Source organism: Pleurodeles waltl, chromosome 2_2 (genome assembly GCF_031143425.1).
Source record: "Pleurodeles waltl isolate 20211129_DDA chromosome 2_2, aPleWal1.hap1.20221129, whole genome shotgun sequence".
Classification (NCBI taxonomy): domain Eukaryota; kingdom Metazoa; phylum Chordata; class Amphibia; order Caudata; family Salamandridae; genus Pleurodeles; species Pleurodeles waltl.
Genome location: NC_090439.1, coordinates 655,897,996 through 656,042,174, shown reverse-complemented (window position 1 = coordinate 656,042,174; position 144,179 = coordinate 655,897,996).

Here is a 144,179-nt window from a genome sequence, read left to right as displayed (position 1 = left end):
GACCCTGAAAACCCCAAGAACTACCGACCGATCTCACTCCTCCCCTTCCCAGCCAAGGTCATCGGAAAAATCATAAACAATCAACTATCGCGGTTCTTGGAAGACAGCAAGGCACTCGACACCTCCCAATCCGGATTCCGCAAAAACCACAGCACCGAGACCGCACTCATTGCTGCCACAGATGACATAAGGACCATGCTCGACGAAGGAGAAACAGCAACACTCATCCTCCTGGACCTCTCCGCAGCCTTTGACACGGTATGTCATCAGACTCTCTGCACACGCCTCCACAACGCTGGAATCCGCAACAAAGCACTGGATTGGATCTCGCCATTTCTCACGCGCAGAACCCAGAGAGTCCGCCTCCTGCCGTTTCTGTCAGAAGGCTCCGGAATCACCTGTGGCATCCCCCAAGGATCTTCGCTCAGCCCCACACTCTTCAACGTCTACTTGGCCCCCCTCGCCAACATCGCACGAACATACCACATCAACATAGTATCCTACGCAGACGACATCCAGCTGATCATCTCCCTCACGAAAGACCCCACAACAGCAAAGAACAACCTCCACAACGGACTTCACATCATCGCCAGCTGGATGGAATCAAGCCACCTCAAGTTAAACACAGACAAGACAGAAATACTCATCTTTGGCACCAACCCCTCAGCTTGGAACGACTCCTGGTGGCCCACCTCCATAGGATCCGCACCCTCACCCACCACCCACGCACGCAACCTCGGCTTCATCTTGGATTCCACACTCAGCATGACTCAGCAGGTAAATGCCATCTCCTCTTCCTGCTACAACACCCTCCGCTTGCTCCACAAAATCTTCAAGTAGATTCCCGTCGAAACCAGGAAAACCGTCACCCACGCCTTGGTCAGCAGTCGATTGGACTACGGAAACAAACAAACTCCAAACAAAGCTGCAAAGAATCCAGAACGCGTCTGCCCGCCTCATTCTAGACATCCCACGCCGCGACCACATCTCACCCCACCTCAGAGACCTACACTGGTTACCAGTATCAAAGAGGATCACCTTCAAAATCCACATCCACCTACACAAAGCCCTCCACAACACAGGTCCTGCCTACCTCAACGACAGACTCACCTTTCACACCCCCACCCCCAACCTTCGCTCCACCAACCTCGCCCTCGCCTATATCCCCCACATTCGCCTCACCAGCGCTGGAGGAAGATCCTTCTTTCACCTAGCCCCCAAGACCTGGAACTCCCTACCGCTCCACCTGCGCCTGACCCGAGACCTCCTCTCATTCAGGAAACGCCTCAAGACTTGGCTTTTCGACCAGTAGCTTTCCCCCCCAGCGCCTTGAGACTCTAACGGGTGAATAGCGCGCTTTATAAATCCTTGATTCATTGATTGATTGACACTTTAACATGAATTTCAGGTGCCATGGTGCATGATAACCAACATTGTGTAAATTTCTGTTCACTCCACACAATGTTGTGCATGGGGTGCTATTCCTTCAATAAAGGTATGATTTTTATATTTACTGGCAAATGCATTTACAAATACAATTGAATCAACATAATGACAGGGGACATTGAAATTGGTGTACATGTGTTTTATTAGTTGTCAAGGATGCATTAGTGCTCTTTACTGTGATAGGGAGTGGGCTGATGGTGGAGATCCATACTGGCTACGTGGTCTCAACGATTGGTGGCAGTGGGTATTGGTCCATCTGTACCTTGCAAGTTGTTGGTTTGCTATTGGCCGGAGAGGATGGTGGCACAGTGGCACACTTGGGAGACAGTTTGTGTAAAAGTCACTTCTTTGAGGGTGCCTTGGTCTTGACAGGTGTTCCAGTGCCATATCTGGGTCCGAGGGACCGATTGAGTGGCTTGTGTTCTGTACAGGTAGGGCTGCTGGTCTCCTGTGTGTCCTCAGACAGTGACACCAGTCCACTTGGTGCTGCTGATGTTGATGGCTGCTCAGTGTCCTGGGCAGTGGTAGGGGCTTCCTGGTTTGTGGGGGTCTCAGGCTGGGTTGGTTTGTGGTGCTGCAGCACCCCTGCAATAGTGGCCATGGTGGCATTGAGTTGTTTCCACTGCTCCATGGTCTCTTGATGTTGGGCTATCTGCAGCCTTTGACTCTGCTCCAGGGTGGCCAGGATCTGTCCCATCCTGTCTTGGGTATGTTGGTGTGATCCCAGGACATCTGAGGTCACCTCCTGGGCTGTAGGATCCATCCTTTGGCCTCCCCCCTGGGCCACTGATGCCCTCCCACTTGGCCTAGCCCCCTGTGCCTGTTTCCCCTGCACAGGTCTGGCAGTACCACTTGTACTGGGGCCATCGTCATCCTGCCTGTTGGTAGGTAGAGACTGTGGCCTCTATACCTGTATTCCACCAGTGTGTAGCCTGGATACACTGGTGTGGGGTCGATTGGCATGTGCAGATGTTGTTGCCTGGGTGGTAGGAGTGTCAGTGTTGTCCTGGGTGGGGCTGCTGGAGGGTGACAGTCCAGGACTGTGTGACAGACCAGGCTACTCCTCAGTGTCCACAGTTCCCTCTCCAGTGTCCTGAGTGGTGCCTCTGTGTCCATGTGTGGCTCTGGCACTCCGTGTCCTTTCCATCAGGGTGGCATGGGTGGTGGTATCTGTGGGGGGCAATGGACATGTATGTTACATTGACTAATTTGGATGAGGGTGCACAGCTCTGGCCTATTTTGTGTAGTTTATTCCTCTGATGGGCTATGCAGGGACCTTTTGTGGGGTTGCCATTGCATTTTTCATGGGATGTGGTGGTGCATTGTGGGTGGTGTAGTGCCATTGTGATACCTTGCAAGGGTGGGTGGCTGTGCACAGTGGGAGGGATGTGGGCCTGTTGGTGTGTTTGTGGGCATACAAGGTGACTGGATGTGGTGATTGAGGCCATGGTGGGGTGTGATGCTGGTGGTATTTAGAGGGGTGAGCTGGTGCATGCTTTACAGGTGTGGTGGATATGGGTTGATTGTAGATGACTTACCCAAGTCCATTCCTCCAGTGAGTGCAGTGAGGCCCTCAGGGTGCAGGATGGCTGGTACCTTTTCCTCCCAGTCGGTGTATTCGGGGGGTGTAGGTGGGGTTCCTCCACCAGTCTTCTGGACAGCAATGTGTTGCCTCGATGCCATGGACCTCACTTTCCCATGCAGGTCCTTCCATCTCTTGCGGATGTCGTCCCTCGTGCGTGGATGGTTTCCCACTGCGTTGACCTTGTTCACTATGGTCTGCCATCACTCCATCTTCCTGGCGATGGGTTTGTGCTGTACCTGTGCCCCGAAGATTTGTGGCTCGACCTTCAGTATCCCATCCACCATTGTTCTTAGCTCCCTTTCTGTGAAGCGTGGGTGCCTAGGGGGTGCCATGGTGTTTGTTGTGGCGTTCAGTATTTGTGTGTACTGTTGTCAGTCTGGCTTATCCAATTGGCATAGCAAAGGATTGTGGGATGTGTATGTGAGTGTTTTATAGTGTTGTGAATGTGTGTCAGGTGTGTGGGTTTCAAACCTGCCAATGTGTGCATTCCTTGCTGTTGGGTCCCATTGCTGGCCGTGACGGTCTGTACCGCCAATGGTAATTCGGCATCCACTAACCGCTGTTGTGATTTGTGCATCATTATTTGGGGGGCGGGATATTTGTGTGCTTGGTGATGGAGGGGTGGGATGTGCAGCCTTTCTGCCGACAAGGCCCTGGCGGGGGCAAGAGAAATTTTGGCGTTTTCTGTTTTTGGCATCTTTATATGGCGGGTTTCTGTTCACCGCCAATGGCGGTCTTCTGTTCACCATCGCCACGGCGGACGACGGTGTTTACCGCAATGTTCATAATGACCCCCTTTATTTGAAACCTAGCCTAGAACTAATTTCAGATCTGGCAGCCATACAACCTGTTCTGTATTAGATCAGGCTGGTAAGGGACTATAAGGCCACCATCTATTTATGGTCACTGAAGGGTGTCTATAGATGAGGCGGTCTAGGTTGAGGGAACTGGCTGATGCATGTGAGGAACTTGCTAATAGAATTACAACTGGAAGTCCTATGGACAGACGTGAGCAAGGTGGGACACAGTAGAACTTGTGAAATAACGCTATTGCAAGCTTAGGTGGGAATCCAAGCTAGCTGTGTTAAGACCAATCAGTACACCAAGGGCCAGATTTATCGAAGTGTTGCATTGCCCTTGCTTCATGCAAGGTAAGCTAAGGGCATAGCAACACTTAAGTCCGATTTACCAAGCCAACAAGCCCACTGTTGTGTGGCCCTGAGATGCTTGGTAAATCTGGAGTAACATAAGGCAGCACAAGTCGCTGTCTAGCATTACTTTGCCCCAGGGAGGCGTTTCATGGGTGGAGCATGGGTATTCCCCATTATTTAGGCACCATGAGGTCTGACCCATCATGACTGTGCTAGCTTTTTGTGTTATGACTGACAGTGAATGTTTTGTGATGATTGGTTGCTAATATCTAGATTTGATAGGTTGTGATCTGTATTGTACATGCATCTGCACTTTGATGTTCTCATTCATGTATGATGTGTATTGCTTTAATAAAAGTATAATTGCCAGAATTTTAAATTTACTATTACCATTAATAGGATTTGATTTTTACTGTGTTTGCACGTGTGATTTGCTGTTTCTTTTATATGTATATTGACTAGACGTGCAGTGCCAATTCAGGGTGAAATTTAATTGAATTTAGATTGCCTTCATTATGCAGTCCCAAATTAAAATAATGGTATAGATGAAATGTAAGCAGGGCAAAAGGGCATACGTTGTTTGAAGGAAATTGCAATGTAATGATGAATGATGGAATTCTCCTGACAGAATTTAGATGTAGTTAAATCATGTATTTAAAGGTAGGCTGATGACACATTTACATTTTAACTGGAATGGTGTAGGTTGGCTTATAGAATCAAGTTTTTAATTGAAAATGATAAGTTTTACAGTATGCTTTTATAGATGCACTACAATTTAAGGCTCATAATGATTTTAATATGTGCTGTTTTATTTATTAATGTTGAAACAACAAAGATTACTGATTGACTTACAGACAGCCTTTTGTTGACATAAGCAGTGAGGTTGCTGGTGTGAACACTTCTAGAAGGCCAAGATGCCTGAAGGACAAAATGTTTGCTGGCTTGTTTTTTGGAGTCTTGCATTTTATTCATGAGACAAGACCTTACAAGCTTGGGAATGTGCATTGATCTGTGGACGTGAAGCACTAACTGTGAGTTTTTATTTTTTTAAAACTAATTAATTAGAGATGAGAGAAAGAGTGGGACGGTAATAAAAATAGGCATAGCGTAGCATCAAGACTAGGCAGTTTGGTGGTGTTCGGCAACTTAGGCAGTCAAAAGGTCTGGTGGAGGGCTCCAAAACACTTTGGGATCCAGGAGTTATTTAATTATTTATTTTTGCAGCTTATGCAGAGGAGGCGAGGTATGTCTTCTCTTACTTCGGTGTTGCACAAACAGCTGACAGCTGTGGTTCTGCCCCAGCTAAATGTAGTCAGGCCCATCCCAAGTGTAGTGAGCCCCCCCTTATATAGGCACACACTCATACGACTGGGTGCAGCCAAGGGGATAAATAAATGGAAGAGAATGTGAACGCTGAATTTACTACTAAAGAATTTTATGTATTTGAGTTATGAACTTGCATAGAACTTAGTTAACATAGCAAATAATGTGCAACATGGAAAATGTGCCCACTTGAGTGGCCACTATAGTTATGTAATGCCTTTAGTAAACACACATTAATCATTATACAAAGTGTATGCATAGAGAACTTGCAGTAGTATGCTATATTAAGGATTTAATGAAATCTATTTGATTATGAATCGTAGGCCTTAAGTTAGTGAGGTTTGGGCCTAGTTTGCACAGCCTCATGTTAAACTGCAATGTTTGAATAAATCGTGAATTCATGTTTAGAAAATAAAGATGCCTTGTTCACGCTCAGTTGACCAAACATTTAACAGGAGCCTTTAACTTTCTCATGAGAACTGCTTGCTAGAGGGTTCTGTACTAGTATATTGTTACTTTGTTAACTTGATGTGTGAGACAGCGATGTTCTCAGGAACCAACAATGGATGTACTGACCAGAGTACGGAGTGTTACAAAATGTTACCTGACAAGTCGGACGATGGGAACAGAAGAAGAAGATCCAATCACCGACTTGTGAAAGACAGTTTAGTTATATCTTAGATCTGAAGCTTTATTTTAGTTGGATTGATTGTAAACATCTGCTTTTCTGACCAATTACAATGTGGGAAGATCTTTAGGTGATTCTTACTTAGTCTGACTGCACAGAGGAGAAGCACGTCTTTTATTCTTGACTTTAACTTTTAAGCTGGATGGCTAAATGAATTAGATGTTGCCCTTAGAGATTGCTTCCTAAAGGGTTCATATTGCATAGAGATCCCTGTGTCTGAGCCATTCCTTTCATTGTCCTTTGCTGAAGAAGACTGATGTCCAACTGTTGAAGAGAATCGCAGATTGGTGATCCATATTTACAATGCTATTGTCTTGTAATATTGTCCTTTGTTTCTAGGTACCAAACGCTGTTTGTTGAGCCAGAGCTACATGTTTTCCAAATTAACTTTTGACTACAATTGTTTTGCATGAAGCCCAACCATGCTATTCTAATCTGAAGGTTAGGTGGGGGGGGGGGAAATAAAATGCTGATATACTATTACTAAATGAATTCTTGTTGTTCATTTGCTAAACTGATGGATGTTATCTCTAATGTGAAGCTTTTCTTGTTATTGATTTGTACTGTGATTCTAGAATGTTTGATAGCAAATGAATTAGCCAAATTGAGATACTTTAGAAGATTTGGCTAACCGGTGTTGTTTGTACGTGCAAACCATTTGGTTTTGAGGCTAATTTACATGATATTAGCATTGTTAATATAGGGAAATAAACTTATTAAAGGGTGTGGATCATTATGACCTCATAGGTCATGAGGTGTGAAGATTGTTGAGTCAGAGGAAATAACTGGCTGATGGCTGATGTTTATTGAAATGTGATGTTGTATTTACATTGAACTGAGGTGTTATGGTGGAATCACTCCAAGCGTAGTCAAAAGGTTCATCGACCAATAACGCGTCCCCTTATCTATTAACATTAAATACCAAATAAGGATTGACGTGCTAACAAGAATTACTCATGGTTCTTCTCTTTGACTAGAGCCAAGGTCTTGGTTGACTTTATTGCTGCACTGCTCGCACTAGGGCGGGGCACATTAGACCAAGGCAGTTGGCTCTGGCCTTCATGAAGAGCTAGCATCTATCCCACGGAGTCACCCTAAGATGTTTTTGCATTCTTTTGGCTGAGTTTGTAAATGTTAGGGCAATGAATGTACTTTATTCTAGCTAGGATCTACCCACTTTGATCTTTCTTGTCTTTTCTGTTTTTTTTCTTTAACCCAGTCTTTGTTAGAAATATTTGACACTGTGCTGGCTTCGGTGTTCAGGTTTGGATGATCTGTTTGCTTTCCTGCTCCACATCCTTCAACCAGTAGCTTATCCTTCCTCAAGGCATCATTTCAGTGTAAGTGTCAATTGTCAGGTATGGGTTATGGATGTATTCCTATTTTATTACATGGAGGAAAGTGTCTCTTTTCATGCTCTCTTTTATTTAGTTTAGCTAATGGCTGCCACCAGTTTTGCCTTAAGTTAGCCACAGGTAGGCCTCATATGCTTTTCATGATGCCTCTCTTGCATCGACCCCTAAGTTGAGATTTGCAGATGGGACTCAGGCTTCACTGCCGTAGGGAGAATGGTTTTACTCTATCTCAGGAGCCACCAAGGGATTCTGTTAAACATTGAAATGAATGTTTGAAGGGTAATTATCCCCAAACATGCAGACAAATAGAAGAGTGGTCATGTTTCTTTATTTCTGCCCAAACGTCTTTATCAAAGATGTATCTGTGGGTAGTGTTTTCAATTAAAATTGATTTAGAAAATTTGAGAAATTGTGTTCTTGGATGACTGGGGTGTGAGTCCTGGCCAAGTACCCTGCAGGGTGAACCACAAAAAGTCACTAAATTAACCTGTGCTTAACCTTGGAAAGCAAAAAAGCAGCCAGGCTTTACTTAGAGGTAATGTGTATAGTATTTATGCAATAAATAAATTATGCAATAAAGTGAAAACACATCCCAAGAAAAATCCCACATCAATTTAGAAAAATAGGGTAAATTCTAATAAGTTATTTGACAGCAAATAGCACAAATCCAATCAGTAGAAATGTGGTTATGAATTTTTAGAGTTTTTAATAAAACCTAGCACCTAAAACGTCAAAACACCAAACACAGACATCTAGTCGCACAAGTCTGTATCATAGTCGAAAACTATGGCATACCACAATGGAGTGCAGTTTGGATGCAAGAAGTGGATTGGGCCCAGTCAGTGCTTACAGTCTGACTTAAAATACATTTTAAGAAAAATACTATGAAAAGGTAAAGTTCAGTGGAGCAAGGCACCAGGAGGTGTCTGAGGAGGGAGCGTCATCATCAGGGAGCCTTGGGTTGAAGTAGCAGTGAAAGTTTCTACGTTCGGACTTAGGGCCTGATTTAGATCATGCCACTGTTAGTGCCAAGTCACATCAGCAATGGACCCAAGAAGACCATCAAGTCAACGGTGTTCTTCCCGCCATATTTAGATGTTACAGCTCTGCAAGCAGAGGATTGGCAATGGATTGCTGACGGAGGGAGATGGCGGAAAGACCCAAAGGACTTTGTACAATGGTGGTGGCTCTGGAATAGAGGTAAGTGACACACACACACTGTCTCTTACTCATATGTGTCCCTCTGCACTACCCTGCAAACCACATATACACCATCATCAATTACAATTCCAACACAACACAACTGGTACCTGCAGATAACACACATTGACATACATCCATGACACAACATACACACTCTATTTAATACTGCACCCACGAACAACACAACCAACACAACTACACATTTATCTACACAAACACACTCACACAAAAGCACAACTACACACATCACAACAATGACCGCCGCACAACACTCACCTTGAATGTGTCACGTGGCAACACAACATACACAACAACATTGATCTCACATGCAGGTGACACACATACAGACACACCACCCACTCCCGCTCCCTCCACCTCATCCAGCCAATCCACATACTCACGTACATGTACTGACTCACATATGCAACAGATAGCACAAACCTACCCGTACAGGTCCCCTTGCAATGCTCTCACATGGACACTGTTGTCCAGTAATAGTGTAGTATCGTAGTGGTGCCAGCATTCATTTGGCAATAAATGTTGATGACACCACAATGACGTGTATACAGTATTTCTGTGATATGCATATTGTGCCAGTGTGTCCTCAGCTGTCTGTGACACCATCGTATACGCCAAATATGCATGTCACAGTGATTTAAAAAAAATTATGTGACATGTGCATGCCTGTAGTAGACCCATGCAGTGTCCCCCCTTGTATCCTGGCAATGCAGGATCCCTACCTTCGAGTATGGTGGTTGGGGGAGTTGTGTTTTCTCCATGGGCTGGTGGCAGCAGTGTTTTCAGGTGTTGTCCAGTTATGTTCATTTGAAGACAGGGTGGAATGGGGAAAACAGGTGCATTTTCATCCCTCCCCCCCAATTTGCCAACTCAGAAGTGGAGGTTGGACTACCACTTTTTTTTTGGCGGTAAGGCACATCCAAATCTCCACAGCAGCAAGGGTAGCTGGAGCCCCAATGGCATTCACTTTTCCCCCTCCTGCCATCAACACGGTTGGTGTTCCTTGGCAGAGGTGACGGTTCCTGTGCGAGCTTTCGTCTATGGGACCACCAACATCTAAATTCAGCAGGCCGACCTTCAAGGAAGTGGATGGGTTTTCAGTCAGAAAGTCAACGGCGGGACCATTACCACCAATATCTTAATCAGGCCATTAGTTTCTGTTTTGGAAGTCAAAAGCCTCCAACAGGATGAGGCAGAGGGATGTAGCTGAAGGCAATTCCATAAGGCAGGATCTCTGTTTGGCAAAGGACCACTGAATAGGATTTGCTGCTGCAGAGAAGAACATAGCAGGAGAAGCCAGTCGGCAATGAATGTGGGAGCATGCTGGTCCTGTTCTCCTCCTGGTTCTAAGCACAGTTTTTAGCCGAAAAAATGTATACATTCTTAGTTTTGGGATTTGCCCATTTTGGTACATTTAGCAGCACAACCATGTATCGAGGAATGGTGGGATACCATTTTGGGGTTCATGACTCACTCAGGCTGGGTCCAGGGATGGGTTCAAGATGGAGGGAGCCTTTTGTGTCCCTGTGGCTTTGAACAGGAGGTCAGCAAAATAGCCTTTTGGGTCACTCTGGTAGTCCAGGGTTCAGGTGAAGGTGCAGGGCTCAACAGTAGAGCTGGCATTTGAGGATTTAAAGCTGGCTCAAGGCAGTAAAGCAGTTCTTCCAGGTAAGGCAAAACAGCTTTCAGAGTGCACATCAGGTAGTAGCAGCAGGTAGTCTTCTGAGATTCCTACTACAGGTCCAGGAGTGAACTGAAGAGTTGATGTCTCAGGCCCTATTTTTATATCTTGGTGCCCTCCTTCTCAAAGGTGGAAGAAGTTTCAAGAGAGTGTCTTTGAAATGCATGAAATTTCCTGAATCCCCTGCCCTGGCTTCAAGCTGACTGCAGTGACGATGTGGAAGTGATAAATCCTTTGTGTGAAGGCAAAGTGCTCCCTCTTAATTTGCAAGTGGGGCTGTGTTCAGTTCCACTCCCACACCTTGCCAGCAGATGGCCCAATTCAGGCACACCTGATCCTTATATTGTGTGACTGTCTTGGAGGAATTCACAAAGTCTGTCAGTTATACCTAGTCATGGGACATTAGACAGGAAATTCAAGCATATTGAATGTAATAAGGAATCTGCAATGTTATCCTTCGGGAGGGGTAGGCCTCACAGTAGTAAAAAAAATGAGCTCAGGAGTTTTTCACTACAAGAACATGTAAAACAAAAAAGTACATGTTGAACCTTTCAATTACAAGGCATCCTGCCTTATGGGTTATTTAGGACCTACCTTATGGGTGACATATGTAATATAAGGGAGATTTAGGGCTTGGCAAGGGTTTTTTATTGCTAAGTAGACGTGGCAGTTTAAAACTGCATTCAAACTGCAGTGACAGGCCCATGACATGTTTTAATGTGCCTCTTGAGTGGGTGGTGCAATAAGTGTTGCAGGCCCACTGCTAGCATTTAATTTACAAGACCTAGGTATCTGGTATAGCACTCTACAGAGGAATTATGCATAAGCTAAATTAGCCAATCAGGTATGAGACAATTATACCATGTTTAGGGGAGAGAGCTCAGTGCTAACGTGCACTCTCCCCATGTTTAGGGGAGAGTGCATGTTAGGACTTTAGCACTTGTTAGCAGTGGTAAAGTGCACAGAGCCCTAAGACAAACAAAAATGAATTCAGCAAAAAGTAGAGGCTAAAAGCCAAAAGATTTGGGGGTGACCCTTCAGAGAGGGCCAGGTCGCAAATAATTATAAAATTATTGCTTTTTTATACACCTCTTGTCCTGTGTGAGATAGTCTGCTGTGGATACAATTGAGCACAGGGTATCAACGGAATATATGTGAAGGAGAGGGCAGATAGTGGAATTCGGGTAGCAGTGGTATAATGTTCAATACATGTTACTCAACTGATAATTGATTAACTGGAGCCTTTATGATGCTTTCCAATCTTGCCACTTTCCTCATAGCACCCACATAGTAACAATGAACAGCTACATCTCCCATGATCCCAGTATCACAAAATGCAGGCAATAGGAGAACACCAATCATCTTCTACCCTAGATCACATGAGGTAACACATGCTGGTTCTCAACCTCTTTTCTTGCTGCTGGCAGGAGTGGAGGTTGGTACAATATTTTTGTCTTTATCCAGTCTAGTTCAGAATGCAGCGTTGCTGCTAGCCTGTCCCTGTTTAGTCTTTTGTTTTGTTTCAGTGCATGCACTCTTACTAATACTATTTGTTATAAACGGAGGTTTTACATTTAGATTGCCTGGCTTAGTAACCCATGCAGCTGCAGCCCGACAAGCATCATATTTTTCTTTTCACTAAACGACATATCCTCAGGTACTTTCTTCTTCATAGCTTATCTGCCAAACTGTATAAATGAAGGGTAGGAGAAAGCTGTCATTGTCTTCTGAGTTGCAGCTCACCTTCTTGCAGGTCTTAGATGATAGGTCTTAACAGAGTATAATATTAATTAAATGACTGGTTGGACACAGGAATGTCCCCTATATGGTAGAGGGGCATGTGCTCAGGCCCTGGGTGCCCAATCACAACTTTATATTGCTTCCTGGCGTTTATTTGTTCTTTTATGTTTGGCCCTGACATCCCGGTAATCCACATGTTCACAGAGCCTAGGCCGGTTTCTGGCACTTCCAGGTCCTATGGCCTGGAAGGGCACACAAAGAGTAACCTTTGTGTGGACACAGGACTACTTTCTCTATCTTGGGTTTAGCACATAAAGTGGTGGTAGCAACACACCATGGTTTGTCCACTCATATATTTAGCTAGACCTTTTCATCTGTGTCAGTAAGATTGCAGCCTAGTAGCCCCGCCTACGTAAAGTTCCGCTATAATGTGAAAACCCAGAAGCTTGTGCTGACATGCTGTGTTTTTATGAGTCTGTGCATGTATAAAATGAACATAGTACATGTTTAGTAGTAGGACTCTGTGTGCATGAGTCTCACAGCTGAGACCAATGGTACATATTTTGAATCATCAAACAACAACAACAGGGAGGGGCATAAGTGGGAGATTCTGAGGAAAGACTCCTGGTCCCGTGTGTATGGCTCCTAATAATCAACAAATCAAAATGATATAAACACAGTTCCAAAACACAAGAGGGTTTCTTTCAGACTAATGGTTCTGCATTGAGTGGAAATCACTATATTCGAAGCAAGAGCCCTCACTCACCTTCCAGTGACATGCTTCATCATAGGGCTATGCTTCTCGTCAGGCTGGCGCTGCAATGCCTGACGGGCCCCACGAGGGGGCTCTTTGCCGGAGATCTTTTGAGAATAATGCACAACCGGTCAAAAAGTGATTAAGGTTTGGTATAAGGGTAGTTAAAAATGACTAGAGGTAAAAAAATGCTATTTATTCTGATACTGGTACCTCTGACATGATTAAAAACGACAAATAGGGATATGGTAAAATAATGTCTACGCTCCGCAAATGACAACATTTTTATACAGTTACTAAATCTCGCAATAGAGAATAGTAAAGGTAAAAGTAAACACAGGGTCCCCTGTGTTACTCTATATAATAGGTTAACATGTTTCTCGCTGTTTTTTAGTCAATAAATTATCTTATGCGATTCGTCAGGACCTTAGCACGTACCTAATCCTTTAAACAATTAGGAATCCCATAGTAGGGAAATCAGAAACCCTCCAAATATTAAAGGTAGGGCCTCATCTGGGAAAACATCAGGCTTGAAAAATCCACTATGGTTTTCACGTGGAACCGTCAACTCTGGTCCACCTACGAGCACTGCAGGTCCCCGGAACTACCACTTTTTGACCGGTTGTGCATTATTCTAAAAAGATCTCCGGCAAAGAGGCCCCTCGTGGGGCCCGTCAGGCATTGCAGCGCCGGCTTGACGAGGAGCATAGCCCTATGATGAAGCATGTCACCGGAAGGTGAGTGAGGGCTCTTGCTTCACATATTTTGAATCACCTTGGTTTACAATAGCACAAGAGGGAGGATGTGGGCAGTTTCTCCAGACAGTGAAAGTATATTGCTGTTCCGGTGGTTGGAAGGGGAGATCCATACACTGAAATGAGAAGGGAGGAGACAGGGCTACATTCAGGAATTCCATAAAGACTTTTGTAGGCAGGGGTGCTGCTGATTAGCTCTTCTTGAGCACTGCCATTTGATAAAGATAGCCTCTCTTGTTGCATGTACCTTTGAAAGTAGAGTGTTGTTGTTGTTCAAGCTGAGAAAGTTTCTTAGTCTGGCCTGCCCTTTTGTCTATCCTTGATATTTCAGACATACTGATGACAGCCAGTTGCAAAAGCATCACACTTTACTGTGTCCGTATTGTGGGTGATCCATTTTGTAGCCCCAGTGCTGTTTTCTGTGGGGGACATCACTTTACACAAAGGTTACGTCTGGAGAACAGCTTAAGAAGGATACTTGATAGAAAACTACTCCAACTGAGTCCAAGGTCTGAGACAGTAAATCTATAGCTCCTTCATAGAAAATGTGTTTCAAAATTGAACCTAGGCCACCCCACGTTTTCCAGTTTCATAATCTTCATGACCTCGGAAGGGTGATCAGAACTGGTGTCTGCCAGACACCTAGTCTCTCAGAGTTGAGGGGACATCACCAGAAGTCTGCACTTTCTGCTGGCGTAGCCAACGGTCTACCTAGTACCTAGAAGTCTGACTGCATGCAAAGAAAAGGAAGATGTCTGACTACCCCTGCAGGATGAGAGACTGTCCTGGTGGAAACGCCCAGTATGTTCCTGGCCTGAGGAGCCCCCAGAAAAATCAGACAGCATGAGAGAGAGAAGCCAATGGTGACTGAGTTGCAGTGGGTTTCTTGGTCTCTACATGGTTCTTGACAAGAACTGATAATGTCTACATATATCCACAGTTGAGTCTGAGGCAAGCTGCATACCCTGCTGTGTGGATTGGTCTCGGATGATGTTACACCCACCATGGCATTAGTACTGATTTAGGTCAGGCTGCAACAGCCTCATTTTTTGTACCAACCTGGATTGCACTGCAACTGCCTTGAAATGCCTGTCAGGCCTGGTCAGGCTGTAAGTGCCATGACAAGCATCTTTATCAGGCCAGCCATGGGCTTCCATTGCCAGGATTGTCTCCACAATGGAACCAGGCCCACTTTGTGGTGTTAAGCCATCTGGGGGGGGGGGGCTCTGTTCAGAGAAGGCGCAAGTCACAACCAACTCCATTGGTGGCTGCTAATGAAACTGCACATGATCACTGCAGCCCCTTGCCTGCAGTTATGCAAAGCTACTGAGCTCATACTGAAGGAAGCGTGAAGAACTAAAGACTGTTTCCTACCTACCAGCCCACTAGGGGTAAGCACATGAGTAACCAGTGACTGATTGTGCATTTGACTAGTGGAGCAATGTAAACTAAACACAAGCCTTATTCATGGTTCTACCATTGTTTTGCAGGTGGGCAGATTCAACTAGTGCCACTTCAGTGGGATAAAGAGTGGAGAGGGGGCTAAGGAGTGCCATGGCTACAAGAGGATCATGGTCAGGGGTAGCACCCCAAATGCACACTAGAAAGGTGTAGTATTGAGTACATCTCTGTAATTTAAAAGTACTTTCTTTTCCCAAAAGGAAAGTACTAGGTCACACACCGATGTTATTGTGTTTGTTGGTTGATTTTTTAGTTTTGAGCTTTAGCTCCCACACTACCTTCCCGAGGAGTCTTTGACTGCTTATCGACATTAACTAAAGAGTCAAATGAAAAAAAGTGTGTTCTTGGCTCAGTTTGGAGCGTCATAGTAGGACGGACATCCTGACATTAGGGGCAAACAACCTTAACCAGCAAGTTTGGGACCTAGTAACCTATGTCTGCCATGTGCCTACCCCAAATGGAATCTGACACTGGTGCTTATAGAGGATAACACAACTTTGAAGATGAGGAGTTCATTAAATGAATTTTGTATACCTTTTAAGATATTTCTGTGTCCCCATGTGCCAGACAGCAGTGTTTTCAACATTGAAATCTATGGCTTCAGACAGTGCCTGAGCTATATTTTTGTCCTGCCTGTAAGTAGCAGGTCATGCATGTGCCAGGAAACTACCTCTATTAATCACAAGCCTCTGCTAAAGGAGGTAAAACTAAGAAATATGACTCCTACATAATGCAAAGTACAATAGATCAGCAAAATTCAAAAAGATCTAATATGATGTTGCAAAATTGACAAACGATGATAATGGCGATGATGTTTATCATGATACCACTGATTTGCAGAATTTGATGAATGATTCTAATTCTTCATTGTTAGTGGATAGGCCAAATATAGTCAGAGTCTATCTATTCCTATTCCAACTGTTTCAAAATGCAATAAGCTTAAGCTTTTGGATATACTTGAGACACTTTTTGAAGCTACTATCCTGCCTATTTTTGACCCATCTCTTATCCAGCACCAATTGGTTCAGCTGATCATCAGTATAATAGAAAAATAATAAGATTGTGGTTTTGAATGTGGTGGACAAGGGTCTTCATTACAAACATGATGGAGTACCTTGTTGTCCAAACTTGTGGTCCACCTACCCTAATTAGAGTAGGGCAGACAATCTGCTTCTCATCGACTGTGCCCCTGTTGGCTCTGTTGAGGGAAAGCTGACTCTGATGGCCTGATGGAGTGTTCACTGTTGGAGTAGAGGTATTATATCACCCATCCTTTTTATGGCTGACAGTCTGATGTAATTTCTTTCTGTCCATTACTGCCAGGGAAAACCTAGTAGAAACATTTTAAAATGATTCACATGACCAAGGAATGAATAAACAGGGACTGGGTGTGGGGGTCATTAGTCACTTGTGTTTCAAAAATAAGCTCTCACTTTTGGAATTTGTTTTTGAAAAGTATACATTTTGGTGGATGACCGTTAAAGCCGTTGGCTGCCATCCACCAAACTTCTGGTAACTTCAGAGGAGCTACTGTGACAGTGGCTTTTTTGAAGGTTCACAGGTTACTGCTGGTGTGCTACTGTTCTCTAAATTTGGCAAATAGCAGTCCATCAGGATTTTAGATGTGATGTGTTCTGCCATCCTGACTAGCATCCTCCAAACTGTGAATTGCTTCCTATGACTTTACATGGATAAATATTAAGGTCTAAGGCCTACTTGAGAAATTAGTGTCCTGACCCATTAGTAAATACAACAAATAAACAGAACAAGTCCCATAAGGACTTTGAGTCAGTCCTCTTCATGTATTCCACTGTTGACGTGTCAGGCACATTTTGGCATCACAGAGGAGAGACTTTGAATGGAGAAAGTGTCAGTCAATGACATGTAAGTTTAGGGTAGCCGAAAGCTGCCAGCAGTTGTATGTGCTTTACTAGAAGGGTATCCAGGCAAACATGTTTTTTTCCTTTTTATTGGGCATCATTAGATTTTGGATCATCCCAAGAGGCAGCATACAAATAAAGCAACAACCTGCAGAGTAGCAATACAAAGTTTGCAGATTTTAGATAGGTGGCTGAACCCTCATGTTTGTTAGACTGTGACCTACCTATACAGCAAAAATAACTCATTGGGCAGTCCTCAGAGTTTAATGTTTATATGCACTTAGGGAGTGTAGGCCAGCATGGTTTGTGATAAAGCTAGCACTGAGCGGGCATTTACTAAGAATACCACAACTCATCTCAGGACCAAGCAGAACAGAGTGGCACACGTTCTGAAGCACTTATGCTAGAGCTTGGCCTCCTTTTAAGGTACCAATGTGACGGATAGAGGTGGGCTTCACGGTGAAATTTCCAATCTGATATAGAGTGTAACACAGGAAGGCCGTTTATAGATAGATGCTATAGGGTACACAATGGTTTGTGATTACAGGGCAGGGTGCAGTGTAGGGTATGTATATGGAATGGAGAGTGAGTTACTGAGGTGGAGTACAGTGAAGCATACTGGCAATACTCCATATAGTAAGACACAGGATCAGGTACAGCTTGGGGTACAGGCCAAGCTACATATGAAGGAAGCAGATTAGGGATCAAGGTTGGTTACAGATTGAGGTGTACAATGTGAGGCATAGGACTTGATGCTCAGTGTGAGCTTGGGCCAGTAACTGTGGCCTGAAATTTTATTGTCCTTGCAATATGCTTTAGTATCTCAATTGGTCCCCGGGAATCAATGGAGTCGGGATGACATAGACATTTCCCTTGGTGTCAAATCATATATCTGGAGTAGTGAGCTATTAATACCCACTGAAACACGCTGACTTTCAATGTGCTCTGCTTTGTACGTACAGTAAACGTCACAGGAAGATGTCCTAACATCTTGGTGATATATGTACTGAGGGGAACATGCTGATCTGTGACCCAATAGGTTCTCATACAATCTGGTAAAAGAAATTGTGAGTGAAACTAATCACAGCCCCAGAGGGGAGGGGGTATTCTTGAGTAAGAGGTAGCACTAACCTAAAATGAGTGCCTTCTATCCAAATGGTGTGCATGTTGTCTTCAACACAAAATGAGCCCCTTGCACAAAGATGATTCATATCTATTTCTATGAGGCCAGTGTGTGAGTTATCACTGACATCTTCATTGCAGTAATCTGTGTGTTGTTACTTACCAGTGAGGAGTCCCTTTGATCAGGCTGATGTGTGATTGAACAATGACCGAAGAAAATGCCCTTCAGCATGCAGAAGTGTGATTAGTTACTGATGCAACAAAATGGTCACTCTTTTCTGGACAATATGAGTGGTCTATAAGCAAAACTGTCATGACTTTTCTGTCAGATTTAGTGGCAATTGTTGGCATCTAATATCACAAATCTGCTAACAATGCTGCCTATCTGGAAGTGCCACAGTATCCACTCTAATGTTATTTCCTGCCCACCTACTCAGTGTTCTGGGTTTAATTTAAAAAAAAAGTCATAAGTCCAGAACACTTTCAGGGAAAGAGTAATAGGACAAAAAATAAACAACTGGGATCAGAAGTCTTTCTTTTTCACCCATGTACCGACTTCCTGCCACATTGGTCTGGTGATGATGCTGGTGATTCATGCAGAAAGGAGATTAGAACTTCCATAGAACAGATAAGCACTTGTAATATACTTTAAGAAAATTCTGAAAACCAAGAGGCTGATCTTAGAGCCCCTAGTACTTCCTTGCGCCATATTAGCATAATTTATTTTACGGTAATGTGGCCTAATGAGGTGTGGTTGAACATGTCTTTGTTCTCCAGCATCCATTCACACATATCTCATTGCGTCATACTTCCTAGAGCCACACCTTGACACCTCAGATCAGGTTGTTCCTGTTTAGGGTCCGCCCAGAACCACAAGGGTCCCAGAGTGCATGACATCAATACACTATGGCCCTCATTACAACCTTGGTGGTAAAGTCCGCTGACCGCCGTGCTGATGGTCGCCAGCATACCGTGTCTGCGGCAGAAAACCGCTATGGGTATTATGACCCACACTTAGAAATCCTCCACAATACAGACACTCACACAAGTCAGCCACACCAAAGGTCAGTGATAAACTGGCGGTACCAAAACCCACACCGTCATGCCAACAGGAGTACGCCCACACTATCACGACCCACGAATCAACGCGGTGGTCATTCAACTGCGGTAAACCATTGGCGGTACACACCGCCACGCTAAAAATACACACACATTTACAAAACACAACCATATTGGACAATTCAAAATACACACACCTGACACACATAGACACACCAAACCCACACACTCACACCACTATAAAACACACACCCACATTACCCACAACCCCTTACAACGAAATTTTTGGAAGAAGTAGATAGAGAGAAAACCAAAGACAACACCAGCATCCAGAGGCACACAACACCATCACTCATACACCATCCACGCACAAAACACACACCCCAAAACATCACCCCACACATCACATCACACATCACCTCACACATCACTCACACCACATCATGGCACCTCAAAGACACCCCAGGTTTTCTGAGGAGGAGCTCAGGGTCAATGTGGAGGAAATCATCCGGGTAGAGACACAGCTATTCGGATCACAGGTGCAGCAGATGTCCATTGCAAGGAAGATGGAGCTATGGCGGAGAATTGTCGACAGGGTCAACGCAGTGGGGCAGCATCCAAGAACACGGGATGACATCAGGAGGAGGTGGAACGACCTACAGGGTAAGGTACGTTCCGTACTATCCGGACACCAGGTAGCCGTACAGAGGACTGGCGGTGGACCCCCGCCTCCTCCACCACAACTAACAACTTGGGAGGAGCAAGTTTTGGCGATCATGCATCCTGAGGGCCTCGCAGGAGTAGCAGGAGGACTGGACTCTGGTAAGTCAGATTTTTACTTTTATATCCCCCACCCTACCTGCATGCCATCACAAACCCTAACCCCTAGTCTCACACCCATCACTCCAACACCTCAAATATACACCACTAATACAACCCACACATCCCAATACCAAGCCCTGCATGTGACAACAATGCATGGACACCCATCACAGACCTGCATGTAAACCCATCACCAAAGCATGTCCAAGGGTTAGACTCACCCAGAGTACACAATCGCCACTCACACAAGGGCCAAGGCGATATTGCAAGCACAGTAGTAGAGGGAAACACACCCATTGCACAAGATGGCACACACAGATACAATAACAATGCATTTACACCCCAACAGGGCCCCTGTACAACGTCACCGGACAGGAGGTGCCAGCCATATCCAGTCCCCCCACAGAAGAGGCCCGCAGTGACGACAGCAGCTCTGCACACCTGGATCACGATGACTAGCCTGGCCCATCAGGGACCTCTGGACAGTCGTTTCCCCTGCCACAGTCCCAAACCACCACTGAACCTCTTCCCTCAGGAAACACCTCCACAGCACCCACCCAGCGGACCCATGCCACTGTCCCCAGGACACGTCATTTAGCAGTGTGTCGACAACTACAGGGACCCCAGGCAAACCCACTAACACAGGACGGTCAGGGACCTGGGGTCAGTGGTAGTGGGCACATGGTTCAGGGGACAGAGGCACAGGATGACAGGGAAGCTGGGAGGACTGCTGTGCGACAGGGGGAGGACAGGCCCAGGGAACCCACTCTCCACGAGGCACTCTCCAACATCATGGGAGCATACCACCATTCCCAGGAGACCATGGGCATGGTACTGGCCAAGTTTCAGGAGACCCAGCGGCTGCAGGAGGAACAGTACCTGTGTCGCGCCGCTGCATGCGGCACAAGCCGAACATTCGGCTCAGGCCGCGGCACGCGGTCTAAAGACGCGCTGCGTCCCCAACCTGCTCTGCACCTTACGAGGCCCCAAATTGGGCATGGGGCCTCGTTCATTTTTAGAGCACCGCGCTCCAGGCAGGCCTGACCTCCCCCACTCACATGTTCTTCTTTTCTTCTTCTTCTTTTTCTTGTGTCTTGTTGTGCCTTCCTTTATGTTTTCTCCCTTTCCCATATTTCCCTCTCTTTCCAGCATTCCTTGTTCCCTACTCTCTATGGCTCCTAGTCCATTCTGTTCTATGTGTTTTTCCCTATCTAAAATGGTGTCCTTGTACTTACTGTTGGTCGGTTCCTGTTTGTTGTTATTTAAGGGCTGTGATTCTTTCTCTCCTTGCGCTGCAACACTTTCTGTTTGGATGGTGTCTTCGCTCCTGCTTCCTTGTATCCTGTGCTGGTTCTCGTCTGTTCCAGTGTTTTTTCCTGTAATTTTGCTCCTGTTGTTACCTATTCATTTTCGTTCCTGTTGCAGGAACCTATCTTTTTGGAGGTTTTTTCCCCTTTCAGGGTTTTTTTCCCTCTGGCACTACGTCTGAGGGACACGGCCTGCTCTTGGCGTACCCATTGCCTGCAGCACCGTGGCTACCAGAAAGAGTTGCCCCTACCTGGGCCAATGCCTAACATTCAGGAACAAGATCCTCGCCACTCGTTCTGCCGACTCCAGGTTAAAGCAGCACGTAAGTCGTGACAGATTGCAGCGCCCAATACTCCTGACGTCGTCTAACACCATGGATGATACAGTGGCGGCTGCTGCAGATCCTGATCAATCTCTTCTGGCAACCATTAAGCAACAGACTCAGGAACTGCAACAATTACACAATGAGAATGCTGCTTTACGAAAGGCATTGGCTTTCCGCAGTGCAGATGTTCCGGCCGTCTCCACCTCTACTCCTCGTTTCTCCGGTGAACCAACCAAACTGCGAGAGCTCCTTGATGCATTAACTGTGTATTTTGCCTTCCGACCTACCCAATTCTCCCATGACAAGACAAAGGTGGGATATCTTATCAGTGCGCTATCCGGTCCTGCCTTGGCTTGGGCAACCCAGATGGTATCATCCAATGACCCAGTATTGTTGGACTATCCCGCCTTCGTGAATCGGTTTAAACAGATGTTTAGTCGTCCAGGATTGGAAGCCTCTGTGGAAGAAGCCTTATGTGACATCCAACAAGGCTCACAAGATGTCCTCCAATATATTACCCGCTTTTGACAGCTAGCGGCTGAGACCACCTGGGTGGAACGAATTCTTGTGACTTTATTCCGTAGAGGACTTAAAGAGGAGATTAAAGATGAGTTAGTACACTCCACCCGAGCTGAAGATCTTCGTGGTCTGATGGATCAAGCTCTTTCCATCGAATACCGTCTCCAAGAACGACGTATGGAGAAGAGAAAGAGTAGAGGATCTTCCCAGCCAAGCACTTCACGTGTTTTTTTGCATCGTCCCGAGGAACCTCGTCCTCCCGCCAGAGACACAGAAGGTGAAACTATGCAGGTGAATACCACTCAAGGCCCTCTTTCCGTTAGCGAGTGGGAAGATAGACGTAAGAAATGATTGTGCTTGTATTGTGGTGCTGCCGGCCACATGCTTCGTACCTGCCCCATTCGTCCTTAAAGGCCATCGGGAAACGCCACTTCCCGTCCTCTGTAAGATGGGAGGGGACGGGATCATCTGCTATACCTTCCATCAGTTCATTCAAGGACAATGCCACAAATTTGTTTATGTTACCTGTGACGTTACAGTTACCGGACAGCCATCAAGAAAGAACAATGGCTTTACTTGATTGTGGTGCTAGTGGCATATATATGGATAAGACTTGGGCCACCACTCAACAAATACTAACACGACCCAAAGAAGTCCCGGAACAAGTTCACACAGTGGATGGATCCTTAATATCCTCTGGTCCAGTTGATACTACCACCCTGACACTAAGTTTACAATTTGGGAACCACCAAGAGCACATCTCATTTGATCTAATATCATCCCCCAATCATACTATCATTTTAGGAATTCCGTGGTTCATAAGACATAACCCTTATGTAAATTGGGAAACCCGGACTATTTCCTTGTCCTCACAGTTTTGTCATGAGAACTGCTTTGCTTCAGACACATATTGGTCACCCAAGAGGTTGATGCCTACTGAAATTACTACGGGATGTTCCATCAATACAGTCCATGGAGTCCCCGATCACTATCTAGAATTTCAAGATGTGTTCCAAAAACCATCCAGACCTGTATTACCCCCACATTAAGATTACGATTGTGCTATTCCCTTGGAACCTGGAGCGATCGTTCCCTTTGGGAGGATGTATTCACCCACGGAACCCAAAAGGGAAGTTCTCAAGGAGTATCTGCAAGAAAACTTACATAGCGGTCTTATTGTACCATCAACCTCTCCGGCAGGGGCTCCCCTCTTTTTTGTACCCAAGAAGACGAAGCATCTTCATCCCTGCCTGGATTTTCAAGGTCTAAATAAGATAACTATAAAAGACCGTTATCCTTTGCCCCTCATCAAGGATATACTAGAGGCAGTCAGAGGGGCTCAACGATTTACCAAACTAGATCTTTGTGGAGCCTACCACCTTTTGCGTATTAAAGAAGGAGACGAGTGGAAGACTGCTTTTCGGACCCCATTTGGTCATTATGAGTACAGAGTTATGCCTTTTGGTCTCACTAATGCCCCCTCAATTTTCCAAAGTTTTATGGACTCTGTATTCTCTGATCTCTTGAACCATACGGTCGTCATCTACTTAGACGATATCCTTATTTATTCTAGACGTCCTGAACTTCATTCCTCTCATGTGAAACAAGTCCTCCAAAGACTCCAGGAACATCAACTGTCCTGTAAACCAGAAAAGTGCGAGTTTGACAAGACCGAAGTCAAATATTTGGGATATCACCTTAGTCCCACTGGAATAGCAATGGACCAGGAAAAGGTACAAGCCATCCTAGACTGACTTTCCCCTTCCTCTATTAAGGAAACGCAATGTTTTCTAGGATTGGCAAATATTTATCAGCAGTTTATCTTAGACTTTGCAGAACAAACCAGCCACATAACTCAAACATTAAAAAAGGAGAATTTAAAGAAAGGCTTTGTCTGGACAAGGGCGGCTGAAATAGCTTTTCAGAGTCTAAAAAAGGCCTTCACTCAAGCACCGATATTGAGACACCCAGATACCAACAAACAATTTATTGTTGTTACTGATGCTTCCCAAAGAGCCATTGGAGCTGCCTTACTCCAACAACAAGAAGATGATGGTCTTGAACATCCTGTTTTCTATTTGTCCCATATACTCTGTGCGTCGGAACAACATTACTCAGTACTAGAAAGGTAGTTATTAGCTCTGAAAACAGCCTGCCTAGAGTGGAGACAGTTTCCCTTGGGTTCCAAAGAGCCCTTTGAGGTGAGAACAGACCATCGTAATCTACAATGTTTACGTAATTTTTTTACAGAACAGTCGTCAGGCTCGTTAGGCCTTTTTCTTCAGTCACTATGACTTTTATGTCACCTATATTCCTGCATCCCAAAACATTTTGGCCGATGCTCTGTCTCGCCGTTATCCAGATTGTACTCCTACCCCATCACAATATCTACTTGAGCCCAGTAAAATCATTGGAGTAGCTCAGTCTTTCCTGGATGAGGTGCAACTAGAATATTCCAACCTGTCTGATCAAGAATTAAAGAAACTAAACCCCCTAATATGTCAACTGCAGGGGTATTATTATTATAAGAACCTGTTGTTCCTCCCTACTAATGGAGTAAGGGAAAAGGCACCACAAATGTGCCATGATTCTCCGGTTGCTGGACATAGAGGCATCAAGGCCACACAAGAACTACTCTTGCGGTCTTTCTGGTGGCCTACCTGGAAATTGGATGTCGAAACATACGTTCAGGCTTGTCCCATATGTGCTCAAGTAAAGATACCCCGTACCAGACCTGCAGGATTACTACAGCCATTACCTATTTCACCGGCTCCCTGGCACACCATTTCTACTGATTTCATGTGTTCACTACCTCCATCAGCAGGAAACCGGGTTATCATGGTCACCATAGATTCCTTTACTAAGATGGCTCACTTCACTGCCCTGAAAAAATTACCTACTTCCCAAGAAGTAAGTCAGATATTTATCCATCATATTTTCCGTCCCCATGGATTTCCACACAGCATTGTATCTGACAGGGGACCTCAGTACATCTCCCAGTTTTGGAAACATTTCTGTAGGACACTGAATATCAATATAGCACTATCCTCGGGTTTCCATCCTCAAACCAATGGACAGACTGAGCGTCTCAACCAAGGATTGGAGCAGTACCTTCGCTGCTTTTGTAATTCTACCCAGAGCAACTGGAACACTTACCTTCCTATTGCTGAATTCTCTTACAATAACACTGTTCATAGTGCCTCAAATGTCACTCCTTTTTTCTGTTCTTATGGCTATCATCCTACCTCTTTTCCTACTACTCCTCATTCTACCTCTTCTCTTCCTGCTGTTACTTCATTTTCCAGACGACTTTTACAAATCCATAGATTGATTTGATCTAACTTGTTGAACACCAAGAGGTACATGAAGAGAATACCAGACAAGAAGCGTAGAGATGCTCCAAAATATCACCTTAAGGATAAAGTCTGGCTTTCGTCAACATTTTTACCTTTACGCCTTTCTCAGAATAAGTTCACACCTCGTTACTACGGTCCTTCCGTATCCTTCAGCTGGTTAATCCTGTCACTGTCCGTCTTCACTTGCCTCGTACCAGGAGGATTCATTCGGTCTTTCATGTTTCCCAGCTCAAACCCTATGTACCTGATCCTTACTCTTGACAGTTTCCTTGTCCTCCTCCTTTGTTAGTGGATGTTGTACCTGAATATGAGGTACAAGAGATTTGTGACTCTTGTATCTTTCACAAACGTCTTCAGTATCTGATTCATTGGAAGGGTTACCCTCTCAGTGAATGCTCTTGGGAAGATGCATCTTCTGTTCACGCACCTCTTCTGATTCGTCATTTTCACCGCTTGTTTCCGAACAAACCTGGACCTTCAGGGGGAGACCTACTGTCGCGCCACTGCGCGCGGCACGAGCCGAACATTTGGCTCGGGCCGCGGCATGCAGTCTAAAGATGCTCTGCGTCCCCAGCCTGCTCTGCACCTTACGAGGCCCCAAATTGGGCATGGGGCCTCGTTCTTTTTTAGCGCACCGTGCTCCCAGGCAGGCCTGACCTCCCCCACTCACCGGTTCTTCTTTTCTTCTTCTTCTTTTTCTTATTGTCTTGTTGTGCCTTCCTTTATGCTTTCTCCCTTTCCCATATTCCCCTCTCTTCCCAGCATTCCTTGTTCCCTACTCTCTATGGCTCCTAGTCCATTCTGTTCTATGTGTTTTTCCCTATCTAAGATGGTGTCCTTGTACTTCCTGTTGGTCGCTTCCTGTTTGTTGGTATTTAAGGGCTGTGATTCTTTCTCTCCTTGCGCTGCAACACTTTCTGTTTGGATGGAATGTTCGCTCCTGCTTCCTTGTATCCTGTGCTGGTTCTCGTCTGTTCCAGTGTTTTTTCCTGTATTTTTGCTCCTGTTGTTAACTATTCATTTTTGTTCCTGTTGCAGGAACCTATCTTTTTGGAGGTTTTTTCCCCTTTCAGTTTTTTTTTCCCTCTGGCACTACTACTGAGGGACACGACTTGCTCTTGGCGTACCCATTGCCTGCAGCACCGTGGCTACCAGAAAGAGTCGCCCCTACCTGGGCCAAGGCCGAACATTCAGGAACAAGATCCTCGCCACTCGTTCTGCGGACTCCAGGATAAAGCAGCATGTAAATCGTGACAACCTGGGGATCAGGGAGGACTTGAAGTCCATGAACACCAACCTGGTCACCATTGCAGGGGTGCTGGCAGACATGGCCAACACCATGAGGGAGACAGTGGCATACCACCGGGCCCCTGACACCAGCCCGAACGATGAACAGCCTTCCACGTCCGGCGGCGCTAGTGGGCAGAAGATCCCACCACAGGACCAACAGGCCACCCCCCCTGCAGAAGGAGAACCACCCAACAAACGGTCCCTGCGATCCAGGCAGAAGGCAGAGAACATTGCCAAGATCCCCATCAGGAAATAACACTCTCCTGATTGTCACCCTTCTGTCCCACTATGTCACCCTGTCCACCTTGAATTGCCATTGCTTCACTTCCTATGCCCCATTAGACAATGCACCTGTGATACCAAGAGACTGGACTCTCCCATGGACATTCCTCCACCATCACCCCAGCCCATTGCACATCCCCCTCTACTTCTTAGCACTTAAATAAACACCCTTGAATCACAAAACAATCTGGAGTCAGTCTGTAATTTCACAAATGTATTATTACAACTTCATCGACAAATATCAATGTTAATGTTCATTTGCACATACCAATGTATGACAGCTGTTGGGTAGCAGTAAACATAGCAGAAGGCAGAATGAGGAACCCAGATCTGTGAAACGGAAAGCCAAAGTGAACTGTCAGGGTCCATACACAGAGGTTAAGAGGCTGACATATACACTGTCCTACAGTATGCAGATATGAGATGAGCAGGGCCAGTCTCTTACCTGTGTCTCACTGGAAGTACTGCATGATGTTGTTGTTTCGGTTGTCAATATCTTCTTTCTCTGCCTCCTCTTCCTCACTGTCCACAGGCTCCACAGCTGCCACAATACCATCATCAGGCCCATCCTCATGCAGAAAAGGCACCTGGCGTCACAAAGCCAGGTTGTGCAGCATGCAGCATGCCACGATTATTTGGCACACCTTCTTTGGTGAGTAGTATAGGGAGCCACCTCTTAGATGGAGGCACTGGAATCTGGCCTTCAGGAGGCCGAAAGTCCGCTCAATAATACGCCTAGTTCGCTGATGTGCCTCATTGTAGCATTCCTCTGCCCTTGTCCTGGCATTCCTCACTGGGGTCAGTAGCCATGAGACACTGGGGTAACCTGAGTCACCTGCAAATGTCGAGGGAAATCTGTTAGACACACACTAACCCTTAGGGACTACCCCATACCCAGACACCTATTCATACTGTGTGGAGACCTTGGTCTCACCTATTAGCCACACCCGGTGCCTCTGGAGTTGCCCCATCACATAAGGTATGCTGCTATTCCTCAAGATGCAAGCGTCATGCACAGAGCCAGGATACTTGGCATTCACATGAGAGATGTACTGGTCTGCCAAACACACCATCTGCACATTCATCGAATGGTAGCTTTTTCGATTTCTGTACACCTGTTCATTCCTGCTGGGGGGGGGCGGACAAATGCCACATGTGTACAATCAATGGCACCAATGATGTTGGGAATATGTCCCATGGCATAGAAGTCAGCTTTCGCTGTGGCCAAATCCTCCACCTGGTGGAAAACGATGTACATGCGCATGTGTTTCAGCAGGGCAGATGACACTCTGGTCAACACGATAGAGAACATTGGCTGAGACATCCCTCATGCCATGGCCACTGTTGTTTGGAAAGAACCACTTGCCAGGAAATGGAGCACTGACAGGACCTGCACTAGAGGGGGGATACCTGTGGATGATGGATAGCTGACATCAGGTCAGGCTCCAATTGGGCACACAGTTCTTAGATTGTGGCACGATCAAGTCTGTAGGTGATAATGATGTGTCTGTCTTCCATTGTCGACAGGTCCAGCAGGGGTCTGTACACCGGAGGATGACGCCATCTCATCATCTGCCCCAGCGAATGTGCCCTATGGAGGAGAATGGTGAGCAGAGGGTCATCTACCACATAGGTTGCACATGTGTTTTTTCAGTAATGTGAGTAAATCCGTGTGTGGTGTTGTCTGTCCGTATTTCTGCCCAAATGTGCTGTGACGCAGTTAGGTGCCATGACATGTGCCACCTTGAAATGGTGGCTGCCTGACCTGTAAGAAGGGACAAGGGGAAATGAGGTAACTTTGCTGGCGTTGTGCAGCTTTGCGGTAGGCGGTCGAAGTCCGCATCACAATTGAGCATTGGTTATCATTGGGCCCTATGGGTTCCAGGAGCCAATGACGATGTACGCCGGCGGTGATAGTACATACCGCCGTTGATGTGGCCGCCATTTTCTATCTGTTCACTCACTTGATACCTGACCTTCAACAGGAAAGGACCTACACTGCAAGTGCTGCTGTGACCTGTGTCTGGAAGCGACAATGGCTCGAGTGTCTGGGGAAAGGGCCCCTGCCTTCGTTTCGGAGGAGTTGGAGAGACTAGTGGATGGGGCCCTCCCCCAGTACACGCAACTCTACGGTCCTCCTGACAAACTGTTGAGTACACTGTGAGCGTGATGCGTGGGCAATGCCTGTTTGGAGTGGTGTGGATGGAAGATAAATGTGAGGTTGGGGGCTGAGGCCTGCATGAGAGGATGGTGAGTGTATGTGTGTCAGGGCATGGGTGGGGAATGGTGAGCAATAGGTATGAGGAACCGGATTGGGGAGTAATTTCTTTTCATCCTATACCTTTCCTATAGGTCAGTGCCCACCATAAGAAGGGTATTTGGCGTGCCATCGCCAAGGAATTGCGGACCCTGGGGGTCTATCATAGACAGAGCACCCACTGCCGCAAGAGATGGGAGGACCTGCGCCGCTGGAGCAAGAAGACGGCAGAGGCCCAGCTGCGGATGGCCTCCCAACGTGGAAGGGGTGCCCGTCACACCATGTCCCCCCTGATGTTCCGAATCCTGGCGGTGGAATATCCGGAGTTGGATTGGCGCTTGAGGGCATCACAGCAGCCACAAGGGGGTGAGTACAGTCTCATTCAGCTGACTCTGCATGCTTTACAAGGTGTCTGGGTGGGGGATGTGGGCTGTGGGTTCCCCTAGGCCAGGGCACACTTGGTATGGTAGGTCCCTTGTTAGGCAGGTTCTGTGACACTCCAACCCCAATAGTGGTAGTGGCCATCTACAACTAGTCAGCCTCCTGTGGGTTCCAGGTGTGCAGCAAATGGGGTTAGGCATAGTCCCCCATTGGCAGGTTTATTCCCTACTAACTGCTAGTGCATGGCCTAGTGCATAGGGCTGCTTCCTGTGTGTTGTGTCCGCCAACAGTGGTGGTGTTGCTGGCATTGACCATGTGTCTCCTCTGTCTCCCTCCCCTTGTTTTGTCACCCTGTCCTAGTGTGCATTAGCATCATCTGGCGGAGGAGCAGAGGCACCGGAAACGGAGGGAGCTGCATCCCACATGACCCAGGAGGGTGAACCTATGGAGTCTGAAGGCACCAGTGGGACGGAGGGCAGGGGGAGCTCCACGACAGGGACAGGAGGGGACACCAGCAACAGCAACTCCTCCTCTGATGGGAGCTCCCTTGCGGTGGTGGGCACCTCTGTGCCCACCGTAACAACAGGTACAGCCGCCACCCCCCCCTACCAGCACCTCCGTCCCAGCAGCCCCTCAGCGTGTTTCCTGTGCCCGCTCACCCAGGAGGGTGGGCATCTCCTTCGCCCTAGGCCCCTCAGGCCCTGCCCTAGTCAGCCCTGCTGCCCTCAGTGAGGAGGCTATTGACCTCCTGAGATCCCTCACTGTTGGGCAGTCAACCATTCTGAATGCCATCCAGGGTGTCGAGAGGCATTTGCAACAAACAAATGCATACCTGGAGGGCATTCATTCTGGCGTCGCGGCCCAACAGAGAGCATTTCAGGCTCTGGCCTCAGCACTGATGGCAGCCATTGTCCCTGTGTCCAGCCTCCCCCCTCCAATGTCTACTACCCAGACCCAATCCCCTCTACCTCAGCCTATCCCAAGCACACCATCAGACCAGTATGCACACACCTCAACACACAAAAGTGGCTCAGGCAAACATAAGCACCACACATCCCACAGGCACTCACACAAGCACCATGCCCATGCAGACACAACAACATCCACTTCCTCCACTGTGTCCCCCTCCTCCACGTCCTCCACCTCCACACTGCCTCCATCACCAGCACGCCCATCTCAACACACCACTCACGAGCAATCACCACCCCCATAACCCTGCATACGTCCCTGTGTCCTCTCCCAATGTGTCTGTGAGCCCTCCTCCCAAAGTACACAAACACACGCACACACCCACCCAACAGCCATCCACCTCACAACAGCCTCCAGCCCATGCACCTTCACCCAACCTCAGCAGACGGACACCTCTTATAACCACTACCTCTTCCTCCACTCCCACACCCCCTCCATCTTCCCTTCCCAATGTGTCAAAGAAACTTTTCCTGGCTAACATTGACCTCTTCCCTACACCTCCCCCACCATCCTTCCCCTAGGGCCAGGATGTCTAGAGCCCAGACCAGCACCTCAGCCACCAAATCGGCGTCCACTGTGGTCCCTGCAAGTCTGGGAGGATCGAAGGTGGCACCCATCAGGGCTGCCAGTGTGCCACCTTCTGAAGCTAAGGACCACCCGATTCCGCCACCTGCCAAGGTAAAAAAGAGGCCAGCATGCAGAAGGGAAAAGACGCACCACCCACCCAGCAAGGCCTCATCCAGAACCAAAGAGGACAGTGCCAAGGTCCCAGCAGCTACTACCAAGGTGGGGAAGGGACAAAAAAGCAAAGGAAAGTCACCTCAGGGCACGGAGTCTCCTGGTGAGGGACTGGTGACCGTTATTTCTCATGACAGGCCAGCAACCTGTACCACGGTGAGCACTGCTGCAATGACCGCCACCTGCACCGCCACCTGCACCGCCACCTGCACCGCCATCTGCACCGCCATCTGCACTGCCACCTGCACTGCAGCTGACACTACTACAGTCACCAGCATCATCCCTAGTGGGCAGCTGTCCGAGGCTGCTGGAGATGGGCTGGTGTCTCCCTCCACTACTACAGACACCTGCACCACGGGCAGAACCGGCAACATCTCCGCCGCAGACACCGCCGCAGCACCACCACCTGCCCCGCCATGTGCCCAGCCAGTGCCACTACAGCGGACATCAGCAGCATCCCCAGTGGGCAGCCGTCCGAGGCTGCAGGAGACGTCCTGGACCCTGCACACACTACATGAGGCACCACCACCAGCACTGGCACAACCAGCAGTTTGCAGCGTAATTCGCCACTGGGTGGAGTGTTGCTCTGCCTTCATGGAGTATCAAGCTACCTGTTCCCTGAAAATCTTGTGGCTCAGACACTCAGGTGAGGGAATGGGAACAGCCACACCCCAGGTGCAGCATCACCCGGTACCACTACCCCAGTCCTTGGCAGGATGAAGCACTCTGGGCACAAAGCCCTCTCCAGAACCAGTGGAGAAAAACATCCACTAACCCAGTCCTTGGCAGGATGAAGCACTCTGGGCACAAAGCCCCGTCTAGAACCAGTGGAGAAACACATCCACTAACACAGTCCTTGGCAGGATGAAGCACTCTGGGCACAAAGCCCCCTCCAGAACCAGTGGAACATGTCTCCGACTTGGGAGACTGTGGCTTTGCACTCCCCAGGACGAAGCAGTGGGCAACCCACCCACTTGAGAGACTGTGGCTTTGTACTCCCCAGGACCAAGCAGTGGGCAGTGTACCCACTTGAGAGACTTGAGAGACTGTGGTTTTGCACTCCCCAGGAGCAAGCAGTGGGCAAACCACCCACTTGAGAGACTGTGGCTTTGTACTCCCCAGGACCAAGCAGTGGGCAGTGTACCCACTTGTGAGACTTGAGAGACTGTGGCTTTGAACTCCCCAGGACCAGGCAGTGGGCAAACCACCCACCTGAGAGACTGTGGCTTTGTACTCCCAAGAACCATGCAGTGGGCAATCCACCCACTTGAGAGACTGTGGCTTTGCACTCCCCAGGACCAGGCAGTGGGCATGGAGCCCCCTCGAGGAGCAGTGATGTTGTCCCATCATCCGGCTGAGGTGCCCCCCTCCCCTTCCCCCTGACGTGCCTGTGTGTTTTCGACCTGATGCCCCTGCAGTGTTCTCTCCGTTTTGAGGCAGGTGTCATATGGGGGCTTTGCCCATGCTTTTTGGGACCACTGGTCAACGGACATTTCATGGCACAGTGTACGGACTTGTGTGCTTGCTGTAAATATTTGTATATACTGATTTTTTGAATATCTCTTGCTATATCTGTATGTTCCAATATAACACTAGTTAAACTCATTTCATTTGGTCCTTGCGTTCTTCCATGGGGTGACGGGGTGTATATGTGATGTTATTGGATTTGTGTATGTTGTTGTGGTTGGGGGTGTTGCGTGCGTGTGTCACTCTTTTTTCCCTCCTCCCCTCCCCAGTGTGCTAGGTGCAGTACTCACCGTGGTCGTCGCCACCGCCGTTCGTACTCCTGGTAGATGAGAAGATACACCAACATTGGTAACACCTGTAGTTCGGGCTCCATGGCGCCCTGGTTCCTTGTTGGGTGTCAAGAGGTGAGTGGTTTCCCTTCCAAAGACCGTTTCCACCGTGCTTTTGATGGTGTTGGTACCGCCCCGGAAAAACTGGTGGATTGGTGCCTTGTAATAGTGTGGGCGGTACAATGTGTTCCGCCTGTCTGTTGGCGGTTACTGCAGCGGTGTTTGTTTCTACCGCCGTGGCGGTCGGAGTGTTAAAGTGGCTGTCTGTGTTGGCGGTTTCCGCCATGGTCGTAATTCCATTTTTTTTACTGCTGGCCTGTTAGCGGTATTACCACTGCTTTATCACCGACCGCCAGGGTTGTAATGAGGGCCTATATCTTGAAGAGTCAGTCCATGAAATATCCTTTTTCTTATAGGTCAAATACTATGGCCCTCATGATGAGTTCAGGGCAAAATTATGTTCCCTGTGCAAACTGATGTTTTTGAATTAGAATGTGTGTGATAATTATTATATCCTCTTAGGTTTGCAAATTCCGAAATGTCAAACAAGCCAAAATTTGCTGGGGGAAAAAGCCCACAAAATAGGCAAAATATGCCTAATTCAGTGTGTTAAATACCAATTACATATGTTATTCCTTGTTTTTATGCTCAAAATGGCCACATGTGGTAAATACCTGACCTGGGGTAATGGCATTTACCTTCCCTTGAAAATACCCTTCCCTACTTATGATGAGGGCATAAGTATTTCAAAAAATATATTTCCTAAAAAGACATCTGTATATTCAAGCATTATACAAAAGAGAACACCCTTTAACAAATATGTCTTCACAAATACTCAATCAAAAACACCTTCTTCAAAGAACAATCCTACCATACAGCCTCGAAACACTGAAGATTATCCAAAGTGAGTTGATCTCCACCAAAAACATTTCTAGGTAAATCCCCAAAAGATAGCATGGTACAGCTTTGAATTTATAATCGAATTTCAGTTTATTCATGCCCTCCTTGACCAGGTCACTGACAGTGCGCAGGCAGACTGGCAGTTGTGGCTTGTGCAATCAGAAGGGGGGGGGGTGTGGGGGATAAATAAAAATGTAAAATAATTTTTTTTAAAACCCTTACCTCATCTGTTGCCCCGCTCCGCTCCTCTGTCCCTCTTAGCTCCAGGCACCGGCTCCCAGCCTGGCCTGCAGCCAATCCTGACGCTGCTCAAAGCAGCAACACGATTGGCTGGGAACGCCCAACTAGGGTGCTTCCAGGCAGACTCTGCGCTCCCCCTCACTCCTCGTCACCCCCGTGGCCCAGCCCCTTTTACCAAAAAATTATAATAAACACAGTTTATTATCGTTTTTTGGTAAAAGGTTTGCAGCTGCCGCTGCTGGCAGGGAGTGACACTCCTCTGCCCTAAAGGAGGAGCCACCACTGCAGACTGGTTCAAATTTTAAACATGTTTACATCTAGTATTCCAGGATAGTGATCTGTGTTTTCAGTATTGTAACACGCCGCAGCTCATTAATATTGCTTCAATTAATCTCTGTGACTCTCTCCATTTATGATTTGTGAGGCCCTGTTTTGTTCTAAAAGAATGTTTTATGGATATTGCATGAAACAGAAACACATTTCTTTGCACAATGTCTGTAATTTGTCCTCACACCAGACAGTAATCCTGTGTACCGCGTGAATTGCAGCTGCTTGGGCTTCAGTGCACTTCTGCAAGACTTCCTTTGCGCACAGCCTAGCCCAGGTCCCCAGCACTCCGTCCTGCATTGCCCAACTCGCTGAGTTGGACTCCGAGGTCGTGGGACCCTCTTTTGTTGCTCTGAGTCGACCGTTGTCCTCAGATCTTCTAAGTGCCTGTTCAGGTGCTTCTGCGGGTGCTGGCTGCTTCTGCATGGGCTCTCTGTGTGGCTGAGCGCCCCCTCTGTCTCCTCCTCCATGGGGCGACCTCCTGGTCCTTCCTGGGCCCTAGAAGCGCCCAAAATCCTCAACCGCAACTGTTGCAGCTAGCAAGGCTTGTTTGTGGTCTTTCTGCGTGGAAATAACTCTGCATCCTCCAGCACGCCGTGGGACATCTTCTGACCAAAGGAGAACTTCCTGGCACCTTCCGTTTTTGCAGAATCTTCGGCTTCTTCCACCCAGAGGCAGCCCTTTTGCACCTTCATCTGTGGTTTAGTGGGCTCCTGCCCCCTCTGGACACTTGCGTGACTCTTGGACTTGGTCCCCTTCCTTTACAGGTCCTCAGGTCCAGGAATTGGCTTTGCAGTCAGTTGTTGTCCTTGCAGAATCCCCTATCTCGACTTTACTGTCTTTCTGGGGTAGTAGGGTAACTTTACTCGTACTTTACAGGGTCTTGGGGTGGGGTATCTTGGACACCCTTAGTGTTTTCTTACACTCCCAGCGACCCTCTACACACTACACTAGGCCTGGGGTCCATTTGTGGTTCACATTCCACTTTTGGAGTATATGGTTTGTGCTGCCCCTAGGCCTATTGTTCCCTATTGCATTCTATTGTGTTCTACATTGTTTTTAATACTTTTCTAACTGTTACTTACCTGGTTTTGGTTTGTGTGTGTATATTTTGTGTATTTTACTTACCTCCTAAGGGAGTATATCCTCTGAGATACTTTTGGCATATTGTCACTAAAATAAAGTACCTTTATTTTTAGTAACTCTGAGTAATGTGTTTTCTTATGATATAGTGCTAAGTGATGTAAGTGGTATGGTAGGAGCTTTGCATGTCTCCTAGTTCAGCCTAAGCTGCTCTGCTATAGCTACCTCTATCAGCCTACGCTGCTAGAACACCTCTAATCTACTAATAAGGGATAACTGGACCTGGCACAAGGTGTAAGTACCACAAGGTACCCACTATAAGCCAGGCCAGCCTCCTACAGTGACTGCCCTACATTTGATTATCTCCTGAGGTAAGCGCAATTATGCCAGCGCTATAACAGACAAGAAGATATTTTCGCAGCACTGTGGAAAATGAGAAAGGAACTTAATTTGTGTGCGCGAGACATAGTTTGTCTGCTTAGAATAATGACAAGCACTCCGATTTTCCTGGCGGCATTCTGAGTACATTAGCCACCAAGTGCACACTTCTGGCTTTATAGCGTAGAACGCTTTGGGCTGTAAGAGCACATCGCGGTGCTTATCGTTTGCCACATTGAACGCTACAGTGTGTCCGACGCTGAGCACCTTACCGGCGTCCATCTCATCGTTTCTGGCAGGCGATGTGTGCACATCGTCGAGGAAGCTGTTGGACTGTAAAAGAACATGCCCACCAGCATAAACAACGAAATTAAAGAAGGACCACTTCAAGGGTGTTAGAGGAAAGACATTTAGGCAGTGTTAGGAAGCAGTTTTTAGGAAACAGAAAAGACCTATAAAAATACATATATATTGTTTTATTTACTTGTTCCCTTATTAATATAGATGTTCTGTCAATTGTAGCACCGCCTCCATTCTTATCACAACCAGAAGATCCACCAAAAGAATGGGAGGAGCTTTAGATGGTCAAAGATTTCATCCCCGCAAGAAAAAAGCCATTTTATTAAATTATTTAGGGAAAGAGGGATAACATATTTTCAAATACTTACCGGATTTACAAGTTCAAGGAGATACAGCAGTCTTAGATGTGTATCTTGAAGCATGGAAAAAATTAGAATTGAGGTTTACCAAAACTCAAAATGTAGTTATGAAGTGGCATACATTTTATACTCAGCCTCAAAAGACAAGGGGAATCGATTGACAACTTTAAATCAAGACTGAGGATACTATCTGTAAAGTGTCAGATTGGACAAATGGCTGATGAGATGATAAGAGATCAATTAATTGTTCAATGTAGAAGTAAAAAAATGCAAGAGAGGTTATGGGCTGCAAAGAACCCTACATTAAAGGATGCTATAGAAATAGCAAAAGTGGTGGAAGAATCAGAATATAGTATGAAGGTGATAGATAAAAAGGTGTCAAGAGAAGAAGTAGCAGCAATAAGAAAGTGAAATGTCGTATCTGGCACGTTAAAGACAAAGAACATCAATAACAAGTTAACAAAGGAAGTAACAAACAAGTTTACAAATAAAAAATGTGCGAGGTGTGGTAGTTACAACAAAATTACTGAGGTGAAATACTGTTCTGCAATAGGGAAGGAGCGTAGAAAATGCAGCTTAAAGGGACACTTTGCCAGGATGTGTTGTAGTCCATTTAAAAGGAAAGCAGCTGTATTGTTGGGAGAAGATGGAGATGATAACATTCAAGAAGAAGTAGACAGAATTCTATATGTTGAAGAAGAGGAGATGAACATGACGAGGAAACAAAGACCAAAAGATGCTTTTGTGGTTTGAGGAAGACTTATAGAATTAATGGTTGTTTCTGGGTCTTTATATACAAGTGTTCCGAAAAACGTGTTCATGTCTGAGTAACCACAAGTAAGACTGCTTCCTAAGGGCATAAACCCACGAGGTTACCAAAAAGAAAAAATAGACATCATTGTGTACATGATTGCAGAAATCAAATTTGGGGGAAGGAGCATGAAAGGAACGTTTATGTAGCAGAATCTGGTCAACCAATTCTAGGATAGGATCATCAATATGACCTTCACATTGTTATAAATCCTCGAGCATGTAGGCAGATTTTATGAGTTGAAGAAGTAACATTACAAGACATTATTAGGGATGCATGTGATGTCTTCCGCAAAGAAATGGGGCAATTGAAGGGTAATTGTCATAAGATCAAATTGTAGGAAGGTGCAGTCTCTGTTCAACACAAAGTCAGGAGAGCACCAATTGTGGCAAGGGAAGAAGTTAAAAAAAATGATAGATGAGATTTTGACCAGTGGAGTGATAGAAACTGTGGATTCATCACATTGGGTTTCTTCAGTGGTAATCACAGGAAAACTGATGGCAAACGTAGGTTTTGTGTTGCCTTAAGAAGCCTAAATCAAAATGTGGTAATGGCCAATTTTCCTCTTCCAACTATTAACAATTTTGTTTTGATGTTAAAAGGGGTAACTTTTTTCTTAAAACTACACTTGAAAAATACCTATTATCAGATAAAACTATATACCGATTCCAAGTAATTAACAGCATTTATAACCATGGATGGCATGTTTCAATTCACTAGAATTCCATTTGGACTATGTTCTGCAGCAAGTGTTTTCCAAAGAGTGATGACAAACTTGTTTAAAGGGACACAGAATGTCATCTACTTTCAGGACAATATCTCAGTATTTGGGGACCCAGTGGAGAATCACAATTTGACATTGAAGCAGCTTGTAGACAAAATTTCAAAATCCAGTCTTAAGGAAGGAGAAATGTGTGTCATACCTTATCACAGGATGGAATCAAACCCAAGAGAGATCTGTTAGATGCTATCAAAATGGCACTGCCACCTCAAAATAAAGACCAATTAAGGTCTTTTTTGGGCTTGGTAGAGTACTATTCAAAGTTTGTAAAAGATTTTGTTTGCATCCAAGACTGAGGTTTTGAAGAATTTGTTGAGGAAGAGAATAAGCTTTGTTTGGAGTATTTCACAAGAACAAGGTTTTGAATCTACAAAAAAAGAAAAATGCGAAGCAGGCATTTTACTTCCTTTTGATGTGGTAAGGAAATATGTTGTTCCTGTGTATGCCAGCGCCACTTGTTTTGGTGAAGTTATGTTGCTGCTTCATGGAACCTGTGAAGAAACTGTAGCATTTGCATCACATTCTTTAACATCAACAGAACATAACTATTCTGTGACAGAAAGAGAGGTTGTGGCAGCAGTACACTTTAGGACACTTTAGGACATACCCTAGTGGAAAACAGTTCAAGTTACGTACTGATCATAGACCCCTAATGAGAATCTTGCCTCCAGGGAGAGCTAGTAAAAGTTCAGCCAGGTTAGCTGGGTTAGCAGCCAGATCTCAGGAATATAATTACAGCATAAAATATAAACCAGGATGGAGAAATGTGCAAGCTGACTGTCTCTCATGCTTACCACAGAATTGGGAAACAGTTGATAAAGATACGGTGATGAAAAGTGATTGTAAAGGTGCTGTTGCATGTTGTTGAGATGTGCAGTGGTCATCGGGAGCAATAAGCAAGGAAGAGTGGAGTGAGGTCATGATGCAGGATGATGTGTTGAGTGATGTAGTAAAATTAATAGTATGCGGAGGATGTAGAGAAAGCACTCTAACATGGGCATTGAGGACATATGGTAAGGCTGTATATGAATTCTCTATGGTGGGAGACAGATTTTTGGTACGAGGTGATAAAATTATACCTCCTTTGGGACTAAGGAAGAAATTGTTTAATATTGTCCATGAGGTACACCTAGGGCAATCATTAACTAAGAAAAGGCTCAGAGAAGAGTTCTGGTGGCTGGCATGGATGAAGATGTGATGCATTGGGTGGAGAGATATGATATGTGCATGCACAGTGAAAAGAGATTGAAGGTGGGGAAACAATCTGAGTTTGGCAACATAGGTGACCAAGGACAAGTATGGCATACTGCGTGTGGGTACTTTATTGGTTCCAAACATGGTGTTAAACAGGAAATCTGATTTGCATTTGCTTTGATTGATGTACACTCAAAGTGGTTAGTGGTAAATCTCATGTCGGAGATAGCTACATCATCTACAGGTTGGGTATTATTTGAATTTTTTAAGGAGGAAGGGTTTCCTGTATGCTTAATTACAGACAATGGTACACAACTTACTTTGTTTGAAGTGAGAACATTTTTGGCTTCTTGTGGAGTAAAACATTCTCGCACATCTCTCTAAAATCCTCAGGCAAATGGAATGGTGCAAAGGGCTAACAGGATGGTCAAAGGAGTTATACAGCTAGCGTTAACAAATAGAGTGAATGTGGAAAACGTAATTGCAGATTTGGTGTGGGGATATCGTACAACTGTGAATAGTACAATTGGCGCATCACTGTTTTTTTATGAGGGGCAGGAAACCAAATACTAAACTAACTCCATCTTGGTTGAGGCAACTCATTAATGTTGGAGAGACCCCTTTCCATTTTTTTAGAGAAGTTTGTACACCAGGTGATGAAAGGGTGACACAGAAAGATACTGATAGTTCTACAGGCCTTGAACAGAAGATTATCACAACTTCTGGAGGGAAACCCATAAACATGGGCAAACTTCAACCAGGTGATTGGGTAAAGGTGAAAGCAGGTCATTGTGCTAAAGGGTTTAGTAAATTCAGGGAGCCATTTCAAGTCAAAGGTGTTCATCATTGGCATGTACTTTTAGATAATGGGGAAAGATGGAATCACAGGAGAGTGGCGAAGTATGGATCTAGTGATTGCAAAATGAGAAGAAATGTGGGAAGTGGTGAATGTATTGGATGTTTGTTCATGGGTGATAAAAATGAGCCTGTTAACATTTCATCGGACCAAAATGAGCAAGGCAATATACCTATATCAGAATTTAATGATGTGCCACACCATTTGAGAAATGATGAACTGGTGTCCAGTGATAGGGTTAGAGATTGTAGTGGTTCTTCCAGGGAGTTAATACCTCAACAATCGAGATGAATGCAAATGTATTTGTGCAACTATGTAAAATGTTGGTTTAATTAATTATTTGCTTAAATGTTTAATTAATTATTTAATATTATCTGTTTAAGTAAAAGAGGGACGATATGTTGTCATCTGTTCTTTATCTGTAGTATGAGCGAGCGCTAAAGCCTTTCCTCGTGCCCATTGAATCTAACCACAGGCAATTGCTTTGGTGGCATTTTGTCCACTGTCACCTTGATTTGGACACAACTGTATCCAAATCAGTTTTAACACTTCTTCAATCAGAATAGTCCAGCTCAGAATGCCAGGCCAGGTCCTCCCTGAATGGAAAAACAAGAAACGAAAGACTGTTTTCACCCTGACTGGGGCTCATCAGTCGGGTGTAGCTTGTTCCAGTGGCACAGTAAGCAAGGAATCCACGGGGAATACCCCTGGCCACTCAGGCCACACCATCAAACACACAAAAGGTGATGGGAGGAATGCAAGTCTAACCTCTGACCTGCACCTCTATCCTGGAGTCCATACATTTAGCAGGAATTGGAAAGTACAAGTTGCGTGCAATGCTAGATAGTTAGAGGAATTATGCTGGGGTCAGGAGGAGCATGAGGCCACCAATACGGGTTGCCTTTGTTAATGTGCAAGATAAGATGCCGGTCCTGTAGTTTAAAGTGAACACTCACTGTTAGCTTAATCTCACAAGCTATTTAGATCTAGCTGTCTGTGCATCTTTTTTCCACATCAACTGTGTAACCAAAACTGAGGCTAATAGTATGACACATTGTGCCAAATTTTCACAGCCCATCAAGCCTCTGTTTTTTATGTGCAATCGTTTCTGTTTTCGTGGATAGTGTTGCCTAGGCCACTGACGCATGTTGCTACGAGATTGCACTGATATCTAATTAGGTACATTTCTGTCTGCGCAAATTGATGCTTATTACTGTCTAGAGTCATGAACACATGTTCCGTATTTCCAGGCTCCTATCTTCTTGGAGTGCGCCTAAGAGGAAGCCTCGCAGCTTTAGAGAAGAGCTGTACAAGTAACCACATCTATAATGCATGCGGCTGTGTTTGTGCTTTGTTAACCCTCTCTTCCAAATCCAGAACAACTGATAAGCCTTTGCCGATGCTGGGGTTTTAGAGATAGCATGGTCAATCCTATTGCATTTTTAGCTGCTTGTTTTTTCGTTCTATTTTTTGTGTTCCCATTCCAAACTCAAATGAGAAAATGATGATGACAGATCTTGTGATCACTGGCCACTTATTCAATCAGACAGTGAATGCTTGTGCATGTTATCATTGCCTTAAAAAAGTTCCAGGTAGAAATAATATCAGTTGACTGGACTGCAGCCTTTGTCTTGTTTAACACTATAATAATGAAGAATTGGAAAATAAGGAACAAATGAGTGGCAAGTTTCTCTTTGAATTTAAACCATAATCTTAACATGTTGCTTTGAAGTATCAAGGAAACGAAAAGGAATACCATCTCCTCGTCTTCCTAACCTCGCCCCATTCCTTAGTGATGGAATGATTTTGCCTAGTCACTCCTATAGATCACCCTTGTAAAAGCTGCCTTCTCTCTTTATAAAGAAAAGAAATGTACTTAATATAAACCTCTCCACTTCCCCCAGCTCCCTGTTTTTGTTTGTGCCTTTTCAATATAGGGCTGACTGAGGTATTGCTGTGGCCCCTATTCAGAAGATAAGGTATGTTTCACCTTCATATTATTGCATGGTTGCTGAGACACCTGTTTACATTGTGGGCCTTAGGGCTCCCACGTCCCATATTCCTTGGCTGCAGGGCACCATGGACTGAGCGGCTTTCCCCCAACCACTTTACTTGTTGCTCCCCGTGGGGGTTGCAGGTTGCTGCGTTCGCTGCGGTCAGCATTGGTTTGGACAGCCTTCCCTAAGCCACTAGCTATGCCGCTCCCAAGTAGGAGCTGCGGTCCTTCGGCGCTCTATGCAGCTGCTATTTTCTGCAGCCGCCTCTGTGGCGAAGACCGCACTAAGCCTGTAATCAGGCTCTCAGCTGTTTGTGCAGTGGGTTTGAACTAGGGCAGGCTGTGGCTGCTTCATTTTAGCAGCCGCTTCAGTTCAGCTGTCACTTCATTCTGTGCCGCTTCACTTTTCGAAAGGCCCAGAGGATCAGGATTTTCCTCTCGGTTTGCCGTGAGGTGAATCGGCTTGTCGCTTCTTTGTCATTTCCTTAAGCCGAGGGGTTTTCTGTGGCTAACAAGGGCCGCACAAGTGTCCAGGGATAGTTAAAGTGTCACACTGGATGCTGTGCATTTGTTTACTAATGATTTCTGTATGACACTTAAAGGTTATTTTCTTTCAGTCAGGACTTCTGGCTTTTTAATGTTTTGGGTTTTTCGAAACTTTACCTATTGCCCCATTCTAATCCTCTTGGGGTATCTCTTTCGCTGCTTGAATTCTATTTTCTTTGTACAGGCACTGGAGAGTCTTTCCTACTATGACCCCTAATATATATAAATATATAGCTACCTCTAGTTCTTTCTCTGTCTTCCTGAGGTTTTGCTACATTCACTATGGGCAAACATTACCAAAAGACACGGCATTGGCTCTTCTGACAAGCACCTTCATGGAGTTTGTGGGGATATTCGTGGCCATTCTCCAGCGTTCTCTGAGGTTCATCTTCAGGATTTGGTGAGTAAATTATCAGAGTTGGTCAATAGACAGCATGAGAAACTTGATTCACCTATAGCTCATAAATCCTCAGAGGACTCTCTTTGGTCAGTGTCCTCCCCTTCATTTGTCTTGTTCTGGGCTTCCCCTGATTATGACAAGGAGGAGGTTCTTTTTCCCTCAGATGCTTCTTCTAGAGGAAAGTACATTTTGAAAGAAGACTTTGAATGTGTTATTTCTTACCTGTCATCTAATCTCCAGCTTTCGCAGGATGTGCATCAGCCCTCAACGAGTGGTGGTTGGTTCAGACAATTTCAGAGACCATTGGTCCTAAGTTGCCTGTTATTCTGAGTAAGAGGAATGTTCAGTTTGATGCAGAGACTCGGTGAGGCAAAGAGGTAGAGCCTATCGAAGCGCGGAGCAGCGGGAGCCGTGTCGCGCCAAGCCGTGTAGCTGGCCGTGTTGTTGGCAGCGGGAGCCATGGGCATTTGGTACATTGGGGGGTGGAGAGTTGCCAGCTTCTCTCTGCTTCTCTTCTCCCACCCCCAAGCCTAGAGCTTTGAGCCCCTGAGCCGAGCCCCGCTCCGTGCTCCTACTCATCTCTGCACCTGTCGGCCATTGAGCCGGCGTCTTTGGTGCCCCAGCCCCAGTTGCTACAGGGGGGCCGCTCGACTGGCACAGCACCTGTGAGTGCTGTGAGGCCTGCGGGAGGGCCATACCTCGCCGCCAACCTTGTATTAGCTGTACCAGCTGCCCGCAACTCTCCTGGGACCACCGCTGGGAGACAACAATGAGTCGGCGCGATCAGCGCGAACAGCGAGGGGCAGAAGGCCCAGTGTTCTCCCTCACACTGGCTCCCATACCAGCCTGTTTGACTGCCTATCACCTGTTGCCTATCACCAGTTGCCTGGATAAGCCTGAGGAGGTGCAGAGCACGCAGCACGCAACAGAGAGCCACAAGAGATCCATAGGAGACCCACAGGAGGGAAGGAGGTGCCGGACGCTGGAACCTGGACCCTGGCCTTGGCCTAAGCCCCTGGGACCTAGACCTGGATCCTGGACAAGGACTGCAGGCAACTGGCATCAATCGGACCTGGAGCCCAGGAGTGCAGGTGAGATAGTTGAGAGCTGTGAGATTGTGTGTGGCGAGCGCAGTGGGTTAGTTACCACTGCAGAATGTGTGCCCCGCCTCCCTGCGGAAGCAGCCTGGCTAGGTTGGGTGTGGATTGTGGGGGTTGGTTGGAGGGTCCCACTCACCCCTGCACAAGCCCCCAGAGCCCCTCCACTTCGCCTATGGAGCCCTCGTTATTTCATGACCCCACAATCGAAGTGGCTATAGTTAACCCACATAATGAGATCCTTAATCTTCAGGCTGGGGGATAGCCTCCCCAGCCACCCCGGTCTTGGCACCAGCTAAAACCCACAAAATGACGGACTACTTTGGGGTAACAAGCAGGTCTACGAAGCATCAATAACTCCTCTCCACCACATTGGCCCAGGACCTGGCCTTGAATCAGAGAAGGGGTCGGAAGGATAAAGGTAACAACCCTCTGCCCCACCACTCTCCCCGATTATCAGGATACTGGAGGGTAGCGCTACAAGGGCTAGGCCCATGGACCCGAAAGACACCAAAACCCCCAAGTCAGTTCTCTTACACCAGGAGGGTCACGGACCACTACAAGTGGCCAGGAATCAGTACTCCATCCCCTGGTGGGGGGAAGCCTGACTAAACAGCATCCTGCCCCCCCAAACAACCCTACTGATGAGGAGGACAATGCCTGTTGGGGAGTGGGGAGAGAGGGGCGACTGTCACCCCCAACGAGCGACAGACCCAATTATTTTTATTTTCCTGCTATTAGCCTGAAAACGCAGACCAAGAGGATACAGCGTTAGGGATGCCGGAAGAAGTTGGGGGTATATGGTGTCTCACCCAGACTACCCATGTTTCCGGGACATCCCAAAGAAGAGATTCAAACATGCCCGCTGCCGCCCTGGTGCGCGTAACAGATATATGGATGGCAATCTTGAATTTGATGCAGACAACAGTAACAGCCTACAGTGCCAGTCTCATAAAATGGATATTCAGGTAGATTTGTTAAACACCCTTGCAGATTTTGTCACAGAAATTGATGGCAAACTGCAAGAACTAAACTCATTAATAACAAGAACACAACAAAACCAAATTAAGGACTTCACCATTTGCTCCTGTAAGGAGGTAGTAGATGGGATGGGTCAACTGTCAGTAATCTTCAAGGACATCTTGAAGGAGATTCGCTGCCCAATCAAAGAAGAGAGCATGGGCTTGGCGTCCCTTCTGCCACTAGGATTGCCCCCAACCTCCAAACCTTCAACACCCTTAGTGGAGATTCGGAATAGCCCACAAGACCACTTAACCACAAGGCCATTCAATATGGAGGGGAATGCTACTAGGAAAATAGTGCGGGTCACTCAAGGAAGTACTCTGGATCATTCTCCTCAAATAACAGAGCCTAGAGCTTTGGAAAGGCAGTCCAGCCACTGGTTAACTAAAAGAGAGAGGAAGCGGGCAAGGAAGGGCAGAAAGAAAACTCAGGTGGCATCTGGATCCAATACGGAAACCCTATCTTACTTAGTGCAGGAGGAGGATGTGGGGACAATAAACCCTCTGACAGCACAGCCCGCACATCAGTCCAAGAGGAGCCTTCGCCCCAGGACCTGGCAGTGGTAGGACCAGAGCCGTTGGCTAGGACCCCAGGATCCCAGGACCGACAAGCATCCACCGCATTGGGGACCCAAGCACCCATCCAGGTTAAGCCGAGGCCCACCCCCGAAGTTGAGGTGTCCGCCGCAATAATATGGAACCATCACCCAAGGGCAGACTTGGTGGAGACCAGAACAGTACAGTCAAATCTGGCAGACAGTTCAAACCAGGCCATGCCTGTCCGAGGCTTGCAACTGCTATGGATTCCAGAGTTTAAATCTAGAGGTCCACAAGATGTGCTTAACCCCTCCATTGTTCTCAAATTAATAAAAGCCCTGCCAGATCTGGCAGCAGTTAGCTCTGATGACATCACCACCATTAAATGTATTCAAGCACAGTGTAGGAAAGTCCTCCTTTTTGCCCTGGTTACCCCCAAACCTTTTGGACAGGTACTGGTGGTTACTGACTCTTGGCTGTTCCCTAGGTACTGCTACCAGTCCTAGGGCCAGTGCTCTCTGTAAAGTGGATATGCAAATTAGGCTAACTATAATTGGCACAATTAACCTACCTATAAGTCCCTAGTATATGGTAGGGCATGTAGATTTAGGGACCCCCGCATAGGTAGTGCCCCATAGGTGCACTGCTGGGGTGCCCAGTGTCATTTTAAAGGCAGGCCTACCTTGCTGGCTGCTTTTAAATTAAAGTTACATGCAAATTCGACTTTGGAATTAAAAGTAGTTCCAAAGTCTTAAACTACCTTATTTTTACATATAAGTCACCCCTAAGGTGTGCCCTATGTGTCTCTGGGGCTGAGTGCCTTGTAACTGTAAGCAGGGACCTTATAAAAATAGTTTTATAAGCACTGGTGAGGTACAACAGGCAAATTCGTTTTTCACTCATCGTAGTGAATGGCCTTCATAGGTTAGAATAGTGAGACTTTATTTTAATTTTAAAGATCCCCTTAAGTAACAAATACCACACGTTTGGTATCAAATTAATTGTTATAATAACTCCCACCACTTCCAGTTGTTGGATTTAATATAACTTGTTCAGAAAAGGAGTTTTAAACTTTACCTGCTGCTTTGCTCTGATTGGCCAACCTCTGGCAGCCTGGCCTGGCTGCCTGGGTGAGGTGTGAAGTGGCCTGGCTCAACACAAAGAGATGTGCCATGGGGAGGAGATCTCCCCTCAGCAGATGGGGAAGCAGAAGTTTGGAAGGGCTGCCAAACTGGTCTTCAAGGGCAGGGAAGGACATTTGGAGCAACCAAGCAACACCCTCACATCCTGCAAACCCCGACAATTAGGTACCCCCTTGATTAGATTAGAAAAGGGCAGGAGACGGGTGTGTTTAGGATTTTTAGCCACACCAGTGGGTGGGCTTAGCCAGATGTAACCTCCAAAAATCACTTTCAGCCATGATGGATTTTTGAGGAATGTTGCTCCCTGGGATTGATTTTTGCCACACTTCCCAGGAAGTGGTCATCACAGGGGGAAGGACCCTGCCCCTGATTGGAGAACTAGAAACCCCTGTTTTTCACCCAGGCGCAGGGATAAAACTGGCATACCTGCACCCACATCTCAGATCCCTATCAGATTCCAACAAGGAAGAACTGCAGAAGAAGAAGGACTGCCCTGCTGGACCCCTGACCCGCACCTGGACATGACGCTCTGGAGGGCTGCACCAGCTGCACTCTTGGGCTTCACCACAAGAAGGACTTTGCCTGGCTTCAACTGGTTCAAGGAGGGACTCACTGTTTGCTACAGGTGAAAACTTGCTAACCAGAGTCCCCTGCACCACCTCCTGAAGAAACCAACCAGCTGACCACTGCCCAGAGGCCAAAAAGGAGTTTGCACCAGGTGCATTCTGGGAATTGTAGTCCGCACCCCTCAAGGAGCATCTCAGAGCTTCGGAAACCTTGGGGTGAGCTGTGGAGCTCAAAAGACCCTCAAAGGAACATCTGGAAGAAGATCCAGAAGTTTGGAGAAGTTTGGAGAACTTTTGGAAAAAAGTTCCATAAAGCGACCGACCTGCTGCGGAAGCTCTAGCCGGCTTGCCTCAACCGTGACCCGGCCTGACTTGCAGGTTCGTCCCAGTGAAGGAAAGCTCCAAAAAAGTGACGAAGCCCGAGCGTAGGAAGTTGACCGGGACCTCCCAGGCAGTGTATCCGAAGAGGGCTCCAAGGACGTCGGAGCAAGATTCAGGTTTGCACTGGTCGAATGATTTTCACCTCGAAAAAACAACTAAGTCAGAAAGTAAAAATCTCCACCGAGAGCTCCTGCAACACATATTCGAGGAAGAGTTCCAGGAGGTCAGATTGGACTGGCGACTTGGCGTCGCTGAAGAAAATCTACAGAAAAACGACTGAGTCCTAAGGTAAACTTTTGACCAAGGCCTCCCGCGGGCTGTAGCTGAGCCGGGCTCCATCACGGTCGGCTTAAACTTTGACTTTGCCCCGGTCGAGGTGCGACCAGATGACCAGCTTGGCGCTTTTTGTTTCTATGCGCTAGAAAGCACTAATTCTTTAAAAATTCACATCTCCGGTTCCCCTTATCCAATTTTATTCGTTTTGGTGTCATTTTAAAGCTAAAAATATTTCTCATTTGTATAAATTGATTTGGGATTTTTAAACTGTTTCCTGTGTTTTATTTAATTACTATTTTGTGATATTTTAATGCTTTACGCTTTGTCTCCTAAGTTAAGCCTTGTCGCTCGTTGCCAAGTTGCCAAGGGTTGAGCTAGGTTTATTAAGCCTTGTCGCTCATTGCCAATTTACCAAGGGTTGAGCTAGGTTTAATTTACTGAGACCTAGCTGGACCTAAGTGGAGGTTAGTGGCCTATTGCTAAGTGTAGGTACTTACCTGCCCTTACCAATAACCCATTTCCCAACACACAGGGTAGCCAGCTCAGGGACCCTACAGTGGTGATATTTGCTTCTCCGGAACTACCAATGCAAATCATAGAAAAAAAAGCATCTTGAAAGATTAGGGAATTGAGGTATGTTTCTACTTAGGAGAAAGATACCCATACCCGTTAGCATAGAGAAGCGATACGAACAGGGAAAATGTAGCCACCCGGTCCGTCCTACGAGGAGTATCTGGGAACCCACAGACTGGAGACCTTGGCCAAGAGCCATCAGGACAAGGAGCCGCATCGCCAGTAGATCTACAGATTGAAATAAGGGAAGAGGAGGGCTGGAGAAGGATAATAGTTGGACAATCCCCGAGAGATGTCCATTTACAAGACAATTGGGCCTGGCTCCCAACAGTGCTAGCCCACAGATTGCCACAAAAAGCCTGAATGACAACCTATCAAACATCTTTGACACAAGGGTCACTAAGCATCTGCTCATGGAATACAGGGGGTTTGCAATCTAAACTGAAAGATGAAGAGGTCACCAAATTCCTGGGCTCCTTCAATATTATAATGTTGCAAGAAACATGGGCACTTACAATCCTTACTTTAATTAGTTACAAAGAGTATAATATACCTGTGGTTAAACATAACACGTTTGGAAGAGCAAAAGGAGGTCTGTCTATGGCAATATCGTCTGGAGGTCAAATGGGAGATCACCCTTTTTTGTGGGTTCACTTGGACAATTGGGCCAAAAACATACAGGACCCCCTGATCTTGGTCAATGTGTACATTAATCCCCCCCAAAAAAACCTGGAAGCTAACATTCTGCTAAAACACCTGCTTCATATATTAAACACATACAATTCGGCCTATTGGCTAGTGTCCGGAGATTTCAACCTTAACCTATTCCATGATCCAAGCGAGGACCATGTACAACAAGCGGTTCCATTACCCATTCAAAAATTACCACCCCGGAGAAAGCAGGACAAAGTTGGTACTAAGTTAATTAAGAGCTGTGAGCTAGCAGGCCTCTTTGCACTAAATGGGCGGTTACCGTCTGACACACCCCTGGCCTGGACAAGAGCCACAGAAAGGGTTGTTTCATATCTGGACTACACTCTGGTAAATGCCCCCTATTCAAATTTGTGAGAGACTTTAGAATTCAAGATCACACAGAAAGCGATCACAATCCACAAATAATCACTATTTGGAGCCAGGTGCCTATCCAGGAAGAAATAAACCTCCTTAATGGGAAACTTTGTTCTGAAAATCTAAAACTATTAAAATGGAGTTCATCTACGATCACAGCCGAAGCAGAGGATGCTGCAGGGAAATAGGAATAGATGGATAATGATCCACCAAGGGTAGTTGCCATATTAGAGTCATTCACTGAAAGACTTGCAAAGCAATCCTGTGAGGGGTAGGGCAAGGGGGGCACACCTTGGGCATAGAAAGGCCATACTCATGCCGGAAAGCAGGAGTAAATAGGCTCCTGAGACACTTACAGAAGCATCCTACCAATGAATCAATTTTAGAAATTCTACAGTAAGAAAGGAAACTGCTAAAGAGGGCTTTTTAGAAGAGCAAACCAGAGACATTATGGGCAAAATTACACTATGCATCAGCACTGGCTAATTCAAGCCGGTTCTGGAGCCTGAGTACTAACATCGAGAAAGGTCCCAGAGCTGCGAACAATGCAAACGTCATGGAGGAGGCATTAAAAAATATTTTAGGTCTGCATCTAAGAGGGCGATTAGACGGTAGTTGGAAGGTAGGGAGGCCTTCCCTCCCTTGTAAATGCAGTGAATTATCGAGCCCTTCCAACTGGCTGGAGCAGAACCTTTTATTAGAATATGATTGAACATTGCGGCAAAAAAGGCCGCCCATTTTGATGCATGCTCTTTAAATAGGGCCTGTGGGAGGCCATTGGGACCAGGAGCACAGTCTTTCCGTGTTTTTTTTTATTATCTTAGTTATTCCGAGAGGACTGAATGCGATGGACTCCTCCGGCTCCCTGTTGTCCTCAATTATCTCCCATGGGGTTATGTTAGTATCTGTCGAGGATATTTCTTTGAAGTGGGATTAACGGTGAAGGATATCCTGTCTAACGAAATATAAATCCTATAAGAACTAATAGGATTTATATTTTGGTGGATGGGATATCCGTCACTGTGTGGCAGAATAACCCGTCCGCCAAAATCTAAATCAGGCCCTAAGTTCTATTGTGCAACAAGCTTTCAAAAACTGACAAGAACACTTTGCGTTGGTAATCAACACTGATTTGAGCTCTGAAGTCATCCACTCATCTCCTAGCCACATCTCTCAATACATCTCCTGGAATTGCAACAAACCTACATGGTTCACAACTATTCAAGTTGCTTTGCACGTCAGGAATTCCTGTGTGCCAAGTCTCATCCTGCTGATCCCCCCTTGTAGGAACCAGGAGTAATTTGCCCCAATTCACCCACAAACCAGAGGCTGAGCTGAAAGTTTTTAGAATATGAATCAGCTGAGGCCCGTCTCAGCAGACCATGAGACGTACTGTCTGCATACAGAGTGATACTGTCCTCGATTGCCACCCCAGTCTAAGCATTGCACATGTGCTTTGCACCCGATCCAAGTGACGAGCAGCTTGCTAGCCAGTGCAAAGAGGTGGGGGGGGACAGGGGAGAACACTGCAGGATACCCCTCCTGAGAGGAAATTTGTGGGAAACCACTCCATTTATCATCCCCTGCACCTGTGGGGTAGTATGCAGTACCTTGACATAAACCCAGAATCGTGGGCCAAACCCCACCTTTGCTAGCGTTTCCTTAAAAAATGACCAATTCAGGGTATCAAATGCCTTTTTGAAGTCGAATATGATAAGCACCACCTACCCTCCTAAGGAGTGAAAGCAGGCCAAGGCCAGTTGAACTCTACAAATGAAGTGGCATGTGCTTCAGTGGGGTTTAAAACACATGGTTCCAGATGGACCAGATCGGGAAGCACCTTCAAGAGTCTATTAGCCAGGGTTTTAGCATAGACTTTAACTTCTATATTAATGAGAGATATAGGATGGTATAAAGCATATCAATCCGGAGGGCGGCCCAATTTAAAAGAGACCACCAGGGTGGCCAAGCAAACATTGGAGAGGAAGCATTCCTTATTAAATGCCTCCACAAACATGTCCAGCATGGGAGGTAGGAATCTGGCAGTGTTCTTGGTAATACTCCACTGGGAAACCATCTAGTCACAGTGTTCTGCTCAGGTTAAGGTCAGAGAGCTCTTCCCCCACCTCCTCATAAGTAAGCGGTTGATTAAGGTCATACCTATCCACCTTCGATAGGCAGGACAGTGGGATCTCGGTCCTTTGGGGGGGATATCTGACTTACACGCCCAGGGGGGTTGTTCTACATAGAGGATCTCATAAAAAAGAGCAAAGCTAGAGGGATTTGCAGTAGTCGTTTCCACCACTTTCCCTGTCCCATCTGTCTTCTGGGAAGAATCCTAGTCTCTACGTCTTTGGTGGCTAGTCAGTAGAGCAACTTACTTGACTTATCCCTCCAATTCTACACATGTCTAGTTGTGGCCATCCAGCACTTGAGGACTTGTACAACCATAGCTGAAGCGAAGACACCCTCTCCAGTGCTGGGCGCAGTTGCATGTGTTCTGTTGGCTGGTCTTGCCTGCCCTGCTCCATGGCCATTATGGAGGTTTCAAGTTCTACAATTTTCACAAGCATTTCATGCTCCTGGCCCAGAATATAAGATTGGGTGAGCCCCCGCATTTATGCCATGAACGCCTCCCACAGCACCCCTAGGAGTCCACGGACCCTTTCTGTGTTAAGGAACGTTTGGAGTTCCATAAGGAACCAAGCATTGAGACTACATATGGGCCTAGCCCCCTCTGAGGGGCACCCATGGGGAGGGTAGCCAGAGGGTGATCAGATATCCCTCATGGGAGTATATGTGAGCTAGTGTGTGTGCCAAGTTGGGAGCCAGGAAAAAGAAATAAACAATGTGGGACAATGATCTGTGTGCTACTGAGGTGTGAGTGTACTCCCAATATGTGGGGGGGCCATATCCTCCATGTGTCAGAAAATCCAAGCCCAGAGACTCAGCCGGACAGGCCCCTCCCCACCCATTCGGACAGGCCCCTCCACACCTATTGCGAGGCCCCAACTGTCCCCGATTTGTCTCAGTCCATCATAATGTCACGGAAACCCCGATAATCATTGTCCTGTGTGGCACGGACAATAACAGACCTTAAGAATTACCAGTGTGGAGTGGGCCAACACAGGGAAACATAGACACAGATCACATTGATGGGGGCACCCTCCAAAGACCCCTTCAGTATCACGGAGCACCACCCTCTTCCTGGGAGACTTTAGACATCACGAGGGGTAGGGTTTTGTGCAGCAGTAGGGCCACCTCTCTGAACCCACAGGAGTACACTGCATGGGACACTTGTTCATAGCCTTTGCGGGCCAGAAAGGGGCAGCTAGTACCCCGAAGTTGGGTCTCTTGTAGCTGCACCACTGGTGGGGAGTATCTATTCACAAGCTGCATCAGTGCTTACCACTTGATCGGGTCGGGCAGTCCATTGACACTCCATGTCATAACAGTGAAGGGAAGCATGTTGGTGGAATTGTTGAGTTAACTTGGGGTATAGGTCTCTTTGCCCCCAGCCCCCACCTGTCAGGGATACCACCCGGGCAAACCTCGGCTTGGGGCCCACATATTACAGTATATATAGAGGTGGTATGTGTTCTTGAAAGTAGGAGCACACATGCAAGGCAAAAAATCTAAAGTAGAAAACACTGCAAACAGTCCCTTATCCCCCAACTCCCCCAATCTATACTTCCTTCCTAACAGAAGCATCTATTGCCTGAACCCCTGAACTAAAACTGGAACAAACTTTGGTTGGTGTTACAAGGCAGCAGTGCCAAGGCGCTGCTCCATGAGCCAGGTCCAGGCCTCTTCTGGAGTATCAAAGAAGTGTGATTTTGATTCATGTAGGACTCTGAGTCGGACTGGGCAGAGAAGCATGTAGGACAAATTCAAATGCAGAGTTTCTGCTTCACTAAATCATAAGACTTCGATTGGGACTGAATGTGGTGGGTGTAGCCCAGAAAGATGATAATTCATCTGGATTTGTGCATAAGGTTGCCCTGGGCTCTTGCTCCCCCCAGGGCCGCATCTCTGTTTCTGTAATTCATGAATTACTCTATCATAGAGCAAGGTAGGGCTCAGGGAGGGGGCTTCTGCACCGGGGAACTATAGCCCTGGGCCCTTTCACTGATGAAGCTTGTAGCTAATTGGATCACCTCAAGCTGTGACCAAATCCATTGCTCCAAGAAGGTCTCCAGATTGGATCCCTCTGCCCCTCAGGAAACCCAACGAAGCAGAGATTATTCATTCAGGCCCTGTTTTCGGCATTCTCTGCATGGTCATGGAGAGTCTTGGTGGATTGCTTGAGGCAGACACCCCTGTGGACAGACCCCTCACCGTATCTTCTAGTTCAGAGATTCTACCTTTTCCTCCTGTGACCCATTCAACAGCTGGGTGGAGATCTTGACAGAGTAGCTCCAAAATGATTCCCACTTCTCTGATCCTGGTCTCCCAAGCCAAGTTAGAGTCCTGAATGGCTTGAAAAATAATGAAGGTTTCATCACCACTTACTGTGCCGGAATCTCGGGACTTCCCCCCAGCTGCATCCTTTGTCCTCCCCAGTGCGAGCCGTATACTTGTACATTTTAGTGTGGGTGGAGGGGGTCCAGTCATGGCTCATGCTTATTGGCTGGGGAGTCAAACAGGGGCCCAAATGGTGCAAGGGAGTATCTCTGCAGTATCACCTTACTCCTTGCCTCACCCGTTGGAGTCAAGTACAGCAGGAGAATTGACCAGCTTTCCCCTGTGGACATTAGACAGGCAGCAAGAGCAGTCAAACCCTAGGCAACACAGAGGGGTCCCACCTCGACACCAGGGGTCAAGTCCAGAACCTGAGCCTTCAGTCACCCCAGAAGAGTAGTCTGCATCATTGAAGTCTTGCCTCCAAACTGGATTCAGGGAGGAGGTAGCCCACAATCTTTCAAGCCCTCCTTGAGGGGGCACTTGGGGGCCCAAGAGGCCTCTGTAGGATGCAGCAGGTCCCTCAGCCACACTGGAGCCCTCTGCCACCTGTTCGGCCCTCACCCAGGGCCCTGGGCCTCTTCACAGTCAATGCTCAAAGCAGGGTAGCCACCACTACCCCTGGGCCATAGAGTAGAGTTTTCAATGCCCAGGGCACTCCCCATCACTCGTGGGTTTTTATGAAGGCCCACTCATCTGCAAAGGTATGGGCTGCTCACGCCACTGTGTCCAGGGGCTCACAACTGCATGCAGCATGTCGTGCCTGACATCATGTGGGCCTGTTGCACTGTGGCTGTCATGGCTGCCCATCAGGACCTCCTACCTAGGTTCTCCCAGCTGCCATACCACCGGCACCACCTCAAGTCCCTAGGGGGTCTCATCTGTGCCTCTCCTTTGGCTCTGGGTTGGCCGGAGTTTCCCAGCTCTGCCAAACTAGACGTGAGCTGTCTTCTTGTCTGCAGCGAGGCCGACATGTCACAGCAGGGCTGGTACCACTTCTGCAGGTCCTTTCCAGTGATCTTCTCCGTCGGTGCTCCCCAGGGCTACACCAGGCTCCAGGACCTTGCCAGGAGCTATTTGGGACATGCCAGCACCATCAGAAATGCTCCATCTGCTGATTATTGTCAGGAGCTCAGCCGAGCATGCCAGTGGTCTTGCCCGTCCAAGCCACACCCCAGCACCTCTGATTTTTACAAAGACTGTGGATCCAGTGATTGGTCTGCTGTATTCTCATGGTATCATCTTCCATGATTATCTGGAAAATTTGTTAATCCAAGCTCTCTGTCAACAGAAAGCTCTCTGGGATACCTCCAGGACTGCAGAGACTCTACAGCAATTTGTATTCCTTATAAATCACATTAAGTCACTGCTAGTTCCATCTCAACAGTAGGCTACATTGGGGTACTGTTTGACACACACTTAGGGATAGTGTTACATCCAAAGCCACCAAGCTGAGAGCTCTTGTTCATACCTTAATTCAGAAATCAGAGGCATCAGTAAGAACTGCCTATGTCTTTAAAGTTGTGTATTAAGCTCTTAGATATTAGGCTCTGTATCTAAGGGTCATGGTTGTTTTACCCTTGGTACTTAAAGTTGTTGTTCTTTTCTTGGTAGCAACCTTAACCGTCATTCTAGGGGCTTGCTTTCACCAGGGCTGTGTGGTTCATCATATCCTACACCATTGGCATCCCACACAGGAAAATTATGACACTATGATACCAGTGTCTGCCTTAGTCCAACAAGAACTCCAGTGGTGACTGATCACTCCAACTGTGGAGAGGGGTACTCCTCTCTTGTGTCACGCTTCAGTGATTCTTACAACTGATGCAAGCAGTCTTGGTTTGGGCACTGTTCTGGAGTACCAGACAACACAAGGTCTTTGGAAACTACAAGAGAGCAATCATTTGTTTAACTTAAGGGGACTGAGGGTGGTTTGGAATGCTCTGTTGTATTTTGCTTCCCTTCTAAGTAATCAAGCTGTTTTGGCCTGTTCAGGTGCCGATGTCATTCAGGTGCCAGTTCAGTACTGCTTCCTCTACCCTCAGCAGCCTGGATCTCCTTGGGCGGAGTCCAGTATCCTCAGTCTCAAGATGACTCACATCCAGGGAGTACTCAATTATCAGTCAGGCCATTTGAGTTGTGTTTTCCTTCCGTCACAGGAATTTGTCCCTAGATCCACCAGTGTTTCTGCAGATCTATAGCAAGTAGGGGGGGGGGGATTCATATACTGAACCTGTGTGCTTATCTGCAGAATGCAAAAGTCCCTGTCTTTTTTTACACAGTTTCAACCCCTGGATACAATAGGGACCAATGCTATGATCAGTTCCTGGCCTCAGGGACTTCTGTATGCTTGTCCTACTATCACCCTTGTTCTCAAATTTCCTGTTCAATTCCTGAGCAAACCTGCAGAAGTAATTCTGGTCCTCCCTCACTGGGTCAAGTGCCCTTGACTCCCTCTTCTTCAGATTCTGACACTGGACAAAGAACAGCTCCTACCTTTAGCCCCTTCTCTTTTGATTCAACCTGTCCTGTGAATGCGAATCATGGCAGACAGCAGTTTTGAGTATGGACATTGAGAGGGATGGCCTCCTGAAGAGAGGTCTCTCAGTATCAGCATCTCATTTTGTTCAATCATCTAGGATGTATTCCACAAATAAAGGAGACAAGCATTATTGGAAGTCTTTTGACCTTTGGTGTAGAGAGAAATCTATAGCTCCTATTTCCACTCTGTTTGAGGTTATTTTTCAGTTCTCCAAGAGGGTTTTCACATGGGTCTTTTAGTCTCTACAATCATGCTCCAGTGGTTTTCCTTTAAAACTTTCAGATCTCTTTGGGAAATGTTGTCCTCAGTTGAGGTGCTGGCCTCTAAGTTATTTGAGGGATTTCAGGTTTTTTGTCCTAGAGTTCATCCCATTTTTCCTTCCAGGGACCTCTCTTTAATTATTTCCGCCTATAGGAAAATCCTTATAAACATTTGCAGGAGGTTCCTTTCAAAATGTCTTCCTTTCAAAGTTTTCCTTTTGGGTGCCATCACCACTGCAAGGGGGGGGGATTGGAGAGTTAAATCATCTGGTATGTTGTTCCTCTTACCTGAGAGATTTAATGACAGGGTTGTGTATACCTAAATCCACAGTTTCTCCCTAAAGTTGATTCTTCTTTTCACCTTCACCAGGAGATTGTGCTACCAAATTTCCCTCAGGAGAATCTAGATTCTGATTGTTTGGTCTCCCTCCTTGATGTGGTAAGGGCCGTAAGATTTACCTTATACGTTCAGCTGAGTTTTGCCAGTCTGAAAGTTTTTTGTGAAATTTGGTCCTGTAAATAAGGGTGAGAAACCGGCTTCCTCTGCATTGGCAAGATGGGTAAACTGTCATTTTTTCAGCGTATGCAGCTTCAAGTGTGGATTTGCTGAGTAGGATCGAAGTTCACTCTACCCATGGCATGGTGGCATGGCGGCATCCTGGTCTGAGTGGTCTGGAGTCTCAATTACGGATACTTGTAAAGCTGCTACATGGGTTTTCCTTACCTCCTTTATCTCTTACTATAGACTCTTTTGGTTCACAAGTCCTGAAGGTTCCAATGAATGTATAATGTGTTACTTGATAAAAATTTGTTTCTTAGGTTTATTTTCTCTGTTGGAGCATTTTTGCAAACAGTTTAGATTGAATGGCAGTGACATTCTTTCCTTTCTTTGTCTTGTGTGTTTTGTGTTGTTCGTATGCTGCTGAAAGTTTGAATGCTTGGGCATCACTCCATTAGTAAGGAATGGGATGAGGATAGGAAGATGAGGAGGTAATGCCCAGATTACTTCCTGGTATTCTTTATTATTCCAGTTCCTCCTTACTCTACCCATCCCTTACACCCCCCACCCTCCCTTACTTTCAGCAGCTCTCTTGGGCTTGGAAAGAAACAGGAGGTTTGTTGAACAGGAAGGGTTTATACTGAGTGAGTCTCCTTTCTTTATAAAAAGAGAAGATAGCTTTTACAAGGAAGAATGGGAACAATCACTCCATTTGAAAGGATTGGGACAAGTAAGGAAGAATCGGAGTAGTGAAGATTACCATTAATTAATCCAGGCATTTGTCACAGTTGAGTTTGGGAGTGCCTTCCCCATTAGGACATTTATTCAATGTTTGTATTGTGGTACTGATAAGGGCTTACGAACAGTCAGCCTTGGGGGACGAACAACCTTGTCTGTATAATTTTCATGGATATCAATGGAATGCAGTAAATTATGCCATAGCTGTCGGGTCTAAATAAATGTCCTAAATTGCACCACAAGCTTCCATTAAGCATAAAATTAAATTGAAGCATACGACTGTCCTTTCCTGATCTTTCTGAATGGACTAGTGCTTTTACAGATACCACAAAATACACAAGCCATGACTTTCCTCATGCAAGACGTGGAGAACAGATGGAAGTTCGAAAGCAGCAGCACTACAGTTGCTTTTTTCACATTTATATATGCCTTTGTCAAACTGCTTTCATTACATGGGGCCAGTGCTTAATTTTTAACAAAATAAGTTCCAGGGCATGTGTCAGGAGGCCACTGCATCTTACATCACCCATTGCCCCTGCCAACGATGACAGCACTAACACAACTACAAACCACCACACCGATACAAGTGTGACAATTCAGAATATTCCAGGCCCGCCAAACTATAAGTATAGGTTCTGCAGCAGATATTAGTAATTGTTTATGCAGGTGAAAATAATAAACAACTGTTTTTGTGCTCATCTCCAAAATAGCACACCACGCCAACATGTGGCAGACTGTCATAAGTGCCAGTGCTGGCAATCTAATTAAGCACTGCATGGACCCACAACAAGTAAACTATATTACGTAGTGTACAGCGACTGAGGATTTATTTAATTTACAGAATCCTAACTTATTTCTCTGAGTTTACCTTACCACAACATTTAATAGGGCCCAATTATTAAGCTTGTCTACCAACATGTTCTGTGATTTTAGGTAAACCATCTTGTTAGAAATTGGGTCCCTAGCTGGCAGCTGTATGCACCCTGTCCATATACGGACCACAATCCTAGTCAGAGTAAGTTAGATACACAACCTAAATTAATCTGTGCTCACCCTCTGCTAGCTTCACACAGAGCAGTCAAGCTTAACTTAAGAAGCAACGTGTGAAGTATTTGTGCAACACTGAAATTACAGCAACACAGTAAAACCACTACAAAAGGACTCCATACCAGTTTAAAAAAACAAAGTATATCTATATGAGTAAAACAAGACCAAAGTGAAAAAAATCCAATAAGTAAAACTCAAGATATGATTTTTTAAACATTAAAGTGCAATGTAGTGCATAGAGGTCAATAGCGCTAAAAGGTTACTTGAGGTTGCGCTGGAACGGGGTAAATCCAGAGTTCAGGCTGACCGTGATAGAAGGCAGTGTGGCTACAGGACCCATGTAGGGCCTCCTGAAATGTATCTTGGTTGGAGGGTTGTGTAGACATCGAGGAGGCGATGTGAAGGAGGTGCATTGGTTCCAATATGTGTCATCGTTGAGCTGTACAGTTGTTGAAGCAGTGTCCTCGAGGTGTGGCATCGAACCCTTTGCAATGAAGGTGATGTCTCATCGCTGAGCCACGCAGCCGGCCATGTGAAGGCCATGCGCAGGGGGTGGTGGTGATGCGTCAATCCTGAGCCATGCAGTAAACAATGCAAAGTTCTTGTCCTTGGCGGTGATAAAATGGCATTGAGGGACGATGGGGCGATTCCAGTCGGTGATGATTTTTGGAGAAGTACAGCTGCAAAGCCAACTTCCAAGGCCTAGGACTGAATTGGCACCTCTTAGCAGGGCAGGACTCACAGTTAGAAGAATCAAGCAGCTGAAGCAGGACTGAAGGAAGTCTTTGATGACTATTTGACTTCAGAACAGGAGGCAAGCTAGAAAGCCCTCGGAGTCAATTAGGTTTTGGAGGATGTAGAGAGGCAAGTCCAGTCCTTCTCACTACCAGGCAAGAGGAAGCAGGCCAACACAGGAAAGCAGTTCAGCAGAGTGGCATATCTCTCCTGGTAGCACAGAAGTCATTTTTCCTAGCAGAATGTCCTCAGATCCAGAAGTGTACTGATTTGGTATTGGGTCTACTGTAGTGGGTGAGAAAATCAATGCTATAGACCCACTAGTAGCATTTAGTTTACAGGCCTTGGGCAAATATAGTGCACTTTACTAGGAACATACAAGTAAATTAAATATGTCAATTGGGGATAAGTCAATATCACCATGTTTAGACTACAGAGCAGCTGTACCTAAGCACTTGTTAGCAGAGGTAAAGTGCACAGAATCTTAAAGCCAGCAGAAATGAGGTCAGCAAAACAGTAGGTCAGAAGGCAAAAACTCAGGGGAAACCACGCCAAAGATGCCAGGTCTATCACATCCGAAACAGACATCAGTCTGTCCTTACCAGGTAGTGTTTTATATGTCTGTACAAAAAAATACTGTCCCATTGACTCACAGAAACAACCACAAAATTGGCATAGATCCTGTGTTTTTCTCATTTTATTTGGATTGTTTTAGCTATCTGTTCAGCCTCAAGTTTTTAACAAAATGAAAAAGAAAAATACAAACATATGTGTATACATGTATAGATACTGGTGGTTTTGGTCTAGACCTCTTCATCCATTGGTATGCTTTAGTTCCATCCATAGCCACATACAGCATGTGGCGACCAGTAATGGGCTCTCTTCAGTGTGATTAATGGCATTTTGCTTGTGCACATATGCACATCTACCTATAAATTCACTCACTTCAGTTTTAGGCCTGCATGGCAAACTCTTATTTAATGATTCTCTTAATTTATATGTGTGATTGGTCTTTATTTTACTTTTTTTTGCAAAAATATGCACACCACTTCTGAATGGTAGAGTTTTATTTTTACTGTTCAATCTTTTTTAACTTTTAAATCTTGTTTTATATGTTTGCAAATAAAATAGTACAACAATTGCAGTCTTGCCAAGGAGATAACCATTTATGTTTGCTAATGCTTGTTTTTGAAAATGGAATCTTAGTGCAAGCAAGAACTTGTGACTGACCACGTTAACCCCTGCGCTGCCAGGCATTTTGCCCTCAGGTGGCAGCCCTTTTTTTGCCTATTTGGGGAGTTCGCACTTAGGCACTCCTAACGTTTTGTCCACATAAACTAACAAGGCCAAATTTGAGACCTTTTTTTCTAACATCCTAGGGATTCTAGAGGTACCCAGAGTTTGTGGTTCCCCTTGAAGGAGACCAAGAAATTAGCCAAAATACAGCGAATATTTCGTTTTTTTCAAAAAAATCGGAAAAAAAGGCTACAGAAGGCTTGTGTTTTTTTCCATGAAAATGGCCTCAAAAAAGGGTTTGCAGTGCTAAAATCTCCATTTTACCAGCTTTCAGGAACAAGCAGACTTGAATCAGAAGACCACATTTTTTCAACACAATTTTGGCATTTTTCTAGGACATGCCCCATTTTTACTATTTTTTTGCTTTCAGCCTCCTTTCAGTTAGTGACAGAAATGGGTGTGAAACCAATGCTGGATCCCAGAAAGCTAAGCATTTCTTGAAAAGTACACAAAATTCTGAATTCAGAAAGGAGTAATTTGTGTAGGTCCTACAAGTGTTTCCTACAGAAAATAACAGCTGAAATAAAAAATATTGAAATTGAGCTAAAAAACAGCTATTTTCCTCCACATTGTACTCTGTACCTTTTTCATGCGCTGTAATATTTTGGAAAGCAATATACCATTATGTCTGCTGGACTCTTCTGGTTGCAGGGATATATAGGGCTCGTAGGTTCATCAAGAACCCTAGGTACCCAAAGCCAGTAAATGAGCTGCACCTTGCAATGGGTTGTCATTCTATACTGGGGATACAACAATTGATTTGCTGAAATATAAAGAGTGAAAAATAGGTATCAAGAAAACCTTTGTATTTCCAAAATGGGCGCAAGGTGTTGAGAAGCAGTGGTTATTTGCGCATCTCTGAATTCCGGGGTGCCCATACTAGCATGTGAATTACAGGATATTTGTCAAATAGACATCCTTTTTACACACTGTCTTACATTTGGAAGGAAAAAAAATAGAGAAAGACACGGGGCAATAACACTTGTTTTGCTATTCTGTGTTCTCCTAAGTCTCCCGATACAAATGATATTTCACTTGCGTGGGTAGGCATAATGCTTGCGAAAGGAAACGCAACATGGCACACCACATTTTTACATTGAAATCTGATGTGTTTTTTTGCAATTTCCTAGCTGTAGATTTTGGCCGCTATCTCAGCCAACACCTAGGGAAGCCTACCAAACCTGTGCATTTTTAAAAACTAGACACCTAGGGGAATCCAAGGTGGGGTGACTTGTGGGGCTCGCACGAGGTTCTGTTACCCAGAATCCTTTGCAAACATCAAAATTTGGCCCAAAAAACACTTTTTCCTCACATTTTGGTGACAGAAAGTTCTGGAATCGGAGAGGAGTTTCCTTCCACCCAGCATTCCCCCAAGTCTCCTGATAAAATGGTACCTCACTTTTATGGGTAGGCCTAGTGCCCGTGAAAGGAAATGCCCCAAAATGCTACCTGGGCACATCAAAATTATCAAATACAAAACGACCTGCATAACGATCAGGCAGCAGAAATGTTGAGAAAGACATCAAAGGAAAGGAAAACCCTTTGCTTTGATGCCTTTCTCAGCCCCTCCACATGATTGGAGGAAAAATGCAAAAGCATTTCTCCTCCGATGGGTGCTGTAAGCTGAGCTTCCAGCCCGGAGAGTCAGGCCTCTGATGAGGTCAGCGTGCCATCGCATTCTGATGTCATCAGACGCCACATGGGGGTCAGGGTGGGGTGGGGGTGGAAGGGGAAGTGATTCCCCTTCCATCCATGCCTAGGGGAGGGGGTGCGAGGCCCCCGGGGGTAGTGCTAACGCTTCCCCCTAGGGCTCCTATCTGGATGTAGCAGTTACGTCCTGGGCACCCGAGCGGTGCTGTCCAGGACGTAACCGTTGCGTCCAGGGCACCCGAGGGATTAAGGTACAATTTCAAGCCTAATTTTGTCCAACTATTAGAGTGTCAGAGTCTCATCAGACAGATACTATCACCAGTACAACAGAAACCTTTTGTCAGATTAGTAGAAAAGGAAGTATGCTGTGAAGCATACTCCTAGAATCTTGAAGGATGCAGGTAGAGTTGCTATAAAAAAATGATACTTTCATACTAAGCCTTATACCCTGGTAATGTGGAAGGGCTCAAAGTGTTTTGGGTGCAAAAGGAAATGATGGAGGGTCCACAGGATCTAATAACCCCATTCCTATTTTTTATCTATGTACGAAACACCGTTTTTTTTACTTCAAGTGTACCTCACTTCAGACAACAAAGGACCTAATGACTTTTCCCAGATCCTTTCTTCAAGTTTTTGTAGATCTGGGAACCTTTTTAAACACCAGAGGACCGGGATCAGCTTTCCAATGCTACCTGCACAAGAAGCGACCTCAGTTGGCAAGTAAATGTATTTCTCTTAAAGCTTTTTGCATTTCAAAAGAATTCTTTAGCAGACACTCATGGCTGCAGTAGCCAGCTTTAGTGTGCCCCATCTGGATACAATTTCCAGACTTGTCATGTTACAGGTTTTCAAGCTCCAAGAGAGAGAGTAAGAGGGACGACTTCACCAGGTGAGAAAAGTCGAATGTTCCCTCTCTGACTCCCCCTGCCCCCCACCACACACACAAATCTGAATGTTACAATGGCTATCTGACTTTGAGAGGCCTTCACTGAGTACAGCCTCCAACACTGACCCACTGAAGGATTTGACTTCTGTAAAAGACACTAAGGAACCGATTTAGAGTTTTCTGAACAGAGTACTCCATCGCAAAGGCAATGAAGTATCCTGTCTGCCAAACTCTTAGTCCAACCCCCTCATCTTGGGGTGGAGCACAGAGTAGATGCCGTTGGAGGAGGACATTACAGTACATGCCCTATTTAGCATGTATGGTAGAAAGTATTTTTCTCCTATCTGTCCCCCACCTCCAAGAAAAACCTGTTGGTAATGGACAGAAAAAAAGTAATGACACAAACACTCTTGGAGAAAGCTCCCAAGTTGGGGCATTCATTTTTTTGTTTTTCATAAACAAACTCCCCCTTTGGGAGATTTTTTCTGAAAAACAAAAAAATGTAAAAGTCTGGTGAATAGCCATCAAAACCGATGGCGGGCATCCACAAAATGTTTGACACATTGAAAAGAACCACCTTAATGGTGGTTCCTTTCAGTCCACACGGATGATCACTGGGCCTGGGTTTATCTCTAAAAGTGACAGTAATCAGTCAGTGTGAGAAACTGGGGCTGATTGCAGAGGCCCCATAACTTTTTGCCCCCATTTTCCACTTTATGCTGGTGTTTTCCTAACTCTGATGGTGCCCTGGGTACTGCTAACCAGTCCCAGGGCCTGTGCTCTGTGTAAAATGGATATGCAAATTAGGCTAATTATAATTGGCTAAGTTAACCTACCTATAAGTCCCTAGTATATGGTAGGGCATGTAGGTTTAGGGACCACAGCATAGGTGGTGCACACCTAGGTGCATTGCTGAGGTGCCCAGTGTCATTTTAAAAGCAAGCCTGCCTTGCTGGCTGCTTTTAAATTAAAGTTATATGCAAATTCGACTTTGGAATTAAAGGTACTTCCAAAGTCTTAAACTACCTTATTTTTACATATAAGTCACCCCTAAGGTGTGCCCTATGTGCCCCTAGGGCTGGGTGCCATGTAACTATAAGCAGGGACTTTATAAAAAAAGATTTATAAGCCCTGGTGAGGTAAAAACAGCCAAATTCGTTTTTCCCTCATTGAAGTAAATGGCCTTCATAGGCTAGAATGGGCAGACTTTATTTAAAATTTTAAAGTCTCCTTAAATGTTACATACCAAGAATTTGGTATCAAATTGATTGTTATAATAAATCCCACAACTTCCAGTTGTTGGATTTAATATAACTAGTGCAGGTAAAAAGTTTAGACTTTACCTAAAAAGTTGCCAATTTCAGCTCTGCATTGTTTTTGCTGCTGTGCTCTGATTGGCCAGCCTGCAGCAGCTTCTGCCAGGCTACTTTAATGAGGTGTGAAGTGGCCTGACTTCACACAAAAGAATGTGCTTGGGGGAGAGAATCTCCCCTCAGCAGATGGGGAAGCAGGAAGGGGGAGGGCTGCCAAACTGGTCTTCAAAGGCAGAGAAGGACATCTGGAGCACCCAGCAACACCCCCACATCCTGCAACCCCAGACAGCTAGGTGCCCCCTTGATTAGATTAGGAGAGGGCAGGAGAGGGGTGTGTTTATGATTTTTAGCCACACCAGTGGGTGGGCTCAGCCAGATCTCTCCTCTAAAAATCAGATTCATCCATTTTGGATTTTTAGAGACTGTTGCCTTCTGGGATGGATTTTTGCCACACTTCCCAGGAAGTGGTCATCACAGGGGGACGACCCTGTCCCTGATTGGAGGACCAGGGCCCCCCTGCTTTTCACCCAGGAGCAAGGATAAAACTGGCAGACCTGCACCCACGCCTCAGATCCCCTCCAGAATTCAACAAGAAAGGAACTAAAGAAGAAGAAGGACTGCCCTGCTGGACCCCTGGCCTGCACCTGGACCCTGCACTCAGAAAGACTGCACCAGCTGCACACTTGGGCTTCACCACAAGAAGGACTTTGCCTGGCTTCCACTGGTTCAAGGAGGGACTCCCTGTTTGCTACAGGTGAAAAATTGCTAACCAGAGTCCCCTGCACCAACTCCTGAAAAAGTGACCAGCTGACCACTGTCCAGTGGCCAAAAAGGAGTTTGCGCCAGGTGCATTCTGGGAGTTGAAGTCCGCACCCCCAAGGACCATCACAGAACTTCTGGACCCTTGGGGTGAGCTGTGGACCCCAAAAGAACCTTAAAAGAACATCTGGGTGAAGCCCCAGAAGTTTGGAAAAGATTGGAGAATTTTTGGAAAAAAGCTCCATAAAGTGACCGACCCGACGCGGAAATTCTAGCCGGCTTGCCTCAACCGCGACCCGGCCTGACTTCGTGGTTCGTCCCGGTAAAGAAAAACATACAAAAAAGAGACTAAGGCCCTCATTCTGACCTTGGCGGGCGGCGGAGGCCGCCCGCCAAAGTCCCGCCGTCAGATTACCGTTCCGCGGTCGAAAGACCGCGGCGGTAATTCTGACTTTCCCGCTGGGCTGGCGGGCGGTCGCCTTCAGACCGCCCGCCAGCCCAGCAGGAAAGAGGCTTCCACGATGAAGCCGGCTCGGAATCGAGCCGGCGGAGTGGAAGCTGTGCGACGGGTGCAGTTGCACCCGTCGCGTATTTCACTGTCTGCGCAGCAGACAGTGAAATACATGTAGGGGCCCTCTTACGGGGGCCCCTGCAATGCCCATGCCAGTGGCATGGGCACTGCAGGGGCCCCCAGGGGCCCCGCGACCCCCCCTACCGCCATCCGGATCTCGGCGGTCCGACCGCCGGGATCTGGATGGCGGTAGGGGGGGTCGGAATCCCCGCGGCGGTGCAGCAAGCTGCGCCGCCGCGGAGGATTCAATGGGGCCGCGGTACACTGGCGGGACCCCGCCAGTGGTGCCGGTCCGACCGCGGCTTTACCGCCGCGGTCGGAATCCCCATTGGAGCACCGCCGGCCTATCGGCGGTGCTCCCGCGGTCCTCCGCCCTGGCGGTCAAAGACCGCCAGGGTCAGAATGACCCCCTAAGTCCGAACGTAAAAAGTTGACCGGGACCTTCCAGCCATCGTATCCGAGAAGGGCTCCACGGACGTCGGATCAAGATCCAGGTTTACCCCGGTCGAAGGATTTTCATCTCGAAAAAACGACTAAGTCCGAAGGTAAAAATCACCACCGAGGAAACCGACTTCGCGTATCCGGACAAGGGCTCCAGGAGGTCGGATCCAACTAGCAGGTTCGTCCCGGTGAAGAAAAACTTCAAAATAAAGACTAAGTCAGAAGGTAACTTTTTAACCGAGGCTTCCCGCGACCTGTAGCCGAGCAGGGCTCCATCGCGGTCGGCCTGAAAGTTTGACTTTGTCCCGGTCCTGGTGCAACCAGATGACCCGATTGGCGCTTTTTGTTTCTAAGCGCTAGAAAATAATAATACTTTAAAAATTCATATCTCCGGTTCCCCTGAACCGATTTTAATCGTTTTTGTGTCATTTTAAAGATAAAAATATAAGCTATTTTTATAAATTGGTTTTGGATTTTTAAACTGTTTCCTGTGTTTTATTTAATTACTGTTTTGTGATATTTGAATGCTTTACACTTTGTCTCCTAAGTTAAGCCTTGACGCTCGATGCCAAGCTACCAAGGGTAGAGCTGGGATTAATTTACTGAGACCTAACTGTACTTTTGTGGAGGTTTGTGGCTTGTTGCTAGGTGTAGGTACCTACCTGCCCTACCAATAACCCATTTTCCAACATAATTGGAAGCAGCGACGGGATCCTGTACTTGTGTTCAATATCACGTTACAGTTTTAGGTAAAACAAATTAAAAATCCTTTAAATTGTCCTAGTGCAAAAATTGTTTTTAATTTTTAATTTGGATTAATTTCAATTATTGAATTTTTTTAATTTTTCTAAATTCTTGTTTCCAATTTTTGCAAAAAGTTTTTGTTGACACAAAACTAGGGAACCATGGAGCTTGATCTGGCTAGCCTACCCACACTGACAGTAGTCCAGCTTAGGGGGTTGTGTATTGAGAGAGGGTTGCCTGCAACCCCTGATCTCAGGAAGCAAATCCTGATTAAATCCCTGACAGCATGGGCTGAGGCCCAAGAGGTAGAGACAGAGGAAGCTCCAGAGGGGGAAGAAAAAGAGGAAGATGCTAACTCTAACCACTCAGGGGAGGGAAGGCATCAGACCCCAAGTGAGGAAGAGGAGGAACGGTCCTCAATGGATACAGTCACTAGGGGCAGACCCAAAGTTAGTGGTAGGAAGAGGGTCCTTTCAGGAGGAGAGAACCCATCCATCAGGGAAAGAGAGCTGGAAGCCCAGCTAGCCTACATAGCTTTGGAAGCAGAGAAGCTGGCCCTAGAAAAGAAAAAGTGGGCATACAAAGAAAAAAGAGATGGAAGCAGCGATAAAGAAGCTGAGGTGTCCATGGGTGGGGGAGTTTGCCCCAGATTACCCAAGGGGGTAGTTCCTGCTTATGTAGAGGGGGATGACATAGATAAGTGGCTAGGGGCCTTTGAGAGGGCACTCCAAATGAGAAGGGTTAGGCCTCAATACTGGGGTTCCCTTTTGTGGGAGTTGGTCCCCAACTCAGGGAGGGATAGGCTTCTGACCTTAAGGGGGGAGGAGGCAGATTCATACCCTAGTATGAAGAGGTGCTTAGTCAAGAAGTTTGGTCTGACCCCAGAGCAATATAGAATGAAGTTCAGGGACACCCAGAAGGTCAGTACCCAGTCTTGGGTTGACTTTGTGGACACCTCACTAAAGGCACTAGAGGGCTGGATTATTGGCAACAAAGTAAATACTTATGAGGGGTTATACAATCTGATCATGAGAGAGCACATCTTGACCAATTGTATCCAAGAAAGGTTACGCCAGCATCTAGTGGACTCTAAGCAGACCAGCCCTAGAGAGCTAGGGGAGGCAGCTGATGAGTGGTTGAGAACCAGGGTGGTTGTCAAGTCCCAGGGGGGAGACTCCAAGAAGGGGGGGACAGGTCCCCAAAAACCTAAGGAGGGAGGTGGTAAGCCCACCACAGAGACTCCCTCTGTACCCCAGAACCCTAAGGAGGAGGAGAGTAAATCCCACTCCCACTCTGACAAGCAGAGACAGGGAGACCCAGGGTTAAAAAAACTCTTGGACAGTAGGGCTTGCTTTGACTGTCAGCAGACAGGTCACTTCAGAGGAGATGCAGCCTGTCCAAAGAAGGTGGTTAGCACTGGGCTGTCCAGTGTAGCCATAGAGGAGGATTCCTCAGATGATGAAGTCCCCCTAGCATTGTGCTGGGAGACACGACCAGATGGTAAGCTGGTGATCCCTGAGGGTGGGAGTAGGCACTTCCACCACATTCAAGTGAATGGGATCCCTACCACTGGCCTGAGAGACACCTGTGCCAGTCACACTGTAGTGAGTGACCGGTTAGTGACCCCAGACATGTATGTCCCAGGAAAGACAAAGAAAGTCAGGATAGCCACAGGGGAGGTCACCTCCAAACCTGTAGCCATAGTGCCCCTAGAGAGGGAGGGTATCCATGACTGGATTAGGGTGGTAGTCAGTGCTGACCTCCCCCTAGATTGTATCCTGGGCAATGGCCTCCCAGAGGTGAGTCTGGTCACAGATGGGGTGGTCGCCCAGGGCGCCCCCCCAACCCAAAGTCCTGGGGAATCAGTCCCTACAGTTAGGAGACAGGGGTCCCCAAGAAAAGGAAAGAAGAAAAGGAAGGGTAGGCCATTCTTAAAGAGAGTTCCAGGGAGCCAAGGGCCCTCTGCCCCAGTAAGGGGGGAGCCCAATGTTGGCACTGGTGAGGCCTCACCTGATCCCAAGGAAGTCCTGAGTAGTCAGGCAGCTGTCCAGATGCAGGGTGTTGCCCCTGCACTGACAGAAGGGAGAGTGGAAGGAGGGTGTCTGCCACAGGAGGTGGTAGCCCCCCACTCAAGACAGCAAGAGGGGTGCCAGGACCCCAAAGATGCCCCTAAAGCAGCTCAGCCACCTGTCAGTGGAGAGCTTAGGGTGTGGTTCTGGGTACTGACAGCTGTCAGTAGCCTCTGCTGGGTGCTAGCCTTCCTGGCAGCACTGTACTTGGCCTGGGAGGCAGACCCCAAGGCCAATAGCAAAGTAGGCCCCCTGACCCTGTTGGTCATGGTGGGGTTGCTCAAGTGTTGGGTGACCTCTTTGGGTAAGCTAGGTGTTGCCCTAGCAAAGTTTGGAGTAGGGGAGGTGGGCACCTCACTACCCAAGTTGGCAGAGAGAGAGGAGGAAAACCCCCCTAGAGGGAAGTTTCAGTTTGAGTTGGGTCCTTTTACTGTTGGGATGGCTTCACTACCCAGAGGGAGTGACCCTGACAGGAGGATATAAGGCAGAGTAGGCCCTGCAAAGGGACAGCCAGTTTTCTTCACTGTCTTCCTCGCCTAACAAGCCAGGAAGACTCTCCCAGGGTTGGGCTGAGTCTCCTGGGCGTGTGGGCTGGGGGGGGGTTGTGTGAGAAACTGGGGCTGATTGCAGAGGCCCCATAACTTTTTGCCCCCATTTTCCACTTTATGCTGGTGTTTTCCTAACTCTGATGGTGCCCTGGGTACTGCTAACCAGTCCCAGGGCCTGTGCTCTGTGTAAAATGGATATGCAAATTAGGCTAATTATAATTGGCTAAGTTAACCTACCTATAAGTCCCTAGTATATGGTAGGGCATGTAGGTTTAGGGACCACAGCATAGGTGGTGCACACCTAGGTGCATTGCTGAGGTGCCCAGTGTCATTTTAAAAGCAAGCCTGCCTTGCTGGCTGCTTTTAAATTAAAGTTATATGCAAATTCGACTTTGGAATTAAAGGTACTTCCAAAGTCTTAAACTACCTTATTTTTACATATAAGTCACCCCTAAGGTGTGCCCTATGTGCCCCTAGGGCTGGGTGCCATGTAACTATAAGCAGGGACTTTATAAAAAAAGATTTATAAGCCCTGGTGAGGTAAAAACAGCCAAATTCGTTTTTCCCTCATTGAAGTAAATGGCCTTCATAGGCTAGAATGGGCAGACTTTATTTAAAATTTTAAAGTCTCCTTAAATGTTACATACCAAGAATTTGGTATCAAATTGATTGTTATAATAAATCCCACAACTTCCAGTTGTTGGATTTAATATAACTAGTGCAGGTAAAAAGTTTAGACTTTACCTAAAAAGTTGCCAATTTCAGCTCTGCATTGTTTTTGCTGCTGTGCTCTGATTGGCCAGCCTGCAGCAGCTTCTGCCAGGCTACTTTAATGAGGTGTGAAGTGGCCTGACTTCACACAAAAGAATGTGCTTGGGGGAGAGAATCTCCCCTCAGCAGATGGGGAAGCAGGAAGGGGGAGGGCTGCCAAACTGGTCTTCAAAGGCAGAGAAGGACATCTGGAGCACCCAGCAACACCCCCACATCCTGCAACCCCAGACAGCTAGGTGCCCCCTTGATTAGATTAGGAGAGGGCAGGAGAGGGGTGTGTTTATGATTTTTAGCCACACCAGTGGGTGGGCTCAGCCAGATCTCTCCTCTAAAAATCAGATTCATCCATTTTGGATTTTTAGAGACTGTTGCCTTCTGGGATGGATTTTTGCCACACTTCCCAGGAAGTGGTCATCACAGGGGGACGACCCTGTCCCTGATTGGAGGACCAGGGCCCCCCTGCTTTTCACCCAGGAGCAAGGATAAAACTGGCAGACCTGCACCCACGCCTCAGATCCCCTCCAGAATTCAACAAGAAAGGAACTAAAGAAGAAGAAGGACTGCCCTGCTGGACCCCTGGCCTGCACCTGGACCCTGCACTCAGAAAGACTGCACCAGCTGCACACTTGGGCTTCACCACAAGAAGGACTTTGCCTGGCTTCCACTGGTTCAAGGAGGGACTCCCTGTTTGCTACAGGTGAAAAATTGCTAACCAGAGTCCCCTGCACCAACTCCTGAAAAAGTGACCAGCTGACCACTGTCCAGTGGCCAAAAAGGAGTTTGCGCCAGGTGCATTCTGGGAGTTGAAGTCCGCACCCCCAAGGACCATCACAGAACTTCTGGACCCTTGGGGTGAGCTGTGGACCCCAAAAGAACCTTAAAAGAACATCTGGGTGAAGCCCCAGAAGTTTGGAAAAGATTGGAGAATTTTTGGAAAAAAGCTCCATAAAGTGACCGACCCGACGCGGAAATTCTAGCCGGCTTGCCTCAACCGCGACCCGGCCTGACTTCGTGGTCCGTCCCGGTAAAGAAAAACATACAAAAAAGAGACTAAGGCCCTCATTCTGACCTTGGCGGGCGGCGGAGGCCGCCCGCCAAAGTCCCGCCGTCAGATTACCGTTCCGCGGTCGAAAGACCGCGGCGGTAATTCTGACTTTCCCGCTGGGCTGGCGGGCGGTCGCCTTCAGACCGCCCGCCAGCCCAGCAGGAAAGAGGCTTCCACGATGAAGCCGGCTCGGAATCGAGCCGGCGGAGTGGAAGCTGTGCGACGGGTGCAGTTGCACCCGTCGCGTATTTCACTGTCTGCGCAGCAGACAGTGAAATACATGTAGGGGCCCTCTTACGGGGGCCCCTGCAATGCCCATGCCAGTGGCATGGGCACTGCAGGGGCCCCCAGGGGCCCCGCGACCCCCCCTACCGCCATCCGGATCTCGGCGGTCCGACCGCCGGGATCTGGATGGCGGTAGGGGGGGTCGGAATCCCCGCGGCGGTGCAGCAAGCTGCGCCGCCGCGGAGGATTCAATGGGGCCGCGGTACACTGGCGGGACCCCGCCAGTGGTGCCGGTCCGACCGCGGCTTTACCGCCGCGGTCGGAATCCCCATTGGAGCACCGCCGGCCTATCGGCGGTGCTCCCGCGGTCCTCCGCCCTGGCGGTCAAAGACCGCCAGGGTCAGAATGACCCCCTAAGTCCGAACGTAAAAAGTTGACCGGGACCTTCCAGCCATCGTATCCGAGAAGGGCTCCACGGACGTCGGATCAAGATCCAGGTTTACCCCGGTCGAAGGATTTTCATCTCGAAAAAACGACTAAGTCCGAAGGTAAAAATCACCACCGAGGAAACCGACTTCGCGTATCCGGACAAGGGCTCCAGGAGGTCGGATCCAACTAGCAGGTTCGTCCCGGTGAAGAAAAACTTCAAAATAAAGACTAAGTCAGAAGGTAACTTTTTAACCGAGGCTTCCCGCGACCTGTAGCCGAGCAGGGCTCCATCGCGGTCGGCCTGAAAGTTTGACTTTGTCCCGGTCCTGGTGCAACCAGATGACCCGATTGGCGCTTTTTGTTTCTAAGCGCTAGAAAATAATAATACTTTAAAAATTCATATCTCCGGTTCCCCTGAACCGATTTTAATCGTTTTTGTGTCATTTTAAAGATAAAAATATAAGCTATTTTTATAAATTGGTTTTGGATTTTTAAACTGTTTCCTGTGTTTTATTTAATTACTGTTTTGTGATATTTGAATGCTTTACACTTTGTCTCCTAAGTTAAGCCTTGACGCTCGATGCCAAGCTACCAAGGGTAGAGCTGGGATTAATTTACTGAGACCTAACTGTACTTTTGTGGAGGTTTGTGGCTTGTTGCTAGGTGTAGGTACCTACCTGCCCTACCAATAACCCATTTTCCAACATAATTGGAAGCAGCGACGGGATCCTGTACTTGTGTTCAATATCACGTTACAGTTTTAGGTAAAACAAATTAAAAATCCTTTAAATTGTCCTAGTGCAAAAATTGTTTTTAATTTTTAATTTGGATTAATTTCAATTATTGAATTTTTTTAATTTTTCTAAATTCTTGTTTCCAATTTTTGCAAAAAGTTTTTGTTGACACAAAACTAGGGAACCATGGAGCTTGATCTGGCTAGCCTACCCACACTGACAGTAGTCCAGCTTAGGGGGTTGTGTATTGAGAGAGGGTTGCCTGCAACCCCTGATCTCAGGAAGCAAATCCTGATTAAATCCCTGACAGCATGGGCTGAGGCCCAAGAGGTAGAGACAGAGGAAGCTCCAGAGGGGGAAGAAAAAGAGGAAGATGCTAACTCTAACCACTCAGGGGAGGGAAGGCATCAGACCCCAAGTGAGGAAGAGGAGGAACGGTCCTCAATGGATACAGTCACTAGGGGCAGACCCAAAGTTAGTGGTAGGAAGAGGGTCCTTTCAGGAGGAGAGAACCCATCCATCAGGGAAAGAGAGCTGGAAGCCCAGCTAGCCTACATAGCTTTGGAAGCAGAGAAGCTGGCCCTAGAAAAGAAAAAGTGGGCATACAAAGAAAAAAGAGATGGAAGCAGCGATAAAGAAGCTGAGGTGTCCATGGGTGGGGGAGTTTGCCCCAGATTACCCAAGGGGGTAGTTCCTGCTTATGTAGAGGGGGATGACATAGATAAGTGGCTAGGGGCCTTTGAGAGGGCACTCCAAATGAGAAGGGTTAGGCCTCAATACTGGGGTTCCCTTTTGTGGGAGTTGGTCCCCAACTCAGGGAGGGATAGGCTTCTGACCTTAAGGGGGGAGGAGGCAGATTCATACCCTAGTATGAAGAGGTGCTTAGTCAAGAAGTTTGGTCTGACCCCAGAGCAATATAGAATGAAGTTCAGGGACACCCAGAAGGTCAGTACCCAGTCTTGGGTTGACTTTGTGGACACCTCACTAAAGGCACTAGAGGGCTGGATTATTGGCAACAAAGTAAATACTTATGAGGGGTTATACAATCTGATCATGAGAGAGCACATCTTGACCAATTGTATCCAAGAAAGGTTACGCCAGCATCTAGTGGACTCTAAGCAGACCAGCCCTAGAGAGCTAGGGGAGGCAGCTGATGAGTGGTTGAGAACCAGGGTGGTTGTCAAGTCCCAGGGGGGAGACTCCAAGAAGGGGGGGACAGGTCCCCAAAAACCTAAGGAGGGAGGTGGTAAGCCCACCACAGAGACTCCCTCTGTACCCCAGAACCCTAAGGAGGAGGAGAGTAAATCCCACTCCCACTCTGACAAGCAGAGACAGGGAGACCCAGGGTTAAAAAAACTCTTGGACAGTAGGGCTTGCTTTGACTGTCAGCAGACAGGTCACTTCAGAGGAGATGCAGCCTGTCCAAAGAAGGTGGTTAGCACTGGGCTGTCCAGTGTAGCCATAGAGGAGGATTCCTCAGATGATGAAGTCCCCCTTGCATTGTGCTGGGAGACACGACCAGATGGTAAGCTGGTGATCCCTGAGGGTGGGAGTAGGCACTTCCACCACATTCAAGTGAATGGGATCCCTACCACTGGCCTGAGAGACACCTGTGCCAGTCACACTGTAGTGAGTGACCGGTTAGTGACCCCAGACATGTATGTCCCAGGAAAGACAAAGAAAGTCAGGATAGCCACAGGGGAGGTCACCTCCAAACCTGTAGCCATAGTGCCCCTAGAGAGGGAGGGTATCCATGACTGGATTAGGGTGGTAGTCAGTGCTGACCTCCCCCTAGATTGTATCCTGGGCAATGGCCTCCCAGAGGTGAGTCTGGTCACAGATGGGGTGGTCGCCCAGGGCGCCCCCCCAACCCAAAGTCCTGGGGAGTCAGTCCCTACAGTTAGGAGACAGGGGTCCCCAAGAAAAGGAAAGAAGAAAAGGAAGGGTAGGCCATTCTTAAAGAGAGTTCCAGGGAGCCAAGGGCCCTCTGCCCCAGTAAGGGGGGAGCCCAATGTTGGCACTGGTGAGGCCTCACCTGATCCCAAGGAAGTCCTGAGTAGTCAGGCAGCTGTCCAGATGCAGGGTGTTGCCCCTGCACTGACAGAAGGGAGAGTGGAAGGAGGGTGTCTGCCACAGGAGGTGGTAGCCCCCCACTCAAGACAGCAAGAGGGGTGCCAGGACCCCAAAGATGCCCCTAAAGCAGCTCAGCCACCTGTCAGTGGAGAGCTTAGGGTGTGGTTCTGGGTACTGACAGCTGTCAGTAGCCTCTGCTGGGTGCTAGCCTTCCTGGCAGCACTGTACTTGGCCTGGGAGGCAGACCCCAAGGCCAATAGCAAAGTAGGCCCCCTGACCCTGTTGGTCATGGTGGGGTTGCTCAAGTGTTGGGTGACCTCTTTGGGTAAGCTAGGTGTTGCCCTAGCAAAGTTTGGAGTAGGGGAGGTGGGCACCTCACTACCCAAGTTGGCAGAGAGAGAGGAGGAAAACCCCCCTAGAGGGAAGTTTCAGTTTGAGTTGGGTCCTTTTACTGTTGGGATGGCTTCACTACCCAGAGGGAGTGACCCTGACAGGAGGATATAAGGCAGAGTAGGCCCTGCAAAGGGACAGCCAGTTTTCTTCACTGTCTTCCTCGCCTAACAAGCCAGGAAGACTCTCCCAGGGTTGGGCTGAGTCTCCTGGGCGTGTGGGCTGGGGGGGGGTTGTGTGAGAAACTGGGGCTGATTGCAGAGGCCCCATAACTTTTTGCCCCCATTTTCCACTTTATGCTGGTGTTTTCCTAACTCTGATGGTGCCCTGGGTACTGCTAACCAGTCCCAGGGCCTGTGCTCTGTGTAAAATGGATATGCAAATTAGGCTAATTATAATTGGCTAAGTTAACCTACCTATAAGTCCCTAGTATATGGTAGGGCATGTAGGTTTAGGGACCACAGCATAGGTGGTGCACACCTAGGTGCATTGCTGAGGTGCCCAGTGTCATTTTAAAAGCAAGCCTGCCTTGCTGGCTGCTTTTAAATTAAAGTTATATGCAAATTCGACTTTGGAATTAAAGGTACTTCCAAAGTCTTAAACTACCTTATTTTTACATATAAGTCACCCCTAAGGTGTGCCCTATGTGCCCCTAGGGCTGGGTGCCATGTAACTATAAGCAGGGACTTTATAAAAAAAGATTTATAAGCCCTGGTGAGGTAAAAACAGCCAAATTCGTTTTTCCCTCATTGAAGTAAATGGCCTTCATAGGCTAGAATGGGCAGACTTTATTTAAAATTTTAAAGTCTCCTTAAATGTTACATACCAAGAATTTGGTATCAAATTGATTGTTATAATAAATCCCACAACTTCCAGTTGTTGGATTTAATATAACTAGTGCAGGTAAAAAGTTTAGACTTTACCTAAAAAGTTGCCAATTTCAGCTCTGCATTGTTTTTGCTGCTGTGCTCTGATTGGCCAGCCTGCAGCAGCTTCTGCCAGGCTACTTTAATGAGGTGTGAAGTGGCCTGACTTCACACAAAAGAATGTGCTTGGGGGAGAGAATCTCCCCTCAGCAGATGGGGAAGCAGGAAGGGGGAGGGCTGCCAAACTGGTCTTCAAAGGCAGAGAAGGACATCTGGAGCACCCAGCAACACCCCCACATCCTGCAACCCCAGACAGCTAGGTGCCCCCTTGATTAGATTAGGAGAGGGCAGGAGAGGGGTGTGTTTATGATTTTTAGCCACACCAGTGGGTGGGCTCAGCCAGATCTCTCCTCTAAAAATCAGATTCATCCATTTTGGATTTTTAGAGACTGTTGCCTTCTGGGATGGATTTTTGCCACACTTCCCAGGAAGTGGTCATCACAGGGGGACGACCCTGTCCCTGATTGGAGGACCAGGGCCCCCCTGCTTTTCACCCAGGAGCAAGGATAAAACTGGCAGACCTGCACCCACGCCTCAGATCCCCTCCAGAATTCAACAAGAAAGGAACTAAAGAAGAAGAAGGACTGCCCTGCTGGACCCCTGGCCTGCACCTGGACCCTGCACTCAGAAAGACTGCACCAGCTGCACACTTGGGCTTCACCACAAGAAGGACTTTGCCTGGCTTCCACTGGTTCAAGGAGGGACTCCCTGTTTGCTACAGGTGAAAAATTGCTAACCAGAGTCCCCTGCACCAACTCCTGAAAAAGTGACCAGCTGACCACTGTCCAGTGGCCAAAAAGGAGTTTGCGCCAGGTGCATTCTGGGAGTTGAAGTCCGCACCCCCAAGGACCATCACAGAACTTCTGGACCCTTGGGGTGAGCTGTGGACCCCAAAAGAACCTTAAAAGAACATCTGGGTGAAGCCCCAGAAGTTTGGAAAAGATTGGAGAATTTTTGGAAAAAAGCTCCATAAAGTGACCGACCCGACGCGGAAATTCTAGCCGGCTTGCCTCAACCGCGACCCGGCCTGACTTCGTGGTTCGTCCCGGTAAAGAAAAACATCCAAAAAAGAGACTAAGTCCGAACGTAAAAAGTTGACCGGGACCTTCCAGCCATCGTATCCGAGAAGGGCTCCACGGACGTCGGATCAAGATCCAGGTTTACCCCGGTCGAAGGATTTTCATCTCGAAAAAACGACTAAGTCCGAAGGTAAAAATCACCACCGAGGAAACCGACTTCGCGTATCCGGACAAGGGCTCCAGGAGGTCGGATCCAACTAGCAGGTTCGTCCCGGTGAAGAAAAACTTCAAAATAAAGACTAAGTCAGAAGGTAACTTTTTAACCGAGGCTTCCCGCGACCTGTAGCCGAGCAGGGCTCCATCGCGGTCGGCCTGAAAGTTTGACTTTGTCCCGGTCCTGGTGCAACCAGATGACCCGATTGGCGCTTTTTGTTTCTAAGCGCTAGAAAATAATAATACTTTAAAAATTCATATCTCCGGTTCCCCTGAACCGATTTTAATCGTTTTTGTGTCATTTTAAAGATAAAAATATAAGCTATTTTTATAAATTGGTTTTGGATTTTTAAACTGTTTCCTGTGTTTTATTTAATTACTGTTTTGTGATATTTGAATGCTTTACACTTTGTCTCCTAAGTTAAGCCTTGACGCTCGATGCCAAGCTACCAAGGGTAGAGCTGGGATTAATTTACTGAGACCTAACTGTACTTTTGTGGAGGTTTGTGGCTTGTTGCTAGGTGTAGGTACCTACCTGCCCTACCAATAACCCATTTTCCAACATAATTGGAAGCAGCGACGGGATCCTGTACTTGTGTTCAATATCACGTTACAGTTTTAGGTAAAACAAATTAAAAATCCTTTAAATTGTCCTAGTGCAAAAATTGTTTTTAATTTTTAATTTGGATTAATTTCAATTATTGAATTTTTTTAATTTTTCTAAATTCTTGTTACCAATTTTTGCAAAAAGTTTTTGTTGACACAAAACTAGGGAACCATGGAGCTTGATCTGGCTAGCCTACCCACACTGACAGCAGTCCAGCTTAGGGGGTTGTGTATTGAGAGAGGGTTGCCTGCAACCCCTGATCTCAGGAAGCAAATCCTGATTAAATCCCTGACAGCATGGGCTGAGGCCCAAGAGGTAGAGACAGAGGAAGCTCCAGAGGGGGAAGAAAAAGAGGAAGATGCTAACTCTAACCACTCAGGGGAGGGAAGGCATCAGACCCCAAGTGAGGAAGAGGAGGAACGGTCCTCAATGGAAACAGTCACTAGGGGCAGACCCAAAGTTAGTGGTAGGAAGAGGGTCCTTTCAGGAGGAGAGAACCCATCCATCAGGGAAAGAGAGCTGGAAGCCCAGCTAGCCTACATAGCTTTGGAAGCAGAGAAGCTGGCCCTAGAAAAGAAAAAGTGGGCATACAAAGAAAAAAGAGATGGAAGCAGCGATAAAGAAGCTGAGGTGTCCATGGGTGGGGGAGTTTGCCCCAGATTACCCAAGGGGGTAGTTCCTGCTTATGTAGAGGGGGATGACATAGATAAGTGGCTAGGGGCCTTTGAGAGGGCACTCCAAATGAGAAGGGTTAGGCCTCAATACTGGGGTTCCCTTTTGTGGGAGTTGGTCCCCAACTCAGGGAGGGATAGGCTTCTGACCTTAAGGGGGGAGGAGGCAGATTCATACCCTAGTATGAAGAGGTGCTTAGTCAAGAAGTTTGGTCTGACCCCAGAGCAATATAGAATGAAGTTCAGGGACACCCAGAAGGTCAGTACCCAGTCTTGGGTTGACTTTGTGGACACCTCACTAAAGGCACTAGAGGGCTGGATTATTGGCAACAAAGTAAATACTTATGAGGGGTTATACAATCTGATCATGAGAGAGCACATCTTGACCAATTGTATCCAAGAAAGGTTACGCCAGCATCTAGTGGACTCTAAGCAGACCAGCCCTAGAGAGCTAGGGGAGGCAGCTGATGAGTGGTTGAGAACCAGGGTGGTTGTCAAGTCCCAGGGGGGAGACTCCAAGAAGGGGGGGACAGGTCCCCAAAAACCTAAGGAGGGAGGTGGTAAGCCCACCACAGAGACTCCCTCTGTACCCCAGAACCCTAAGGAGGAGGAGAGTAAATCCCACTCCCACTCTGACAAGCAGAGACAGGGAGACCCAGGGTTAAAAAAACTCTTGGACAGTAGGGCTTGCTTTGACTGTCAGCAGACAGGTCACTTCAGAGGAGATGCAGCCTGTCCAAAGAAGGTGGTTAGCACTGGGCTGTCCAGTGTAGCCATAGAGGAGGATTCCTCAGATGATGAAGTCCCCCTAGCATTGTGCTGGGAGACACGACCAGATGGTAAGCTGGTGATCCCTGAGGGTGGGAGTAGGCACTTCCACCACATTCAAGTGAATGGGATCCCTACCACTGGCCTGAGAGACACCTGTGCCAGTCACACTGTAGTGAGTGACCGGTTAGTGACCCCAGACATGTATGTCCCAGGAAAGACAAAGAAAGTCAGGATAGCCACAGGGGAGGTCACCTCCAAACCTGTAGCCATAGTGCCCCTAGAGAGGGAGGGTATCCATGACTGGATTAGGGTGGTAGTCAGTGCTGACCTCCCCCTAGATTGTATCCTGGGCAATGACCTCCCAGAGGTGAGTCTGGTCACAGATGGGGTGGTCGCCCAGGGCGCCCCCCCAACCCAAAGTCCTGGGGAGTCAGTCCCTACATTTAGGAGACAGGGGTCCCCAAGAAAAGGAAAGAAGAAAAGGAAGGGTAGGCCATTCTTAAAGAGAGTTCCAGGGAGCCAAGGGCCCTCTGCCCCAGTAAGGGGGGAGCCCAATGTTGGCACTGGTGAGGCCTCACCTGACCCCAAGGAAGTCCTGAGTAGTCAGGCAGCTGTCCAGATGCAGGGTGTTGCCCCTGCACTGACAGAAGGGAGAGTGGAAGGAGGGTGTCTGCCACAGGAGGTGGTAGCCCCCCACTCAAGACAGCAAGAGGGGTGCCAGGACCCCAAAGATGCCCCTAAAGCAGCTCAGCCACCTGTCAGTGGAGAGCTTAGGGTGTGGTTCTGGGTACTGACAGCTGTCAGTAGCCTCTGCTGGGTGCTAGCCTTCCTGGCAGCACTGTACTTGGCCTGGGAGGCAGACCCCAAGGCCAATAGCAAAGTAGGCCCCCTGACCCTGTTGGTCATGGTGGGGTTGCTCAAGTGTTGGGTGACCTCTTTGGGTAAGCTAGGTGTTGCCCTAGCAAAGTTTGGAGTAGGGGAGGTGGGCACCTCACTACCCAAGTTGGCAGAGAGAGAGGAGGAAAACCCCCCTAGAGGGAAGTTTCAGTTTGAGTTGGGTCCTTTTACTGTTGGGATGGCTTCACTACCCAGAGGGAGTGACCCTGACAGGAGGATATAAGGCAGAGTAGGCCCTGCAAAGGGACAGCCAGTTTTCTTCACTGTCTTCCTCGCCTAACAAGCCAGGAAGACTCTCCCAGGGTTGGGCTGAGTCTCCTGGGCGTGTGGGCTGGGGGGGGGTTGTGTGAGAAACTGGGGCTGATTGCAGAGGCCCCATAACTTTTTGCCCCCATTTTCCACTTTATGCTGGTGTTTTCCTAACTCTGATGGTGCCCTGGGTACTGCTAACCAGTCCCAGGGCCTGTGCTCTGTGTAAAATGGATATGCAAATTAGGCTAATTATAATTGGCTAAGTTAACCTACCTATAAGTCCCTAGTATATGGTAGGGCATGTAGGTTTAGGGACCACAGCATAGGTGGTGCACACCTAGGTGCATTGCTGAGGTGCCCAGTGTCATTTTAAAAGCAAGCCTGCCTTGCTGGCTGCTTTTAAATTAAAGTTATATGCAAATTCGACTTTGGAATTAAAGGTACTTCCAAAGTCTTAAACTACCTTATTTTTACATATAAGTCACCCCTAAGGTGTGCCCTATGTGCCCCTAGGGCTGGGTGCCATGTAACTATAAGCAGGGACTTTATAAAAATAGATTTATAAGCCCTGGTGAGGTAAAAACAGCCAAATTCGTTTTTCCCTCATTGAAGTAAATGGCCTTCATAGGCTAGAATGGGCAGACTTTATTTAAAATTTTAAAGTCTCCTTAAATGTTACATACCAAGAATTTGGTATCAAATTGATTGTTATAATAAATCCCACAACTTCCAGTTGTTGGATTTAATATAACTAGTGCAGGTAAAAAGTTTAGACTTTACCTAAAAAGTTGCCAATTTCAGCTCTGCATTGTTTTTGCTGCTGTGCTCTGATTGGCCAGCCTGCAGCAGCTTCTGCCAGGCTACTTTAATGAGGTGTGAAGTGGCCTGACTTCACACAAAAGAATGTGCTTGGGGGAGAGAATCTCCCCTCAGCAGATGGGGAAGCAGGAAGGGGGAGGGCTGCCAAACTGGTCTTCAAAGGCAGAGAAGGACATCTGGAGCACCCAGCAACACCCCCACATCCTGCAACCCCAGACAGCTAGGTGCCCCCTTGATTAGATTAGGAGAGGGCAGGAGAGGGGTGTGTTTATGATTTTTAGCCACACCAGTGGGTGGGCTCAGCCAGATCTCTCCTCTAAAAATCAGATTCATCCATTTTGGATTTTTAGAGACTGTTGCCTTCTGGGATGGATTTTTGCCACACTTCCCAGGAAGTGGTCATCACAGGGGGACGACCCTGTCCCTGATTGGAGGACCAGGGCCCCCCTGCTTTTCACCCAGGAGCAAGGATAAAACTGGCAGACCTGCACCCACGCCTCAGATCCCCTCCAGAATTCAACAAGAAAGGAACTAAAGAAGAAGAAGGACTGCCCTGCTGGACCCCTGGCCTGCACCTGGACCCTGCACTCAGAAAGACTGCACCAGCTGCACACTTGGGCTTCACCACAAGAAGGACTTTGCCTGGCTTCCACTGGTTCAAGGAGGGACTCCCTGTTTGCTACAGGTGAAAAATTGCTAACCAGAGTCCCCTGCACCAACTCCTGAAAAAGTGACCAGCTGACCACTGTCCAGTGGCCAAAAAGGAGTTTGCGCCAGGTGCATTCTGGGAGTTGAAGTCCGCACCCCCAAGGACCATCACAGAACTTCTGGACCCTTGGGGTGAGCTGTGGACCCCAAAAGAACCTTAAAAGAACATCTGGGTGAAGCCCCAGAAGTTTGGAAAAGATTGGAGAATTTTTGGAAAAAAGCTCCATAAAGTGACCGACCCGACGCGGAAATTCTAGCCGGCTTGCCTCAACCGCGACCCGGCCTGACTTCGTGGTTCGTCCCGGTAAAGAAAAACATCCAAAAAAGAGACTAAGTCCGAACGTAAAAAGTTGACCGGGACCTTCCAGCCATCGTATCCGAGAAGGGCTCCACGGACGTCGGATCAAGATCCAGGTTTACCCCGGTCGAAGGATTTTCATCTCGAAAAAACGACTAAGTCCGAAGGTAAAAATCACCACCGAGGAAACCGACTTCGCGTATCCGGACAAGGGCTCCAGGAGGTCGGATCCAACTAGCAGGTTCGTCCCGGTGAAGAAAAACTTCAAAATAAAGACTAAGTCAGAAGGTAACTTTTTAACCGAGGCTTCCCGCGACCTGTAGCCGAGCAGGGCTCCATCGCGGTCGGCCTGAAAGTTTGACTTTGTCCCGGTCCTGGTGCAACCAGATGACCCGATTGGCGCTTTTGGTTTCTAAGCGCTAGAAAATAATAATACTTTAAAAATTCATATCTCCGGTTCCCCTGAACCGATTTTAATCGTTTTTGTGTCATTTTAAAGATAAAAATATAAGCTATTTTTATAAATTGGTTTTGGATTTTTAAACTGTTTCCTGTGTTTTATTTAATTACTGTTTTGTGATATTTGAATGCTTTACACTTTGTCTCCTAAGTTAAGCCTTGACGCTCGATGCCAAGCTACCAAGGGTAGAGCTGGGATTAATTTACTGAGACCTAACTGTACTTTTGTGGAGGTTTGTGGCTTGTTGCTAGGTGTAGGTACCTACCTGCCCTACCAATAACCCATTTTCCAACAGTCGGGATGATGAAGTTAATGTCCTCAACCACCCTGACTGACAGAGTATCTTCCATCAAATGGTAAATCAGGTTCTAAGTCAGATAAGAAAAACTTTTACTGGATTGCCCCACTTGAAGTATCCAACCTCCACTCCATCTAAGCCATTCTGAAATTGCACCTAGATCCTAGTCACCTAGCCCTGTGTTTTGAGTATTGTGTTTTAAAATTTTAAAATGTGTATCTCTGGTTCCCTTTATTGGATTTTAATCATTTTGATGTTATTTTATTATTAAATCTGCCTTGGCTTTTAGAAATGGATAGTGAGATTGGTAGGGTGTTATGTTTTGACTTTTTAATTGTTCTGGTATAGCTTAATATTTTACACACTTTTCCAATGTTAAACCTGTCTGCTCAGTGCCACGACTACCAGGGGTTAATTCAAGGTTTAAATTATTGCAACTGTGTGTCTACTCCGACAGGAGTTTGTATTTATTACTCAGGAACAACTTAAATCCTCCCAAACTAATATCCGTTTTTTTGCAGTTTCCCTACATCAACTTGGGTGCAAATCAGAAAATGGTTAGGCTTCACTTGATTCCATGTAATTAGCAATACAAGGGAAGCCCAAAGCAGATCTGTGGTTGGTTAGATGTTCGAGCAAGTATTGCTATTCTGAGATATCATGACTGCAACTCTACATTTTTGCTGGTCCATACTAGAGGTCCACAAAGTATTAATGAGATTGGTGATACTTAGAAAAACGGCTTCACAGATGCCTGTCTATGGCGGTAATTTTTCAAAGATGAAAGAAATATGGTGATATCCAACCTAGTGGCATCTGTGAATCTTGAGGCATGCTCTGGCTAAGGGAGGCACAGTAAGCAGTTGATGAAAAGAGCTGGATCTCTTGGTGTCTGTTTTATTTTTGAAAAACTACCTGAGGTTGTCTCAGCTGAGCCTCAATGAGTGGGTATAGATTGTGTTGTAATTGAACCAACAATTCTTATACGTTTTGGAACAGTTCTATAAGTCGGTTCTCAGGATTGTTCAAGTTTGCATGGAAATCAGTATTTTTATGTTAGTTTCAAAAGCCTGATATCCTTAACAGTGAATCCTATTGTTTTTGGGATCAAAGAAATGCTAAAATTTAGTGCAACATCTCTCAAAGGTTCTGTCCTTGCATTTCGGTGTTTTTTGATTAACTATGTGTTTTCTTTGAAACTGCTCCTTATGGGGTTTGTCTCCTAAGAAGAGCCAGGTCTATGGTGTCACTATGAGACCAAGATGACTGATTTTAATGACCTTTGAGAGTTGTTGGGAAACATCTGTACTCCATCTCCAATGTCATCTATTCTACACAGCGATCTGCCATGTTGTAGACCAGCAGGCTTTTCCCCAACCCCTACAGTCTCACTAACAACAATGTTCTATTAAGGGTCTGAGTGTTAGTGTTCCATACTGATCAGGATACAGGATACTCAGTCTGCAATAAAAGATTGGCGTTCCATGCCGCCTTGACTCCCTGGCTGGATGTGGAAGCTCAATCGATGCCCAATTAAAAGGAGGTTTCAAAGTGTTTACTCATGGTACGGTACAGCAAAATGACTACATCTGCTATATGGATTTGCGTTTTCAGACAGAACTGTGTTTTTATAGCTATACAACACTTTAATAAAATCTCAAAATACATAAATACATTGTCAGGAACAAAAAATTAAAATGGTAAGAATCACATAAACACATTATCCAATAAAATACTAATGCAACAAAGAGCATGATAACACCAAGGCCCCTAGAAATACACATTATTTGCTGTTGGAAATTACTCACTGATTGCAATACTGGAACATTCATGAAAATAAGAAACACAAAACGTGATGTGACCACAACACAGAATGTCAGTAAATCTGAGCTTAGAGGTCTTTTTTTAATGCATTGTGTTGGTGGTGGTCATGGCCTACCTGTTGGTGTCAAGTACAGACTCTACAAATATACCTTGCAAGAGGACTTTGCACATTTGCCACTGGCATGTCCTGAAAACAAAAAAAAACAAGAGAGGATCAAGAGGTGGGAACAGAGGATGTTCTTGATAACTTTTGTGGCAGCATTTGCTATCCATCTTCTATTGCCATTACCACAGACACAAATAGGTTTGCAATCATCCAAGGGTAACCCCAACAAGCAGACCACCCATGATCGTAAACTTCATCATGTGCACACATTTTCAGATATTCTTAATTATTAAATCAAAACCAGTGCACGTAATATTTGAGGAGAAAAAATGTACTTCATCCGTGGGTGCACAACTGCATCCTTGTAAGGAAGCGGTCTATTAGTTGAGGTGGATGGCGTCCCTCACAAGTTAGGTTTAGTAAAGGAATTTTACAAATATAGTAGGACACCTAAAAACTACAAAAGCCCAATCAGGATTTAGGCTTGTCCATTTCTTCTTTATTTTGTATTCCAAACAATCTTATATATTCTATTATTATTCAAATTATAATAGTTACAGCCACAGCCAATGTGTTTCGTTCACCACTGTGAACTTCTGGGCTGCAATACAATACATCAGAAACGTATAATAAAATACATGAACACATCTTTCTTCCCATACAAACCCCCTCCCATTTGATAAACTTTTAGTTCCCACCAGTTCTCACATACAAAATTACATCAGTTAAAACTATGTTAAAATTACAATAATCCTAAAATTCTAAATGTTGTGTCATAATAGATGAACAATTCAACCATATTTTGTGCTAATATTTTAAAATGACATAAGAGAAGAAAAATACCACAACTTAATTCATATTACCTCTGACTTCATCAGGGGGTCATATGAAAAAATAATAATCAATCAAAAAACAACAAAGGAAACTAAATATGACACTTTTTATCCACTTAAGATTCTTAAACCTATAGAGTTCTACATATATATATTCAGAAGCAATAATAAATACCATTCAAAGCCAAATACAAGTCATTCCAAGATGATTCTAAAACAATCATAATATGGTCTCCATTCTAATACAAGTGGCAGGGGACAGCTGAGGTCAAGGGCCGCAGCAGTCATACCTTGTCACAGGGTCGCACACCAGAAACTCAAAAGTCGCAAAAGAAGATCAGTGTGCGCTGTATTCAAGCTAAAGCTGCTTGATCTTGCTTGAACCTGCCAATGTGAGGAGGAGGTGATATTACATTTCTCCTGATAGGGGGCATGGAAGCTACGTCCCAGGAGAGGCATCCGGTGGTGCTAAGGACTAGTTCAACAAGTGAATTACAGCGTGGACAAAGGTTTTGCAACGGTTGCATTATTGGTCTTTGGGTAGTGCAACAATTGTGTTGCAATGTGAGCCTTTGTATGCAGGCAGTGCAACCACTCACTTAAAATCTCTTTTGACTTTTCAACTGATCTCTGTCGTTACACAAATAGCTACACATCTGTGTCACGGATGTCATTTAGGGATCACAGCTGCAACCCCTGGCTTGCCCTTTGCCTCAGAGGTGGCAAATTCAGTGCTAGGAAAACAGTGGCAGCTAGTCATTATGGACGTCAGTTGGAGCTCCACTCTTTGTTTTCTGTCAATTTTCTGTTTCACTAATAGTGATTAATAATATATTATACACTATTAGTATATCATGAAGTACAATTAACTGGAATATGCCCTTCCATGGCAGCTGAGGTAAGTAAAAAATGCTTTTAAATGTCTGGTGTGTGAGTGCTTGAGTGTGTATTTAGGTGAGAGGAGTGTGTGTATGTGTGCATAACATGGCTGTGTGAGTGAAAGTGGGGGGTCAAAGGGCATGTGACGTCACTTCCGCTACCCCTGCCATTTTGGTGAATTGAGTCCATGATCTGTCACATTTTCACCTTGTCTCATGGAGACCATGTGCTTTAAAGGACAACTGAAGAAGCACGAACATTCTTAAAACACATATTTTTTATGGAATTTTTGTTCTACTAACGGTGAGGTGACTACTTAGACAATTTTACTTGAAGTGATAAATTTAGCATGACCATCCTTAGTAAGTTAGACAAACTTATAATAATACTTTATTCACTCAGTCCCTAATTCAACCTTTTCTCACCGCAAAATATCAAGGTTAAAGAGCATAATTTTATTTATTATGCACAATAAAGTATTAACATGAATTTCTTAAAATCAGTGAGCTTCTAATCTTCCAACCTACAAAAAATCATGTATGTTTTAACAATGCAAATCTGTCGCAATGAAGCTGCTTAATTTATTTATAACCGTAATTGAGTGGGAGAAACTCCGTGATAATGAGGCGATCAAGACAGAAGGCAGTAAAACTGTAAAACATTCCTTTGAGAGAAAAGTGAAAACAAAACAGCTGTCGGGGTAATGCTTTTTTGAGGCGGCAAACGAAACTAAGCAGTTTATCTGTGCTCAATTAAAGTTTGATGGCCTGAATATTGTGCTGAGCTACTCGGGCTTCACTAATGTGTTTCTGGATACAGTAAAGCTATCGTAATGTACAAATGAGGATTTCGGTTTCTAAGATGCCGTTCCTCCCTGTTTCTGTTGTGGCTCGTGCGCTACCACTTACTTCCGGTAGCCATGAGTCCATTGAAAGTGAATATAGAATGTCAAAGTTTACAGATTTTCCTTCAGTGTTGGGAGGGACACTGCACACCTCGCATTGGTAAACAGAATAAGGAGATGCCCTAAATGAAGTGTTTCAGCCGCAGCTAACAGGAAGAGTCGTCCCCAGTTTCATGACTATTGGTATTCAAAACCCTACCTCCTCTCTTGAAATGAAGAACTACTTGTTGTATGTTCATGTAAGACATTTTGTTAACTTTAACCCCTTCGCTGCAAGGCCTTTTGCCACTCCTGTGCAAAGCCTTTTTTTGGCTGTTTGGGGGTAGTTCGCGCTTAGGCCCACATAACTTTTTGTCCACATAAGCTATCCACGCCAAATGTGCGTCCTTTTTTTCAACATTCTAGGGATTCTAGAGGTACCCAGAGTTTGTGGGTTTCCCTAGAGGAAACCAAAAAATTAGCCAAAATACAGTTAAAATTTTTGTTTTTTAAACAAAAAATGGGAAAAAGGGCTGCAGAAAAAAGCTTGCGTTTTTTCCCCTGAAAATGGCATCAACAAAGGGTTTGCAGTGCTAAAATCAACATCTTCCCAGCTTTCAGGAACAGGCATACTTGAATCATAAAAGCACATTTTTCAACACAATTTTGGCATTTTACTAGGGCATACCCCATTTTTACTATTTTTTGTGCTTTCAGCCTTTTTCCAGTTAGTGACAGAAATGGGTATGAAACCAATGCTGGATTCCAGACAGCTAAACATTTCTGAAAAGTAGACAAAATTCTGAATTAAGCTAGTGGTCATTTGTGTAGATCCTTCAAGGTTTTCCTACAGAAAGTCACAGCTAAAATAAAAACATATTGAAATTGAGTTGTAAAAAAGAGCCATTTCTGTCCACGTTTTCTTCTATAACGTTTTCTAAGTATGGCAGATTTTTTAAAGCAATATATTGTTACGTCTGCTGGACTCTTCTGGTTGCGGGGATATATAGGGCTTGTAGGTTCATCAAGAACCCTAGGTACCCAGAGCCAATAAAGGAGCTGCACCTTGCAATGGGTTTTCATTGTATACCTGGTAAACAGCAATTCATTTGGTAAAATATAACAAGTGAAAAATAGGTATCAAGGAAACCTTTGTATTTCCGAAATGGGCACAGAAGGTGTTGAGAAGCAGTGGTTATTTGTACATCTCTGAATTTTGGAGGCCTCATACTAGCATATGAATTACAGGGCGTTTCTCAATTAGACGTCTTTTTTATACACTGTCTTACATTTGGAAGGAAAAAATGTAGAGAAAGATAAGGGGCAATAACACTTGTTCTTCTATGCTGTGTTCCCCCAAGTCTCCCGATACAAATGGTACCTTACGTGTGTGGGTAGGCCTAATGCCTACGAAAGGAAGCATAACATGGACACATCACATTTTTACATTGAAATCTGATGTGTTTTTTGGAAAGCGTCCAGTTGTGTATTTTGCCCTCTAGCTCAGCTGGCACCTAGGGAAACTTACCAAACCTGTGAATTTCTCAAAACTAGACACCTAGGGGAATCCAGAATGGGGTGCCTTGTGGGGCTCTTAAATGGTTCTGTTACCCAGATTCCTTTGCAAACCTCAAAATGTGGCAAACAAATACCCTTTCCTCAAATTTCAGTGATAGAAAGTTCTGGAATCTGAGAGGAGCCACAAATTTCCTTCCACCCAGCATTCTCCTAAGTCTCCCGATAAAGATGGTACCTCAGTTGTGTGAGTAGGCCTAGTGACTGCAACAGGAAATGCACCAAAACACAACATGGACACATCACATTTTCCCAAAGAAAACTGACCTGTTTTTTTGCAAAGTGCCTAGCTGTGGATTTTGGCCTCTAACTTATCCGGCACCTGGGGAAACCTAGCAAACCTATACATTTTTTTAAACTGAACACCTAGGGAAATTCAGAATGGGGTGACTTGTGGGGCTCTCACCAGGTTCTGTTACCCAAAATTCTTTGCAAACCTCAAAATATGGCAAACAAACACTTTTTCTTCAAATTTCGGTGATAGAAAGTTGTGGAACCTGAGAGGAGTCATAAAGTTCCTTCCACCCAGCATTTCCCCAAGTCTCCCGATAAAAATGGTACTTCATTTGTGTGGGTAGGCCTGGAAGCCGTGACAGGAAATGCCCCAAAAAACAACATGGACATATCACATTTTCCCAAAGAAAACAGACCTGTTTTTTGCAAAGTGCCTAGTTGTGGATTTCAGCCTCTAGCTCATCCGGCACCTAGGAAAAACTAGCAAACCTGGACATGTCTGAAAACTTGACACCTAGGGTAACCCAGGATGGGGTAACTTGTGGCACTCTCACCAGGTTCTGTTACACAGAATCCTTAGCAAACCTCAGAATTTGGCAAAAAAACACTCTTTCCTCACATTTTGGTGCTTCAAAGTACTGGATTCCAAGGGAAGCCACAAACTTCCCTCTACCCAGCATTCCCCCAGGTCTCCCAATAAAAATGGTACCTCACTTGTGTGGGTAGGCCTAGTGCCCATAACAGGAATTTCCCAAAACACAACGTGGACACATCAAAATGATCAAATAGAAATCTACCTGTTTTTGCGGGAGGGGGCACCTGCGTTTTTGGTCCTGGGCTTAGCAGCCATCTAGGGAAACCTACAAAACCCAGACATTTCTGAAAACTAGACACCCGAGGGAGTCCTGGGAGGTGTGACTTGCGTGGATTCCCCAGTGTTATTTTATCCAAAATCCTCAGCAAATCTCAAATTTAGCTAAAAAATCATATTTTCCCCACATTTCTGTGTGAAGTATCCACACCGGCACAAATTTCCAACCACCCAATGTTCCCCTCGGTCTCCGGATAAAAATGATGCCTCACTTGTATAGGCGGGCCAAGTGCCTGTAACAAGGAAGAGCCAAAAACATGTTGAAATTGAGGGGAACCAAAGCGGGTCCAAAAAGGCAGATTGGAAAAAATAATGTTTTTAGGCTGACAAGTGGGACAGAAGTTTTATTGATGTAGATGCAACAATGCTGGGTGGTAGGAATTTTGTGGATTCCTGCAGATTCCCGAAGGTTCCCTCACAAAAAATTGTGGGAAAAAAATGTGATTTCAAGCAAAGCTAGAGGTTTGCTGGGCATTGTGGGTAAGAAAATGGTGTGGGCAGCATGTGAAGGATACCACCCTGAACTCACCCAGATATTTAGTTTTCAGATGTGTCTAGGTCTCGTAGATATTTCTACATGGCAGCGTCCCAAAGCCCAAAAAGTGCATCCCTCACCATTCCACTATTTTGAGAGTTAGACATGCTCTCATGGCCAAAATATAAAACCAAAACCCATAATAATCAAATTACCTTTACACTATGAAAAGGGCCTATATGGACAATACGTATTGGAATACGACAACGTTATCATGCGCTGTTAAATCTACTACACGTCTCGCTGTCTGTAGATTCCCGGATCCTGGGGAAATACGGACTGGGTCCATATAGGCCCTTTTCATAGTGTATCCCCTACACCACGGATACACTTCACAGGCTACTCCATCTACTTTATAAAAACATTTTTCCTGGGAGATATGGAGCTCCATCTTTACTTTGATGGAGGACTCATTTTTCACCCATGATTTAGAATCCTCATTCGGAGTACTAACGGAAACATTTTAGATAATCCTACTTCTGTCCTCGAGCCTTGAAGAAGTCCTTTGGACGAAACACGTGTTGGCTGTTACCGTGTTCTCTTATATTTGTACAATATATGGACGTTAACATCTCTGTATATGTATTCGATCTTTCATTCCTAAGGATTAGGCCGTTACCGAATTTACATATTTTTGTTTGAATATATGGACGTTGATATCTCAACATATGGACGTTGATATCTCTTGATTTGTATTCGATCTTTCATTTATAAGGATTAAAAACTATTCTGCAAGCTTTTCCTTCTTGGAACTATTACCTCGGAGTGCCCTGGTTGCTCTTTCTGCTTGGCATTTTGTTATTTACAGCACGGGACATAGGTGGCTCTCCTGTATTGCCGCCATTGTTTCTGTGCATTACGAAACCCGTGGTGGTTGGGTTTCTGCACCAGGCTGGCACCCTCCACATGATTGTACCATCTGACTTGTTAACCTTGATTTCTCGGTCTCAGATGTGCGACGTTTAGCATCAACCACCGTATGGAATAACGATAATATTCTTTTGTGTTGCCCCCTTACTTTCCATCTGACATTTTGCCTTTACTATCTCCCTTCCTCTCACCCTCTGTCCATGTGCCATTGCCCTGTCCCTCCAACCCTCTATCCATGTGACTTTTGTCCTCTATCTCCATTACCATCCCGTCCCATACAATCCCACCCCACACCATACAACACTGTGCCATACAACACCATACCCAATGCCCCCCGAAGTCTGAGACCTGGTAGTTCTTAAGAATGGACATTAAAACGGGTCCCTATAAGACTCTCTTGTCACATGGGCTCCCATTATCCTAATGATGCTGCTCGATTTGGGCAGCAGAATCACCTGAATTGTGGGGAACTGAGTAAAATCCCACACCATGTGACAACTGTTGGCCTAATCCATTTTGGGCCAGCTGACAGCACCTCATCTCCGCCCAAGAGCAGGGATGATTTTTGGCAACTGGGCAAATGATAAGATGGCTTTTCATGGAAATCGTGGTGGATCAGATCTCATCCTTTTCTCTCAGTTACATTATTCTCACACATGCAAAGACAGAGGTGCAAAGTGGTTTGATAGGATTGTTTGAATCAGCTGCATCTCAGATGAAATGTGATGAAACGCAATAATGACAGTGATGAAACGTACTAGAAGCAAAATGGTGACAAGGAAAGTGAAAGACAGGAAAAGTACCACCGTACTGTCACTGTGCACACTATATGCGATTCCTTCCCAAGCTATGTTACAGTACAGCAATATAAGCCCTACTCCGCCTTACAGGATCCCCCTGAGAAGACATTATCCTCCATGCCTGAGCAAGGAAGCCTGTTATCTATAGAGACACCATCCACATGTAGGCCAGGGAACCGGTAGTCTCAGCAAGCAGCTGTAACAAAGTCAATCGTGGTCATCTGGCTGGAATCACGTGCGTGGAAGTATGTTTTGAAAAAATGTCCCTATGTAAGGATGTGTGTGGTTCTGTGAATGTTTGAGACGTGGTGTACCACTTGTGCCGCAACCCTATCTCGCTGCAGTCTTGAGGAAAGCACAGAGTAAAAAGAATGTCTTGCTAAGAAATGCAATGCTTTCCTAAGGGAAAGGACAACTAGATAAAGAAAATAAAACAACATCACAAATGTGTCTGATTCCGAAATACTAAAATCAAGCAGAATAAAATGTTACCAGGCTAAAGGGCACAAGCAGCGGGCCTAGTTGCTAAAATAGCATGCCCAGGGACATCACTAAAATAGCTATACAACACTCTGGTCATGTCCTGAACGTTTTTGCCACCCAAAACATTGAATGATTTCTGAACAATGAATATAAGAATCCATATCAGTGATTTAATTCCCATTTATATTTTATACCCTTTACCTAATTTTGCCTTCCCTAAGAGTGTGAAGCTATTTCCACTATGTGGGGTTTCTGAATTTTTTTCATGCAACATAATACTCACAGATAGTTCATACTTTGAACCACCTTGCCCTCAGGTGCTTACAGCAGGCCATGACTGAGATGTCTAGAGTTGAGGCTGAAGGCAGCGTTATGTTCGCACACTGCCTGTTAGTCGGTCCAAAAAAGGTGTTCAGAACACATCGTTATTCAATCTTTTGCATCTCTGCAGAACACGCTAAATAATAGGCTTGTATTCCAGTTGCAATTGTTATTCTGTGCAAATGTGTTTGAAAGTAGTATGCATTTTGCCAAAATATTGACAAAGCGAGAGTAAACAAAAATGCAGTGTTTACAGGTGAGTGGATGAGCTGTATGTTTGAAGGGTGGTGAAAAGATGGAGATGCAAGGAAGTGCATTCAAGAGAGAATGAAAAGATGGTGCTGTGGAGGAAAGAGATGAGGTGTAATATAGGAAGATTGAGGAGATGTTGACAGAAAAAGAACGCACAAGTCTAACACAAAGTGAACATAACAGGAGTGATTGAGATACTTTGAAAACCACTACCCATCCACATGCTTCAGTAATGTTTAAAATTAAATTGTTGTTACTCACTCATCTTAAACAACCATTGACAAAGCCAATAATCATGGGTGGTTTAAGGTGTATGTCAGTTGTTGTGTTATATATATGGATACAATAACAAAGCTCAGAGGAACAAAAATACTGGTTGGTGGACACATTATGGAAATTTTAGAAATGTAGCTTGTGTGTTTAGGCCACACCTGTAATTTCATAGGCCATGCTCATTTTAGAGACCCTCCCCCTTTTAACATCCCAAGATATGACCATAAAATATCATACCATAACATACCATGATAGGCCACATCATACCATATCGTACTATAGAATGACAGGCCATACCATACCAAACTATACAAGTACAGGCCATGCCATATTATACAATGACTTGCCATACCATTCCATACTATACATTTACAGGCCATGTCACATCATGCCATACTAAACAAAGGCAGGCCTTGCGATGCCATATAATACTATACTATGTCCAGCAGCCACACTGTTGTAAAATATGTGAGAAAAAGCCTCTTTTTCACATGGTTAGCCCCGACTCTATGCTTGATGCTTGATGTAGTCTAGAGGTTGTAGTGCCCAGGGCCCCTGCTAACCAGGTTCCCTGGGCCAGAGCTCTTTCCCTAACACTGTTGTGATGCATTGGCACAATTGGATACACCCTTAATTACCACTATAAGTCCCTAGTAAATGGGTACACAGGTACCAAAGGCATGAGCAGTATGCCCCCACTGTGTCCTCGCCAAATCTGGTACATAGTGAGTAAACAGATTAGCCATTTTAATGCATGTGCTGGACACTGGTTAACACAAGCTTCCCAGCTACATGATGGCCACACTGAACCCTGGGTTGTTTGGTATCAAACAACTCAGAATGATAAATCCAAACTGTTACTCGTATTGGATTTATCCCTAAATGTACCCAAGGCTCACCTTAGAAGTGCCCCTGCAAATGATAACTAACCTGGCATGGTTGCTGTTTGGTGGTTCTATCCCGCTTGCCACCTACAGACACCCAAAATACAAACCTTGGGGGAGAGTCCTGTCCCTCTGGTTTGTAAAACAATGCCCTTCCTGGGTGGTGGAGTTAACACTTCCTCCCTCAGGAATGTGCACTGCCCTGGTGGTGAGGTTCAAAGGGCTTACCGCCTTTGAAACTCGACCCCCAGGCCAGCTGCTAGCGGCAGATGGTCAGCTCCTTTGCAAATTCCTACTTTTGGCAGGAGCAAAGATGGGAAACCACACAAAGGATAGGAGGATTGGCTCCACCTGGCATGCACCACCCCTTAGGTGTTCCCTGCTAGGTGGACACTCCATTTCATTTTCCTCCATCTTAGATGGAAGGAAAATAGCCAATCAGGTTTAAGGAAGTGACCCTCCCCACAGGAAGTGGTCACTATAGTGGGTGTAGCCACACAAAGGTAAGTGCCACATTAGACACTACTAGGTACCCCCTAAAATGCCCACTGAATTCAGTATTTAGTGGGCATCCTGGGACTGATAAATCAGATTCAAATGCCACAATGAAAACCAGCACAAAGAAGATTCAAGGCACAAAAACTGTGCACCTGCTGCATGAAGACAAGGCACCAAACCCTTCCTGCTGCACCCAAGGCCTGCCAATCACCCCTAAGGAGCTGCTGGACAACTGGACTGACCTCAAGAAACCCAGAGGACCTCCCAGCTTCACCAATAGCCCAAGAACTCCCTCCAGAGTGGAGGTACCACTCTGCAACCACAAAGAAGCCAGCAACCCAGTAAAAGTCACTTTGCTGACCGACCACTAACTCCCAAACCAGACGTTGCAGCCAGACCCAACAACACACTGAGGACCACAAGGATAACCCCTGTAAGATTGGCCTAACTGCTCGACCAAGCTCCCATATAAAATAGAGCATTAGATGATCTAGTTTTTTCCTCTGTAAACCAATGTGTGGTAGCCTGGATCCCTTGCACAGTGTGCCTAGGTTTGCACACTGCATAGAGGGCCAGCCTCCTACACAATGCCCATATTTATACTTTTTTAGCACTGCAGTTGCGCCGCTTTTTGATCCAAAAATGATGCAAATGTGGCACTAAAAAAGTATAAATATGGGCCAATATGTCTAAAAAAAGCATTAACAAAACCAATAGATCTCGAATAGGTGAGACCTCTTGGCTTTGTCAGTGGGTAGATCACATGACTTCCACAAAGCCTTCTATGTTATCTTATGAAAGAAAACTTTGTTCTGTGTACGAAAAATCACAGGTCTCTTGGGGCGATTATTTAGGTGATCAATAGTTTTTTTCAAGATTGCTTACATGCCTTTTGTGAGGAAGTGCATGGTTAGCCCCCCACTTTTTGCCAGGAACATGATGTGGTTTTGAAATATAAGTGCACTGGGCCCCTGCTAACCAAATTTCCAGTGCCAGATCTCTTTCCTCAAAACTGTTCTGTGATTGCCACTTCACCCACCTTTGTAAGTACCTAGTAAATGGTACTGTAGGTACCTAGGGCATGGGTACTGAAGAGGGTCACTCTGAGGGGCCCACAGCAGCCTCATGCAAACTGTCATTGCAAGTGCATGACAAGGTGTACCCAAAGTTGGAAAATCACCATAGGTGCCACGAACACTAACACTGCATGCAATATAGGTAAGTCATCCCTCTTACAGCCCTAAGGCAGGGTGCACTATAATGGATGTGAGGACATATGTGTGCATGAGCAGATATACCCCTAATGTGTCTTTGCAAATTCTTAGACATAGTAAGTGTAAAGAGAAACCATAGCAAATGCATGTGCTGGACACTGGTCATTACGAGTTCCCCAGCTACATGATGGCCTCTCTGAACACTGCATTGTTAGGTCTCAAACAACTGAACCCTGCATTGTTAGGTCTCAAACAACTAAAAAAAATAAATCCATAGTGATTCCGGTGTGGGAGTTGTTATAAAATATACCAGAGAGCACCTTAGTGGTGCACCCTGCAAAACCTAACAGTCCTGGCATGGTTGCTGACTGGCCTCAGCCAGCCTGCCTCCACCAGACATTATTCTGGACTCCTGGGGTGAGAGCCTTTGCTCTCAGGAGCCAGAAGACAAAGGCCCTCATTCTGACCCCGGCGGTCACGGACCGCCGGGGCCAGGGTCGGAGGGAGCACCGCCAACAGGCTGGCGGTGCCCCTCAGGACATTCTGACCGCGGCGGTTCAGCCGCGGTCAGAACAGGAAAACCGGCGGTCTCCCGCCGGTTTTCCGCTGTCCTGCAGAATCCTCCATGGCGGCGCAGCTTGCTGCGCTGCCATGGGGATTCTGACACCCCATACCGCCATCCTGTTCCTGGCAGGTCGCCCGCCAGGAACAGGATGGCGGTATGGGGTGTTGTGGGGCCCCTGGGGGCCCCTGCAGTGCCCATGCCAATGGCATGGGCACTGCAGGGGCCCCCATAAGAGGGCCCCACTATGTATTTCAGTGTCTGCTTTGCAGACACTGAAATACGCGACGGGTGCCACTGCACCCGTCGCACATACCCACTCCGCCGGCTCCATTCGGAGCCGGCTTCCTCGTGGGGAGGGGTTTCCCGCTGGGCTGGCGGGCGGCCTTCTGGTGGTCGCCCGCCAGCCCAACGGGAAAGCCAGAATGGCCTCCGCGGTCTTTTGACCGCGGAGCGGCCATATGGCGTCTCCCTCCAGGCGGGCGGCTCCCGCCGCCCACGGGGGTCAGAATGACCCCCAAAGTCTTTCCTGGGTGGAGGTGTCACACCTCTGCCCACAGGCAGGCACCCTGGTCCAGAGATCAGCTCCAAAGGTTTTGCCACCTTTGAAATCTGACCCTGCCTCCCCTGCTAGCAGCAGAAGGCAGCCCAATGGTTTTATCCCCACTTTAGGTGGGAAAACTGGTGGGAAACTTAACAAGAATAGGTAGAGGGGCTACCCTCAGCCTGCACCACCCCTCAGGTGTGACAGGGGAGGTGAGCACTCCATTTCATTTTCTGCCATTCTAGATGGTAGGAGAAATAGCCAGAGGAAGCAGTCACTTAGTGGGTGTAGCCACCCTAAGGTAGGTGGCCATTGGCCACTACCAGGTACTCTCCCTAATGCCCCCTAAATGCAATATTTAGAGGGCATCCTCTGACCAAAAACTTTAGATTCAATGGACACAAGAAGACCAGGACAAAGAAGACACAAGGCACTTGAACAGACGTTCTGTTGCACAAAGGAAAAATGCACCAAACCCTGCCTGCTGCTCCAAGGATTAAACCATTATCACTGTGCCTGGAAACCTGAAGGACTCTACAAAAAATCTGAGCACCTCCAGCCTTCTAAAAGTGCCAAGAACCTCCCTCTGAGTGAAGGTATGACTCTCCTGCATCCTGCAGGCAAGGAACCCATTAAATCTGCTTAACTGACCTTCTGCTGACCAACGACCCAGCAGCCCAGCCAAAAACCATACAAAAGCTCCAGAGGACCAGATCTTCTGTTGTGCCAATATTGGTGGCACTAGGACTTTCTAGTGCTGTGGAGTACCAATACCCAGTGTACCGGACCCCCCACATTGGACACCCAAAAGCAGAGTCCACTCCAGACTCCCAAAAGCCCAGGAGCAAGCACCAATGAAAGGACTTCAGGACACCCGAGATCCACCCCCTGAGTGACTCTGCTGACCTGCAATCCACCTTCAAGCTGCCTGACGTTGACTGCGAGGACTCCAAGAAGCACAACACCTGGCTGACCTTTCTGCACTGCATCCAGCCTCTCTGGGCCCACACACTGACGAATGAGCTGTGCTCCTGCAGTCCCCAAGACCCTGCGACCTCCCCCATCCAAGGGGATCTGGCCTTTAGGTACCTCTATACAGTGTGTTTCCAAGTGGACTCCTTCTCCTATTTTGACTCTGTTGTCCCATCTCTAGGGGGCGCTGTAAACGGACTATCTGCAGCCTGAGATTCATCATTAATACTCATCCAGAGTCCCTTTCCTGACCCCTGTTTGCTTCCCATGTGGTTATGGTATGCTATTGTAGAACTGCATCTGCCTGGTAGTCATAAAGACCTGGATTCTGCTATCCATTGTTTCCTATGGGAATGGTCCTGTTGTTCCTTTGTACTGGATTCTCTCCTCCAGGACTTTTGTGAGACTGGAACTGCACACACCTGTGATCACTCTTGTGCAGCCCAGCCACATGACTCCGCGCCTGGGCTTGCTGCTGCCTGGAACTAATTATAAGCTGCCATTTCCTGAAGCTCCTCGTTGTGCATTGGAGCTTGTTTCCTTTGTGTACCAGATCTCTTGTTGGCTTGTGTTCCAGTCCTGTTCCTGCTTTGCTTCAGCCTGAACCTGCTCTCTGTTTCCCAGTCCTGTTCCTTCTTGTTCCAGCTCCCTGTGTTCCAGTCTTGTTCTTGCTTGCTTCAGTCAGAGCCTGCTCCCTGTTTCTCAGCCCAGTTCCTGTTTGCTTCAGCCAGAGCCTTCTCCCTGTTTCCCAGCCCTATTCCTGCTTGCTTCAGCCAGAGTCTGCTTCCTGTTTTCTAGTCCTGTTCCTGCTTTGCTTCAGCCTGCGCCTGTTCCCTGTTCCTGCGTTTGCCTCAATTTGTTCCTTCTGTTCCTGTTTCCTCTTGGGTTATTGTGTCTGGTAAGTGTACGATCAGTCCTCACCTGTATGTAAGTGTTTTCCTTTGTAATGGGGTTTGCTCCCAGTTTTCAGGAGGTGATTCCTGCCCCATTCTTTGTCTAGTGTTGTATGTAGTCTGAAGTGCCTAACAGGGACAGTGTGCTATTGCTGTTTTCCAGGAATTGCCACTGTGTTTCCAGCTAAACCCACAAGGGCTTGTCTCGTGTATGTAAGTACAGTCCTTGTTTGTGCCCTAAGGGTCCAGAGACAGAATCACTTCTGCTGCCTCCTTTTTATGGGGCTTGCGGCGTGACTATCTGTAAGAGTAATCTGCACAGAGGCATTGATGTTCCCTGTTGCTGTGGGAAGTTCTGAGCCTTACCCGGTACAACCTTAGTGGTAACCCCAGTCTGACTGTCCCTTACTGATTTGTTCCCTGTTTGTACACACAAAGGTTGCTATGTCTTCACTATCCTGTTTCTGTGCCTTACCATAGCTGTCCCTTCCCAGTGTATGCCTTTAGCTGCTCTTCTGCTTCGGTACAATACCTCCATAGGGAGATATTCTGTGACCTCAAGGGCTCCCCTAACCAGAGTCCTGACAGACCCGCCCGAACCATGACTCATCTGTGCGCCAGCTCCAAGACCTTCAGCCGCTGCTCCTGCTCGAATTGGGAACTGCCCGAACTTCTCCTACTGGATCATTGGACCTGTCCACGACATCAACCTAAAAATAGAAGGTGACACTTGTGAGAACATTGTCTGATTTTATATGCATTTTTAGTTTTCCCATTGATTCCTATGGTGCAGAATTATGCACAAAAGCAGTGCATGCTTTAAACTTTGAAAAATCATAACTAAAAAAGTACTTAACATAGAATGATGAGCCTGATCTTAAACATTTTATTAAAATCTATATTATGTTTGTAAATTGGCCTCAAGTTTTTATTCTGGTGTTTGTCCTGAGAAAATGGTGATGTGACATCTGAAGATTTATGTTAACCCAGATGTTAAAATGTGCTTTATTGCTGCACATTCTGTTGCCATCCCTCTTTTTTTTAAAGATTGCTTTGTTATTATTTATCAGCCTAGCAAATATGTAATATTATCTTTTATATTCACTGAAATATTTACCCACAGATATTGCCAATGATTTAATAATCATGACATATAGGTGGGCAAAAGCATTTCTTAAAATAGGTAAACGTAGATAAATATATAATAATAGCATCTAAACAAGGAAAGGTATGTACGCATTCATATCAGCATATAATTGTGCTCCTTTTCTTGAATGAATATTATCAACAATAAATGTAGCTAACGTATACAGTGTTGATTTAGCATAAAACGACTTCTATTGCTAATTTATTGTATTAGGTTCTTACTTCCAATTGTGCTTTATAAGTGGTACCATGTTTTCTCATTAGTGATCAAATTATCATGCATTTGAAGATTTTCAGTTCCAATAATGTTGAAATTGATTTGTTGCTCGATATTCTTTTACATGCCTTCTTAGCCAATATGCTGTTCTTTTGGCTATTTGACTTGCTATTATATAAACTTTTAGGTATGGATTACCGACAGACCTAAGTAATAAAAATATCAGACAAAAGGAGGCAACCTCAGTGGAAATGGACAGGACTGACTTTTAGAAAAGCACCTATACCATTGCTGTAGCCCCAAAGACGAGGGTATGGCATAGTTCATCAGCCGTTTCACCCTTGACTTTGCTGGTCACAGGATTTGAAGCAATAGTTTTGCCACTGCTGCACTTAGCAAAAAGACTAGACCTGCTCACTGCAGCACACGTTCATGCAGCAATTGAATACCTTTCAGTTTCCAAATGGCTGCACCAAACCTAACGACTTCAGGTCCTTGAGCCCACACTCTACCAGCCGAATGAATCACCATTTGTGACCCCAAAGAATTTGAAGTTCCTCCTGAAGATGAGAACTTCTTAATCATCTCCCTGATTAGATGCCAGTAAACCACAATTGCTGAAAACAGATTTTACTGATGACCTCTCTCCTGCTAGAGATGTTAACCCTGAATCCCATCTGAATTTGCACTTAGGAGCATATCTGTATTTTGTTTGCTCTGTTTTTGAGTCCTATTTTTTACACTAAAATGTCACAAACTTAACTCCATATTTATATTTTGACGCTAGACCCGTCTAAATATATATATATTGGCGTTAACCAGCCTAGTATCATTTCTGGCACCATAACGCCCTATTCCCCTACTGCCACTCCCCAGCTAGCATCTTTTCTTTTGACGCTAGCCAATCCTTAGAGCTGGCTTGCGCCACTCCATAAATATGGCGCCTGGCTGGCGCTCAAGAATGACGCAAGTGGTGGTAAACATTTTGATGCAAAACTGTGATTCCGCAGTTTTGGGGCAAAAAGTATAAATATACGCCTTAATCTGGTTCAGTGGTGTTGCAGCTTGGTCACGAACTAAGTAGAACTGTGCTCACAATGACATTAATAATCAAAAATCTAAAGGGCATATTTACACATTGTTTGGACCGTTTTAGCCTCATAAGTTTTCATACTAAAACGTTGCAAACTTAACTCAATATATATATTTTGATGCTAGACTTGTCTAGTGTCAAAATATTGGAGTTATCGTCATTTTTTGGATGCCTGAACCCACCTTGTGTCAATGAGATGCAAGGTAGGCGTTCCATCCAAAATTGACACTTAGCCGATAGTGCCATATTTATCCCCTGTGCAAAAATGATGCACGGTTGGGAGGCGGACCCCAATAATGATGCTAAGCTTGCTTACTGTTATTATTTAACATCTGGGTCTGACCAAGTGTTAATGGTACTTGTGGACCCATTTTCATGGCCAAACACCATGAAATGGGCCCACAGGTGCCCACCCCAAGCCCTAGGAACACCCCCACCCACACCAGAGGGACACCAATGGATGGGGGACCCCATCCTGGGTAAGTATAGGTAAGTACTACACTTATTTTTTTTCTGTGCCAGTGGGGGCCTCTTACAAGGGCCCGCTGCATTGCACTGGGTCTAATGGCCATGTCCAGGGGACACTGGTCCCCTGTGCATGGCCATTTGGGTGGTGGGCATGACTCCTGTCTTTACTAAGACAGGAGTCATTTTTGGGTGCTATTGCGTCAAGATATGACGCTAAGCTGGTTAATGCCATATGTATTGGTATTAACCAGCCTAGCATCATTACTGGTGCCCTAATGCCATATTCGACTCCGACCCGGCTAGCATCTTTTCTTTTGATGCTAGCTGATCGTTAGCACTGGCTTACGCCATTCCATAAATATGGCACTCAGGAATTAAGCAAGCTGGCGGTAAACCTTTTGGTGCAAAACTACGTTTGCGTAGTTTTGAGGCAAAAAGTATAAATATGGACCTAAATTGCTTATAGTTTTGAACAAGTGACCTTTCCAGCCAAACGTAGAACACACGTAGGGTCACGTATAACACTGCCTGGCCACTTTAGTCCTAGAAGCTGATAGAAAGTGATGATGATAACATTTGCAGCAGTGGGTAACTGATTGGGAGAAGTATGTCACTGGCAGGAGGTAGATTCTACCACTAGTGGCCCCTGAAATTTTCTGACAGTGCAACCAAGTATCACCAGGCTTATCCACAAGCCAAACTGAAGACTCGACCACCATTTCAACCGCTTGTAGTGCTACAAGATAACACTAACAATTTCCCTGGCTGCAATCAAAGATGACCACCCTTTCCTAAAACGTGATACCGATGTGCTTTACCTGTCATGAGATCATCTCTTGTTGTAAAAAAATGCTCAGGACAAGCCTTGCTATTAGAGGTGTGGACAAGTTTTGCTGCTTTGCTATCAGACTAGAGTGTTGTGGGAGAAGGGCAGTCCTCCCCCTTCAGCTTTGTAAGACTATAGTAGTGGAGCACAATGGAGGTCAGTGATGGTAGTTTAGGGACGACACTGATGGTGAGAACACATATTCTATGAGAGTTGACTTGCATAACACTTTTTTAGAAGTCTCTGGCAGTAACCTATGGGTATCTATTTTATACAGCAAAGATAAAAAAACAGAACATGCATGAGTTGGGCAATTCAATAACACAGTCAAGCACAATCATGCTGTAGGCACAAAAGGTCAATTGAGAGATAATGTAAAAGCACAACTGATACTTGCAGCAGGCATAAGAATATTGTAAATCCTAAGAGAATTTATAGCAGGAATGTACTTGTACACTGTACAATTGAAGAATAACCAAAGCTGAATATTAAAGACATAAGCAAGCATTCAGAACAATTTGGCATTCAAACGCACGGATATAGGGCCCCACCCTATAGATCTCCTTTTCTCCCCAGATGAATATAATGATGCACATTAAAATTATAAACAGGAGCTCCATCACACAGCAAGGATGCCCACACCCTTTAGGTATCTTTCCTCTCAAGTAAATATGATTAAATAATGTGGTGATTGACTTTAATCTCACCTTCAGCCATTGCTTACAGAGATTCATAAAATCAGGCATGCTTAGAGCACTTTGTCAACGGTTGATTCAGCACTGGCTTTGGTGCCAAAATCAAAGGGCCTCATTTACCCGTGCCTTGCTGCGCCACCATGCTCTATGGGGTAAGGGCAGAAATGTGCCATATCTACAAGATACAACACATTTCTGTCCTCTCTCCCTGCGCTCTGCATAAAAATTGCTGCCTAACACCAATGCAGGCACCACTGCACCAATGGTGCAAGGATGCCTGCGATGTGGGGATGCATGTTAACACCCCAAGCAACACCCATGGATCTCCCCTTTCATGCAGTGTTATGCAAGAAAGGGGTCCATATTTACAAGGCCATGAAAAGCCTTGGAAGGTGGCTTTGCATGGCCTTGTAAATATGGGCTGACACACTGCACTGACAGAGTGTAAAAAAAAATTACGCCCCAGTGGCGCAGTGTGGCGCTAGGGCCTCATAAGTGATGCCCTAAGTGCAAGGGCTATCCAAACCTGAAAGGAGTGCTGGTGCTGATATGAAAGAAATCTCACTGAGATTTATAGGGTCCCATCTCATGACCTCCTTTTGGAAGACCCACAAAAAGGCAGCTCAGTGGCAGTCATGGTGGCGGGATCTCCTACCACCAGATGGCGCTGACAAGAACAAGTGCCACACTTAAAAGGTGACAACTGAAAAGAATAATTTCACAGAGAGAAATCTCAAGATAATAGCCATTGTCTTGCACAAATCATCCAGAAATTGCACTAAATAGATATCATGGTGATCCCCCACCAGTGGAGTGTTCATATTTGTGCCATCAGCTTTTGCACAATCTAAACTGTTCTCAAAACTTATATTTATTTATTTGTATTTCCTAGATTGTTGTATGCATTGTCAGAGACCCATAGCACCCAAAAGAGGATTCAGTTATTAAAAGGCAAATATTTTTACTAATAGACTATACCCCCTGAGTCTAAGATAATAGGCAAGACTTCAAAGCCTTTTACAATGGCAGAAAGTCAGATTTTAATTTGAGCTGATGGTTGTAGGTGAGGCCCATTGGCCCTCATTTTTTGCAACTGGCACTTATTGTTCCACATTAAACTTTCAACTAGATCGAGAGAGCAAAAAACACAAAAGGGGAAAAGAAAAAGGAAGAAAAAGATGCAAAACAGTGACAAAGGGCGAAAACAGGAATGAAAAAAAACCTGCTGGAGTGAGATAAAGAAATATGGGGTGTATGGCAGTGGAAGAAAGAGAAATTAGATGGATTCAAGACTAAACAGCCATGATTTGCAGCAACCCCGAAAATAGCAGTGCCGGCCACAGATTTCTGAGCAAAGCATTGGACACCACACTTAAAACTATATTTACTAGCAATGTTTGTCATGGATGAGCCACTTTTTGTTACAGCCACAACACAAAATGCTAGTAGATATTTTCAAAGCCATACAAGGGGCACTTTGTGTGGCCATGAGTGGCTTTGTAAAGAAATGAAAAGCAATGCAGCTCCTTGCAGTGCATTGCATTACATGTCATTCCAGGAGGCATTCCATGGGTGGAGCATGGTTTTTCAGAGCATCCACCCATGGATTTCATACAATCCCAGATTTGCAAATGTTTTTAATACTGGGATTTATGAACATTGCAACGCATCCCAGAGGATGACATAACAAGGAGAATATTTTTTTTTCTCTTCATTATTTCCTCTTGCTATGTGTGCTGCAGTGTGGTGCACACAAAGAAAGAGGAAAATGCCTCTAAGAAATGATGCAGGAGATATTCCTACCCGCACAAAAACAATTCTGCTTGTAACGCAAGCACCCTTGCACCACTGTGCAAGGCGGTCTGTGTTATCGCAAGGCTGCCTGAAGTTCACCAATACTATAAAAGAGCGGAAGTGCGACATATCTTAGTAGATAGGGATCACATCTGCTCTCTCCCTTTCACTCAGCGCAGCTCAGAAAGGTGTTATGCTGCACTGTATTGCATGAAGGATACGTCACCCCCCCTCCCCTGGGAAGGGATGGAAGGGGAATCACTTCCCCATCCACCCACTCCACCCCCCGACCCCCTCCCCCATGGCGTCTGAATCGCACGCTGACCTCATCAGAGGCTGCCCCTCTGGCCCTGGGGGCAGATTGGCCTATTATAATTAGACCAATATGCCCCCAGGAGGGGCAGAAACCGCTAGACACCAGGGATACATTTTTTTTGTTTTAAGTATGTGGTGAGCGACCCCTTAGGCAAGGGTCGCTCCAATGGGGGCAAATTTACTTTTAGGCCAATTTGCTCCCAAGGGGGGCAGAAAACCCTAGACACCAGGGATTTTTGTTGTTGTTTATTTTACTTTTTTATATGTAGGGAGCGACCCCTTAGGCAAGGGCCACTCCCCTCGGGGGCAAATTGTCTTTAGGCCATTATTGCCCCCCTTGGGGCAGATCGGCCTATTTATGTTAGGCCAATCTGCCCTTAAGGGGGGCAGAGACAATTAGACACTAGGGATTTTAAAAAAGTTGTGTCAATTTCATGCAAGGGGAGATACCCCTTAGGCAAGGGTTGCTCCCCTGGGTGGGGGGTAGGGGTCAAATTTATTTTAGGCCATTTCTACTCCCCTTGGGAGCTATTAGGCCTAGCTGCCCGGGGGGGGGGGTGGGGCAGAAACCACTTAGGCACCAGGGATTGGTGTGTGTGTATGTGTGTGTTTTGTTTGGGGGGCACATTACTGTTGGCCATATCTGCCCCCCTGGCAGAAAGCCCACCAGAGACCAGGGAAGATTTTTTTTCCAAAATAAGAGGGTGGGGTTATGGCCCCAAATAAATTTGGCCAAAGTTGTTCTGCCCACTAGTGGGCAGATGGGGCAATTACCCTAGACCCACTCCCTAGGGGGGCAGAAAGCATACTAGATGCCAGGGAATTAAAAAAATATATAAAATAGTGGGGTGGTGGCAACCAACCAGTATGGGCCTGGTTCTGCACCCACCCCAACTGAAGGGGGTAACAGTCTTGCAGCTCTCCCCTGCACACTAAAACATCTTATCCCATGGCAAGCAAGAGGACCTTTGAATATTTTGGGTATGGTATTACATTTGGGCCATGAGAGCTTGACTAACTCTCAAAATCGTCCCACTTGGAATGGTGAGGGCTGCACTTTTTGGACTTTGGGAGGCTGCCATGTAGAAAAATCAACAAGACCTAGACACATCTGAAAACTAAACATCTGAGTGAATCCAGGGTGGTGTGCTTTTCATGCAACCCGCACCAGTTTTTTACCCACAATGCCCTGCAAACCTCCAACTTTGCTGGAAATCAGACATTTTCCCCACATTTTTGTGATGGAACCTTCCGGAATCTGCAGGAATCCACAACATTCCTACCACCAGGCATTGTCTCATCTATACCGATAAAAACTCTGCTGCACTTGTCACCCTAAAAATGCTTTTTTTCAAACTGCCCTTTTGGACCGCTTTGGTGCCCCCTCAACTTCAACATGTTTTTGGCTCTTCCCTGTCACAGGCACTTGGCCCACCTACACAGTGAGGTATCATTTTTACTGTGAGACTGAGGGGAACGTTGGGTGGTAGGAAGTTTGTCCCAGTGCGGTAATCCCACACAGAAATGTCGGAAAAATTAGATTTTTTTAGCTAAATTAGAGGTTTGCTGAGGATTCTGGGTTAGAAAACATTGGGGGATTGACGCAAGTCACACCTCCCTGGACTCCTTCGGGTGTCTAGTTTTCAGAAATGTCTGGGTTTGGTGGGTTTCCCTAGACGGCAGCTGAGCCCAAGACCAAAAAATGCAGGTGCCCCCCGCCAGCAAAAAACAGGTAGTTTTGTATTTGATCATTTTGATGTGTCCAGATAGTGTTTTGGGGCATTTCCTTTCACGGGCACTAGGCCTACCCACACAAGTGAGGTATCATTTTTATCGAGAGACTTGGAGGAATGCTGGGTAGAAAGAAAATTTGTGGCTCCTCTCAGATTCCAGAATTTTCTGCCACCGAAATGTGAGGAAAAAGTGTTTTTTGGGCCACGTTTTGAGGTTTGTAAAGGATTCTGGGTAACAGAACCTGGTGAGAGCACCACAAGTCACCCCATCTTGGATTCCCCTAGGTGTGTAGTTTTCAGAAATGCACAGGTTTGGTATGTTTCCCTTGGTGCCGGCTGACCTAGAGGCCAAAATCCACAGCTAGGCACTTTGCAAAAAACAGGTCTGTAATCTATGGGCGAATGTGATGTGCCCATGTTGTGTTTTGGTGCATTTTTTGTTGTGGGAGCTAGGTCTACCCACAGAAGTGAGGTACCATTTTTTATTGGGAGACTTGGGGGAATGATGGGTGGAAGGAAATTTGTGGCTCGTCTCAAATTCCAGAACTTTCTGTCACGAAATGTGAGGGAAAAGTGTTGTTTTGGCCAAATTTTGAGGTTTGTAAAGGATTCTGGGTAACAGAACCTGGTGATATCCCCACAAGTCATCCTCATCTTGGATTCCCCTTGGTGTCTAGTTTTCAAAAATGCGCAGGTTTGGTAGGTTTCCCTAGGTGCCGGCTGAGCTAGAGGCCAAAATCTACAGCAAGACACTTTGCAAAAAACAAGTCAGATTTCAATGTAAAAATGTGATGTGTCCATGTTGTGTTTCCTGTTGAGAGCATTAGGCCTACCCACGCAAGTGAGGTCACATTTTTATCGAGAGACTTGGGGAACACAGAATAGCAAAACAAGTCTTATTGCCCCTTGTCTTTCTCTACATGTTTTCCTTCCAAATGTAAGACAGTGTGCAAAAATGACATCTATTTGAGAAATGCCCTGTCATTCACATGCTACTATGGGCACCCCGGAATTCAAAGATGTGCAAATAACCACTGCTTCTCAACACCTTATCTTGTGCCCATTTCGTAAATACAAAGGTTTTCTTGATACCTATTTTTCACTCTTTATATTTCAGCAAATGAATTGCTGTATACCCGGCATAGAATGAAAACCTATTGCAAGGTGCAGCTCATTTATTGGCTCTGGGTACCTAGGGTTCTTGATGAACCTACAAGCCCTATATTTACCCGCAACCAGAAGAGTCCAGCAGACCTAACGGTATATTGCATTAAAAAATCTGACACTGCAGGAAAAAGTTACAGAGTAAAATGTTGAGAAAAATTGTTGTTTTTTCACCTCAATTTCAATATATATATTTTTTTTTATTTCAGCTGTTATTTTCTGTAGGAAAACCTTATAGGATCTACACAGATTACCACTTGCTAAATTCAGAATTTTGTCTACTTTTCAGAAATGTTTAGCTTTCTGGGATCCAGCACTGGTTTTACACCCATTTCTGTCACTAACTGGAAGGAGGCTGAAAGCACAAAAAAATAGTAAAAATGGGGAATGTCCCAGTAAAATGTCAAAATTGGGTTGAAAAATTGGGTTTTCCGATTCAAGTCTGCCTGTTCCTGAAAGCTGGGAAGCTGGTGATTTTAGCACCACAAACCCTTTGTTGATGCCATTTTCAGGGAAAAAACACAAGCCTTCTTCTGCAGCCCTTTTTCCCATTTGTTTTTTTAAAAAAACGAAATTGTTACTGTTTTTCGGCTAATTTCTTGATCTCCTTCAGGGCAACCCACAATTCATGGGTACCTCTAGAATCCCTAAGATGTTGGAAAAATTGGACACAAATTTGGCGTGGGTAGCTTATGTGGACAAAAAGTTATGAGGGCCTAAGCACGAACTGCCCCGAAGAGCCAAAAAAAGACCTGGCACATGAGGGGAAAAGGCCTGGCACCGAAGGGGTTAAGCAAAACTGTGCAGCAACTAGAGCTGTGTAGATTTGATTTGTCTAAATATTATGATATGTTAGAATCTATGGTCTATTTCTAATTTTCTGATATTGAGCTTCTTTAGTTTTAGAAAATATGCTATGGTAACAGACTGATCAATGCTTATGTGCGACACTGTGCTGCTTTTCAGATCTGAGATTCCGTTTCAAATATTTTGCTTGCGGTATTGTAGTTTAAAATATCTGCTCCGGCTGTTTTGTGTGACTTTTCTAGTTTTTAAAATCAGGGATCGATGTTTTTCTCATCGGCTCCCACTTTCTTGGTCACTGCACCACACATGGCTTCTATGTATTTCCCACCGTATCGAGAGGCAGAATCTTGCATTGCAGGGTAATATATTCCGAAAGAGTATTTTCCCTAAAGCACGTAACTTTTCTTAATTGCGCCACTTCATTAGGCAAAAACCACGAGACAGAAAATAATGTCAAATGCTGAAATTAGCTTTATAGGGCAATGTGAAGGTAAATGAACTTTTGCTGGTATATGAGTCAGACTGGTGTAATTGTATTAATTAGGAAGATCCTCATAAAAATGCACATGCAGAAAAAAACCTTTGCCACTGCTAGGGCGCTCCCTGCTTGAGAAGCCTGTCACATAATTTCTTCACAAGCTTATTTTATGTTTAATTGTTTGGGGCACACTTTTCATTCCTCCAAAGTATAACTATTTCAGGCGATAATAATGACACAGTAAATACTGAACGACTAAAATATAAAGAATGTTATACTCTTAAAACTTCCTAACAGCATGCTTTTCAAATATGCGTGCATCGGCCAATTCACTCATGTTGGCCTGCTGCATTGTGTCCTGTCCACTTACCGCAGTTTATGTTAAGGTATCTTTATGAGTAGCGCGCAAAGGCCATCATTCTGAGATGTCCGACAATTAATGGGGGAAATACTGGGTCAGAGTAAACGATTCTGATTGGCAACTCTCACCCAGTTATGGGACATCACGAGCATTGAGACCTAAAATGCTAGTAACTGGTCCAATTTTTATAACATGTTGGAAATAGTGGGTGTAAATTTTGTCACCTGTCTGTAATTTTGAGATCCCATCTGTGTACTAATAGATGACGTTGCAAAATGTCCAGTCCCAAGGGGTCGCAGAACGACCTGCCTAATGAATAGTAATTGTATAGGTTGCTGTTGTAGATCACTTGTTTTTATCCCAGGCCATTGTGGTCTGCAGGGAACAACATATCACCATCAGTGGGTTTGTATATTTTAAAAGCAGCCCATGTTCCTTAAAGGAACTAGCAGGCAGTAGTCTCTTAAGTACCCCTGCTGAGGCCATCTGACTCTGGCGGCTTATTTACAAGTCCCCTGGTGCAGGCCTGCCCAGTAAGTGCACTTGCTGCGCTGCCGTGCACCACAGGGTTGGAGCAGAAATGTGCAGTATCTACACGATACAGCACATTTCTGTTCTCTCCACCTGCGCTGGTGCACAATGGGCTGCCGAGTGCCGATGCAGGCACCCTTGCACCATGGTGCAAATGTGCCTGTGTTCCAGACAGGATTATTGCTATGCAAGAAGGGACACCTTCCTGCATGAAAACAATTCATGGAGGCTTTTTCATCTTTTTATGTGACCGGAAGATTGCAGCACACATATAAAGAGGAAAAAAACGAGGTTGAATAAAGATGCACCTCTCCTGCAAGATTTTGATACATTCCTAGGCTTACGGTTTCATATACATCACAGAACGCATCAAAACCCATGGGTGTTGCGTGGGAAAACCCACAGCAACGCCCATTGAATGTCTCCCTGATGCAGTGTGGCAACACAGCGACTTGCGCTGCGTTGCCTTACACTATCTACAAGGCCATGAAAAGCCACACAAAGCCACTTGTAGATATGGGCCTGCACTATGTGCTGCCAGTGTGTCACAAAAAGTGACACACCAGTGGCGCACAGGGCTTGAAAATAAGCCCCTTGGTTCTCAAAAATAATGCTGTTCAATGGGGCACCTTCCCCTTTGCAAGTAAGTTGCCTCCTTTGAGGTGTTATTAACTTTTCAATGATTTGTAACTACAGTAGCAGCCACAAACTAATATGACCGCTTATTGATATTCACATTTAGGAGTGGATGTCCCTTTCACCCCCCTTCCTAATTGCCATTCAGAAGGAGTGGCAAAGTCCCTGCTGTGATTCGTAAAGGCTTTTTAAAATTACAAAAGGGGTTTAGTACATTAAGATATGCCTCTTTGCTGTCACAAATCTTGTGATTTTGTGAACCACAGGTTTCTGATTGCAAGATATTTTTGTATCTCTTCCTCAACATGTTGGACCTGGAAATATTAGGTCCTTTTACACATTTGGTTCCCAAATTAGGGAACTTTTCTGCCGATATTTGCAACCTGCAACCAAAAGGAAAACATCAATAGAAACGTGTTTGGTTGTACTAGAACCAGTGTTGCACTTGGTAAAATTTGAACCTGTTGGGATGGCATACCATCTGCGCATGAGGTTCCACCCAACTTGTAATGAGGCAGCATGCCATACACAGCACTTGGCACACAGCAAAGTACTTTGAATTTGACCCGAGATGCCATAGGGAGCCAAACGAGCTCTGGAAGAGTGAACAGGTGATCAAATGTCGATTCACTGTAAAGCAACGGGCTAGTTGATTTAGAATGAGTTGCAGCCATTTGAAAAATAGACTCACATTCTTGAGGAACATTAAATTGTCATAATCTAAGCAGGAGACAATTTTTGTCGTTAACTACATTTCCTTATTGGGGTGGGCAATTTAGGTTTTAAATCACAGCAAGGCGATGTAGAACCTTAGGTAATCTTCTGGGTCTTCATCTGCCTATCCCAGACTAAAACAATGGGTGTTGGAGGTAGAATGCCCTGCAGTACATTTATTACTTATTTCTCACAGTGCGGAACGTGTGCCAGGAGCAATGTAATAATCGTAATGGTCATTGCAAAATTAACTGTACTACTCAGCCCCTGTGAATGCATGAAAATAACTTCATAGCAGAGAAGCCCATGACTGTAGGAGCACAAGGGAGACCCTGCAGGCAGGTGCTGCACAGAAGCTTCCCTCCTGGGAAAGATGCTTTCAAGAATCTTGAGGTGCCAGGGATCGAGGCAATGTAATTACATTAATACAATTATCATTAAGGTAAGTACATTACATTGCATGGCAGCTGGCAGTGCTCCTAAAATCAACTGTGTTGGGCTTGAACATATTTTCTTCACCTGCACAGTAATCTTAATTCATTTGTGCAGGTTTGAAAATACCTGTCAAAATTCGTCTTTTTAGAAAATTGTCCTGAAAGTTTGCCTACCCCTAGTCTGTGCAAGACAGCAAAGGGATAGGTAGTATCTGCTTTAAAGTTCACAGGTGAAGAAAGGGCTTGCAGTCACTAAAACGACCTAAGTTGACAATGAGAGATTGCCATTTAATTTGACATACTGGGCCTGATTCACAAGGGTAAATTACAATTTTGTGTAAATTAAAAAAAAAAAATTGTATTCACAAACTATGAGTTAATAGTAAGTTTATGACTGCAGAGAGTCTGCAGCAAAGTCAGAGATGTTGGCACATAGAAAGCTAGACCTGTCCTATCTTTTTATGTGCTGAGTTCTCCCCCATGACTGCAGAGTCTCTGTAGTTGTAAACTTACTATTAACTTGTAGGTTGAGAATAAAAAAATTGCTAGCATTCATGCCAAAAATTTTCAATTCTATTAAGGACACGGAGGCGAAGATGATGCTTTTCTTTCTTTACTACTCAAATATCAGCAGCCAATCAAAACACAAACTACATTTCCCAAACATCATTGCAGAAAAATGTCCACCAATCAACAGCCCCCTAATCATATTAGAGTCCACAAACACTCCGGGACTTCCTCTTTCTTTGCGTCACAAACTGGATAATAAGAGTTCATAAACACGAACTTGAAGAATGCCCGGGAACATTAACAGCTGACTGAAGACAACCTTCCTCCAGCAACAAAACAAAAGACCTTCCGCTGGCACTCCGTCTTACTCCACTTTTTGCTCCGATCCTAGGTAGACAAAAAAGATCATAATAATAACAACAATAACATCAATAATGATAATAATAATCATACTAATAAAACTATTAGCATTAACAGGTTTAGCTACATAACAGTAGTATAAATTTGGGAGGGAACATGAAGACGCATCTCAAGAAAAAACTGCCCTGAACGAAAATGGTTGCCTAGACAAACACAACCCTTGGGCGGGATAATCTTTGCTTCCGTGTTCTTAACAGAATTGAAAATTCTTGGCGCGAATGCTAGCAAATCTTTTATTCTATGTCAGGACCGGAGGCTCAGATTATGCTACCTCAAAGCTGCTTGAAACACTCTAGATGCAAAATCACCCACAGGTTTGAAATAAAACTGTTTGAAAGTGGAATCTGAAGACCAATCTGCTGATTTCATAATATCCAGCACTGACATACCGAAACCTACAGACTTGGAAGCCATTGCCCCCCGAACCGAGTGCGCACCTAATACCTGCGTATCAATTTCCACTTCAGCCATTACAAAACGCAACCATCTGGCAATGGTAGCCGCAGACACAGGCTTAAAAGGTTTGCAAAGAGAAATCAATAATTGGCCTGTCAGATTCTGTCTAAGAGATCTAGTACAATGCTCATATTCTTTTAAACAAGCAAAAACACGCACTTTCTTAGAAAATGGAAAAGCAAAGTATTCGATACAGGTAGACATTGTTTTTGTTCTTCTAGAAATGGAAAAAGAAACATCTTCAGGTGTAAAAACTCTACCTGCAAGGTCCAAGGCTACCACATCCAAAGAACATCGACAAGCTGCTAGGCATAGAAGCATGGCCAGCTTTGCTGATAAATGGCCATCTCTCGAACAAATGAAGAACCAGATTCACATCCCAAAAGAATGTATACCTGGAAGAAGGAGGATTAGAAACCCTCTCACCCTTTAAAAGCTTAACCACTACAGGATGCATACCTACTGAAACACCATCTACCTTAACATGGCCTACAGAAATAGTCAAACGAAAATTATTTACTGACCTGTAGGATAATCCATCATCAGCTTTCTGCGATAAAAAATTCACAATGTGTACAAGCTTGGCTGCCACGGGATCCAAAGACCGTTCCAGGCACCAACTGAACCAGATTCTCCAAGCGGAGAGATACCTCTTTCTAGTGGAAGGCGCCCAAGCCCCACCGATAAACTTCTGAGCTGATTGCGAAATGCCTGGCAAGTGCCACTGTTGCCTGAAAGCCTCCAGGCCATCAGCTGCAACTGTCTCTCCAGAACCAGAGGGTGTTTCTAGCCTTGCGGACCCAGAAGCATGTCCGGCGACCGAGGCAAGAGAAGAGGAGAGTCGCACACGAGCTCCAACAGCAAAGGGAACCATGGCTGCGCCCTCCAGAGAGGAGTAATCAAAATCACCTCTTCTTCTGGAATGCATCCGTTGCTGTCGCCAACGGATCCGGCCTCCAACTGAAAAATTCTGGTAACTGTTTGTTTAGGTGAGAGGCAAACAGATCTATTCTGCATTGATCCCACAGTTGCTGAGTCAGCAGAAACAACTGAGGCAGAAGCCTCAAGTCGCTGTAATCCGTGAGATAGCGTGAATGCCAATCCGCTACCACATTGATCTGGTCCGGCAGATACTCCGCCTTAACCTGCAGCCGATGTTCCAGGCAGTAATGCCAAAAATCCTTGGCTATCTCCGCTAGGATGGGCGAACGCGTGCCCCCCAGCTTGTAGATATATCTGACTGCCGCCACATTGTCCATGCAAAGCAGAATGGAACACGAAACTCTCTTGGGCGACAGAGTCTTTATTGCAAAAGACCCTGCTAATAACTCCAGGCAATTAATATGCAACTGAAGTTCTTGCGAGGACCATCTCCCCCGTCGAGATGTCCCCGCATCTCGCGCCCCAGTCCCAAAGATTGGCATCTGACTCTATCACCGTCTCGGGCTGGGAGCTGAAGATGGCTCTGCCATTCCACGCATCGACTTGGGATAGCCACCAGTTGAGCTCCGAACGGACTTCCTCCGTCAGAGGAACCAAGTCCGAATATGTCATGCCCGCTGGAGATGACGTATCTTGAGTCTCTGTAACGCTCTGTAGTGGAGGGGACCTGGAAAGATCGCTTGGATTGAGGATGCCAGGAGTCCCACAATCCGAGCGATCTTTTTCAGGGACAATGACGTCTTGGCTAAGGCCACCTGAAGCTCCTTCTTGATGGCCTGAAGTTTGGCTTTGGGAAGAACCAAAAGTGATCTGTCGGAGTCTATCACAAAACCTAAGAATTCTACAGTCTTGGATGGTACCAGGACCGATTTCTTGTCGTTTATGACAAATCCGAGATCCTGAAAAAGGGCTACAGTTGTGAGCCCGTGTTGTTTCAGCAGTTCCTGGGATTGCGCCATGATCAGTATATCGTCTAGATGAATGATCAAATGAATCCCTTTTTCCCTCAGAAACGCCACTACCGGCTTGAGCAGCTTGGTAAAACACCAAGGCGCCAAAGAGAGCCCAAAGAGCAGAACCAAGTACTCCATCCAAGTGTCCCTCCACCTGAACTGGAGGAAATGTCTGTGGGTATGCCAGATGGGAATCGTCAAATAGGCATCTTTGAGATCCAGGCATATCAGCCTGTCTCCCGGCTGAAGGAGGTCTGGTAAGAGATGAAGACCCTCCATTTTGAAATGCCGGTAAACTATAAAAGCGTTGAAGTCTCGAAGGTTTATGACCAAACGGTGACCTCCTCCCCTTTTCTGAACTAGAAAAATATTGCTGCAGAAACCCGAAGGATGGGGATCGCAAAGAGCGATGGCTCTCTTCTGGAGCAGCTCTTGAATCTCGGAGTCTATGATGCTGGCTTCTTGTCGGGAAAAATGGAGAGGAGGAGGAATACTCTCCTGCAGCTGAGTCTGATAAAACTTCAGCTGAAAACCCTGGACGGTTTGCAACACCCATGCATCCTGAGTCACACGACACCAATTGTGGAGGAAAACTGAACACGACCCCCCAACTGAAGGAAAGAATCGTCTTGAATTCTCACCTGTAGACAAGCTTGACTGGGAGTTGGATCTGGCACCGCCTCGTTGACCACGCCCCCGGAAGAAGCGGGAGCGTCAGGGGAAGAAAGCACCTCCTCTGTTATAATCCTGGCCCCGGAATGAGCCACGTTGGGAGTCTTGGAAGGTTGGACGGCCAGACGAGCGGCACCTACCTCATCCGGCCCGGCCAAAAACACCAGACTGAAAGACCTTTTTAAGGTTCGCCTGTTCTTTATCCAGATTCGCGAACGTAGAAACATACTTGGCAATATCTTTGACGAACTTGTCGCCAAAAAGACAACCGTCCGCCAGGGGGCCTGCATCTGCCGCCACCAACTCCGTCAAGGTCGAATCAATCCTCATGAGCAGGGATTTCCGGCGCTCAGTTTAGATAGCGCAATTTGCATTCCCCAACAAACATATCGCCCTCTGAGTCCACTCAGCCAGGGAGTGGGGATCAATAGGCTCACCAGACTCCTTAGCCTTTAGGGCCATTTCCAATATTTTGGCCAAGGGACCTGCGAGGTCCAAAAGTTTGTCCTGGTATGAGTGGCAGTCCCTGTCGATACCTTTCTTGGGGTCGTTGGCAATTTTTTTTAAGGAAGGTCAGCATGCTGGGGTCTATATCTGTCGTCTCTGCCACCTTATCTGGAATCTCCGGCCTAGGGCACTCAGCCCGCAATCTATTTCGGACCACCTTGTCGAAACTCTCTCTCAGTTTGTCGTGGAGGTAATCTGCCACGGCCTGCGCCGGGGCCCAATCTGCTGAGCGAGGGTGGATAATGTCCTCTGGGTTGAATTGGAGAGGGTTAGAGGACGAGTGAGACCTTTCCTTGACCTGAGAGGAGCCGGATCTTCGGGCTCTCTTGCGCTTATGCAAGGTACCGCTGCAGTGAGAGGACCTAGAGGAGGCTGAGTCCGAGTCAGACAAATCTGCTTCTAGAAAAGAGCCCTTGGATGTTGACGGCAGTGAACAATACACATGGTCAGAGGAGGCCTTAGCCAACACTGACAAGGTGCCATCATGTGGCCAAGAAGAGGTCTGGGGAGTAGTCGCCGTCACAGGGCCTTCTTCCATCACCTTCTCCTCTGGCAAGGGGGCCAACACTTGTTTTTTGATAAAAGAATCAAATTGTTGAGTGATGGGCTTGAGAGCTGCAAGGACAGCTTGGTTAATCCTCTGCGGTACGGACACCGCCAGCGCCCTGCTCAGAGACTTTTGTATTGAGGCTTAATTACCTCAGACAAACCTTCTCCTAACTGGGGACCGAGGGCGTCCTCAAAACCATGCCCCATTTCCTCCTCCTCCTCAAAGGGCAGCCACTCGGTCATCATTACACCAGATTGCCGCAGCAAACTTCGCAAACTCAGTCTAGACACTGAAGTAAGGCAGGGGGGAGCCAACCCCAAGTGCAAGAAAAAATCCGTACAATAAGGCTCCTCGGCAAAGCCGTAATATGATTATTGCAGCCCCTCTTAATGTAGCCAGGGGCGTAAGTGAGAGCCAACAATAAAGTACAGATAGCGTGCACACCGCTAAAATGCAGGGCAAAGCTCAGTTCTTCAAGCCAGAGCCAGGCGTGGAACAGCCGATGACAGACACGTCAGGAATGCCAATAACGTGCGATTCCAACGGCTGGAGGGGGAAAAATTGATGACGTAATGCACATAGCCCAACTAGTAGAACTAGTAGGATTTGGGCTACATACACCGTTTCGGTCTCCAACTCGCGCCGCACAAGTGGAAGGCACCGGTCGAGCGCAACGTGCTAATCGCTGCAAGGGAGGCCACCCTGAAAGGAAAGAAACACCGGGGACCGATGCGAGAGCGGAGACTCCCGAAAATGGGAGTCCGCTCTGCTCGGCACACAGTAAGAGGCACAGAAGTTAGGCGACACCGGCGCTACTGCAAGACGCGCGCACGCCCTTTTAAGCAAAGCAAACGTCCCAAAAACGAGAAGGGAAGAAAAATCACTTAACTCAGTGAAGAGCAGCAAAGAAAGAGGAAGTCCCGGATTATTTATGGATTCTAATATGATTAGGGGGCTGTTGATTGATGGACATTTTTCTGCAATGATGTTTGGGAAATGTAGTTTGTGTTTTGATTGGCTGCTAATATTTGAGTAGTAAAGAAAGAGAAGCATAATCTGAGCCTCCGGTCCTGACATAGAATACAAAAAAATCACGCACAACTTCTTATGTGCAGAGTCCTCTGCCTTTAACTGCAGACTCTCCATAGTCGCAAACTTATTATTAATTAATTCTTTGTGAATACAAAAAAATAGTGAATTTACACAAAAGTCTACGTTTACCTTTGTGAATAAAGCCCTAAGGGGGGTCATTTTGACCCTGGCGGTACGAGACCGCCAGGGCTAAAATGACGGAAGCACTGCCAACAGGCTGGCGGTGCTTCCTGGGGTATTACGATGCTGCGGTCGCACCGCCGGGGCCGGCGGTATTCCGCCACATTTGCCCCGGTGGTGATAATCCACCTGGGCAGCGCTGCTAGCAGCGCTGCCCAGAGGATTACGAGTCCCCTGTTACCGCCAGCCTTTTCCTGGCGGTTTGAACCGCCAGGAAAAGGCTGGCGGTAACAGGGAGACGTGGGGCCCCCTGACAGGGCCCCATGCGGCTTTTCACTGTCTGCAATGCAGACATTGAAAAGCGCGACGGGTGCAACTGTTGCAACTGTTGCGGCTCCCATGTTGCGGCCCACATCCCCGCTGGGCCGGCGGGCGGAAACTTGGTTTCCGCCCGCCAAAGTTGTAATGCCCCCCTAAGTGTTTTTATGCGGGCCCGCATTTTTCTTTTTTTTTTTTCAGGGTCACCAGCAGGAAAATCGCCAAACTTGCTGAGTTTTTTCAGATACAACATTATCCACTACTATCAGTGTACTCTAAATTCACTTTCACCAAATAGCTATTCATCCAATCCAAGGTATCTATGTACATTGTTGAAATATATAGACAAGTTACTCGTATTAAACATAGCAATAGGGAGGTCAAAAGTCTCATTGGCATTCAATCAGAATTGGAAACCATGAAACTGGAAGAGCTGAGACAGCAGCTGAAGGCATGCACCTAACACACTAGGACATATTTTCCAATAGAGTGCCTGGAAAAGTAGAATGTGGTATGGTAACAACCTGGGTAGTGCCAGTCAGACCAAGAGAGGGTGAACTGCAGTCATTTAAATGGACAAGACCTGTCAGACTTTGAGCTCCTGCACCTATTTTGTTGGCTAGTGGGCCTACCAAGACTTCTCAGCTGACTATTACTAACATTTATAGAGTACTGACACTTCTCTGTAGAAAGAGGCTAGGCTGAGACAATAAGGGCCAGATTTATACTTTTTGACGTACAACTGCGCTAACGCAGTTTAGCGTCAAAACATTTATATGGGCTAACGCCATTTCTTAGCGCCACCCGTGGATCAGATTTATACTTTGGCGCATTGTGGCGCAAGAACAGGTTAGAGTCTTTTTTTTACGCTAACCATTGCGCTGTGTCGGAAAGCAAAATGACGTTAACGCAGGAAAAATGACTCTAATCCGGTTTGAGACATGGACAAAGTTGCAAACCGGATATGTGCCATTTTTCACCGTAATAGCGTCAAAAAGTGACACAAATGCAGAAAACAGTGCTAAGAAGCCCCAAAATGGATCCCAGACCCCAGGGAGACCTCAAACTACCAGGAACCAGCCAGGAGGACACAGACAAGACCCAGGGGAGAGACAACAAAAATAAGAATTGTCATTTCATCGCAGAGGAGCATGAAATACTGGTCAGAGAGGTGACGGAGCACCAGCATCAACTCTTCATCACCTCCAAATTGCCAATTGGGAGGAGAGAGGCAATTTGGCAACACATTGTGGACAAGATTAATAGTTTGGCAGAGGTCAGGAGAACTGTCACTGAGTGTAAGAAACACTGGCATGACTCCAAGCGCAGGACAACGGAGAAAATGGCAAGGAACAGGAAGGCAGCGCTGCAGACCGGAAGTGGGAGTCCAGCTCTGCAGGAGGCCCTGGACGAGATGGAGGAGATGGTTGCAGCCTTCATCTGGAGGAGATCGTCACAGGAATCGCAGGACAGTGCAGCCTTCCAGAAAACAGCACATATGCAGGTTAAGTTGCATGGGGGTCCAAAATGCCTAAATGTCAAGTGCAAGAAAGGGGGGCTACATACCTATTACAAAATGCATGTCAGGCATGGAAATCAGGCAGTGGCAAGAGCAAAGGGGCACAGCATGGGTGCATGGGCTGTGCAGGGCCATAGCACAACACAACACCAACAATCTTTGCACTGCCATGCCAAGGCTGCTGGAAATGCAAAAGCAGACCAGGAGGGAAGGGTATAAGGTAAAACTGGGCTGCTGTCACAGGACAGCTGGTATTGTCAGAGTGTAAACTAGAGGACAATGCCCAGTCTCAGGCCATTGGCTCAAGTGGCATTTACCATTGGCAACACTTGCCACTACTACCTGTGCTGTGTATGCTGGTCAATTAGGAAATGGCAGTTAGGTGCCCATGGCACAAACACACTCAAAATGAGGGTTAAGGATGACTGCGTGATCAATCACCTTCAATTCCTATCCAAGTGCAACTCCTGTCATGTCCATAGACTCAATAAACATCTGGCACTGTCACTTACATTATGAAGTACACAGCAGTAATCTCATACCCATGATGCCCATTCCAGGGTCTACCCCATGGCTGTGTTACAATAGCTGCAATGCCACCTTTCAACATCTCAGGTGGCATAGTACTAGGACAATGGAATTGAGAAGGAGGTCATATGTGTGGAGCTAGTGAAACACACTCACACAGTCATAAGAGGAAATGGAACTCTGCCAGGCCCATCAGTGTAATGCAATGTAGCACACATACGCAAACATCAACATGAGAATCTACCAATGCTGACACCTTGTAGGATAGTACCAACTTGCGTGGCATGTTACCTCCATTTTTACATGTATGTCAGTTTGTTTTTGCCTGTCTCACTGGGATCCTGCTAGCCAGGACCCCAGTGCTCATAGTTTGTGGCATGAATGTGTATACCTGTGTAGTGACTAACTGTGTCACTGAGGCTCTGCTAACCAGAACCTCAGTGCTTATGTTCTCTCTGCCTTTAAATTCATCACTATAGGCTAGTGACCACTTTTACCAATTTCAATTGGCATACTGGAACACCTTTATAATTCACTAGTATATGGTATCTAAGTACCCAGGGTATTGGGGTTCCAACTGATCCCTATGAACTGCAGCATTTCTTTTGCCACCCAGACAAACCTTTACACAGGACTGCCACTGCAGCCTGAGTGAAATAACGCACACGTTATTTCACAGCCATTTTCACTGCACTTAAGTAACTTATAAGTCACCTATATGTCTAACCTTCACTTGCTGAGGAACAGATGCAAAGTTACTAAGTGTGAGGGCACCCTTGCACTAGCAAAGGTGCCCCCACATAGTTCAGGGCCATTTCCCCGGACTTTGTGATTGCGGGGACACCATTAAACACGTGCACTACATATAGGTCAATACCTATATGTAGCTTCACAATGGTAACAGTGAATATGGCCATGTAACATGTCTAAAATCATGGAATTGTCGCCCCATGCCAAATATGGTATTGGGGAGCCAATTCCATGGATCCCTGGGGCTCCACTATGGACACCGGGTACTGCCAAACCAGCTGTCTGGAGTTTTCTCTGCAGCTACCGCTGCTGCCACCCCACAGACAGGGTTCTGCCCTCCTGGGGTCAGGGCAGCTTAGTACCAGGAAGGCATAACAAAGCATTTCCTCTGAGAGCAGGGTGTTACACCCTCTCTCTTTGGAAATAGGTGCTAATGGCTGGGGAGGGGGTAGCCCCTCCCAGCCTCTGAAAATGCTTTGAAGGGCACAGATGGGGCCCTTCTTGCATAAGCCAGTCTACACCAGTTTAGGGAACCCCCAGTCCCTGCTCTGGCACAAAACTGGACAAAGGAAAGGGAAGTGATAACTCCCCTGTCCATCACCACCCCAGGGGTGGTGCCCAGAGCTCCTCCAGTGTGTCCCAGACCTCTGCCATCTTGTTCCCATAGGTGTGAGGGCACTCTGGAGGCCTCTGAGTGGCCAGTGCCAGCAGGTGATGTCAGAGACCCCTCCTGATAGGTGCTTACCTGACTAGGTGGCCAATCCTCGTCTGAGGGCTATTTAGGGTCTCTCCAGTGGGCTTTTCCTCAGATAACGACTTGCAAGAATCCAGCAGGACTCCTCTTCACTACGCTCTTTGACTTCTGCCAAGGATCAACTGCTGACTGCTCCAGGACACCTGCAAAACTGCAACAAAGTAGCAAGAAGACTACCAGCGACATTGTAGCACCTAATCCTGCCGGCATTCTTGACTGTTTCCTGGTGGTGCATGCTCTCGGGGCTGCCTGCCTTCACCCTGTACAGGAAGCCAAGAAGAAATCATCTGTGGGTCGACGGAATCTTCCCCCTGCTTCAGCTGGTACCAAACTTCAGCTTAACCGGTACTCTGGGACCCCTCTCATCCTGACAAGCATGGCCCCTGGAACACAGGTCGTGGACCCAAGTGACCCAGAGTGTCCAGTCGTCCAACTGTCCAAATTCGGACGAGGTAAGTCCTTACCTCCCCTCTCCAGACAGTACTCCTGTGTAACACGTGAACTGCAGTTACAAGGGCTTCTGTGCTTATTTCCAAGACATCCTGCATGCACAGCCAAGCCTAGGTCCCCAGCACTCTGTCCTATGATGCTCAGTTCCCTGAGTTGATCTCCGGTGTCGTGGGACCTCCTTTTGCAGTGTTGAGACAACCACCATGTTCAGTCTTCTTGAACCCATGTTCAAGGACTCATGCGGGTGCTTCTTGCTTGTGCATGGGCTCTCTACATTGCTGAGGGCCCCCTCTGTCTCCACTCCCAAGTGGTGACATCCTGGTCCTTCCTGGGCCCAAGCAGCACCCTTTTTCTCCAACTGCAACTCTTGCAGCTAGCATGGCTTGTGGTATTTTGCCAAGGAAACCCTTCTGCACCCTCCAGCACGCCATGGGACATCTGCTGCATGAAGAAGAACTTCCTACCTCCTTTCGTTGTTGCAGAATCTTCAGCTTCTTCCAACCAGAGGCAGCCATTTTGCACCTTCATCTGGGGATTAGTGGGCTCATGCCCCCCCTGGACATTTTCGTGACTCTTGGTCCCCTTCCTTTGCAGGTCCTCAGGTCCAGGAATCCGTCTTCAGTGCTTTGCAGTCTGTTGTGGTCTTTGCAAAATTCCTTATCATGACTTTAGTGTGTTTCTGGGGAAATAGTAGTATTTTACTCTTACTTTCCAGGGTCTTGGGGTGGGGTATCTTGGACACCCTTAGTGTTTTCTTACAATCCCAGCAACCCTCTACACACTACACTAGCGTAGGGGTCCATTTGTGGTTCGCATTCCACTTTCTTAGTATATGGTTTGTGTTGCCCTTAGGCCTTTTGCATCCTATAGTATTCTACAGTGTTTGCACTACTTTCTGACTGTTTTACTTACCTGATTTGGTGTGTTGTGTATATTTTGTGTATTTTACTTACCTCCTAAGGGAGTATGGGCCTCATTCTGACCCTGGCGGTCATGGACCGCCAGGGCCGGGGACGGAGGAAGCACCGCCAACAGGCTGGCGGTGCTTCATGGGCAATTCTGACCGCGGCGGTAAAGCCGCGGTCAGAAAAGGGCAACCGGCGGTTTCCCGCCGGTTTACCCCTGCCCCAATGAATCCTCCATGGCGGCGCTGCTCGCAGCACCGCCATGGGGATTCCGACCCCCTTCCCGCCATCCTGGTCCTGGCGGTAAAAACCGCCAGGAACAGGATGGCGGGAACGGGTGTCGTGGGGCCCCTGGGGGCCCCTGCACTGCCCATGCCACGGGCATGGGCAGTGCAGGGGCCCCCTAACAGGGCCCCATAATGATTTTCAGTGTCTGCCTAGCAGACACTGAAAATCGCGACGGGTGCCACTGCACCCGTCGCACCCCTTCAACTCCGCCGGCTCCATTCGGAGCCGGCTTCATTGTTGAAGGGGCTTTCCCGCTGGGCCGGCGGGCGGCCTTCTGGCGGTCGCCCGCCAGCCCAGCGGGAAAGTCAGAATGACCGCCGCAGTCATTTGACCGCGGTACGGTCTTCTGGCGGTTCCCGCCAGGCGGGCGGCTTCCGCCGCCCGCCGGGGTCGGAATGACCCCCTATATACTCTGAGATATTTTTGGCACATTGTCACTAAAATAAAGTACCTTTATTTATGGTAACACTGAGTATTGTCTTTCTTATGATATAGTACCTATATGATATTTGTGGTATTGCATGAGCTTTGCATGTCTCCTAGTTCAGCCTTGGCTGCTCTGCACCAGCTAACTCTATAAGCCTAAGCTGCTAGAACACTACTACTCTACGAATAAGGGATAACTGGACCTGGCACAAGATGTACGTACCATTGGTACCCACTATAAGCCAGGCCAGCATCCTACACACCTGGATCGTGTCATACCAATGCAATACATGGTACGGTGAAAGGTCTCAGCACCGTATAGGTGTATGTGAAAAATGATAGACTGGGTCAGTGCCATATTGTTATTTGTGGTGAATGTGGCATCAGAACACCAACAAGCATTGCAAGGCCTCACCATGACAATGGTAGCAGAGGGAGGGTTGAGTAGGACAAGAAAGTGGCAAGGCACAATTTGGACAGAACCTACATCTAGAGGACGTGACGCAGACAATTCCACAAACTGCCCACACTACATGTGACATGCAGGTGGGTCATAGGCCTGAGAGAATACAAATATTAATGACAGGAACAATGAACAGGACCCTAGATTACAATGTACCACCATAGGAAGTCAGTGACGTCACATTACAACTGCCACAACAAAGACACACTAATTGTACAATATCTCATTGCAGAGGACGATGGCTCTCCTGTGGATCTGCCTGTCATGGACTACCCTGATGACATGGATGATCAAATCAAATCAAATCAAATCATTAACATTTATAAAGCGCGCTACTCACCCGTGCGGGTCTCAAGGCGCTAGGGGAAAAAGGGGGGTTATCGCTGCTCGAACAGCCAGGTCTTTAGGAGTCTCCGGAAAGCGGAGTGGTCCTGGGTGGTCCTGAGGCTGGTGGGGAGGGAGTTCCAGGTCTTGGCCGCCAGGAAGGAGAAAGATCTCCCACCCGCCGTGGAGCGGCGGATGCGAGGGACAGCAGCGAGTGCGAGGCCATAGGAACGGAGGAGGCGGGTGGGGACGTAGAAGCTGAGGCGTCGGTTGAGGTATTCCGGTCCCTTGTCATGGAGGGCTTTGTGTGCGTGGGTGAGAAGTCGGAAGGTGATCCTTTTGCTGACTGGGAGCCAATGCAGGTGTCTCAGGTGTGTGGAGATGTGGCTGCTGCGGGGTACGTCGAGGATGAGGCGGGCCGAGGCGTTTTGAATGCGTTGCAGGCGATTTTGGAGTTTGGCTGTGGTCCCGGCGTAGAGGGTGTTGCCGTAGTCCAGACGGCTCGTGACGAGGGCGTGGGTCACGGTTTTTCTGGTGTCAGCGGGGATCCAGCGGAAGATCTTGCGGAGCATGCGGAGGGTGAGGAAGCAGGCGGAGGACACGGCGTTGACTTGCTTGGTCATGGTGAGAAGAGGGTCCAAGATGAAGCCGAGGTTGCGGGCGTGGTCTGTGGGGGTCGGTGCGGTGCCGAGGGCCGTGGGCCACCAAGAGTCGTCCCAGGCGGACGGGGTGTTGCCGAGGATGAGGACTTCCGTTTTTTCAGAGTTCACCTTTAGGCGGCTGAGCCTCATCCAATCTGTGACGTCCTTCATACCCTCTTGTAGGTTGGTCTTGGCGCTGGCGGGGTCCTTGGTGAGGGAGAGTATAAGTTGGGTGTCGTCGGCGTAGGAGGTGATGATGATGTCGTGCTTGCGTACGATGTTGGCGAGGGGGCTCATGTAGACATTGAAGAGTGTCGGGCTGAGCGATGAGCCTTGAGGTATGCCGCAGATGATCTCGGTGGGTTCTGAGCGAAACGGAGGGAGGTAAACTCTTTGGGAACGGTTTGCGAGGAAGGAGGCGATCCAGTCCAGGGCCTGGCCTTGGATCCCGTTGGAGCGGAGGCGGGTGATTAGGGTGCGGTGACAGACGGTGTCAAAGGCAGCCGAGAGGTCGAGAAGAATGAGGGCGACTGTTTCACTGTTGTCCATCAGGGTTCTGATGTCGTCTGTGACTGAGATGAGGGCGGTTTCAGTGCTGTGGTTTGTTCGGAATCCGGTTTGTGAGGGGTCGAGCAGGTTGTTGTCTTCCAGGAAGGTGGTCAGCTGTTTGTTGACGGTCTTCTCTATTACTTTGGCTGGGAAAGGCAGAAGAGAGATGGGGCGGAAGTTTTTCAGGTCGCTCGGGTCAGCCGTAGGTTTCTTTAGTAGGGCGTTGACTTCGGCGTGTTTCCAGCATTCGGGGAAGGTAGCAGAAGAAAAAGAAGAGTTGATGACGGTCTGGAGGTGCGGGGCGATGATGTCGTCGGCTTTGTTAAAGATGAAGTGCGGGCAGGGGTCCGAAGGGGCGCCGGAGTGGATAGAGTTCATGATGGATTTGGTTTCTTCCGTGTTGATGTGGGTCCAGTTGTTGAGGGTGGTGGCCGGGGATGCGGGTTCGGTGGTGTTTGGTTGGGTCTGGTGTCCGAAGCTGTCGTGGAGGTCGCTGATCTTGCGATGGAAGAAAGTGGCGAGGGATTCGCACAAATCCTGTGAGGGCGTGACGGCGTTGGCGTTGGCGCTGGGATTGGAGAACTCCTTGATGATGCTGAAGAGTTCTCTGCTGTTGTGGCTGTTTTTGTCCAGTGTGTTCGCGGGTAGCGTTCTTGAGGGCGGTCATGTTGTCAGCGGTGTGGTCTTTGCGCCAGGCTTTCTCAAAGGCGCGACAAGTTTTCTTGGATTCTTTGAGGGTGTCAGAGAACCAGAGAGGTTTTTTGGTGTTGGTCTGTCGATGCGTGCGTTTGAGGGGAGCAAGGTTGTCTGCGCAGTTGGAGATCCAGTTTGTGAGGTTGAGGGCTGCGTCGTTGGGGTCAGTGGTGAGGGTGGGTTGGTTGGCGGCGAGTGCGGAGAGGAGTTGCTCTTCAGGGATCTTGTTCCACTGTCGACGAGGGATGGGTTGAGTGCGGAGGTGGCGGGTCTCGCGTCGGAATGTGAAGTGGACGCAGCTGTGGTCGGTCCAGTGTAGGGCGGAGGTGTGGCTGAAGAAGACGTGTTTGCTGGCGGAGAAGATAGGGTCGAGCGTGTGTCCGGCAATGTGGGTGGCGGTGTTCACCAGTTGTTTGAGGCCGAGGTTGGCGAGGTTGTCGAGCAGGGTGGTGGTGTTGGGGTCGTTTTTTTGTTCCAGATGGAAGTTGAGGTCGCCTAGGAGGATGTAGTCCGGTGAGGCGAGGGCGTGCGGGGAGATGAAGTCGGCGATGGCGTCGCTGAAAGGGGCGCGTGGTCCGGGAGGACGGTAGACGAGGGATCCTCGGAGGGTGGTCCTCGGGTCGGTGCGAATCTGAAAATGCAGGTGTTCAGCGGCGAGAGGGGTGTCTTCGGTGGAGGTGGTGACGCTGATGGAGTCTTTGAAGACGATGGCGATACCTCCTCCTGCTTGGTTGGTGCGGTCTTTCCTGGAGATCTTGTAGCCTTCGGGGATGGCGGTGGCGATGTCTGGAGCAGAGGAGGCGTTCATCCAGGTCTCCGTGATGAAGGCGACGTCCGGTGCTGTGGAGTCCAGGAGGTCCCAGAGTTCAACGGCGTGTTTGTGGACGGAGCGAGCGTTGACCAGGATGCACTTGAGGTGGTTGATGGCGCATGGGCTTGTGGTCGTGGTAGTTGCGTGGTGGAAGATGCGTTTGCAGGAGTTGCAGGCGAAGGGTCCATGGGTGCGTTTGGGGTGAGCTTGGAAGCAGGTGTTGGAGCGTCCTGGGTTGAGGGCGTGGAGGGTGGTGGGGTCGTAGCGGATCAGCGGGGCTTGGGAGAGCTGGGGACCAGGGGTCGTGGTGCTGGGTGCGGGCCAGGCGCGGACGGGCGTAGACGGGCTTGCCTCTGGCGCCCCTCCGGCGTGCCAGCGGCGCGCCCGCTGCGCAGTCGCGCAGCGGCCGCCATATGAGGTAGGAGGGGGGGAGGGGTCAGCTGGGGGCGAATGGGAGCTGGGGGGCGGGGGCGTGCAGGAGGTCACGGCGGGAAAGCGTGAGGGAGGGGGGGACAGGTAGAGTGAGAAGAGCTGGGGTAGGGGGGTTTAAGGGTGGAGGGGGGTGAGTGTTAGGAGGTTTAGGAGATTAGGGAGAAAGATAGGAGTAGGGTTGTGAAGATAGGGGAGGGGGGGTTGTAGAGGTGGGTGAGGGTGAGAGGTAGAGTGAGAGGATAGGAAGATAGGTAATAGAGGGGGTGGCGGGAGGGGGGGAGAGATAGAGAAAAAGATAGAGAAAATAGATAGATAGAGAAATCGATAGATAGAGAAATAGATAGAGAGATAGGAAGATAGGAGGAGGTGGAGAGTGAGGGAGTTAGATAGTGGGATAGAGAGATAGAGAGATAGGTAGATAGGAGGAGTGAGGGAGGTAGATAGTGAACGGGTTAGATAGGGGAGATAGAGAGGGGGTTGCGAGTGAGGGAGGGGGATGAGGCAGGAGCAGGAGGGCAGGCGCGGGGAGAAGAAGACGGAGGAGGCAGAAGAGCCGAAGGCAGAAGAGCCAAAGACAGAAGACAGAAGAACAGAAGAACACAGAAGAACACAGAAGAACACAGAAGAAGATACAGAAAACGAAGAACAGAGGGCAGAAGACCATAGAAGAAGATGAGGAAGAAGAGAGGCGACAGGAGAGGCTGAGAAGCACACAGAAGAAGAGAGAAGACGGGGAAAAGAAGAGTACAGAAGAAGATTACAGACGAGGAGCGAGGAGGAAAGAACAGAGAAGAAGAAAAGAAGAAAAGAAGCAGGAGAGAGGGTGAGTAGCGTGGGGCAGAGCGAGGGGCTGGGAGGTGGGGGGTACTTACTGTGAGGTGGGTCTCAGGAACTCAGGAACCTGGAGGAGCTGCAGCGGCAGGGGGAGCGACCTACCCTTGGGTCAAGGCTCGCTACCACTGTCGCGCAGCAGCCGCCATATGAGGTAGGAGGGGGGGAGGGGTCAGCTGGGGGCGAATGGGAGCTGGGGGGCGGGGGCGTGCAGGAGGTCGCGGCGGGAAAGCGTGAGGGAGGGGGGGACAGGTAGAGTGAGAAGAGCTGGGGTAGGGGGGTTTAAGGGTGGAGGGGGGTGAGTGTTAGGAGGTTTAGGAGATTAGGGAGAAAGATCGGAGTAGGGTTGTGAAGATAGGGGAGGGGGGGTTGTAGAGGTGGGTGAGGGTGAGAGGTAGAGTGAGAGGATAGGAAGATAGGTAATAGAGGGGGTGGCGGGAGGGGGGGACAGATAGAGAAATAGATAGAGAAAATAGATAGATAGAGAAATCGATAGATAGAGAAATAGATAGAGAGATAGGAAGATAGGAGGAGGTGGAGAGTGAGGGAGTTAGATAGTGGGATAGAGAGATAGAGAGATAGGTAGATAGGAGGAGTGAGGGAGGTAGATAGTGAACGGGTTAGATAGGGGAGATAGAGAGGGGGTTGCGAGTGAGGGAGGGGGATGAGGCAGGAGCAGGAGGGCAGGCGCGGGGAGAAGAAGACGGAGGAGGCAGAAGAGCCGAAGGCAGAAGAGCCAAAGACAGAAGACAGAAGAACAGAAGAACACAGAAGAACACAGAAGAACACAGAAGAAGATACAGAAAACGAAGAACAGAGGGCAGAAGACCATAGAAGAAGATGAGGAAGAAGAGAGGCGACAGGAGAGGCTGAGAAGCACACAGAAGAAGAGAGAAGACGGGGAAAAGAAGAGTACAGAAGAAGATTACAGACGAGGAGCGAGGAGGAAAGAACAGAGAAGAAGAAAAGAAGAAAAGAAGCAGGAGCAGGAGAGAGGGTGAGTAGCGTGGGGCAGAGCGAGGGGCTGGGAGGTGGGGGGTACTTACTGTGAGGTGGGTCTCAGGAACTCAGGAACCTGGAGGAGCTGCAGCGGCAGGGGGAGCGACCTACCCTTGGGTCAAGGCTCGCTACCACTGTCGCGCAGCAGCCGCCATATGAGGTAGGAGGGGGGGAGGGGTCAGCTGGGGGCGAATGGGAGCTGGGGGGCGGGGGCGTGCAGGAGGTCGTGGCGGGAAAGCGCGAGGGAGGGGGGGACAGGTAGAGTGAGAAGAGCTGGGAGAGGGGGGTTTAAGGGTGGAGGGGGGTGAGTGTTAGGAGGTTTAGGAGATTAGGGAGAAAGATCGGAGTAGGGTTGTGAAGATAGGGGAGGGGGGGTTGTAGAGGTGGGTGAGGGTGAGAGGTAGAGTGAGAGGATAGGAAGATAGGTAATAGAGGGGGTGGTGGGAGGGGGGGAGAGATAGAGAAATAGATAGAGAAAATAGATAGATAGAGAAATCGATAGATAGAGAAATAGATAGAGAGATAGGAAGATAGGAAGATAGGAGGAGGTGGTGAGGGAGTTAGATAGTGGGATAGAGAGATAGAGAGATAGGTAGATAGGAGGAGTGAGGGAGGTAGATAGTGAACGGGTTAGATAGGGGAGATAGAGAGGGGGATGTGAGTGAGGGAGGGGGATGAGGCAGGAGCAGGAGGGCAGGCGCGGGGAGAAGAAGACGGAGGAGGCAGAAGAGCCGAAGGCAGAAGAGCCGAAGACAGAAGACAGAAGAACACAGAAGAACACAGAAGAACACAGAAGAACACAGAAGAAGATACAGAAAACGAAGAACAGAGGGCAGAAGACCATAGAAGAAGATGAGGAAGAAGAGAGGCGACAGGAGAGGCTGAGAAGCACACAGAAGAAGAGAGAAGACGGGGAAAAGAAGAGTACAGAAGAAGATTACAGACGAGGAGCGAGGAGGAAAGAACAGAGAAGAAGAAAAGAAGAAAAGAAGCAGGAGCAGGAGAGAGGGTGAGTAGCGCGGGGCAGAGCGAGGGGCTGGGAGGTGGGGGGTACTTACTGTGAGGTGGGTCTCAGGAACTCAGGAACCTGGAGGAGCTGCAGCGGCAGGGGGAGCGACCTACCCCTGAGCTGACAACCATCAGCCAGGAAACCCTCCAAGATGTCCTAGGATCCCTCCAGACACCACCTCCAGTCGCAAGGAGGAGCACACATGTAGTAGCAATCCCAGAGAACCCACCCACCACTCAATACTACGACTTGCCAGCTCCAACACAGCTGAGGACTCTGATGAAACTGGGACAACCTTTGAGAGGTGAGTTGTGGGAGTACAGCGGGATCTGGCCAAGGAGGTGCGGGTGGGGATGCAAAATATGGCAGCCAGCCTTGAGGGGATGCGCATGTGCATGATGACATCCTCAGAACAGTCAGCAGCCATGCAAGTCCAACAATCACTACTGCAAGGACTCCAACAGTGTGTGAGTGATCTCACCACTGCAGTGAGGGAGTTGCCACAACACCTGGCCTCCCAAACTTTTCGCTGCATGCATGACAACAATCAGGACTCCCTCAGGGCAGATATGGCTGCCTGTCACAGGGCTGTTGCTGCCATACTCAATAACCCGCAGCTCCTCCTTGCTGCAGTTATGCCTTTAAGAGTTCCACAGTTGGCATCTACCGGGAATTCAGAGTCCACTTCTCCAAACACTGAACTGTGTGTTGCCCCCTCAAATCCACCACCATCAAGGGCAGAGGAGACGACGCACAGACCAGAGGATGAAGACGTGGAACAGATCCCCTTCACCTGTAGGAGTACCCCCTAGCACCAGCCCATGCCAATTGGGCACTGTTTTTCCTTTGTCCTGTCCTTGACAACATGCCAGTCTTGCTACAGTTGGTGACATGCACTCTTCACCCACACACTGTTAACCTTACCACTATGGCAGGGGTCTTCAAACTGGGGGGTGGGCCCCCCTAAGGGGGCCTCAAGTGATCCCGGGGGGGGGGCACCAGGGTCTGGCCAAAATAAGCATTACACTGAGAACATTGTTTTGTTTTAAGTAGAAACATATCTTTGCATTTTAGAAAGGCAATAGTCCTTAACTGCAATGTTTAAATACGTCTAGACATATTTAAACAATGTAAACTTTATAAACAAATTGTGAAAAATTCTGAGGTGGGGCCCAATGATTTTTGTTTTTCAACTGGGGAGGCTCAGCATTAAAAAGTTTGGAGACCACTGCACTATGGACTGCAGTTGTCTCTCACTACCCAATTGGCAATTCATGTTCCTTTGCACTGAATGACACTCTATCGCAGAATGTCCAATGACATGTCCCTCAACATTGCACTCGTGTTGCGTCACAATAGAATGCTTCACACTAATGGACTCACAAACCTGGACTATGTAAATATTGCACTACAGAACCTTAGCACCTACACCACAACTTTGGCCCTCATTTCAACCTCGGCGGTCTTTTTCAAAGACCAACAAGGTTCCACCGGGCCGAAGACCGCCAGAGTTGGTAGTCTTCCGCCAACCATATTATGACTGCTGGCGACCCTCTGCCCTTTTTTGGACGGAGAGCCAGCAGCAGCCATACTGACAGTCGGCGGTGTAGTGGAGGCTGCTACACCGTCACCGCCACATCATCAGAACACCGCCCACTGAATTACATCCCAGTATTAAGCCTGGCGGTGTTCTGGTGACAGGGTGCTGGTGGCGGAGCAGCCCCCACGGATCCTGTTCCCTCCCGGAGGATCACCGAAATAGGTAAGGTGATTGTCCGTTAGGGGAGGGGGATGGGGGGTGTTTTGTGGTGTGTGCGTGCATGAGGGTGTGGGTGTGAGTGTGTAGAGGGGGTGTGTGAGTGCGTGTATGTATGCAGGAGGTGTAATGTGTGTAGGGGAAATGTTCCGTATATGTGTGCATGTATGTGCACGTGCATGTGTGTGAGTGGTGTGAGCGTGCGTGAAGGGAGTGTGGGGGGTATGTTTAGGGGGTCTATGGGGAGCGGGGGTGGGGAGGGGGTCCTACTACCTTTGGGAGGTGGTAGGGGTGTCGTGGGTGTTGGGGGTGGACTCAGGGGAGGGGGAGTGGAGGGGGAGACCCCAATCAGTACCATGGAACAAATTCCCTGGCACTGATAGTGCCTACTGCCATGGATTTCGTGGCGGTTCAAAACCCCATGAAATCCATGGCGATATGTGGGGTCATGATACCGCTGGCTCACTAGTGACGGCCGCTGGGCTGGAGACCATTGTCTCCAGCCTGGCGATCGTTAACGCCATGGCGGACCGTGCGATGCATTGGTGGTTTGGCATATGCCAAACCGCCAATGTCATAATGGGGCGGTAATGACTGCCGGCCTGTTTGCGGTTCTACCGCCATCATTGCACCGTCCGCCAGGGTCATAATGAGAGCCTTTGTCTCTGTGTAATGTGACACATCTACTGTGCTGGAAATTTGTGATGCGTGCAACAAGTCAATGATCACAGGATGTCAATACAAGAGCGTACAAATAATGTGGACTGATACCTATGCACAAGGGTCTGGATTTTAAAACCATCTGTGCTGCTTGTGGCTCATTTCTGAAGTGGAAGCACCACCAACTCACAAAATATCATTGCAGTTTGTAAGTTTGTGCTGCTGTTGCATTAAAAAATGAGTCAAATGCTGTGTAAAAATTGTATATGTCAGGCCCAAGGTTTCTACAAGATTAAACTCAATGCTGGCCACATCCCCTACAAGACAACCATTGTGTATGTGACATTTGACTCTAAACATAAATGCCACAACCATAACATACAGCAGGAATGGCTGTGTGAGAGTGTTTGGACAATAACGTCACCTGGGAGTACAATTTAAACCCATAGGCGTGAATCTTGTATACTTAAACTCATAAGAAATTGACACCACTCAGGGTTCACATGAACATCAGGCTGCAGGCAGATGTCCCACAGTGCCCAAGATTCAAACACAGGACCCAAACGATCACAGCTTAAAAACCACACCTACCTGTCCAATACATGGGAACCATAGTCACCTTGAGTGGTGGGTACAATGGATGGCAGATGCATAGAGAAGTAGCTTTGTTGTAGCTGCCATTGTGACAGCTCAGTTGGAAGTGGGAATAAACATGTCAAGAATGGGATGTGGATGCAGGACGGAATACACAGGCCAACACAGATTTGCCACTGTACACCCATGCAAAGGTCGAGATCCCCAAGCATATGACAGGTACCGTAAAGGAGTACCTAAAACATTATTAACTATGTATAAAAGAAAACTTAAAGCTATGTCACACACCAATACTAACCTAATCTATCCTAACTTTACATTACCCAGAACAGGCCCTAACTACCCTATGCTAAACTTACTTACCACATGTAACTAAACACTGTAAACATTAACTCCCCATCCCCTTATATGATGGGGCACATGTAGGACAACACATACTAACCTAAACAGATACTAACTAATACTAAACAAATATATATATTTATTTGTATTTTTTAGATTTTTCTTTCTTTTTATGATAGAATACACAAAACCCCCAACATCAACCCCCACCCACAAACTAACATGTAATAATATAAGTCCCCCACCCCTCAACCTACTTATCCTATCTAAAATAATAGCCTACTCTAACCTATCACTAAACCCCCTAAACCCACTAATAAACAGTATAAGGAAAGAGGAGGGAGGGGACGGAATTAGGGATAGGGAAATGCAGGACTTAGAGGTTTACCCTCCTCAGTGTTATCTGTATAGATTTGAGCCTCCGGCTATTATGAGCAATGTCACGCTGGAGACTGTCCATTCTCTTCAGGACCTTCCACATGTCCCTCTGTAGCTGCCTGAGGGCGGCCATGTCCAAACCAGCTGCTGTAGTGGTCTGTGTCCCTGATGTTGTAGCAACTGCAGGTGCCATGGTCAGGGGTGGTGGAATTGACGGTGAGATACTGGCGCCCACTGTGCCACTGCCTGCAGTCAGTGAGGTTGTGACACCTGTTGTGGCCAATGCCGGGCCCCCTTGGCTAAGAGACCACCATGCTCCAGTGGCTCTCTCCCGACGATAGCGTCTTGTCATCATTCGAAACCCAGACTCCACATCCAGGATATGCCTGTATTGCACTACCCGCCTCTGGAACTCTCTAATCTCTTCGGCATTCATGTTGGCAGCTGTAAAATAGAGACAGGCAAACATTAGTGTCATCATTGTGTGATGCATGTACTGATGATAATCTAACACTCTCCCTTAAATTGCACATGCAGTCCAAATCACGGTACAGATAATAGATTGTCCCTTAGGAATTACATGGCAACGCGGCCTACCCATCAAGTATTGCACAGCAAAGCACAACAAGGTGTGTACTAAATTAAGTGATCTGTGAATTTATGTAGTGCAATGTGTCACAATGCAAATGCAGCAAGTACTCAACATGTGCCAGGTCGACTAATCCCTATCATCTGGATCAACTTCGAGGCACACAAGATCTGTGATTTGTATATGGAAATGGCAGGGTGGTATGCAGTTGCTTATCATAAGGGGTCAGTGTTGTCTGGGACACATGCATGCTTGAATTAGATGTTTGTCATCTACACTGTGACCATCACACCTAGCCACATATATTTTCTCCTCCTACCCCTGTGCCTCAGGGGGGATGGACATGCAATACATCATCTAAACCATCAAGGACAACCACGAAGCCTTGTCCAGCTGTACATGGATTTAGTGAGTGGAACACACGTAAGGAGGCCTGCCAACTAGGAGTGATTGGTCAATCACATCTACATTCATGTTTCCATTTGTGGTGAACCATCAACATTACATCTCACTGACACATTTCCTAAATCACCCACATTGATGCAAGCACACATCTGGCCTTGACCTGCATGCACGCCTATAACATACCACTTAAGTGCCACGTAAATGGAGTACAACATTTTGGGCTAGATGCTGGGAGACAGTCACCCATACAGTCCTACATTTGCATTACAAAACAGGGATGCACAATTTAGTGTGGAAAACTGATGCATCAGTGTCTTGTGTAAATTAATGTATGACTTGTTGACAATATTCTGACACTGAACCACCTCCAACTCAATTGTGGGCCTACATGTGGCTACCAATCACCTTGTTCACCTGCTGCTGCCTATTGCACAGCACATAGAGATATGACTCTCTGCCAGTGAAAGTCTAACCCTCGCATGGAACAATATGTCAACCTCCAGTCAAGTCATACATCAGATCCTGTGCCAGCTCATCATATCTTGCAATGAGCCCAACACACAAGAGTCAATCACACAACAGCTGCAATCAAAACACAGGACAGACATTTTCACACTTACTGGATACGTCTGGGTCCTTGAATCGAGCCACTTCCCCGATGGTATAGGGGGCCGGTCCACCTGTAAAACATGGAAGGGAGATATATGCTCAATGTCTGATCACTCTACAAACGTGGGAACAACACATCACAGTGTGTGACATTTTATGTGATAGAGCTGCACATCAGGCATGTAGTCACTCCAACAGACATACCACTGCACACTTGCATTGACACTGTCACTCCAGTGAGTGATATACACACACATGCACACATAGACTGGCCCTAACAATCATGTGGCGCTAAACCTGACTACACACTTTTGTGGCAAATCCATTTCAGATGGTACTCCATTTCATTAATTGTTATTGGGTGACAATTACAATGGCACTTCCCTGGTGCACTGCAATATAAGTGACTCAGGTATTGTGGCTTGTGCATCAAGGGACAATGAGTAACTGTGTAATGGACATGTGGGTCGATTTTCAGTCAGGAATTATCGTGCTTGCAGGGATCGTGTGTGTGTAATGATGACAATGTAGCGCTAAACATGGATTGGCCACTTTGCTGTTCCAAAACTGCAAAATATGGTATGCTGACAGTGTCTTAGCTGATCATCATTGACAGATTACATGGGCACAGGCGTAGTCATTGCACCTGAAATGTGTCACTCAGGGCCATATGTACCTATATCAGGTATTGTGATTCACACATTACGAGACTTAGCAACTAGCAATTAGCAAGTTGGATGATCAGAGGTAGAACCATCAAAATGACACTGTTTGCAAATCAAAAATGGGGTAGCAAATTACCTACCTCTTAAATCATGATGAGGTAGGTCTCATTTTGCAAACCCCTTTGGAATGGCGGCACTCATAGGGATGCTGGCCTGCTGAGCTCAGCAGACCACCATGTCTGTGACTGCTTTCATATTGAGATGTAAATATTCGTTGGAATGCAATTTTTCAGCAGGGGTGAACAGAAACTATTTTAACAGCCTATTTCATTACTAAAAGAGATTTTTGGCAGCAGTCAGTGGTCTGTTACACAACTTCATGCTCAGAAAAAGTTTTTGACCATGCATTCACAAAGAGGAAGTGATCCCATGGTGACCCCTCCCTTTTGAAAATGGGTTAGCACCAAGTTGAAATGAATGGTAACTGCACTAGCTTAGTGCCGGCACTTGTGCCCAAGAATAAAAGAAACAGGCGCCTGCGACTCAATGATAGGATTTGAATGCCTAATCCTAAATGCCAATAGAAAACCCTGTTTTGTGATTGTGCAATCTGATAGGAGAATGGCAAATTTTGGTTGGTGCATTTGAAGGAATATTTGTCCTGACGTAAACACAAAAATTCTGTAAACTTAGCCGTTAGTGAAAGTTATAAATAGCTTGGTACATATGGCCCTGAATAATAGTCAGACATGGCTTAACGAAGCTCTGGACTGCATTGTTATCATGTATTAACATGTGTAATACATCTCATTACTGGTACACTAACAGTTTGTTTAACTTGCATTCCACATGGTCACAAACATTGCATGCAGCACTTTACGACATCTGCTACTGTCACTCGGGAGCATTCTACTGTACACATTTGTTAATGTGATACTCACCAAAAGGGGCCACCGATCACCACACCCAGGTGGTCCAGCAGGTCTTGTTCTCAGGCCACCAGGCCAGCCCAGCAATGCTTCAGCTGGTGCTCGTTCCGGGAGTTGTTGAATATTCTTTTAAGGTGGAAGAGCACCTTCGCCCAACGCAGCCATCTTGCCTCCATGTGATACCCCTGTATCACACGGCCCCCTGCCTCCAGCATCATAGGAAGGAAGTGGCACACCAGCCACACAAATGCCCCAAGCTTCTCCTCACCCATGCGCCCCAGCTTCGCCCTTCCCGACATGGTACAGTACAATATTTTTGACAATAAAATGAAAAAGAAAGAAAAAAATGAAGTAGAAAAAAGGAAACGTACAAACCCCGATGACAGACCCAAACTACTCCAACTAATCTTTCCCACAAACAGACACTCGACAGTACAAATACAATTCTGACAACAATAAAAGACACAAAAACACTTACAAAGGTACAAAATACAATAAGAATACACCAAAAGACAAAAGATAGACCACACAAGAGAAAATATACACAATCCACAAGAGAGCAAGACCAACACAGTGCCACACAGTCAAGAAAAATCACAGACTGCAAAGTGAAAGTGTAAGTACATCCACTGTACCATGTCTGTAAATAGGATTTCCTATTACATCACTTCCTGTCCCCTTTGCGCCCTGTTTTCCATCTTGCGTGTACATTTTATGATGCTTACGTAGTTTGCGTGAATATTTTTGACGCATAGGCTACATAAGTGTCAAAATCCCACGTATTACCGGAAAACTACCATTTTAATGGATTTCCGCATGCGTGGGGTGTGCTGGTGGAATTAACGCTAGGGACCTGTTGATGTTTAGAGTGCGTTTGCGTCATTTTTCACCGCATTTGCGCCAATTTCTGACTCAAACTGTGGTTGCGCCATTTTTCATTATTTAACATGCATGCAGTCTATGTCTAGACAAAGATACGATGGCAAGGCCTGCAGTGTGTGTTCTAGTGTTTGGCCGCATGTGGTAGACCATGCAACTGCGGCCCACATTTCTTCTATCTTTGTGCAGGATTCGCTTTTTTTTACTGACGCAAAAGCAGCGCAGAGTTAGGTCATTTAAAAGGAATTCATAAGTTTGCACAGATTGTGCGTCAATAAATGATGGCAAGGTTGTGCTACAAAAATATAAATCATGGCCTGTGTGTTTTGTGTGTGAATTGACCGTTACAACTATTTGTGTGCTTCTGTTGGAACAGCATGCAATACATTAGGCATGATGTTTATGTATGAATGTGTTTCAAATGGGTATGAACATCAGATGCCAATCAATGAGGTACATCGGTCATGATATGTGTTTGTAATATGTGTCGACTCTTTTGCGGTGTGTTGTTTTTTGACTTTGGGGACAATACATTTCCCACGACAAACAATACACAGGGAAGATCGAAGATGGCTGATGAGGGCTATGTCTGATATGTTACTCCTCATATGTCATTAATTGCTGTCTAATACTTCATGGTCACTTGAGTGTATACTACCGATAAGTCAGGCATTTGAACATGTTTGGTAGGTACAGTGTTTGCGACAAAGAGCCTCAATTCCAGTCATAAAATAGTCATGTACACGTCAGTTTGACTAATGTAAATTACCTATGTTCCTACTGTAGCTCTGGTGGACCAGCAGCCCAGGCTACGCGAGTTCACATATTTTCAGAGGTGCATTGCACAAAAGTGTCCAGTTCAAGAGTGTGGGCATGTGTACCCTGTGTCAGTATTGGGCTCCATGGTGTTACGATTTCGTGCAGGTCTAGTCAGGAGTCTGTTGGGGAAACCCTTGAGTTCACAGAGTATCTTTCAAAGCAGATTTGTCCTAAAGCCGAAGATCCACTGAAGGCATACAAGAGAATCAGGCAGCTATGGTACGGCAGATAATACAGAAGAGTGAAGACAGAGTAACCTTAGTGTGGACAAATATGTAACTGATCAGTAATGGACAAACATGCAGGGCTCGACACTACATTTGTACACAGGGCAGGGCTCTGAACTTCCCACAGCAACAGGGAACATTAGTGCCTCTGTGCAGATTAATCTCACAGATATAGTAGTATCAACAAAGGTACACTGTTCCAAGTATACTCTAATGACCTAGGAGACCTGAAATCTCAGGAGCAAGAGCCCTCAAGCATCACAATAGATGACTAGCATCATCATCTGGAAATACTCCTCGCCAGGCTGGCGCTGCAACGCCTGACGGGCTCCCCGGAAAAGGGGGGCTCTAAGCCATACTGTTCTGATAGTGACTGGTGGGTTCAAACTATCCAGACAGAAGAAGCCTGTATTCAGGCACCAGTACTTGTAGGAGAGAACAGAAAAATATATACTTAAAATTGGTTATTCATCTCGTAATAGACATCATAATTTTAATCAGTGCAAAAGGATGAAGACCAAGTTTAAAAACAGACAGGAAAGTAACTACTTGAGTTATAATGCTCAATTACTCTCAAAGAGCAACAAACCAGGGAGACTATAATAATTATAGTACCTCTGAAACCAGGGTCGACTTGTTTTGCGTCTTACGGTCCAGCCGGATCCAATGATGCTGCTTCAGGACCAAACACAAAGATTTTTACAACTTTTCTCCAAAATAAAGAAAAAAAACTCAATTTAGGGTTTAAAAAGACCGGTCACTTACATTTAAGTCAACTGGCTAAGTCAGAGTCAGGATGCCCTAGAAAACAAAAAGGTTAAAAGAAACACACACCAACAATACCCAAAATGTGGTTAAAGAGGTGTAAAAGTGAAATGCATATGTGATGGGTCATAGAAAGAGTGTAATGAGTCAGGCTTAACATCCCCACGTCGGGAACAGGATACTTGGGAGGCACGTTCCAAGGACTCAAATTAACACTGTGGATTAATAAACAAGAAAAAATCAATATACTTGTGCTACAACAAAGTTTCACTATGTCAAAGGTATAGGTCTGTCACGTATGAGACTTTTACATTTCAAAAACCTAAAAAAATACACACTGTAGTAAGAAAGAGCTAACATGTAATAAAGGGAGTCTCACCGATAAAACCATATCAATGTGTAAATATAACTCAGGGTTAATCAAACACCTTAGTTCAATGAGGGGCGGACTGCAAATAAAGTCCTGCTCAAGGTAAGGTATCGGCATATAGGGGGTCATTCCAACCCTGGCGGTCGGTGTTAAAGCGGCGGCTAACCCACCAACAGGCTGGCGGTTAAAAAAAAAAAATTCTGACCCTGGCGGAAACCGCCAACAGAGACCGCCACTTTAACACTGCGACTGCCACGGCGGGACAAACAAACAGCGCGGCGGTCACCGCCAACAGACAGGCGGAAGACAATGTACCGCCCACCCTATCACAACCCACCAATCCGCCACCTTTTCCGGGGCGGTAGCCCCGCCGATAAAAACACAGCGGAAACAGACATTTCAAACCGAAAACGCTCACCTCCATACACCCCAGGAGGAATCTGGACAGCATGGAACCCGAATTACACATCCTACCAGCTATTGTATTCCTACTCCTCTACCAGGAGCACGAACGCCGGCGCAGAAGACAACGGTGAGTACTGCACCTACGACACAGGGGAGGGGGAGGAGAAAATATTACGGGGACACACATACGCGACACACCCACCCCCACCCCCACCCACTACAACACACACATCAATGCATAGCAATACATCACTGTTACAACCCCCAAACCCCCCCGAAAGAATGCAAAGACAAAAGGAATAGATCATAAACAGTCGAATATATTGTATTATTGCCTTATAAAAATATCACACATTTAAAACTAATATATACATAAATATTAAAAGTCTGATAATTCTAGCTGTCATTGTCCGTGGACCACTGGGCCCAAATCACATGGGCAAGGCCCACACAAGATACCTGACACCAACGGAGAGAACACTGCAGGGGCATCAGATAGAAAAACTACAGGCACCTCAGGGGGAAGGGAAGGGGGGGCACCTCAGCCACATGAGTACACAACGCCAGATCCACGAGGGGCCTCCATGGCTACTGTCCCATCCTGGGGAGTGCAAAGCCACAGTCTCACAAGTCTCTACAGTGGGTGGGTTGCCCACTGTCCCATCCTGGGGAGTGCAAAGCCACAGTCTCCCAAGTCTCTACAGTGGGTGGGTTGCCCATTGCCATATCCTGGGGAGTGCAAAGCCACAGTCTCACAAGTCTCTACAGTGGGTGGGTTGCCCACTGCCATATCCTGGGGAGTGCAAAGCCACAGTCTCTCAAGTCTCTACAGTGGGTGGCTTGCCCACTGTTCCATCCTGGGGAGTGCAAAGCCACAGTCTCTCAAGTCTCTACA